Source organism: Anoplopoma fimbria, chromosome 7 (genome assembly GCF_027596085.1).
Source record: "Anoplopoma fimbria isolate UVic2021 breed Golden Eagle Sablefish chromosome 7, Afim_UVic_2022, whole genome shotgun sequence".
Classification (NCBI taxonomy): domain Eukaryota; kingdom Metazoa; phylum Chordata; class Actinopteri; order Perciformes; family Anoplopomatidae; genus Anoplopoma; species Anoplopoma fimbria.
Genome location: NC_072455.1, coordinates 13,638,616 through 13,778,294, shown reverse-complemented (window position 1 = coordinate 13,778,294; position 139,679 = coordinate 13,638,616). Strand labels below are relative to the sequence as shown.

Below are 139,679 nucleotides of genomic sequence, written 5' to 3'. Positions count from 1 at the left end.
GCAGCCAACTGGACATCAGATAAATCAGGTTACCTGTGGCAACAGCACTGGTAGGGCTGGGACTTCTCCTTGATCTTCTTCTTACTCATCTTCCTTTTTCACATCTCACACAGCGCTTTGCGCTCACCTTTCTTCATATGTTTTTCCTTATCGCCTTTCTTTCATCTTTCACATCCTACCTTGATCCTAACAAGTCTTTCAACCCTCACACCATCGCCCTCCTCTTCCTCCTCAACCTCTGTATCAAAGTGAAACAGATTCCTTGAGCTATGGGGTCGTTCCTCCCTAGCAACAAAGGGGCATTTGTTGGCCTCAACAGCTAATGCCTATTACCCAGGCCTGGATACAGTATAGGGCGAAAAGAGTTATAGTGAGAGAAGAGGAGGGTGAAGGTGGGGAGGGAGGGCAAGAATGTGAGAAAATGAGAAGAGTGAAGGGTGGAGGAGGAGAAGAGACCTGAGAACAGACCTGTGAGACTAAAGCCTCATTACATTCTAAATTGGAAATCCAGCCAGTAGGTGAGCACATTCCCATTAACCTGGCAGTGGGGATAACTTCCACCAGGCTTATGGGTTATTACTTCCTCTTCCATTGCTGTGGCACTATTGTTAAGCCACAGTGTGAAGTCACACACACTGCAGCACCAAAAGCCTGACCTCTGATATGGACAATGCTTGCTATTGTCTCTTGGTTTTTGCCCATTCATTGCAGGAAGTGTCTACAACTGGAATAGTAATGTTACTAATAGAATAAATATATTGTTAAATATTAGTAGGAAACAAGAGGTGGAAAATGTTGCAGTTAAATGCATAGATTAAAAAAAGTTGGACACATAAAGCATGGATATAAATAAAATAAACTATTTTAGATCGTATGCAACTAAAGATGTAAGCACTCTGCATTATTGCTAATTGTATGTTCCGATGATGTGAGTTTCTATTTGCACAGCATTTGTTATGTGTTTTAGATTGTAGTATGTTTACTGGTGTTCTTACACTGTGTATTATGTAAATGCAAATATGTAAACAGAATTTCTTTTGGAAAAAGACACCATTTCTTTATTACCCTGCAGATTATCATATATTTGTCTGCAGTAGAAACATGACGGCAGCGTGTCATCATTTTCCAGATAGGACTGATGATGGCACACTCTTCTTCTTTTTTACATTGCAGTTAGAACTCTGAACCTGCACAGGAGTCCCCAGAATGCATTGAGGTCAGAACCACATTGTTCTCCAATATGTCTGAAGATTTGAAAACACAAAGGATTTCAAATAAATGTAAGGTGGTAAATCAACATTCCTGGAACTGATTATTTATGCTTTATAATAAATTCCATGGTGCCTAATACCATTATGGTCATGTCAGAAACCATATTTGCAATCATAGAGACTTGTGGAGAAGCCTACATCACCTGCAGTAGCCTATACTGAAGTGCTGATCTGTCTGGATTGGACTCCATATGACAGTGACAAATCATGTATTAAAGTCCATCAGGTCACCTGCTGGATATCTTAATGCCACTAAAGTTCACAGCAGGTAGGCAGAGAGTTTGTACATCCAACTGCTAAACATATCTACTGCAACATCCGTGTGACTTGACATTTAATCTTTCCTTTCTTACCCGACAGTTTACCTCATCACCACATCACTAACAACAGAGAGGTCATGAATCTGCTCAGAGCCAGTGATTGGTGACTGGCGGTAAAAGGACGGTTGGGAGTTTAGTGCTTTGTGGTGACAGGGAGCTGAGTTATAACATCAATCTGGGTCAGTATTCTGTAGACTGTACTGACTACTGTATGTATACACACACACACACACACACACACACACACACACACACACACACACACACGCACGCATACACAAACAAACGCAAACACACATAGACACGCACACACATACATCGTTTCAAGATGAAAGTAGAAAATTAAAATAAAAAATAAAAAAGTATTTAGAGTCACACTTGATAAAAGTTTATTTTTTCTGTGAGTTCCATAGGAGGACAAAGGAAAAAAAAAACATAAAACCTCTTGAATCATAATATTCCCATTAATACCATCTTAAATAGATTTATATATTTTTTCCTCTGAACTGTACTCAATAGGCATGATGTTTATAGTTTGGTAAATAACCAAACTCCAGAATGCCATGTTTTCATTGTTTTTTATCATTATATCTTTTCAGCTATATAGATATTTTCAGTAATAGGTAGACGATATATTGGAGGACAATTTAAAATGAAAGAGAGAAGGAGCCACTGAAGAAATCTGTCACGGCTGAAAAGGTTAGAAAAAGTGATAAAGAGAACGTGTTGAGTGGAAAGACAACCTGTTGCTTTGCTGGAAGCAGAGGGAACATTTCCCAGCAGCAACCCACAGAGCATTGCAACTCCATGCATCAGCAGGCATGATAATTACACACCCACTTCACACCATCACCCACAACCAGGACTCAAGACCCCCGGGACACAACACAGCACAGCACAGCACAGACACGGACTCTACAACTTGCATTGAAGACCACATTTCTGGATCTTAACGGTTTTTGCAATAGAGGAGAGAGGGTTACCGGTTCATTTCATTTCATTTAGGGAAGGAGAACTTTCTTGAAAACGATGGCGAACTCCGGTATTCAGCTGTTGGGATTTTTCCTCTCGTTAATTGGCATCGTTGGACTGATCATCGGGACCATTCTGCCGCAGTGGAAGATGTCAGCGTACATCGGGGACAACATCATCACAGCCGTGGCAATGTACCAGGGACTGTGGATGTCGTGCGCCTTCCAGAGTACCGGGCAGCTCCAGTGTAAAATCTACGACTCCATTCTGCAGCTCGACAGTAAGTAGTCCTCCTCAGTAAGAGACATGTCAGTCATCGGTGGACTTAATGCAACAGGTGGGATTGTGCTGATGTCCACACACAAGTCTAGTTTAATAATGCCTCCGCACCTGGAGACCGAGTGAGAACCTCAATGGGCCACACTGTTATCACTGGTTAAGTTTGACACCTCAGGGGTGTTTTACCTGCTCATCACGCCATAATTACTAACCACACTCACTATGTCATAGTCCACTGTAATCTGTCACTACAGTGGTACATTGTCTTCTTAATAAGTGGCTGATTACAGGGGGGGGGAAAGTTTGGAAGGAATTGGAAAGATTCATCTCTATTCCTAAAAGCATTCACTAGAATCCCCCCCATGCACTGTCACATTCTGAGAATCCCTCCACATTTTAACTCATACACATACAGTAGATGATGATGATGATGATGATGATGATATATTCAAATTTCAAGAGCTAATTCAGTGCTCCTGAATATGAAATCAGAGTTGTATGTTTTCTCACTATGGCCGTGCCTTTGTGAAAATATATCACTAGTGTCAGAAGACACAACTCCGGTGTAAAACAAGATGAGGGTGACTTCATAACTTTGTATTCACACCATGAAATAGAAATGACACAACAAACACCACAACAGCTGTTTCTTATTACTAAAGATGTTCCCAAAGTTATCTGCTTTAAACCTTTATAGGAAGGGTGACCATGGTAACTCCAGTGATACAATAGAGGCATCTGAATAATCTGCTGTACATCACCCAACACACACACACACGCACGCACACACACTCACACGATGGCTTCAAAACTTTTCCCATAAAGAAATGGAAATTAATTCATAGCAAACTGGGAGCTCTGGTTTTAACACGACAGGTTCAAAGGTAATAGCACCTGCTCAAAATCCTGCAGACTTTCGGCCTCATTTATGACAAATTAGAAAATAGTGTGGCTTGGCTTTTGAAGCCATCTCTTGTAATGAACAGAGACTAATTTTTTTTTTACAGATGTAATTTACATACTATCTATTGTATCATGCACACTGCAGTAATGGCTAGTAAACAAACTTGGTCCTCAGACTCTCAGGGGCCCCAAAGGTGCTATGTGCATCAGTCTGTGATAATGTCTCTGTATGAACATTTGTTTTGGAAGTTGGAGTTGGACTTACAATAACATCATTAATAAAAAATATTAGTTGAAACAATGATGGCCTATTTAAAAAAAATAGATTTTGCAGTCTTACCAAATAACCACAAACACGATAATAGGGACCCACAGGCAATTTTCTGTACCTGTGGAATCATGATTGGCCAAAATAATGTTGATATAGTACAGTTGCATATGATTGAATCTTTACAAACAGTAAGTCAACATTTGTAAAATGTTGTTGCAAAAGCAACAGCAGCCTCTTCTGCCCTGAAGTATCATAAATATAGTATATATTATGAGTGTCTTATGTTCGTTCTCTACAGTGATTGGCAGCCGATTTGCCACATTTGTGAATCCACCGCAAAGCTGCAATAGACGTCTCAGTATCAATGAGAGCAGTGTGATATAACTCCAAGCCAGGATACTGTGCATCCTGTTCTCTATCTGCATTACTATATAAGCCACCCTATTGTTCCCTGATGTCGCAGTGTTTTATAGAGGTAACCCCCCCCTACTCTCTCTCCCTCTCCTCTGCACCCGTCTCCCCTCTCTCTACCCATCCCTCCGTCCCCGCTGGAAGGTTGTTTGTTTGGGCAGGGCAGGGATGGCCTAGACTGGCACAGACTGGTTCTAGGTGGACAGAAGGGGAGAAACAAAAAAAGGGGGGGGGACTCACCCTATGATAGGTTTATAGGGTGAGGAGGGGGCACTGACAGATGAGGATCAGCCACAGTGAAACAGAGCGTGTGAGATGAGGTTTTTCTGTCTGTTTGTGTGTTCATGTGTATCCCATGGTTTCTCTTCCAGGAAAAGCTCACATTCAAATGTCCTGACAGGCTAATGTGAGTGTAATTCACAACCCCTGGACACACGCATAAAGTCAAGGCTGGTTTATTAGTCTTTCCTCATCATTTACCAGTTTGTGCTTTGGAGATTTCACTCCATATGATCTATTTGGTTGTTTTTCTAAAGCTACACTCCCACATTCCACAAAACAAAAGGCCGTCTGTTTACTGCTTCCTCACACGGAACCAACACACTTTTCCCGTACCCCTCTCATACATAATATTAATTATCCCTCCTAATTATTTCTCTTCTCTCTGTCTGCCCCAGGTTCACTTCAGGCCACCCGTGCCTTGATGATAGTTGGCATCATTGTGTCCGTCGCAGGTCTGGGTGTGGCCTGCATGGGAATGAAGTGCACCACCTGCGGAGGGAACGAGAAGCTGCGCAAGTCCCGCATCGCCATGACAGGAGGCATCATCCTGCTAGTGGGAGGTGAGGATGACATACGTTGTTGATGGCAATCACTGTGAGGGGAATTTGATTACATCCAGATGGATGACAGATTAAAGGGAAAACCAACATGAAGGTGTTGTTCCACTGCAAGCTGCAGGAACAGCTTCTGTGAGTGGAACTCTACTGGAGGGGTCAACAGCATCACATGATTTTCATCTACCATTCAAAGAACCCTAACACTAATGCTCTGTGCTCCTTTAATGTGTCACCGCCTGTTTGTCTGAGACACTGCCAACCTATGCCAAAGTGTCCATGCTAGCACCTCTGAGAGGCTTTAGTTGTGGTACTTTGAGCAAATACTGTACATTGATAAACACTTCCTAGCAGCACACTACTACATTATACTGTATATCATGTATGCTGCTTGCAAATCCTTAATTAGGGGGCTTTAAGTAATGTATTACCAGGAAAGTCACTCAAAACCAAGCAAACTGAATGTGAACTTAATGGTGGAAGGGAAGGTTCACCATTTCTTTTTAGGATACATCATCTGGGAACCATGGATGTCTACACAAAATGATTTTACAGTAGATGTGGAGATATTTTACTGCGACCAAATTTCAGTCCAACAATTTCTGCTGTATAGTCAGGTGAAATAACTCACGCACAATCAACTGTGCTAATCTATATTATTGTCTATGGGACCCATGATAATCAATACAGACCCAGTTACAAAACATTTCATTAAAACTCACATCATCACATTTTTGCTTAGATCTTGCGTACATCATACAGTAGGTGGGAGAAAGTTTGATCCCTAGTCCAGAAAGCTTTCCTCCCACTCCTCTGTTGCAGCGCTCCACAGGTCATCAGACTGGAGGAGTCCAGTACTTCTGGCACTGATTCTAACATAAGAGGTCTAACTAGAAAACCTTAGAAGCTAATTGTGCTGGAGTCAAAAGATAGCCGCCTGGAGACTATAAAGGGGGTAAAAGCATCTCCACCCTCTCAGGTTTTGATGATGTGCTGATGGACTGACAACTTTGTTGTTTGCTTTCTCTCCTCTCAGGGCTGTGTGCCATCGTGGCGTGCTCTTGGTTTGCTCATAATGTGATCCGGGCTTTCTATAATCCCTACACTCCAGTCAACACCAAGTAAGCAACCCTCAAAACCCAGTGGGTTCAAATCCTGTAATAGTGTGACATCTTGGGATAAATGCTCATTGGCTGTCTAGCCAATAGTTAGATGATAAGATCGATTCCATTCTCATATCAGTTAGTTGATTATGAAGCTACAGCCAGGAGAGTTAGCTCAGCTTAGCTTAAAGAGGGAAAACAGGTGGAAACAGATAGTCTGGCTCTGTTCAAAGCTTAACTACACCTAACAGCCCCTCTGAGGCTCATTAGTAAACAAGTTATTAGTTTAACTTGTACAAAAAAAACAAGTGTAATTACGAATTGCAAATTCTAGTATCTTAACTTCTTACTAAAGTACATTTTTTACATTACTGTAATTTTACTAATGTTAAATTTTTTATTGCAGAACATTAATTTGAAAAGGAATACATTTATTATTGTTGTATTGCCGCCCCTAACCCTATGTCGCTTCTGATCTAAGAAAATAACATTCCTATTCATTTCAAAAAGTGATAAAACACACCCTTCATTATGTAATTAACTACAGTCTAATGTGACTAGATGCTTCTGGAGGCTAATCTTAGCTAACGTTATTATACTTTAGACAGATATTCCTGTAGCTGACACGACTCTTATACTTCTCCACCCGTACTCTGACATTGGATTTTATTATTTACCCTTATCCCACATTAGACACTTCTGTCTACAGTGGCTGTAGACAGAAGTGTACATCTGATCATCAACTGAAGTAATGAGATAGAAATGTTGTCTTTGCTAAAATGCATATATAAAACTTTCCCACAGGTTCGATTGTCAAAGAACTCCCAATTTGTCATTTTGAAATGATTGCCTGATACAATGTTGTGTTCCCCAGGTTTGAGTTTGGTGCTGCCATCTTCATCGCCTGGGGCGGCTCCCTCCTGGATGTCCTGGGCGGAGCCATGCTGGCTGCTTCCTGTCCACGAAAGAAACAAGTGTCCAAGTACCCGTCCATGGCCAGTTCCCGCTCTGGTCCGCCGAGCAGCACTAAAGAATATGTCTGAGAGTGCCAGCGCCCCCCCAGCTTTGGACTCCAACAGAAGCTGACAAAGAAGCCAACTCCTTTCTGCTGCAGTGGCGAGGAGTAAAACCAATGGTTTGAATCATAGAGGCAAAGAAATGCTGAAATGGGACTTTCTTTTCTTTTTCTTCAGGCAGACCTTTGATAACCCCTTGATTTTCATGTGGCACTCTCAATTGTTTCATGAAAGATGTCTCTCACCCCGTCCACACATTCAACAATTGTTTACAAGTGATCTTCACAAATACATTATAATTAGATCCTCTGACTTAATACACAAGCCCTCGAGGGTGTACCCTCTTGAATTGTAGCCTAAATGGTGGATAATAGCCAATCCTTGCACCTCCATGTTAGAACCAGCATCTATTAGTGTTTGCCATGTAATTGAAAGTCATCAATTCCAGTTTGGTGCCTAGGCTGCAACTCAGGGGTACAACAGATACACAGGGGGACAATACTGTGTTTTATATTAACTGTTGGTGGTTCTAAAATAGACGTTACGATGGGCAGGGTGTAACTTCACACACAGGGTCAGTGTGTAGGGTGGCCGTATCACAGAGACCTTTTACTACGACACCCTCTACAGGCCCTGCTGCTTTTCATACCAGTCTGTTACAAACCCAGCTCCGATATGAAATATTTGATCATGTAGTCACTGTGCCGTTATCAATCTAATAGCTTCCATATCGGCCACTATGAGATCAAACTGCCTCTATTTATTTTGACAAACCAAGAATGAAGTTTTGGCTCCTGTGTAGGTTTATATATACTAAGTAGATCACTGTGGCCCAGTTCTAGCTTTCAGAGATTATAAAGTCTGTTTTTTTCCAAGATGTTTTATGCTCTGAACAGTGTCTGCTGTTTTTTTTAAATGTCATAGTTTTATACACCTGGCTCATTGTGAAAAGTGAATGAATTTTTAACATGTCCAACAGTACTTAAATAATAAAGATACTGCAATCTTCTGAACTGTGTGGTGATTACAACGACTACATAATTAACTGATACATAGTCGTAATTCTCCACTGATACAAACACTAATGCCTTTATTACTTTTGCAAAACAGCAAATACTCCATGTGATGCTGTGTTCTCAAATCTTTCTTCACAGTCGATAACATAATTTACATTATCTAAAAAGAGAAGCAGTCGAATCCTCATTCAACACATCACAAAGAAAACTTATTTTTCATTAAAGATTCTCTTTTACGACAGTAAAGGCATTAATATAGCAGTATATAGCAACTATTAGCTATGTAAAGATATAGTGGAGTAATGCTTTTTCTTATTCTGGATATAACATTCTATGGATATTTATGCAGAGCACTCGGATTATGTGTCTCACTTTAGGTTTGTATTGCAATTGGCGACACACGGCCTCTTACCAGCTCTGCGTCTTGTACACAAACCAGCTAGCCAACAGTTTGCAGAGAGGCATGCCCAAAAGAGAAGCCAAGATTTCTGTTCAGGAAAGAGAAACACACATACTTAAACCATTTTGAAAGACCTGGATATTAACGGTCTTTTGAATATGCACAAATAATGTAACACCAACCTTTTCAAGAAGCGGGTTGAAGGAATGAAAGAAGGAGGCCGTGTTGGCACAGTCAAATGAGTCCGTCACTAGGTATGTTAATCGGAGTGTACACTGCTGCATGTAAACGGGAGTCTTAGTGGAACGATCATTTTCATTAGCTTAGTGGAAATATTGTCTTTTTCAGAATAATTTAAAAACCTGAAATATATTGTGCATGTAAATGAAGTGACTGTTCTGTTGTTTGCACCGTTAGCTGTGATCCGTTGGCTCAGCAATCGCCATGCTGATAGCATCGTAGAAGCATGGACATGCATGAAGGAGGAACAATTTTATTATTATTATTATACTATATTTATACATAATATGAAGTAATAACATGAGCGTGACACATTGAGTTCACATACATAGGGAGGGGACTTTTCAGTGAAGTAGTACAGTAGCCTTTGGAAGAAAGCATATATTCATATTTATAGAGTCTGGATTTTTAAATGAAGAAGGAGCAGATAATATAATATATTTTTTTACATCATATCAGACTAATTATTATTTAAAGCAGAGTATGTATGTGTATTTAAATATATGTCTCACACAACATTTAAGTCTGTTTACCACTCCATTTGTTCCCTTTATTTGAATAAGGCCACATCACACTACTGTAATGTTGAGCATAAAAATGCCTTCAGTAAAAAATCCAGCCTTGGCATAACTTCCGTGGTTTCATAGATTAGTGTGACCTGATCGTGACACAGCAAGGTAAGGCGGTGAAAATATTCCACATATGGTGTTTACTTTAACTGATTTAGATTTTTTTAGGTGTCTAAAATTTGTTTTGCTGCTGCCTCCGCCTACAGCAGTGTCGTGCTTTGCTCCCGTGTTGGTACTCTAAAGGGAGTCTGTTTCTCCAAACTCCATCTACTGTACACTGATATGGAATATGGATAACTACCTCGTACAACAACACTTCAAAAAATCCTAGCTATTTCTTGAACAATTATGTGAATGTGTTTGAAGTTTAGGTGAATCAAAACAACAGATCCAACAAAGATTCCACAAAGATTCATCTTTAATTTCCCGAGATGCATTATGAAAAGTCGACCATTTCCATGCAAATGGTAGCCACAACCCCAAACGACAATCTTTGAGTCAGAGAACGGGCTGTGAAATGCAGTGCTTCCATGACGCACAAAAAAAGTTAAAGTGAACTAGTAACAATTTCACAGCCAACTAAGTAACATGACATCAGCATGAGCCTCTACCGACAACAGCATGTCATTTCAAGGTCCACTGCAATCTTTAAAAAACCCAAAAGACCCCCCAAAAAACATCAGTGTTAAGATTGTCTCAGCAGTGAGAACTAATCATACAGAGCTGTTTGTTTTCATTATCTCATACTGTAATTGTGAAGTAAAAGTAGACATTATCTTTGATGAGCTCACTTGAACCTAAAAGACACTGACACCATCTGGGTGTAGCTTAAGCAGATTACTGCTGTAAATATTAATACAAAGTAAGTGTTGTTCACTATGACATGTCTGTGTACCAATCCATTTCAATCATTATTATGATACAGCGTCTAATATCATTTGGCAATTGATTTAAAACAACTAGAACTGTACATGTCTTTTATCACAGTCGTCTGGCCAACTGGGAAACCCCTTGCTTTGAAAGCTAACAAAACCTCCATATATCTGTTGTTGTTTATGACGTTTTACTGCTGAGTCAGCAGCCCGAGCCAACAATGAGCTTAGGAAAATGTTGACTCTGCATGATCTAAAGAGCATAACGGTGCTGCAGTTTGAAATACTTCTACATTAGCCCTTAATAACAGGATGCCAGTTACGTGTTTTGATGCTCTAACAGACTCCATGCATAGAATTCTGCAACATGTCACTGCACATAACAGGCATTCCCACAAAGTGCACCATTTGGAAACATATTAAATCTCAGTTATAGAGGACTGAAGCAATTTCCATTCAGAAACGAGTATAAAACATTTAGAAGCCATAACAACACACCAAAGTGTTTCTTCTCATTTTTTTTAAAACAATAAATAATTAGCAGTAGTTTATTTTCCTTCTGTAAATAGCGAGCTTTCGTCCATTGGATATAAGTACACCACTTGCATCGGTGTGAGAGTCAAGAACGATAGTCATTGCACAACCAAAAGCTTAACATTTCACCTGTGTGTTATACATTAACAGGTCTGTGTGCCCTCGCACAGCCAACCCACAGACTCAGAAACCCTCACCAGAAAACAGGCAGGTGAGAAGCTGCTTTTCACCCAAACCATTTGCTCAGTGCAACTTTAGAAATGTAGCCCTTCTCAAGAAGCTCTAAAAAATATAGACATTTCCTTCTCTCAAGTCCTGATAATCTACTGCCTACCGAGGTATAGAGTAGAGAGCGACGCAATTCAATCCATTCACAGTCTGACCAAAGGTAAGTTAAATAAACACTATGTACAATCAGGGCCTAGGCTTCAGCTGCCGCTAAATGAGGCTTTTTTGTGCCTGGTTGAGCCATCAGAAGCTTCAGTCGGACACATGACAGGATCAAGGCCAAGATCACTGACGGGGAGTTTTGGCGTCCTGGTTGATTTCTTTTTTTGGCACTTCTTGGTGAAGTTTAAGAGATGGGTGACAGGGATACAGGACACTGCCCGTTGTTGTTCATGATGTCATCCAAGCATTCATCGTCCAAGTCCACTGAGGAGAGAAGGTCAAAGGTCAGGAATGTGTGCTTCTCAGTGAATAATGCATTGTTATAAGATGGTGTTAAAAAAATATGTGTATATATATATATAACCTTTATGTATTAAAACGTGTATGTTATATATTTTGTCGAGTTGTGGACTTAAGCTGTCCCAAATGTTTCAGACCTGGGAAATCCATAATTTGAATCAAGGTCAGTTTACTTTTTATCCAGTTTTAGGCCACAATTTTACGAAACACTTTTTAGATATTGGTTTTAACGACATATCTTAACCAGATACAGGATTTTGGTCATCGGACGTCTTGATCTCAAGTTATCAGTGAAACGAGCAGAGCAAATGTTAGCTTCAGCTCAACTAGCCCCTCCTTGACGTCCTGTGGTTGGTGAACAGCGTCGGAGTAAAACTGATTTTTAAAGTTAAACTGCTTTATTCAGTGTTTCTACAGATTTTTATCCCCTGTACTATTTGGTTTTTTTTAGGAGGAGACTTCTGCAGTAAAAAAAGCACACTCAAGGAATCTTAACTGGGAGAAGCTGACTGAAATGATGGCAGTGGTGTAGAAGGCAACAACCCCTATGATCCCACACTACTTCATGATGTCACCAACATCTGTCTTGGTATTGTTTTGATTAAGAGCCTTGGCAGCAGAAAATCACTTTTTTTGCATTAAATGGAATAGTTTGATAGTTTAGGGAAGTTGCTTATTTGTTTGGCCAGGCTAGCTGTTTCCTCTCGTTTCTAGTTTTTATGCTAAGCTAAGCTAACTGGCTGTAACAGACAAAAGTGACAGTGGTATCAATCTTCTTGTCTAATTCTCGTCAAGAGAGAGCGAAGAAGCGTATTTCCAAAAATGTCAAACTGCTCCATTAAAGATTATACAATTTATGATTATCATCCATGCCTCAGAGGCTGTAGTAACTGAAGAAGTGGATAAGATACTCAATGTTATTGTACACAGCCTTGCTAACATCGAGGAGTGCAACTGTCAGTTTTGAAATATCAACTTCATATTCACTAAATACCATTCAATATGTGTTTACTTGCTTTGTGAGGAAAAGCAAGGTATGGAGGTAATAAAAAAATAGTGTTGTTGTTGTATTGTAGAAGCAATGTTATTGCTCTCCGAATGATTAGATCACCACTGCAGCTTTATAAACCTTGCACGTGCAGAACATTAGTTACCATTGAGAGCATCAGTAGGCTAGTTCCTGCGTGGTCTGGGTAGATTTTAGATTTTATTTTCACAGAGGGAGATTTGTTTTTACAGCCAGTAAAACATATTCATGGTTTGTTCTAATCATTGTGTTTTTCAAAAGTATAAAATGTTCCCTTGCTGGACAGGGCTTCTCATAGACTGTATTTTCTCCCTTTGGTTAATCCATCCCCCCCCAAAAAAACTACGAATGATATCCCCCCCATATGCTCTGAAGAGCCCTTCTGGTACTCAGGCATGAATTCAGGGAACCAGTTGATGATTAAACCGGATCAGTGTATTCATGTTTTTAATAAGAAATAACTTGATATTAGAACTCAACATACTGTCTAATGTTCATGGAGGAAAGGAATTAACTCCCTTCAAAGATCCCTTTAGAAAGTAGTGTGTCTAGCTTCACGATATAACTAAAAGAGCATCTTCTGAAAATAAACTTTAAAATGAGCTTTTGCCTTTGAGTCTTAGTCTCATCATTATAATAACTGCTTATGCAGAGTGGCCTATTACTTATTATTTCACAGTTAGTCTGTGTATATTTTTGATTTTATTTGATACCATGTCATTGTAACATATGAAGGTAGTGTTTCTATGTGTGTAACTGTTGTATGTTGTCACTGCCATCCATGTCACTGAACCAAACAAAGAAAAACACACGCAGCCTAGAAACAAACAGCTTTAGGAAGAAGACTACCAGTCACCCACCTTTCTTGGTTCGACCAATCTGTCCCAGCTTGGGTGCCCTCTGGCCGAGTCTCTGAGGGTTGGCCCCGCCGCCGTCGCCGTTGACCTGGGGGTGTCCCGGGTTGTACTGCCCTGCCGGACCCGGCTGCCGGGGCGGTCCGCTCGGCGGGATGAGCTCTGGGATACCTGAAGCTCCGTACATCTCTACAAGGACACTTCTCCTGATTGGCCGCTAGGTGTCCGCACAGCCCAAGCTTTGTGTCGTGCCGAAGAGCTTCTCACTTCCGCAATGGCATTCAACACAATGAATGTATGAACAACACACGACAGTATGTCGGAAAGAACTGTCAGAAAGTCCTCGTAGCCTGTGAAAGACAGTAAATACGTCCGTCAAAAACAGCTCTCATGCGTCAGAGAGCGGCCAACTCTTGGCAAGTGCGTACAAACACTTATGCTGGAATAAGCGACCCACCCCAACTCTATTAAAACTAACAGGTGTAGCCAATGCCTTCCTGGACATTACAATAGCTGAGCAGTACAACAACGTGGCTTCCGTTTGATACACTCACTGTAACAAACTGCTTCTATAATCAGCATTAACAGATCGCTTCCGCCACAATCCTCTAGGAATACTGTTAAACACGAGAAATATCACCTCACCTCTTCTTCTCCGAGGCCGCAGTAAAGAGCTGAATCCGGTAAAAGCGCCTTCTGAGAAGAACAGTGTTGTTGTTGTTGATCAGATCTCTCTCTATCTCCCTCTCTATCTCTCTATCTCTCTCCCTCTGTCTGTCTCTGACTCTCTCTCTCTCTCTCTGTCTCCCTCTCTCTTGGCACAACACCGAGGAAGCGTCGATTTAAAGGGGCCTCACGTCGTTTTTCTCGGCCCTGGGGATTTCCTCTTATTGTGTCTTGACTCATAGCGGCACGTCGGACGTCAGCGCGCGGTTGATATAAGACAAAGTTTCGAGGGCGCAGTGCGTAATTACGCACCTGCGGTAATGAGAGAGTGACTCAGGCGCCAGCCAATGGCAAGACACTGCTCAGTAATCCCCATACATAGCACACGTCATGCTTTATGTCAGAGACAGCAGTTCAGGTCAGCTCACTTAACTACAGCTCTCTTGTCCATATAGAAAAAGATCCATGTCCAACCTGTTAAGAAGTTAAGTGACTTATGGCTAGATTATTTGCTCAGTTAGTTGTTTGTCAACAACTACGGTTTGTTAACATAGACTCATTGATCTTGAGTCAGTGTCAACATCTGTGTCTTCATTGATTTGAGTTTCCCCCTTACCTTCATCTGAACCTTACCCTAACCAGTTATCTCTCCAACTTCAACCATGATGTAATGTATATAGACCAGAGCTGGGATCAAGTCATTTTTTTGCAAGTCACAAGTAAGTGTCAAGTTTTAGCACTAATCCCAAATCAAGGCTGACAAATCTCAAGTCAACTCCAGAGGGAAGACTGATAATACCAGTCATATCCCCAAATCCTAAACTTTGATCTGTGAGTCCTATAAAAGCCGTAATGAACTCTTCAACAAATGGGATGACATTAACGTCATCATGCATTATGCAAATCTGCACGTTTTACATACTGCCATTAGTTTTTGCTGACAATCGCCTAGTTTTTGTACTGCAAATTAAGTTATTTTAGGTATCATTTTTTCCAACTGGCGATCAGTAACGTAACTTTAGTTCTTCATTGTTTTCTCCTGCAACTTAATTGGATGTTAGGATATCTTCAAACAAAATTAATCTGGGGAATTAAGGGCAGGTTGATTCAGGAAATAAAAGGGAAATTAATTTATTCGCAGTACACATTTTAAACATACTTTCAAATCTTTGGACTTGACGGAAGGTATCAAGCATTTTCAAGTCAAGAGGCTCAACTCCAAGGGAAGTCCCGAGTCATTGGTGTTTTAAAGGGTCGAGTCGCAAGTCTTTTAAAAACATTTTTTTTTTTTTTTTTATTGGCAATCCCAAAGTTTTCAAAGATAACAAAAACTGGCTGACTTTGGGGGAAAACACAAAACATAGTATACCTTCAATGAAGAATTAGCTAACACAGAATTGGCCTGATTATAATACTGTCTGACAATATGGAATGTGGAAAGGAGAGAATGAATATATGATATTTGTACTCCAGAAGGTACTTCTGCAATTATCAGGGAGGCTAAAACAAAACAAAACCAAAAATAACACAAAATTATATTAGGATTTGGTAAAAAAAAATACACGCAGAGCCACATTGTTTGTCACCAAAGCCAGTAACCCTCCACCTACAATAAACCGACTGCAAAAGGATAGAGTCTTGGGTAAAAGTTCAACCCATATTTTTGTGATTTTGTTTGTATATAGCTGTTTGATGTAATGTGTTATCTATACTATTCATCACATTGACAAGATGAATCCATGCACAGTTGAGAGATTACCCAAAGAAAAATCCCCCCTGAGACTTGCCAGGACTGATCTACCCGTAGATCAGACTCTGCAGACCCACATGGACGTGGAGGGGGTCGGTATATATAAGTGTTAGTCTCTTCTCCGGTAGAACAATCGAACACTTTGTTGTGAGCGGAGGCAAACACACAGCCACCATGTCCAGGATCATAACTGTCGCTCTCCTGCTCATCATTCTGGTTGACACCTTCTACGGCAGCACAGGTAAATAAAATAACAAATATTTTCTGCATTAACTCTTCTTATGATATCGCCAACATCATCAACAAAGGAAATGTGATAAGCTGGTTGATGGGTAAAGTGTTTTCGTGCTCATTAATGTTTTCTTGCGGTTTGACTTTTTCCACTGTGTACAGCTTCCCTAGCCGGATTTCATGTGTCCAAAGTGCACATCCGCAAGTGCAGGTGCAGAGGTGAGTGTCCACTGGTCTTTCATTCATGTTAGTTAAAAATTTGAAATGGTGAAAATCAGCATGGAAAAAGAGTCTGATCATTGGGGCTGTTAGATTCTGTACTGGTGTTTCCTATTGGCTGAAAAGATTGGTTTTCTCCAGACTTTTCCACAATACCACAGTCGGCAGTGGAAATGGCATTAAAAGGGGTTATGATCTGAGTTTCTATGGTGTTCATTTCAATAACCACCTCTGTTTGGACTGCAGTTTTAGCCAATGGAAAAATTAAGTGCCCCAACCCACTGTTTCCCACAAACCACGAAGAGAGACAGAATCTGTTCAAATGCTTCTGCAACAAAACAAACCAACACAGTGAGTGAACTGACATTGTATGTGGGTGTGGGATAGATAGCTTTTTTCTCTCTCTTCTGTGCTTATATTCAGTGAAGATGTTTTATTTGTTGCCATTTTTTGTCTTAATTTGTTTCCAGATCTTAAGGCAGCCTGCACCAAATGGCGTCCTGGTTTTCCAATCTCCCTGGTATAAATGAGAGGAATTCAAAGGGAGAGCAGAGAGAAGGACCTTTAACACGGCTCATTACGAATCATATCACATCACACAAGATCAAATCTTTATCACATGATGTTAACCATTACATCCCATTATGTCAAGTCACATAACTGTCACAACATGACATGCAATTACACCACCGAATGCGTCACATCATCCTTATAATATACTGTAGATATCTGTGACCTCAAAAACATTGTTAATAAAGACATTTTCTACTACAGATACTTTTCTTTTCTTTTTTGTTTGTGTATGTTTGATTGTAAGCAGAGCTTACCAATAGTTTGACATTTTAGGAAATATACTTCTTCACTTTTAAGCCGAGAGTTAGATGATAAGATTCATACAACTCTCTGTACAGTGAATATGAAGCTACAGCCAGCAGTCGATTAGCTTAGCTTAGCACACGTCTGGAAACTGCAAGAGAGCTTCAATGTCTCTGTAACTGCAATTTACTAATTCACGTTACGTAACAGTAATGTAATGTGTGTGAAAACCAAAGTGTAAAAACAATAATTAGCCGTATTATAGGAGTTATTTTCCAGATTATTTCTAAAATGAACTGTTTTCCAACTACCTGTCTTTATGCTGAGCTAAGCTAACCGGCTGCTTGCAAAGACTTAATTTACCATACATATGTGAGATGGTATCAATCTTCTCATCGAACTCTTGGCAAATAATAGCAAATATTTTCCAAAATATTTATCTATTGACTTAATTCCTTCTTTACTTAAACGGTTGTGAAACATGTATTGAATCATTCATCACACTTTAGGGCACTTGTAAAATATTACATCAAGTTCTGATTGTCAGTTCTTTTAACATATATTTAGATTTTTATTAATAAATCCCTATAATGTACTTCATTTCTCCGTATCTTTATCTCCTTTTACATACTGTAGAAATTGAATTGTCATTGTCAGTTTTGACTGTGAATGATCAGGTTCTATGTTTTTGGGTGGATGTGATACTCTCTCACCCACCATGAATGTCACCTTTGTTAATCCTCTCTGTGATCACCTTTGTCAGTTGCAGCCCCTATGGAAGAAAAGGCAGGTTTTGCTTAATAGGGGTAGGATTTATTCCACTGGGCCTTTCCTGTTTCAGGACAATGAGAAATCAGATATTTTCTTTTAGTGTTGCACAACTTTAAAGAAAATCCTTACATATGGTGCTATTTCATATGGTGAAATTCAACTGCTTGTGTAAATATTCTCATTTGATTTGATGTATTTTTCATTAAGCAGCAGAATCCTAAAAAGAGACATAATGATCATTATCATAGCTACTTAAAATAAAAGATTATCTGTAATTCTTATCATTACTCTCAATGATATGATAGTAGTAGAACAGATTTATTTATAAGTGCTCTGTGATGACATATTGTGATTTTTTTTGTGAGTCTTACTCCACTGGTACAGATCAGGAGTGTCCAGTGGCGTAATTCCGACATATTTTTAGACATCAACTTAAATTTCACTGAGGTCTGTGAATAAAACACTGCAGGTCAGCAGACTCCTTGTTTACCCACCTTTTCATATTTACACCAAAACACTGCAGTCGAGCAAAGAGCACAAACATACAGGAACGTTAAAGTGAGAAGCCAGAAAGAGAGAACAAAGTCTCACAGTACTTAACAAAAGTGGCTCGTACTTGCTTTTCCTTGGATTTTGATAACTAAACTCTCGGGTAAGTCATCTATTCTTTATAAAAACAAGCTTGGTTACATATTTTCAGTTATACTTCACTGATTTTCAGTGTAAATCATTCTTCAGAGTACAGCAGGCTGGCTCTGAGCCATGCATGGACCAGAATAAGGGAAAGCTCTGGAGGAATCTTGCTCTCCTTTGAGTTTGGAGCCGAGGAGCAGAGCTAAAGAATAACTCAGGTCAGGAGACAGCGGTGTTTGATCCATAGTGAGTGAGGGGCGTTGACGTTTGTCTGAGCAAGCACCTCACTGGTTTGTTGAGCTTATCTTTTGACTGAGATACTGGTTTCCTGTGGATGTTGGCTTAGGTCAACATAATGGGTAACAGATACAAAGTTGGCTTCCTTGTATCCTCTTTTTTTCTAACTGGTGTTAATGTGTAGAGGTTTTAAGATATCGCAGGGGGTAGATATCAGCACTTTAGAACAAACTTTCATTTGGATGCAAACTAGTAGATCAGATAACAACTCAATCTTATATCAGAAGTATTTACTACTTATTTATTCAGATTTGTTTTTTGAGGAAATACAACTGCCTTTTCTTTGCAACCTGTTTTTTCAAAATCAGGAAGTGATGAAATCAATAATCTAAGTGGTGGATTCAAATACAAATAGTACAATTTTAAAGGTATTTGTACTTAACTTGAGCATATGAATTTCTTGCTACTTTATACTTCTACTCCCCTATATTTACCTCCTTTCCTTTACAAATGAGTATTTGTCATACACAGCAGATCATCAGCTTGTAAAGGTGATACATTGTTTTGAATCAAAACACCCAATTGTATGTAAAATACTTAATTGTAGCTCCATCTCAATCAGATGCCTCATCAAATTATCCTCACACATGTAGGCTCCAGTAATAATTTAAGATTGACACGTCCACTTGACAGCAAAATGTCTACTTTCACTTTCAATATATTAAATACATTTGACTAATAATATTTTATTTTTATTAAACATTTTGAATGCAGGGCTTGTACTTTTAAAAGAATATTCTACAATCATGATATTTATACCTAATTCAATTATCGAAATACTTATTCCATCACTGTACAATCTTTCCCTAACCTTACCAAATAATTTGAGTTGCCTTAAGATAACCATAATAAATGTTCATCATGAATTCTAAAAACACACATGCTACCAATATTGGTACTCATTAGTTTGAATCACATTGTATTAATGATAAAAGATCAGTTGATTTTTTTAATTTGATAAGAAGATTCTACAATGTTTAACTCAGAGTGGAATAAGCATTGTTGTATGTTCAAAGTACAAAATATGAGGGGAACCCATTGGCAACTGAGGCTTTTCACAAGTTAGAATGGATGTGTTCATTATGTGAACAAACTATATGAACAGCATCACAACCATAATGTAACCCCACCTCTCCTTCATGGTTGTGGATGGCCAGCCCAGCTATGTCTCGACAGGTGGTCCAGGCCCAGCCGGAAAGCAGGGTTCAGGATGAAGGTCAATGGAGTACTGGCCTGTGCGAGTGCCATAAAGACGTGGGAGACTGTAAGTGGCCAAACATGATACAGTATACAGTATGATAGAACAGATGAGATTTATTGTTTTATATGTCGAAGCTGAATGCAAAAAAAAGTGCATTTCCTGAAATGATGAAACATCATGTTTTTTGTAAACATAAGAGAGTAAAGAGTTCATCTAGTGTGTGTGCGTGTGTTTGTGTGTGTGCAGGCTGCTTTGCCCTGTGCTGCCTCCCAGTGTTTACCTGTAAGGTGACCAGTGCAGTGGGCTCCTGTCCCTGCCTGCCCCTACTGGACTGCATAGGCTGCGTACCACCAGCCTCTCTCGCTATGAGGGCGTCTGTGAGGGAAAGATACGGCATACCGGTAATACAGCACAGATAAGATTTTACATGTTGTGGGTAGATCTATTCCCGATTTTTTTCCTGTCATGTTTTTCCCAAATGATATTCAGATTTTTAGGCATTCTATTATCAAATTGCTCATAAACTAGTGCAAGCTTTAAATTGGAAAAAAACAATCTCTGCCACTGAGGATGTCTCCAGACCCACCCCCCTTGGTTTGGGCTGAGCACTGACTGCTATCAACGTCTGGCTCCGCCCCTGCTGCCACTCTCTTTTTTTCCTCAACATATGAGGCCGCTGCCATCTTGTTTGAATAAAACTTGATTGGAATTGCAATGGACAAAATTGAACTTAGGTGCTGCATTCATGTCACATTTGATCGTTCAGAGAGGGTGAAGAGAGAAGTGAATAAACTTCCCTGAGAAGTTGCCCTAGCTGGGGTTGGGAATGTGTGAGTTAAATGTGAAACTAAATTATTTTAGTCAAGAGGAGTGTCCCCTGTCGTTGTGATGTCATGAACAATGCAGCTGATTGCGAACACTGTACCCAGCTCAATAACACAGAGCCGCTGGAGCTTTGGATAATTATGATTGCTGCTGAGAAGACGAGGACGTTTCAGTGATGAAACACAATAACAGCACATGGGGGAAATAGCTGCAACATCACGTAGGTTTGCCTCATGACACAGGTTATTTCTTAAGCAATGCAAACAATGTTTTGAGTCTATGCAGTGAAATCAAATATGTATTTTATGCTGAGGATATAGTGAAATCAACATGTTTATTTAATAAATAAATCTGCACTAGAACCATAAATAACTTAATGAATAAACAACTAGCTGTTAGTGCATTTAAGATACAGCAAGCTGCTCAGGCTGACCGCCCACTGCTAGTCCACACTAAACACTCACACACCTGCCTGCACGACCAAAGATCTCAATAGACATCAGGTCACTGATCAGTACAAGCAACCAATACCAAACAGATGTTCGACATGCAAACAGCACATGCCGGGGCCAAGTTGTGTGAGTCTGATGTTGGATAAGCTGAGCGTTTCTGGGACAGTGAAGAGAAGCAGAGATAAGGCAGAAGGTGGGAGTGGTTGGAGGCCAGGCAGGCAGAAGCTGGAGCGCTGCCATCGGAGAGAAGGAGGTGGTTGGTAATGTTGGCTTCTCTGGAGGTGGAGTGGGCCGTGGATCGCTGTCAATACCGCAGAGCATGAGCTAGGAAGGTGCCAGGAGTTCTTATGAAAACAAGTCCCAACATGTAGGCAGTTTGTAGCGTGAACTCTCTCATGGATGGAAGGAGACTATGCTGTAATGGTGGTGTATCACAAGAATAAAACTGTGGATTCAGTCAGATTACTTCACTCTTTTGCATATTCATTAAAAGTTGTGCATCATCTTTCTGTGCATAGTAGCTCTACATTTTATAGTCTCTATTTCCTGAAACTGTCGTGACTTTAGTATTTTTTGCTGTGCTAGTGGCATGGATCTAGGGATGGCATTGTTAATCGCTCTACCACTTTGGTCCACAACGAGATATCTCACCAACTATTAGATGGAATGCCACCAAATCTCTGACGGACATGCAGACATGTTTAACTTTTGGTCTTGTGACATCATTGGGTCTAAATTTAAGTTTTTCTAATACTTTGGTATAAAACCAAATACCTGAAAACTAATGCCAATATCCATCAGTGTTGGCTGTACTTGGTGTTAAGTGCTATTAGCAAATGTCAGCATGCTAACATGCTAACCTAAGATGGTGGACATGGTCAACACAGGTCCCTCTTAACACCAGCATGTTGGCATTGTCTCTAAGCGTGCTGTCGAAAGCATTTAACTCAAAGCACAGCTGTGCCTAAGTACGGTTATGCGATTGCTAAAGCTTAGATAAAAATAAACAAGAAATTCAGTGACTACAAGTCTTTGACTAAACTGAACTGGACAAAAAAATATTCTAATCAGCAAATTGATTAATCAGTTCATTAGGAGTAGCCTAATTAGCATGTTGAAGTAAGCATTAAGCTCAAAGCACTGCATTTGTTGTATTTATGCTTTGATAGAGTTTTTCCTTTAAATGTTTAATTTAGTACATTGTAACAGAGTACTTTATTATATTGCGTTAGCTGCATGTGTCAGGGTATCTTAAGACACTAAATAAACCAACAAATAATTCCAAACTTGGATTTGAGACAATACATTTTTTTATGTTTGTGTTTATTGTGGTTCTTCAAATCCCAAATCCCAAAGTTGCAATGTTGCATTTAGATTTAAAGACCTGTAATGATGTTCGGGGGCGTAGTGATAATTTTAGTTGTTAATGTCACCCTCCCACATTGAGTCCATGAGAGAAACAGCACAGCAGAGAGAAAGTGTTCTACTGTGCAGATCCCAGGTCTGTTGCTCAAGAAAGACATGCATGTAAATATAAAGACAACACTGTTGTTTGAGAATCAACAAGTTGCAGTCAGATCCTCAGACCTGTAAAGATGCTTGTCGGGTGGAGAGATTATTATTTAGGTTTTGTCACTTCCAACATTAAATTCACAGATTGAAATGCAACTTTTGATGTAACTGGTATTATATACATATTACATAAGAATAATGTTTGGACTTGACAGTGATGAAGCGAGAAGCAATAGAAAGATATCAAAAGTTACAATGCTGAGAAGTCACATGCTCAGGCTGCACATGGATCTGCTTTCTTGCTGTTTCTCAGACTTTATTGATTTATCAAATCTCACCCACCAACATTTCCATCTTGACATTACTGACAAGCTCTTTACCTCTGGTTGCTGTTGCTAAGAGCAAATACTTGGCTGCAAGAAACTCAGTGTCCTCAGAGAGTGAATATTTACTGATGCAGAAGAGCTCAATTATGACTGTTACACTGACAAATAAACTGCAATCTTAGAACTTCAAGCTGCCGTACTACTATACATTACTACTTTTTCTTTAAATTGCTAATTTGATCTTTTGAGACATAAAAAAGGAATGTGGTTACACTACGACTAAACTACTACTATATTATACTGCAGATTGTCTTCGAACTAACTTCATATAATACTGTAAATAACAAAGTATCTCATAGTACAACAGGCAACTGAACCACAGATCCTCTGCATTGTTTATCAGTAAAGATTTTTTCCCAGCTAAATGCAAATGTTCACCTTTTGTTCAGGCCTCCCACCTGTGTTCAGGCCTCTCTCCGTGTGTCTTACAGGGGAGTGTGTGGAGCGACTGCCTGTATGGATGCTGCTGCTATCCGCTATCTTGGCTCCAGATCTCCAGAGAGCTGAAGAGAAGAGCAGCATCCCACGCCTCCTCCTCCTCCTCTTCCTCAGCCAGATACACTGCTCTGACCTCCCTGCAGGGGGCGCACTTGGTCTAGACCATGAATGCAGCACGCCTGTCTCCGGTGCTCTGCTGCAGCCTGCCCTCCAGTGTACAGGAGTTGATTTAATCACACTTCCTCTGATCTGCAGCCACTCCCTGTTGTCTCACAGAATTCAGCTGGGACCCAATCCGTCCCACTGAGAGGGAAGTTCAGTTTGTCCCCAGATGAAGTGATAAAAAGTAATTTGAATATTAGACTCTGAGCTAATTTTGCATGTCTTTTATAAGTAGCAGAATGAGCACATTCTTTCATGGTGGTAATTAACCAAGTACATTTACTCATGTACTGTAATTTGATACTTCTACTCCACTTCATTTCAGAGGGAATTATTGTACTTGTTTCTCCACTATGTTCAGATAAACATTTATCAGATTAACATTTTGCACACAATTATCAACATTCAATAAGTTTATAAAATACAATGAATTGTATGAACCAGTGATTCCCAACCGTTTTGCCCTGTAACCCATTACAAGAAGTCTAGTTGGGGCCTTTTGTCATATTGTTGCAGTATTTCCAAAAAGAATCGATGGAACTTTGTGAGGCCAAAAAAGGCAAAGGACAAGAAAATCTAATCATTTACCAAAAAAATGCAAAAAATTGTCAAAAGTATGAAAAATGAATACAGATTTGTTTAGCACAAGTTAGTTTTTTCTACTTTCTACTCCATAAATAATCTCATGGCCCTCAGGTGTATCTCGGGACTCCTTGCAGGGGGCGCAACACCACGTTGAGAACAACTGGATGAAAATACATTAGTGTAAACAACCAGCTAACTCCAATCTAAACATCTCATATGTATGTAGCTAAATATCTTTCACAGGGGCCAATTGTCTGCAGAATGAGTACTTTTACTTTTGATACTTTAATACATTTAGTTGATAATACTTCTGTACTTTTACTTATGGAGGAGTTTGAATGCATGACTTTAACTTGTAAATAAGTATATTTTGTTGTTTTATTGTTACTTGTAAAACATTTGAATACTTCTATCACCACTGGATTATTTGATGGAGTTAAGGCAAAGTACAGGACCACAGCACACTGATGACTACAAACAGTAGCCGTAGTGTATAAAGCCTCCATTTTTAAGTTTGATCTTGCCACATGTTTACAAAGACAATTTCTTGTATGCAAATTCTTAAATATTATTAATGTTTGTGCTGCCTTTCCTTTTAAATATAATTGCTGCTCTATAACAGTTTATTTAAATTTTTTACACCCTAAAACAACACAATTTTTAAAACTGACACTCAAACTAAAAACCTCAGCTCTAGTCTCCGAAACTCTAAACACATTTTCTGTTTTGTACCAAATGTGCAATTCAACAGGACACTTTTTGCGACACACTGCACACAGATCTCTACATCACACACAGGAGGCATAAAAGCATCTTCATTTTAAAACACTGCCATACAAAATGCCACACTCATGGACCAGTTGGCCAGTAAACATGCCACCTGGCCTAAAACCTAGTAGCTTCATCGTCGAGTCATCAATCAGCGATATGTAAAAAAACAAAAACAAATGAGAACCTGTTCACAACAACAATGGAAGCCAACATAGCAGTGACAGAAGTGTAGCAATAGAAAGAAAAAAAACATTATTCATGTTTCCTCTTTGTTTCCTCAAATGTTTTGCTGTGTCCATGTTGTATATCAATATCAATTCTAAATCTATATTCAACTTAGAATTTGATTGATTCTTATTTGCAATGCAAACTGCAACCTTTGGAAATGCATTGATTGGTTTTACAATTTGGAGAGAAATAAATATTTTGTGTGCAGTACTGCTAGTCTTGTGTTATGTTTACATATATTCATTAACTTTACTCCATAATATCTGTGAAATAATAAAACCCTGACTACATCATTAGAAGAGTAAAAAAAGTGTTTTAGATTGAGCACAGCAGCGTGTAAATGGTTCAAACAGAATCAGATAGCGAACGGTATGCAGCGTGTTTAAAATATGTAGTATGTCTAAAATATCCTCTTTCGGGGGCAACTAACCATCTGATTTAACAACATTGTAACATTCAAAGAAAGGAATAGGGACATGTGTCTCTTTTGTTCTTATCACACACCTGTGTCTAAGAACAGAATAGAATTTTTCAACAATGATGTCATGTGCATTTTGTTAAACAATGACGTCTGAGATTTAAAAGGATGCATGCCAGTCAAATAATCTGATGTCTGACTGTCAAAGGTATGGACATGAGTCAGACAGGACAGACCGGTCAGTGACATGCATCCTGTGCTGTCCTGTCACGTTCACTGCTCTGCAGCGAGTCTATAAGATGCCACACTGCCCTGCCAATCCATCCCTTCACTGAATGCTGCTCACAGTAAGGTAAGACAATCCACTGAATTCAAATGTATGCCGAATTGTGAATTGTGTTATAATAATTGACCTATTGAGAATCATTTCTCTTATGAGCAATGATTTCCATACTCTAACTTCAGGTGGAGGATTGCCTGATCTTGAAGCTGTTAAGAAATTCTGCAACCTGACTGGGATTTGTGAAACATTTCAGAGGTAGTTGACTTCCAACCTACAGACCTGTTCACGCACTATCGAGTGTGTTTATCTTGTTACCTGAAAAGTCAAAGATGTGGGGTGTTTGCTCCATATCAGCAATATGTAACTCTTCTGACCCGGACCAGCTCAGTGTATGCCTGAAGGTCAATTTCTCTTTACCATAACTGAAAACCTTGGCTTTACATTTGTGACTTCACCTGGACCATTTAGAATTTAAGTCAACTAATGGCTCCACATATTCCCTGCTATATCATTGTTTAATAAGCAGCCACTGACTGTGTATTTACAAGTTCACAAACTACTGAACTGTTCTGTGGGAAATATCAAATAAGAAAATAAATAAATACATGTAAAGAAATCATGTCTGATCTCCGAGACTCGTTTTCACACGTTATGAAAATGAACCACAAACACAAACTTTCTCTACAGGTATGCAGTCTTAAAATATGTATAAATATAATGTTGAGATTTAATGTTGCTGCAGTCAAAAGAATACCCTGTCTTCAGGATTCATGGAAATGTCCTTCTTTCTTCCCTCCAACAATGCTTGTTTCATACAATCCAGTTGGATGGAACATGCATGAGAAAGCATAAACATAATAAATCACTAAAGTATGCTCCTTCTTATCATGCAAAAATAGTTATGCCATTATTTTTATGGTTTAATTTACCTCAAAGATTTTGTCTTGACAGTTACTGTAATCTGCATTTCATGTCATGCAGTCATGTCTGAAAAGATGGTCGTGACCCAACCCAGGCCCTTCATTATGACCAATGTATCAAACCAATGGACCTCTGGCATCTGTGATTGCTTCCAAGACCTCCCGCAGTGTAAGTGCACTTCTTTTTATGCAGTTGCTGTCAGATAATACGAGATATCGAATCTCAAAACACAAGATCTAAAAAAAAAATTGCTGTGGGCAACAATAGTGTGTCTACACCTTTAAGAGGCTTAACAGATCTAGAAGGTATATTTGACTGATGTTGTCCAGCTGTGAAACCTTTTCGATGAGCACATTCTTACTGTTGAGCTTAAACTGCATTTTTTGTTTCAGGCTGCCTCGCCTTTTGGTGTTTTCCCTGCTTCACCTGTAAGACAGCACACGAGGCCGGGGAGTGTCTGTGTTTACCTCTGCTGGACTCTTTTGGACTCATCCCTCCTATTACCACAGCCGTCAGGGTGTCAGTACGCCAACGCTATGGCATTGAGGTACAGATGCTATGCTAACTTAAATGTGTTCTTTATATAGTGCTTACAAGCAAAGTGTTTACCAGCATAAAAGTCACTGTTGCCTTCACTGTTTATCCGATCTCTGATTAGTCTTAAACTGTATTTAAGTTCCTAGACCCAATCCTGCGATTCATGCAGTATAGTCATCAAAAGGTGACTGTATGACCAATATATGGAGCTAAAGAATCCGCTGCACAGTATTATCAGCAAGGTCTCAGTCCCAGGCCGTCAAATACCAACGCTTTGTCACAGTCCTCGACGTCTGATACCAGCGCACAAGGCCCCCTTTAGCGTCCATATGAGACACTAAATGGTCTTGGGAGTAACTACAATGTAAACCCATCCGCGTCAGTAATGGACGCTCAGAGCAAGTGCTTTGGGATTTGTGTAATGTAGAAGACCAAAATAATGCTCACATTATTTCCGCTGGGGGGATAGGATTGATGGGATAAAACAAACACAGGACTTTGACCCAGGTGGCCACTGTTGGTGTCAAGTGAGAAACCAACAATGCGTTGCTGTCTGTGTGTTCACAACATTATGTTTCACTTTACAAAGCAGTAATTTCAACCCTTACCACGATGTTTTCCTAAACCGAACTAAGTGGTTTTGGAGTTTGTAACCTTGGACTACCCAGTGTGTTAGAAAGTTACGCCAAGGGGTCCTGACCAAGTGTCAGTATGTGACGAGTTGGCAATGAGAACAGGTAAGTATTATACTAAACTAGTGCAGTGCCTGTTCGGAATGGGCCGATAGCATTTAGATTCTTCCCTTATCTGTTACATGTCTAACCCCACTTATCTCCTCGCCCAATCACCTTACTGTTTCTCTGTCTCCACAGGGCACAGTTTGCAGGGACTGTGTGTACTCCTTCTTCTGCGGGCCCTGCACCTGGTGTCAAATAGCGAGAGAGATGAAAACAAGGAAGAATCCCATAACCTTCATCAACATGTCGGCCCGATAAGAACAGAATGCTTCATCGTTGCGTGTGATGCGTTGCTGATTAAAGCATTGCTGCCTCTGTGGAATGTCGCTGAGCAGCTGATTGAAGATCAGCACATGAGGGTCATAGATCTTGCATCACTTGATGACGGATAAAATAGATAAGCACACACTTCACCTTTGTGATGTCCATTACCAGATTTTAATGAGAACTTTACAGTGACAATAGTGGTTTAAGCTGAACTGTATTGTATTACAGTTTTCAGGGGGAGGTTACTGACAATCTACATGGATTTCACACAGAAATCTTTTAAATTTAATAAGAAATGTTTGTTTTTTTACTTGTTTCACTTTAATTTCAAGATGTGTGTTTCATTTGTTCCTTTTGGATAGTTGGTTTTGTCCCTGGTATTGGTTGTTATCCTTTAAAAGTATGTATATGTTTGTATGGGCTCATTTTCACTTTTATTTGAAAAGACAAAGAAGGCTGCCGTACTGACAAACGCAGCTCTTCATAAGATATAATGTGCAGGCATGGATTTTCAGCCATGCTAGAAGCATGGGTCTAAGGGTGACAGTGTGGAACTCTTGGTCAGTTTCCCACTTTGGTCCAGACTGAGATTTTTCCATGGATGAAAATTTGGTAGAGAAATGCATGTTCCCCTAGAGGATGGATCCTTCAGACTTTTCCTCTAGCGCCGTCACAAGGTTGAAATTTATTTTATCCTACACTTTTGGCCCAATACCTGCAAAACAAATAACCTTCCCATCAGCCTCAGCTGCAGGCATACTTTGTGTTTAGTACTAGTGTTAGCATGGTCACAACAATGGTGACTATGGTAAAAAATGACCTGCTTACAGTAACATTAGCCTGTTAGCATTGTCACCGTGAGTATGTTAGCATGCTGATGTTAGCATTTAGCTCAAAGCAGCAATGTGGCAAAGTGCAGGCTGTACACTCAACACTTTTTTTTTCCTGCACACCTTTCATATAGATGTGTGTGAAGATCACTTTTCTTGACAACTGGTTATATTCCATTACTTACAATTAGAATATACTGTAATTCTTAGTTAGAGGAAGTTTTGCTATGGATGGATTTATGATAAAACATACATTCTTCTTATTTATGTACCTGAATCTTTCAGTCTGTTCCTAGTATTTGTATGACATGCGAGTCCTCTTCAACAGTGCATTAAAACTCAAAGCTTGTCTGAAGTTCAACACAATATATTTCAGTGTCTTCAATCCTATGCATGGTAACTGCCAATTTTAATAAATTCCTAGAAAGCTAAATACTAGCTTTGCTTCATGTGATCAAACTGGTGTCCGACATCAGGCAAGTGCTTATTAAAATAAAGTTAAAAAAAAAAAAAAGTAAACACCGTAGCACGAGAAATCTAAGAACATTATGCATTATTGAGAAAGATGTTTTGATTATAAGTGATAGTACATGCTCGGCATGTGAGTAAATGGTGTGAAAACTGTCATGAGGGCTGAAATGAGCCATATCATGACGCACAACAATTGAAGGAAGGAAAGGTTCTGAACCAGCGAACGTCCCAGGAGCATTGTTCAGATATTTGGGCTTGAGGTCAGCTTTGAAAAGGTGCACTAAATGTAGAAAGACTCCCATGAGGGAAAAACGGTATAAAATGTTTTCAATCTCAAGCCTTTCCTTATTTGAGTCATCACCATGGGAATGAATGCATTCATCAGCAACCAGCAGCCTCAGTGTGCAACTCAGAGCGGTGTCCAGCCCGACCAGCGGAGCACCAGCATCTGTGGCTGCTTCCATGATTTAGATGTCTCTTTTTGGATGTTTTTACAACACCTCCTGTGTGTTTGTCTCCATGGGTGAATGAAAATGCACACACACACACACACACACACACACACACACACACACACACACACACACACACACACACACACACACACACACACACACACACACACACACACACACACACACACACACACACACACACACACAGAGAGAGAGAGAGAGAGAAATCCAACAGGACTTGGCGGAGACTGGAGAGAGAGGGAAAACAAAATGAAGTAAACAAAGAAAACTGTTCACAAGCAGATTAAACTTTTGTAAATTATCATAGCAAATAAATGACCATTAACAAACAAGCAGAATAACTTGTTTAGACTAAGAGTGTTTCTGTCCATAAATTAAACAGAATGTTTTTAATAATCTGATTTGTACAATTTAAACTTTTTTGTGAAACAGCATTCCTTATAAAATGTGTTTTCTCTCATGTATCTTCTCTACCAGACTGTCAATCCTGCTCAGTCTGATTCTTTTTTTTTTTTTTTTTTTTTTTTTTTTTTTTTTTTAATTGCACACAATTTCCTATAATTCCATTCCTTTCAATGTGGTTGGTACTTAATTCCATGTGTTTGATGTTAATGGAGATGAAGATTTCACACATCAAATTAACTCAAGTTTTATAATAAAGGCAGAGCAAAACTGCTGAACTGCTGTACAGTACATGAATTGCTTTACTCTGATCACAAGCTGCATCTATGTGGTCTGCTGTTAACTCAAATTGTTCCTTGGCTCAGGTTCATAAAACTCCAAAGAGGCCGAGGAGAGAAGGGAAAGGCTGCGGCTCACTGATATGACTGTTGAACTGTGCCTCTTGCTGTTTTTGTAATCGCCAATGCTCACTTTATTATTCCCTCCGCTGTTCGACCTTGCTGCTTCCATTCCCTGCCACTCCCGTCTCACACACTCTGACTGTGTCCCAGTTTGGATTGTTGCCCTGTTCTCCCTGACATTTCCTCAACCAGCCAATTGTAAAGTCAGTGCATTGAACTTGCACGTGAGAGAGTCCAGTAGAATCTACAAGAAAACTGTCATCCAAAGATGTGAAATGAGCAGCAATCTGAGCGGGAGTGAACTATGGAGTCACTTTGCATTAAGACACAATATGGTGATTGGACAAAAAACAGCCATCCAGCTGATTACTTTACTTTTTTCTGAAACGAGTTCTCATGTGAAGGGAAAGACATTAAAATTACTTGACACAATTAAGACAAATGAAAAATGTTGGATTACTCAAACTACAAATCCATTAAAATGCACTCTACCAATCTTATATCATGCCTTTAACATTGACCTTTGCTCTTAATAACAATGCACACACCTTTGGGAGTAACGTATGACCCACATACTGGACTTTGAGCTGTTAGAATAGGGCCTGTGTGAAGAATTTCAGCTGTGTGGAAATACAGATCTCACATAGTACCCTGGCTCTCTGTGAACGTGGCGCTCAAGCCAAACTTCTGGATTTGGATACAACAAGAACCAGGTGAGGCATTTTATTAACTTATAATTAAACAATTTAACAACAAAACACTTTTCAAAACACATTTAATGCCATGGACTATTACTAGCATATCATAGAGGACAATATATACTGTATATAGGTGTCAGTATTCCATGTACATGTCATAACTTTGTATTGTTACTGGCAGAAAATGATCTGCGTCAATGTGATAATTCCACTTTGGCTGCGAAGAAGGCCCAATCCCATGTTGTCAAAATTTAACATCTAACAGTTTCAAAACCAGCAGCGGATAAGTTATCCATGAGAGGAGGAAAAAAAGCTAGAGTATGCTGGAGTAGAATATAAACTGCTACATTATGTTTATATCCACTTAGACCAAACAGCAGAAGATCCACATGCATATGGTGTTGAAATAGGACTGTGATCCTGTACTGTATAAGTGACCTAGATAAATACTGTAGAAAGTCCACATGTAGCAGTAGTAGTAGCAGACCATGTGGTTGGTAAAGTAGAAAAAAAGGGAAACTGTGGGATTGTACAAACCACAATAACAATCCTCTAATAAAGTAATCCCCCTCTCCATTGCCTTTGCATTCTCAATTTTTTGGGTAAATCACTGCAGAGGATTTTTACATAATTTACATAAATCATCTTTCAACCCCTCCCTGCTTTGTGTTACAGAAAATTGATAGATTGGAAAACTGCATCAGGTTGCGATAAGATGAGTTAGACTTCACTGTGCCACAGGAAATTAATAAATAAATACAGTATTAGCTGTTAAGAAATACAAAATAACAAATGCCCTAACCCATACATGCAGTACATACACAGACTGCCGTCACACACACACACACACACACACACACACACACACACACACACACACACACACACACACACACACACACACACACACACACACACACACACACACACACACACAGTACCCACAGCAAATGCATGCCAACAAAAAAATTGCACTCTGCCCGTCGTCGTGGTAGAGTACTATTTGCAGAAAGAGTATAGTAGCCTTGTCAACAGAGAACTACAAAAAGTGTACTTTTGTACAGGGGTTAGGCTCTGGCTAACTTGCAATTCACAGCTTTGATGTACAGGGTGACAAGTGAGTTCTTAAGGGCACTGGGGTCTGCACTGGGGGACTCTGAAGCATCCTCCTGAGGGAAGGAGCTGGTACTCAGAGTAGAGGACATGGGTGAGGTGTGAAATGATCCTCTAGGCCCGTCAGATGATAGTTTAAGTTTCTGATTTCTACTACTGTCAACTAAAGTTATGATCAGGCCCAAAAAATCAGGCCCGACCCTGCATGAACTCACTTAGTTTCTGTCCAAGGCCGACCCAAGCCTGAAACGGTCAGCAGTATTGGGGCCGAGCCCAATTTAAAAACCCTGAATTTCTACTGTAAATAAGTAAATCAATATATACATGAATAAAATGTATTACAAGCTTAAGTTAACTTTAGTATTTTTTCAGACGTTAGTGACTTGATCTCCAACATGCGCCTTCTCTTACTGAGTGTTGAGCATAATCCAAAAACTGACTATAATGTCTGCATCTAAAAAACAAAACACTGGGAAATTGGAGTTGACGACTGTCAATGGATGTGATTTTACCAAAATAAGATAAGGTTACTATAGCACAAATAAGACATACTTTTTTTCTTTTCTTTGTCACAATCAGGTTTAGACAGTCACAATATATGAGCTGTACCTTAAAGTTGTTGGGTTTTACAAGTCTAATCTTTTCTATCTGCTCCCAGGAAATGTCCGGCGTGATTCCTATAATCCTGACAGGGCTCTGCTTCCTGTTGCTCAGGCCCACTTGTTGCAGCGGCAGCAGGATTCTGGTAGTGCCTGTCGATGGCAGCCACTGGATCAACATGGAGCTGATCCTCCGAGAGCTGCACTCAAGAGGCCACAACATCACTGTGCTGCGCTCTGCCAAGAGCTGGTACATCCCTAGCAAGTCTTCGATTTATACCTCTATTAATGTGACCATGTTGGAGGATGAGTCGGACAGGAACTTCTACAATAGAATGCTACAAGATGTTATTGAATGCCGCCGGTCGCTGCCTTTTATAAGCACCTTTTGCCAACAGTACTTGATCACAACCTTGTTGGGAAATGGCCATGAGATCCTCGCTAGAGCAGCTGCAACAATGTTAGATGACCCTGTTTTTATGAAGAAGCTGCAAGATGCCAAGTATGACCTAATGTTAACGGACCCTGCTTTGACTTTAGGGGTTATTCTGGGTAGTTACCTCAAGCTGCCGATGGTTTTCAATGTGCGTTGGATTAATAATGGGGAGAGTCATTACACCATAGCTCCCTCTCCTGTCTCCTATGTCCCCGTGCCAGGAAGCGAACTTCATGATCAGATGGATTTTCTGGAACGAACCAAGAATATGTTACATTATCTTTATAGTTTTGTTGAACACCACTTTGTCCTTAACCCTCCCTACTCCGATCTGTTCCGACGGCATTTCCCCCCTGGGACTGACCTGCTGTCGTTGCAGCGGGCAGCTGATATCTGGCTGGTGAGGTCGGATTTTGTCTTTGAGTTCCCTCGACCCACCATGCCCAATGTGGTATACATAGGGGGGTTCCAGTGCAAACAGTCCCGCCCCCTCCCCGTTGAGCTGGAGGCCTTCATGCAGAGCTCTGGGGAGCATGGGGTGGTGGTCATGTCTCTGGGGTCGCTGGTGTCGTCCATGCATCGTGAGGCCACAGAGGCCATCGCTGCTGCTTTTGCTCAACTCCCTCAGAAGGTGGTGTGGAGGTTTGTTGGTGAAAAACCTTCATCCCTGGGTAACAACACCCTGCTGGTGGACTGGATGCCTCAGAGAGACCTTCTGGGACACCCCAAGACCCGCGCCTTTGTAGCCCACGGAGGCACCAACGGCATGTATGAGGCCATTTACAACGGCGTTCCCGTTCTGGGCCTTCCCCTGCAATTTGATCAGTTCGACAACCTAGTCCGGCTAAAGGTACGCGGGGCAGCTCGGGTGGTGGAGGCAAAATCAATCACCAAAGAAGACTTCCTGGAGGCTCTAAAGGACATCCTGGAGACTCCCTCGTACCGTGAAAACATACAGCGTCTCTCACAGCTACACCGCGACCGGCCAATGTCTCCCATAGACACTGCCATCTTTTGGATTGAGTACGTGATCCGGAACAAAGGAGCAGCCCATTTGCAGTCAGCAGGTTTTAATCTGCCTTGGTATTCCTACTTCTGCCTGGATGTGGCAGTTTTAATTATTACCCTTATTGGAGTCTTAGTCTGGGCTTCAGTCCTAGCCTGTAAGATTCTCTGCTGCCGAAGGTCCCGGTGGAAGATGAAAGCAGAGTAACTCATTGGAACTACACAAAAATGGAGTTGAACAGCAACTGATTCTCATTTACAGCCTGGAAAACTTTCTGCTTCCTATTCTAACTATTTTAAATAAATAAAATGAATCATGTTTGTCGGAGATACACACAATCTTGTAAGATGAATGCTTTTACAAGAGCTGTTAAATAAATATCTAAGAAAAGTCAGGGGTCGTTTCAAAGAGATCTGTCAGTTTTGGGGATTCATCTTGAACGGTTTTGATACCATACAATAAGTCTATAACTGTAATCATAGTTTGCTCTTTTCAAGCCTTTCTAAGCTAGTTTTAATCAACAACTTTATGGGTAAAGTCCATAGCTTTTCACCATTATGTGTTAGCAGAATGCAGGTGGTCGGTGTTACAACACATTGACCAAAGGGTAGTTATATAAAATTAAGATAAAAAAAAAAGGATTTGTTAACCTACATAAGTATTCCATGATATCAGTCAAAGTGGTTTATCAAAGATCTCACAGAACTTGTGAGCCTCCATCTAACAGTCCGTTCCCCTTGAGTTTCTCACTTCCTGTAAAATACGAACACATTGCATCAAGAGGAACCTACTGAGAGCTTACATCATGGACTGTGAGTACAGAATCTAAATCCTCAAGACAATCATGGGACACCGTATTATCCTTTTTATACTAAATGCTTTTTTTCTGCTGACAAAATGTTAGCAAAAACAGTCTGCGGTATCATACCAAAATGATTTGTACATGATAAAGGCCTACAGTCACTTTGTCATAATTGTATTAATGTAAAAAAGCAGGTATGAAAGAAATGTCATACACTGTACTAGTGCTATACTGTACCTTTAAACAGATTGCAAATGCAAAAACACATGGAGTCTTATCATGAGATCACTTCAATGCACACCACAAACAAAACCTGAGATTGTGGTGTACACAATTGTTTTTGTAGCAGCTAAATTTGGCCAGGTCATGCAAAGGGCCCAAACACTGAGGGGAAAAAGAAATACTTTGCTGTCACTAGCTGTAAAAGATCTTAAGAGCTTTCAACACACTACAGTAAACAGTTTTTACAAGCCTGTTTGGAATTTTTATCCCACCTGCACGGATCAAAATAAAAAAAAAGGAAAATGGAAAAGTTACTGCTCAGTGATTGGGAAATGTCTGGTGATGCATGAGAGCTAAAGGGACATGGAAAATGGACTGCATATTAACGTTTACAATATGCCCAGATTTTTTTATTTCACACTGTATTCCCTTAAGCCACAAACAGACACCATATGTAGTGCTATGGTGAAGATGCATTTCCATAAGGACAAATAAAATAGATGTTAGTAGAAATAGCATTATGTTTTTGTATTCCTGTCTCCTGTCAACAGTATTCTGACTTTTTGAGTGGCATATGGATGTCGCAATGAGGTTGCCAGTTTGTTTTCTCCCTGCAACTTCCTGTGTGATTCTTTTATTTTTCAGAACTTTTTTCAGTGGTGTTAATATATGGGCATGGTGACCTTAATGCAGAGCTCTGGAGAGCATACAGTGATCGTAATGTCCTTGGGGACTGGTCAGTTTATTAGTTACAATATTGGATTATTTAATAAATCAGGCATTGGTGACATTTTAAAGGAAACAAAGTGAGTGATTAGACACTCCTCCCTTTGAAACCATGTGGTAAAAATACAGCCTAACACCCATTGTCTCAACAAACCCATTCTTCCCCAAAACAATTTCAATTGTGTAAGATTTTTTTCTCTCCATCTAGTGCACAAGCAAAGTTCACCCTGGGTAAAATACACTCATTTACTGTCTATTCAGTGGATTATTGAAATTAGTCATTTTTTAGCATTCAATTTAATACATCCACTTTTAGTGCAATGGATGTTTTTTGTTCTTTGTGCAACTCTAGCTTTAACATCCATAAGATCCATAAGATAAACATAACATGAAATACAGTTCTCTATGCAGTTGCGGAAACCAAATGTAAATCAGCTAAATACAATTTCTAAATACTTACATAGTAAAAACACTATTCAGATGTGTTAAAAGGAAGTTCAAAGACAGCACAGCAGAAGGGTTAATGTGTTTAATGGCACATAGCCAGCGGCCGACAATATAAAGGGCATAAATGGACACTACATCAGTTCCCTCCCTCACAGCTTCTCTCCACCTCAATCATCCTGTCTACTACTGGACCAAGAGAGACGGAGACAGAAAGACAGAGAGAAAGAGAGAAAGAGAGAAAGAGAGAAAGAGAGAGTATATGTTTTTGTTCTGGGGCAGAAAGGCTCCTGCCTCAGGATGTTGCCTTTAAAGCTGAAGAAGTGGGTTTCCTGTGGAGGAAACGATCACAGAATAGACAAGGCTTGGTCGAGACACCGTGTTCCCAACATTTCTTGAGCACAGGTCACCCAGCTGCAGAGCGGGCAGCACGCTTTTGTGGGACAAAGTCGGTCTCACAGCCTCGAGAGGTGAGTGAAAACTTCTTGGTTTGGATTATATTGTTTACACCTTCTGACACTAAACCATCTGACAATTCTTTTGACTTCTGCTCTGCAGGTGTTTGTCTCCCCTGATGGATCCTGGATGCTTTGGAGATTGGTTGACTGACAGCACGTAATCTGAGCCTGACCTTTTCCAAAGGAGAATGCATTTATGAATAATATGCAATGGACAAACGACAAGTGGATGCATCAAACAGATGCATCAAACTAATCAGAGTTTGCTTTGAGTGAATGAATGGGTATTTCTACACCAACTCATCATCCTGCAACTGCCAATCCATGTCTGAATAAGGTCATCTGTAGTTCTCCATGTCAGGTGCTTTTACCAACAGAGACATGTCCAATGACAGCTGCAACCTCCCGTTTGACACGGACACGTTTGGCCTGACCTGTATCTATGGCCTGATCTTCTCTTTGGGTCTCCCCAGCAACCTGCTGTCTCTCTGGGGACTGTACCACCTGGGCCGCTCCGGTGGAGGAGGCTGCCAACTGGTCTACATCCTAAACCTGCTGCTATCAGACCTCCTCCAGCTGCTCACCCTGCCTCTGTGGATCATTTATCTCCAAGGTGGTCACCGCTGGCCCTATGGTCAGCTAACGTGTGAGCTGGTGGGCTACGTGTTTTACGTAAATGTCTACGCCAGCGTCATGTTCTTGTGCCTGATAGCGCTGGATCGCTGCCTGGCAATCGTGTACCCACTGAGCAGCCGCAGGGTGCGAAATGTCCGGGTGGCAGCAGTGTCCGGCCTGGCAGTTTGGACCCTGACCTTCCTGTTCTGTCTTACCGGGTTGCTGCCGTCAGTGTTTGACTCGGACAGACTGCTGTGTCTGGAGCAGTACCCCGTCAGTCCTAGATACGCCCACTTCAAGATCACAACGGTGGCCCTGGGCTTCCTGCTGCCATGTTCCATACTTGGGTGAGTTAACCCCGAGGTCCCAGTGAGGATACCCCTGCATGTTGGTTTTACAAAACTGTTCAAAGCTTCTGTGGTCAAATTAGTCAACCTTTTACATTGCACAAGAACAAATTTTGTGTCAAAATAATTAAAGTGGTCAAAAGGTGGCTACGGCAAAAGGGAAGCAGACTATTTACTTGTAGCAAATGTATGGAGAGTATTGCAACATGAACTAAAATTAAGCTAAAATAAATAAATATCAGGGCCCCCTTTGTGATACAGAGGTACTTCTCCTTGTTTATGAGTGGTACATTTGGACAAAAGGAAATGGTATAATGTCCTTGGGGGACATTAAATAATCAATTATATTCTGATGAATATTCTGTTGGCTGACAGGCTGCGTTCTCATCTTTCTCCCTTAGCTACACCTCAGCCCACATTGGGGTGACACTCCGACGATCTCCTTCTCTCTCTGACCATGAGCGGCACAAAATCGTGGGCATCCTAGTCGTGATCACCGTCAACTTCATTGTTGTGTTTGGACCCTATCACCTGGTGGGCGGATACAGATTTGTGTCCTTGCTGTTGACTGACGAGCCGTGTGGAATGGAGCGTTCCATTTTCCTCATGTATCGCCTGTGCTACGGTCTGACCAGCCTCAACACCCTGCTGGATCCCCTCTTCTACATCTTCCTGTGCCCTGATGCCCGGATAGAGCTGCAAAGATCCCTGCCCTGTTTGGGAGGGGGTCAAAGCACACGCAAAAAGATTAGCCTCAGTATCAGAGCTCCGTCACACAACCAGGGGGAGAGAGAAACTGGACACAATGATCTTCTAGAAATATAACTTGGATTTGACCACAGAGCTGAGCTCCTGGTATTTAGTCAATGCAAGAGTGCCACCAAGTGGAGGTGCATGTGAACAGTGTGTTTCAACTCCCAGCAAATACATTCTTTTTTTCAGGGGGATTCAACCTCATCAGCTAAAGGACTTCTACTGGTTCAATTTTCAGTTACTCGTGATGATCTAAATACTGTTTCAGAGGATGAAAATAGAAGCATGTGTGTGAAGCACACAGGTCACAAAGTGCAACTGTTACTGATGTAAACTCATCACTATTTAATTCAGTACAGATATGCCAAAATCCGTTATTTTGTGATATCCATACCCAATATAGCTTCCTATTATACAGCCAGAAGAAGATCTATCCATTTACTAGATTGGTTTTCTGATAAGTGTATGGAAATGAACCAATCATTTCACAATCAAACCTTGTTTTATTTTACTGTCATGTTTACAATAATTAAAAGTTCATGTTCAATCACGTGTTTGCTATCAGTCATTCTTTATTAATGTTTAGATATGTCTCAGCATTAATACATATAGATGCTACATGAATGGGAATTATAACAATAATGGAAATTTATGACAACAATTCTGTATTTGTAAACATGATGGGGAAAAAAAACAAGCGCATTCTGGATAACAAAAATGTATCTTGTGTCAGCTCTTGTTGATAACATCGAGTGAGAGACACCTCATATTTACAAAGCAATCAACAAAAAAAAGCAATAATATATGGGTCATTCAACAAAACATACAAATCAGCCAAGCATAGAAGTCAAAATAAAAAAATTGTGCTGAAAGCTATATGATTGTTCTGGCAATTGTCATTAATTTAGGGGTTACGAGTACACACTGCAGAGGAATGCTGACTAAATCCTTGAATGCTCATGGGAATATAACCAAGTATGCTACAGTGATATCAGTCAGGTATGAAAACAGTTTGAATAATGGTTGAGACATTTAAAGCACCATACATTTTAGTCGAGGGGATCTTTCCATCAATGATATGTAATACATCATGCCAATGTTTCAAATTAAAAGCCTAGAAGGGAAGTATTTATGCCAACCGAGGGTTTGCTTTTGGCATGTCTTAAGTAATTACATTAAACATTATAATGATCTACGGACCAAATGTCTTTAGCCCTCTTAGGATATTTCTTCATTATTAAATTACCAATTCTGTTTTTTTCCAGCCAATTGAAAAGGGTTGTGAATAAATGGCTCTTTAATAGGCTTAGTCTGGGTCTAGTGATCCATTTGACCGTGGCCTACCTGCCCAACTCTACTCACTTTCTATAGGCCCTGTTCACAGCAGCCATTTTGACATGCCATTGCAGGGTAATCACAGGTGTAATTATTCACCTGTCATAATGGCTGCTGTGAAAAGAGCCTACAGGAAGCGACAGGAAGTGAATGTTAGATGCTAGAATGTACTGATACTAAGCCAAGAAGTAAACAAAAGTCTGGCCATTATTGCGGTACATTTTCGTTCAGTTCTCAGCAGGTTCAGCAAGACTTTCATTTTTCTCCCGATCCTCTCCTTTCAGACATAAGGTTGTTATCGAATTCCTCTGCTTCAACACAATCTCAGTGGTGGAGAAAGAGCTGTGAGCAGTGCTTCGGCGTCGGGCAAACTCTGCCAGATCCTCAGCCAGGACGCTCTCCATCACCGCACCCAGAGAATGTCTGATCTTCCTGCACAGGTCAGGGCAGCTGAACACGTACAGAATGGGGTTGAGGACACTGTTGAGGAAGCTGATGCTTGCTGAGATCGGGAGGGCCGTGACTGCAAGTTTATGGGCAGGATGCCCAATGGGAGCCATCACCTCCATGATGATGAAGAAGTGGTACGGAGCCCAGCAGAGTACAAAGCTCACCACCACAGCCACTACAAGTCGAACGAAACGGAAAGGGCGCCGGCCGCCTCTGCGTGCCAAGACGACATTCACGCCGGCATAGCTGAGGATGATGATCAGTAGAGGGATCAGGAAGGACAGGAAAAGCTTCATGAAGACTAAGGCCTCTTTGCGCTGCTGACATAAAGATCCCAGGTCAAATGGTTCAGCAGGGAGGAATCGAGCATAATTGTAGTAACAGAGGATCTTGCCGTTAGGTAGGACAATGGTGTCACGGAATATGTAGAAGGAGATGGTGGAGACCACAGCCAAGGCCCATATCACCCCACATATCCTCCCCACGAGTTTGAAGTTCCTGTAGTTCTGGGCCCAGACGGGTCTCAGCACCACCAGGCAGCGGTCCATAGAAATGGCCGCCAGCAGGTAGCCACTGACAAACATGTTGAGAAAGAAGATGGACGAATGGATGCGGCAGAAGGTTGTGCCCAAGGTCCAGGTCCTGCCGCGGGCCATGTAGAGGGTGAAGAAGGGCAGGGAGGCAGTAGCCAGCAGGTCGGAGGCGGCGAGGTTCAGGATCCAGATCCTGATGACAGAGCGGCGGACATGGAAGCCCACTACCCACAGGATGAGGAGGTTCTCTATGATGCCAATGGAGGAGAAAATGCCATGGAGGGAAATGGTGAACGCGCTCAAAGAGCTCATCTTGTTTGTTTGGTTTGATGGGTGATAAACGCTGATATTTGTCGTCGGGATGTCAGGACAGTACACCATCTTGGAGGGCAGACCTCTTGATGTTGAAACTTAACTTGGCCTTTTGCTTCCCACTGATGCAATCTACGACAGAGATTAGAACATGTTCAATGACATTCCAACTCAGGGCTCAGAGGGTACGTTTTGCTCTTTTTTCCTTTATGGCCATTGAGATATTTAGATAATTCCATAACAACATATTGTTTTAATTCATGCTACACCAGTTTCCTGTTCATGACATGACACATATATGTTCTATATATATATATATATATATATATATATAGAACATATATGTGTCATGTCATATGTTTTTCTGTTTCATTTGGCCCTTTTGCACAACTTTCAAGAAGAATACTAAATACAAAATACAAAAAGAGAAAATTGTATCTGATGTAAAACTCTAATTTACCTTGAGTTGAAGAACAGCATTTTTCATTGCAGGTCAACGTTTGAGAGAGAATGTATTACTCTGTTTGCAGATCGTGTGGTATCATTGTGTGTCTTTGTAGTCTTATCTTTCACATTTCCCACATCCTCTCTAGTTCTGAAAATGTATCACTTGCTTTCAGCCCTGAGCGCAGCAAATATTAGTTTAGCTCGGCCATTTGTGCTGACTACTCTGTTGCAAACTATGCAAAAGCAAAGACACAAAAGAAATGTAATTATTAGTCGGGCGTTATGTCTTCATAATCAAATGCATTTCACCCATTTCCATTGCACATTCATTTGATTTGTAATGAGTGAAAAAAATTCTCATTGCGAGATTCTTACACTTGTTAATGCGCTCACCCCCTTGTTCTAAGCACACAGACAAAAAAACGAAAAAAACCAAATGCCTCACCTTTTCCTCTGTCCCTGGCAGGTCTGATGAGATCTCTGTCATGTTATGCTTCTGTATTACCCGGTGCAGCACTTGCCTCATGGGCGTATGTGTACAGTAATAGGAAGTCACAAACCTAAAAAAGAGAAACAAGTGGAGCTAAGTGTGACACCAACCCAATTTGACCAACCTCCAGTCAGGCCTTTAATATAAATGACGTATGTTTGGTCAACTGGTCTCTAAAAAGCAACTGAGTGAGGAAATTAGTATTTATCGACTATGTATATGATCACATTACTTAATTTTCATGATCATTTACTTTCCTGTTAGTCTAATCTGTTGATCTAAAACATTTTATTTAAATGTCATATTGCAGTTTTTGTTTTGCACACGTTGCTTATTGGCATCATAAAGTACCAGTTGACCTGTTTTCTGAAGTCACTTCAATGACAGCAGTGTAAAGATCAAAGGATACCAATACGAAAAGAACACACTGACCTGGATGTGCTGAAATAACAGGAAAACAACAGACTATTTGTGACTATACAGCATATTGAAGATACAAAAACATTGTCATTTCAGTCGAGTTTATTTAGTGTTAGAAAATACTCTAGTACTAAATAACTATAGCTTGAAATCACTAACCATGTTTGTTAAGTAGAACACCATTAAAATGTCCCCCCACAAATAATCATAATATCATAATAATCATAATAAACGTCTTTATTTTTCTTAATTTCCCCTTTTTTTTTTTTTTTTTTTTTTTTTTTAAGAAATTGGTGTCCATTACATTACTTTTATTAGTGATCACAAAGGTCATACAATATACAAACCCCATCTGTGCAAAGTCACTTTGATCAAAGTGTTATTTTTTGTTCTCAGGTGGTTAACTACTATGTAATCACATTGGTAATGTTACAGCAGTGCAACCAGAGCTAACGTTGATCATTTTTGGCACATTACATAAACTGCCAACATTGAGGGTGTCTCAAAGGCTCCTTATTGCATCCCATCTTGCATTCATTATACGTTTTAAAAACTCATCAGGTGCTTGGGGAATAACCTAGAGTTTAAATTTGAGAAAAATACAACTGCATAACTTCATCTTGAAGCAGTGTCTGTGTGGGTGCATGAACACAATGATGGGTGAATTTGGTTCACCACATATCTCAGAACGTACTATTCCACTGTACTATTCACTCTGGATCATGGAGTCATCCTTTTTAACTACTAGACTCTTTCTAACACAGTGTCATTCAATCCTCCACTCAAGACAACTATTGCCCTCACCACAGTTATATGAAAAGGTTGGATAGTTATCACTGACTTATCTATAAGGCTGAGGTTTTCTAGTCCAGATCAAAGGGAAAAACCATGACACCACATCACAGGAAAGTTTAGCCTTAACAGTTCCTAATACCAACTCTGAACTGGGGAGGACTGGTTTCTGGCACTATATGAAGCACACTACTGGAATGGATTGCATTAAAACTGAAAAACAGTTGCTAAGCACCAGGAGAGAAAACATCTTTGTGTAAAAGAGATATGGGTTCATATTATCTTCTTTACCCACTATGAGGATGTAAAAGCCCAGCACAGAGCAAACACCACCCTCAGTTTTGATTGTGTTGTGTTGCAGTTTACACTGACACCTGCTGGCTCACTGTGGTGCTGATACATTTAGTGTTCTCAAACTTCTTCTGGCAGTTCCTTCTGGTGAGAAGCCATCAAAGCCGCACTATATTTGCTGCAATGATGATTAAGCAAAAGGTAAAGCATTGAGCACTTACTTCTGCTTTTTGTCTCACTGCTGGGTGTATTGTGTGTGTGTGTGTGTGTGTGTGTGTGTGTGTGTGTGTGTGTGTGTGTGTGTGTGTGTGTGTGTGTGTGTGTGTGTGTGTGTGTGTGTGTGTGTGTGTGTGTGTCTGTTGTTTCTCGGAACGTTGGAAATTGCAAGTCATTTTCTTGCAATTCAGTCACGTTTCAAAACCACTATTTTTGGCAATATAGAGCAAAACAATATAGAGTCAAATTTACTCTCCTTTCCTTAGCAAATATGAAATACTTGGAATGACACAAATACAAAGTAATCAATACATCGATCTAACTCAGAAAATATCCCAGAAGCTTCAGCAGCCTGCTGTTTAGGATTAGATATGCAATTGTTGTTACTCATAACTCTCAATAACAACACACCCACCACTTACCTACTTTTCAAGCCAGTTACCTAAGATGGAAATGCAGTACACATTGCTTTGGGGTCTTTGAATAAAACGGTCATTTTTTTAATGAGGTGAAAAAGGAGGTAAAACAATGTGTGAACCCACGCTGTGTCTCAGCGGGATACATTTATCCACCCGTCTATCTTTAATAGACCTGACCATTGTAGTTTACACAAGTCTTCACACTGGCTTCCTTTGTTTCAAATAACTGGTTTTAAAATACTTCTGTTGGTCGATTAAAGCACATAATAGTTTATGGCCAAAAATGAATTTCTAAAATGCTGCTCTGTTATGAACTGTGAGATCATCTGGGACAGGTCTGCCTGCTGTCCTCTAAACTTTTCTCTAACAGTCATTTCAAATGGAAAAGAATCATTTAATTTTTATGAACCAAATATCTGGAACAAACTCACAGAAAACTTCTCAATTAAAAAAACACTTCTGTTCGCCACTCATTCACACCCTGCCCCTCACTGTAACTGCTTTGTCATTTTATGATCTTTTCAAATCTGTTTTATTTTAGCTTATTTTTTTAGCTTAATTTATCCTAATTTGACTCTGTTAAAATCCTATTAATGTCTTAAAATCTTTTTTCATTGTATTGAATTGCCTTGTAGTTGAAAAGATGCTATTCAGATGCTCCGTCTGAGAGAAGAAGAAAAAAAAGGCAATACTTGACATCTCATTCTGTAAAAGTTATGCATTGCTTTTTCCCACCCCCCTCGGCAAATTACTGTAAACTTAAAATATATGAAAACAGTCTAATATTTTTTTCAGAATATTCTGCATACTTTTGCATACCAGTCAAGCCTGGCGCAAATACATCCAAACCACAAAATGTGTGACAAATCTAAAATACATTAACTGCTGAGGGTGTTCTAGAAAGATCTAGGGTAAGCTATGGTCATTGGACCAATTAAAAAAGCTTTCGGAAAATCACAGCATCTCACTTCCTTCAGTAGAAACACACACCCACAAAATGTGCACAACCTGGGTCATGTACAGACAACTTTCCACTGACGGTGTAGCTGTTGTCCTCGACCCCTTTAGTCAAAGCGCCATCACACTGGAAAGGTCTGAACGCTGGAGATGTTCAAGTTTTATGTGCTCTTGGTTCGTCTCTTTGGAGCTTGTAAGTTACTGCTAACAATATTTTTCCTGCTGAAAATTAGATTTTTTTAACTTCATGAATGAGTAAAAGTTGCATTCACTGATTTCTATCTATGTGTGTTTCAGATGGCGCTCTGCTCTACGCTAGGCCCGGACAAAATGTGACTCTACCGTGTTTCCATGCCTCCAAGGCCAACAATCTGTGTTGGTACAAGCAGGTTGCAGGGGGGCAACCTCAGATAATATCCTCATACTATATACATTCCCCTGACACCAACAGATTCCACAACCAGTTCAAAGGCAACAAACGCTTTTCGGTTCACACTGGAGAACGGTTCTACCATCTGAACATCTCTAATGTCCAAGACTCGGATTCAGCTATGTACTACTGTGGACATACCAATGTTGTAATCACCGAATTTGATAATGGAACGTTTTTGGTTTTGAAAGGTATTTTGTTTTAGATTTTGGCCACACAAAACTATCTTTCCCATTTAGATTTTCCATTTAATAACCCTTTCTATATGCATTTTTTTCTCAGAGTCCAGCCACAGGTCTTTCCTCCAGCAGCCGGCGTCAGACTCTGTGAAGCCAGGAGACTCTGTGACTCTGAACTGCACCGTGCATACTGGAACCAGTGACACAGAACACAGTGTGTACTGGTTCAAAAAGGAGAATTCAAGTAACTCACACTTGGGAATTATGTACATTAACACCCACAGCAGCAGCAGCAGCAGTCAGTGTGTACGGAGCCTGGAGCCTCCTGCACAGAGCTGTGTGTACAGCTTATCCAAGAGGAATGTCAGCCTGTCTGATGCTGGGACGTACTACTGTGCCGTGGCCTCATGTGGAGAGATACTGTTTGGGAACGGAACAAGACTGGAGGTTGGAGGTGAGCAAAGTTTAGAGTAAAAATCGGAAGCCTCTCCTTTTTCTTTTTTCTTGTTTACATTGCTTTTTGTTTTCTCAGGGCAACAGGGTGACATTTATCCTCTCTGGATGCAATGCTTGGTCGCAGTTCTGCTTGTGTCTGTTATCTTGAACATTATCCTAATCGGTGTCCTCTGCAAAATGTCCAGGAGGAAATATCTCCATTCTCAAGGTAGAATTGATTCATATTTATTAGAGGAAAAGTCTGTTTGTTTTAATGGGGATGCAAAAAAGGATTGATTCACACAATTTCTAAACCATATGTTCTTACTTTATGCTATCTCGCCATGCAGACAGCTTGGGTTTTATTTTCATGAATCTGTCTCAAATACTCCAACCTCATATTAGGGAGTTCACAGCTTTTGATAAGAACATCTACATTTTATTTTCCCGCAATTATGTCAAGAGTACTTTAGAAAATCCACAGATCTTTCTTTTTTACCATCAACTGACACTTGAATGACTAAAATAAAATATTTTAGGTCTGCAACCCCGCTTGAGTGTCCCAGAAGACACCTCTGACAGTCAAGTAAGCTCAAAACTCTTCCCAATATGAGCTGTATTTATATTTTGTATATAGACACATCCCATTTCCAAATACATTTGCAACAGTTATTAAAAATAACTTATCTTTCTTATTTCCTGCAGAATGAGGAATCTGATGCTATGCAGTACGTAGCTCTGGACTTCAAGAAGAGGCAAAGCAAGAGCAGGAGACAGAGGAGCCCAGAGAAGGAGACCATTTACAATGGAGTTAGACTGTCCGACCTGAAGTGACCACACTTTCTTCACCTCCCACCAACTCCTGTAATTTCAATTTGTATTATAATATTTTTATTAAAGATGCTTAATTTGAAATTCATGGTATTCATGATTAGGAAACCACTAGCTGCTATATATAAATATATATATATATATATATATATATATATATATATATATATATATATATATATATATTTATACATTTATATAAATAAGTGTTTTCTACATTTTACACAAACCAATTATGTTTTCTTTGTGATGACTTCAAACTGCTGAGCACCCAATTAAAGCATCCACCAATATGAAAATATGTATTGATTAAATTCATTCATTTAGTTTCATTCCTTAAACGTCCCCTGTCCTCATATGCCCTGCATGTGTTTACTGGAAATCTTCCTGCTTTGATCACTCTGTGTGTGTATGTAACAGGCGGACTACCGTGACTTTAGGTGGTTTACCTTCAACTTCATCTCAGTATTGCCTTTCAATGAAGTAAGGGTCATCGCCTAGGGTTGGTTTTTCAGAAGACATTATCCTAGTAGCTATCTTCTTTTAGAAGACATTATCCTAGTAGCTATCTTCTTTTAGAAGACATTATCCTAGTAGCTATCTTCTTTTAGAAGACATTATCCTAGTAGCTGTCTTCATTTAGAACACATTATCCTAGTAGCTGTCTTCATTTAGAAGACATTATCCTAGTAGCTATCTTCTTTTAGAACACATTATCCTAGTAGCCATCTTCTTGACAAGTAAACTGAGTTCCCCTTTGAGTTCAGCATCAGGCCTTCTTCTACTCAGTAAGGTGGCTGCGATTAAGATCTCGATCAGTAGAGAGCAGTAGTCCACCTACACTCACATAAGTGCTACATCATGATGCTTATACTGTTTTACCTTTTTAAAAGGATCAACACATTTTGCTTAACTCATCACACAACAGTCACACGTTGTCGTGACCACCAGGTAAGATTGGAAAGATAAGTTATTTAAAGTGAACACACCAAAGACACGGTGCACGAGAACATTTCAAAGACACTTGTTAGGTGTCAGTCTTGTTTGTTCCACCCACAGAGTGATGTCTTTGGAGTTGTTGTTGTGATCGACTGACGAGAGAGTAGATATCTCATCTTTGCCTTATTTGTCAAAGCACCTGAGCACCGTCAGTACCATGACAACAACATTACATGTCACTAAAGTAATCAGAAATGCTCCGTTTTATAGTTTGAGTCAAAATATACTTTTATTTTGGAATTGAAGAATTTCAGCTTTGCTCAATAAGTAGGTCAGCTTTTAGTCATCTTAACTATGTATTATGAACATTTATTATGTATATGCATCATTGTCACAAAAGTGTTTCCCCCAATCACGTTGAGAACTGTGTCATAAATCTTTGGTGTTTTGTTTTACATTTAACTTGATCCTCTCAAACACTCATCAACAAGTCCTGCAGTCAACTAGCTATTTAGGAGGAAAAAAAGAAAAGAAAAAAAGGAAAGATAAAAAAGGAATGGAAAGAAAAGAATAGAAAAGTAAAGAAAAGAAAAACAAGTTCCTGCTCTGGTCAAGTTCGCACGTATCGAGTTCAACCCCAGTGGTTTTGTCACACTCCTCCCCCCCCGCTCTCCCCTCCTGACAGGATGTCTTTGTGGTCTTATTTGTGATGCTGTTTGTTTGCCCCAGTTGCTTCACAATAACGCCTCTGCTTTTTCACTTCTCCATCTCAGGCATATAGTTATAAACTTACAAGTGAATTAAAATGGTTAAAAGCCACAAATAGAAGTCACACTTTATTTAAGGAAAAAAACATTATTTAAAAATACATTGATACAATACTTTAAACTGTGACACAGAAAAAACACATTTGTTCTTTGTGTTTAACATTGTTGAAGTGCAGTCGAAGTACTTTCTATCTGACCTGATTTACTTCTTAATGCCAAAAGCTTAGTGGAAAAAAACACATGTATCTGCATCTCAAGGTGGTGCTCTGACCTTTTTCAACACTTATGACAAACTAATGGATAACAGAAAACCTTGTGCATAAAATATCCGTATCGTATTGACACGGGGCTAAAGGGCAGTGTCCACATGGTGCTAAACTATAAGATGCTCCATCATTTGTGTTTGAAGGATAATAACTATTGAAGTGAGATGAAATTAATGTAGTTATCACTCTCTAAAACTTATTTCCGGCTCTCCTAAATTGACAGTATGAAAAAGCCTGGAGACCACATGAAGTCTAAAATGTGATCTCTGAAAAATCTAACTTTATTTAAAGACACAGGTACTACACTGGTATAGGAGTTTAAAACCATACATGGTTTGAATGTGGGACAGTCTAGTAATTCTAAATTGACTGATTCAATTCAACTAGCATTTGACAAATCAGCTCCAAATGACAGCTTTCTATATATTTACATCCTTTCTTGCAGCAGCCCTGTGTGCTGTGGAACGAGACAGTGCAGGTTTTCTGTGCTACAAGAAGGTCGAAAGACACTCTACTTTCATCAGTCAAAGACTTCGGGCATAAAAAATGCATGAAAAAACGTTGCAAAGTTTAGCTGGACTGAAGGCAGATGACCTGAGCAAACAGGGTCCTCCACACACCCGATTTTGGTAAGTTCAGCACAATAACATATGACATTGAAATGACATTAAAGACAAAAGGAATTTGACAAGCGGCCAAATGCCCAACATGCAATACTTTTAGCTTGCAGGGCTGCTTCCTCTTCTCATTGTTTGCCACATGGTTTGACTCACATTTTCAAGAAAAGGGAGGATCTTTGACACGTTTGAGAAACAGTGAAAATTGGGCCGTCATATACTGTCACTCTGCACGACTCAGGAAGTAGCATAGGGTTTAAGGGAGAGGAGTGTTGGTCAGTTCTGCCTTATACTGTGTCAACAACCGTAGCGCTTTCACCGCAGTTTTGTTGAAGCATGTACATACCACAAACATCAAAGGACTTATTTGAGTCACATGCAGTAGCCTGCCTCTGCTTGGTCTGCATGAGTAGCTTTCTGTTCACTATGGTGGATTATATTTCATACAGTTTTTCTGAGAAATTGCAATTCGATTTCACCATACTGAAAGGAAGTAAAAACCAGCAGCTGCCTGGTCAGCAATAACACATCTGTCTGTATAAAATGGTATGCTCTAGAAAATGGTTACAAAAGATGTATTAGATACAATTTTCAGATGTATTTTTTCAATCTTATTCATCACTTTATCTCACAGCACAGTAGTAAAGTGACAAGCAAAATATAAGGCACAGAAGCAATGTTAACTCTTCACTGTCCCCACTTCAAGGCACTCATATAATTAATGAGTTGTTAGTTAAAGCCACCATAGAATGTGAAGTTGTCCAACTATTGCACTAGGACTATACTGTACTACACGTTACTGTGAGTTTTGAGAGTCTGGTCATTTGTCAAAACCACATGAAAAAGAAACAGCTAATAGCTAGCCTTTCTATTTTCATAAGTGTGGGATGAACACAGCACTGTGTGTGCAGGAGCTGCCAGTCCCTCAGCAGGTACTGAAATAACATAAACACACGCCAACGTCTAGCGGGAACCGAGCCCCCTGGAAGAGCAGAGGGGTTATATGCCAACTTGAGAGAGTGGCCGAACCGTGGAATTACAACCTCTGGGTCTGTCATGTGATGCCCTGGAGCCAAAAAAGACTCTTCCCCATAGACTAACATTGGGAACTTCCTATGGCGAACCCTTAAATAGAGCCTATTTAAAAGATTCTGTCCTTAAATTGTAAATTGCATTAATAGCTATTTTCCTTCCAACATAGTCATCGTGACGTCACCCACTGGTTTGTGGACTGCCACTTTAAAGCCTTGAGTTTGGTGATTTGGGTGTCGCCATCTTGGAATACGGTCATCGCAATATTGGCTTTTTGCAACCAGTGAACTGAAGCTAACATATTTGGACTGAGGCGGAGTGACGTAGAGATGCTTAAAACGGCTCTGGTAAACGGCTCTGGTAACGGCAGTGACCTGTCAGCCACAAGGTAGCCCCGCCCCAAAACATACTCGTATATATTGTCTATTTACTCTAAAAGGGACTATAATTTACAAAATGAACATCATGTTGTATTAAAGAAGACTTGAATCTAGAGAATGAGCCCAAAAATGAATGTTTATAATGTTTACTGAGGGAATAAATAAAGTGAGAAGTAGGGTCATTTTCTCATAGACTTCTATACAACCAGATGAGTCGCCCCCAGCCGGCCAGTAGAGAGAATGCAAGTACTAGACCAGGGGTGTCCAAACTTTTTTCACTGAGGGCCACATATAGAAAAATATACGAAAGGCTGGGCCACTCACTAGAGGTGAGGTATATTTTGGTTCTGCCATTCTAGGTCATCCGTTTGTGTTTATTCGCGTCTTTCGCTCTAGACGCGCCGGAGAGGGGGCGGGGCTTATCTCCATGGAAACCTCTGTCAACAAATCCATTTATTTCACCATCAACCATGCAATGAATAAATACTAATTCTGTTTTATACTTGTTGTGGCAGTCCCAGATATCCTGGGAAACTAAACGCCGTCTACTAAACGCCGTCTTGTCTGAGTTCATAACATCATCTGTGGATTTATTTGAGCCGTATGAACCGAAAATAAACTATTTTACTGTGATTTAATTGCAATAAATGTACAAAAAGGGACACTGAAATAACATCATAATTATGGTGGTTTGTAAAAAGTCAGAATTCATGTTTTGTTAGTTCTCTCTGCAGGAGGAGAAGGAAATCACTTTTAAAATGCCTGTTTTGTGAACGGAGCTCGGATCGATGACAGAGTGACAGGAGGAGAAGCTCAACGCTGATTGGCTGTCGCAACACAGCGTCCCGCGAATATTTCACCTGATTCGCGCCACCAGGCTCGAGTTCACATCTACTGTCTGTGCATTGACTTTACATGTAAACTAGACGCGCAAAATATTCGCTTCGCTTTTGGTGTGAACGCAGCATTAAGTGCAAGTTTCATGTGTGGGCCATATTCCGTTATGTTTTTAGAATTTGTAGCGGGCCAATTAAAAATGGACGGAAACCCCTGTGCTAGACACTTCTGCACGGCTTCACTCACCAGAACCCGAGGTTGCCGCTTGGGCTGGACCGAGAGCTGGGAGTTGGAGTTAAAGGAAATCCTAGTGCACTTGCTCTATGGGCCCATGGATGTGGAAGATCGCCAGAAGATCTGGGTACTTTAGAAGTGGGAAGTCAAACTGTTTTAACTTCCATAGGAATGAACAAGGCCCAGCCAATGCTGTATCCAGCTCTCTTTATACATCCATGGGTGCAACCACTGCTAACGTTAGAAGGCCAGGCTAGCCAGCTAGCTAGCTTCCACTTTCTGAGTGCAATACAAACATCACAGCACAATGGTTGATCCCTACTAGAAAATAACTAATGGTATAAAGCTTTGTGTGAGTATTGGAAAACAGGAAGAAATATTTTGTTCAAACAATCATAGGCTATATAAGTCTATGATGTGCTCTAGTCAGCAGTGCACCACTGTAATGTTTATGGTGACTCCTATGCTAACTTTACCTACCCTGCACTTGACATTGACTGCTAACAATGCTATACAACATAACACCTTGTGAACAAGTTAAAAGTAGAACAGTAGAGAGCAGTAATGCAACACTGAATCAGATCAAGTTCAAGATTAAAATTAGCAGAAGAGGACAAAAAAAAAAAAAAAAAAAAGACTTCATATGTGGTTTCCTCTAAACTGCTGACCTCTGATGATGTGTACATGAGGTGTTAAAGAGAAGCATTGGAAAAAAGAACTATAAGTTATCAAAATGTACCTAGCAGTAAAATAAAATGGGTTGAATCACTCAACCATGATTTCTAATTTTCTTTCCACTCCCTTTGAACCCACTCAACCACACACATGCCCAAACATACACCTACACAAGTAATCCTATATGTAATCTAAAAGCACATCTTAACCTTACAAATGTTTTTCCAATTTGAAAAAAATCCCCTCCAAGCACTGTGCATATTGTGGAGAACAAACACTGACGTGCACACACCTCCGTCCCAAAAAAAAGTTATCTTCGTGGTACACAAACATGTTGTCAGGTCTTCTGTCCTCCAACAATGATGTGACAAAAGGGACCCCATCAACCCCAATTTCACATCTGGTCACTTGATCAGACTCATATTTTGCAAAGGGGACAGATCGCAGGACTCTAAACCAAACCAGTCAGCTTAGCCAATCACAAACAGCCTTCGTCTCCTATAAGGGTTGGCTGAGTCCGTCAACACACAGGATACAACCTGCAGAGCTTCAGGGATGATGCTACTTTGCGTTTTTCTCGTGCTTCTCAGTCATATCTGTGAGTATTTTAAACCATTTTCACTGTTTCTATATGCATGAGTATAATTAGAAAAGAGTGAGATGAGGGTTTAAAGGCAGAGATAACATAATCGTATGCATTTCTCCTATGCAGGTCAGGTGCCGGCTGTTCACCCGACCTCAAGTATAACTCAGGACAGTGGGGTCATAACAGCTCTCATTGGGCAGACAGTGACTTTAAATTGCTTTTATAAGGATAATAGTGTAACTTACTTGTCTTGGTACCAGCAAAGCTTGGGAGGCAAACCTCTCCTTATATCAACTGGGATGCCAAAAGCAAAGGTGTCCATCTCCCCCGAGTATAAAGAGAGGTTTCGAGTCTCAGCACAAGGTGGAGAAGGATCCAACCACCTCGTTATCAAGGATATTCACCTGTCAGATTCAGCGACATATTTCTGTGGGATTTTAGAATTCAACGTGATTCAATTTGGACCTGGAGCTTTCCTACTTGTCCAAGCATCACAGTCCAACAGCCGGGCTGTCGTCCATCAGCTGCCTTTGGAGCAGCTTCGGTTGGGAGACTCTGTGAATTTGAGCTGTACAGTGCATTCTGGAGCATGTGCGGGGGAGAGGAGCCTCTACTGGTTCAGACATGGTGCTGCTCAGCCTGAAATGACGCCTGGCAGCGTGGACGGTTGTAAATATCCCACCAACGACGATTGCACTTTTAACCTCGCTTTGAAATCTGTGAGCTCCCCTGATACAGGGGTCTACTACTGTGCTCTGGCCTCCTGTGGTGAGATTGTGTTTGGCAATGGAACGAAAGTGGAGATTGTAGGTAGGTGATAAAAGTTATAATTGTTTGTTCCATCCTGCGCATGTTTAAAACAGACATTAAATGAAGCATATTTATCGTACACCATCAATATAAATATATAACAAGGATATGACGTGTTTTGTCTTTATGGCATGTTAGGAGGTCCTACCAAAGTCCCTCTTCTCCTGGTGTATTGCCTCAGTGCGGCATTGGCATTTTTCATTGCATTGCTGCTTGTCTTGGCTTACGTCATGTACAAGTTGAAAAAAAGACTTGCTCTGTCTGCAAAGGTAAGACTTTCAGAATAAAAGTAGTAAACTTTTTTTTTCTGTATTGATCCGGCTTGATGATTCATGTCTTGATTTTCAGGAGCGCATTCTCATCTGGCATGTTCTGCAGCTTCTGACGTCGTGGTAGGTAAAACAACACATGCAAAATAAACTCATACCTATAGAATCATTGCATACGTTTTTAATAACAGTTATTTCATGTTTTCTTCTTGTACTTTACGTCTCACATAGTTTTGTTATTTTGTCTTTACCAGAACCAAGATGCAGACATGCATTATGCTGCGCTGAGTCTGAACAGAACAAGTGAACGACATCGTCACAAGGACAACGTGGAGAGCGTTTGTGTTTACTCTCGGGTAAAGAGTAGAAAACAATGAAGTTGGACTTCACCTTTACAGCAAATTATCTCCCTGTCCTGTCAGTCATTTGCAAGACAGCAACACTTTTCATGACTTAATGTACAATTTAAAATAATGTTGAAAGAAAATAAAAAAAATGTATGCAATGTGTTCCACAGTCACATGTATATTCCTCCGTACATAAAGTTAAATACTGGACACAGATAAACACAGAGCTCATAAATGCTCACGAAAACCCCCTACGATCTATTTATATCTTCTTCAGCCAGAAACGTACATTGCACCTTTCAATCTACAGCCAGCTCTCACCGTTTACCATTCACACCTGTGGTGAAGTTGGTGGGAACTAGAGTATAAGTTTCCATTGGTGGAAACACCAGTCCTAGCAAAGCATGAACACAGGAAGACCGGGCCGTAGCTTCAAGGCCACAAAGTCTTAAACATCAACAAGCCTTACACCTCACAGAACTTTGTGAAACAAGCATCATGTCTTAGATGCTCTGCATAAGAAAAACAAAAAATGTTTACATACCTAAAACTTGCAACAATCCAGATGTATGTCTTAGCTCATGTGAAGACTGGTCTGAGTGAAGCTTTAAATTCAGTCAAAGTGATGTTTCGTAAGCGCTTTCTACTTGAGTTTCACAATTTCAGTTCCCTAAAACTCATCCAGAAGACTTTCTTTTTCTTTCTAAGGAAATGCATCATTATGACATGTCCACATCTTCTTCTCAGATCCAATATGAAGTTTTGTGGTTGATACAGTGCACAAAGTCACAGTGAACAGAGAAACATCCATCCACTGGTATAAAAAAAATAGCTAAAGAACCACATTTTTCTTAGCTACAATTAGCAACAGAAGCTATCATCACAATCATTTCCATGTCTCCTAGTTGCAAATTACAAGGAAGGTATCTTCCTTGTAATTTCATCTGTACCAGTGCTAAGAAACGTCTTAACAAAGGATATTAAAGACATATACTATCAGGAGAGCAGAGGTCAATTGTAAGTTGCATGTTGAACCTTTGCATTTGTTGCTAAAATGTGTCTTTTATAACATTTTAACTGCTGAACGAAAACCCTCTCTGATCAGTATGCATGTATTTAATAATATTATAGTGCCAGAGACGTGTGTCTTCTATAGTTAGTAAGAAAAAAATAGATCGATCGAACACTGACGGGAGGGGTGAGGTGAGGAGGAAGAGTATCTATAGTCTAGTTCCCTTTTCTTCACAACACATTTCAAGCACAACCTATTTTAGCAGCGTTATCTTAAAGGGACAGTGCGTAGGATTTGTCCTTTTTGGGGCTACTGTAGAAACAAGGCAATGCAACATGGCATCTGTGAAGACGACCCGCTCACTATGAAGATACAAAGGGCTCATTCTCTGTAACAACTCAATGATTCTTAGTTTCAGCTGCTAATACACTAATGAAAACATAGTAATGAATATTACATTCTATGTTAGATAGATCTGCTATTAGATCCCCTGAGCTACACACACTGTACCTTTAATACAGTCTTCTTATTTTTATGCGTTTAACACTGGTAAAGGTTACAAGGTCCCTAACAATAGCCTATCAAAATTGTGTCCAATTCCCTCAATAAGTGATACAAACATGTCAAATCTTTACAAATTCAGTTTAGATTTCCATGAAAATTCTTTCTCAGAGCCAAATCAAGTCACGCCGACCATGTGATCATTCAGATTCATCTCTGATTGACCAACATAACACCGTCTGGTCTATGAAAAATAGAGAACATATTGAGATTCTCTCAATTCACCCGGCCAATTACAATGAGATGACTCCTTCGATGTTTGCTTTGTATGTCTCATGTCTGCTCTTAGGGAGAATGGGAAAGTGGTAGAATTTGAAAGTGCATTTTGTGTCTTTTTGTTCTCCAAAGAATTGCTTCTGATATTTTTGCTATACTTGTGCCACGATATGCCTCCAGTGCTGGTATAAAGTTCACTGTGCATATGCTTGGTCTCCATTTTCTCCTCAGCACATGTGACAGATCTTAATCCATCATCATCTTTACGTTTTGCATCAGTCAGTGTTGGTGAAGAAGTGACATTGGAATGTTTCTATGAAGATAGTGCAGCAGGGATGTTTTACAGGTATAAACAGACTTTTGGACAGAAACCGCAGCAGGTGTCTACATTTTTTAACATGATTACTAACTAATTACTTACTTCTGCATATGTGGGTATTCACATGTGTATGAATTTGTGGAGGGCGCAATTTCCGCGTATAGGGTTCAGGTTTGAAAGACTCCAATTGAGTCCATAAGTCAGCTCGGCACAAACTAATGTGAGAGTAACCACCCTGAGTGTTTACTGTAAATGTGCCGATTGCACACCAGACACCTAGAGATGTGAGGATCTTTTTTTAGCCTCGGTCGTTGGCCGACACGATCTCTCAATACATTTTGTTGCATACTTCTCTAGGACCCTCTGCTGTCTTTGCCTTTGTGGTTTCAAACAGGAAGTGTGCTGTGTTTTCATGCACAGCAGTGACACAGTACAACTCTAATGCCCAGAATTTTTTAATTAACTTGTATATTTATCTGTAAACATTTACAGATGCTATGTAACAAATATATTTCCTATTATGATAAATCAAAGTCAGCCTGGTATTTCTAACAGATAGACAGTTGCGCTAACACACAGGCATTCAATCTACTGTTGCATCAACCAAGCAGTGGCCACGACGTGTGATTTTGGAAAGAGCTGGCGTCGCAGTGAACATCCAGCTACTGTCACCAGCAAAATTAGCCAAATGTAGTAGCCACAACTAAAAATATCTAATTCAAATTGCTGATGTTATACGGACATACCACTGTAAAATATTTTACTATACATTCATAGTAAATAACTGGCTACTAGATGTATTATTTTCACAATAAGTTACTGATTCATTTCACAGTAAATTGCTGTAAAGCAACAGCTGTATATTAAGAGCTTAAAGTAGTTATGCCAGTATATGAGTTTGATTTAGCAGTATGCTCCGGTAGAATTACTGTGTTTTACTGTAAAATTCTGAATACAGTCTTATGTTGAGAAAGGTCACGTTTAAAGCCTGTGAAGTGATAATAATGGAATTAATTGTTAAATATTACAGCTAAATCTCAAGAAATCCACAAAAGAATTTACAGTGCAGGTTACATTAAGGCATCAACTTTCTTCTTTCTTCTATCGGTTAATCTTTGAACAGATGTTGCAACCTCCTTTTGTGCCACACAATGTCAGTGTAAGGTGCGAGGGGAAAATTGAGGCATATTAGTTTGGCAAGACGAAAAGATATTATAGACACAACATTTTGTTATCGCAAGTGTGCTTTTTTTAACACTGATGATTCCTTAAAAAAATAAAATAGTAATGTTATGTGTTAAGTGCATAACATGAAAGTACCCTAATGAGTTATTTTCATTAAAACCCTTACAGAACATAAACTATTAACTAGTAAGTTTCACAGTAAAATGCATGGCATTCCTGATGGCATGTACAGAATGAAAAAGTGGAAATCATACAAATGGAACGTCTCTCTGAAGACCTGTTTGAGCTTGTAGAGCTCTCTTAACGCAATGCAATAGAGGCAGCACTGAAAATGTGTTCATCGTTTCCAAATCAAGATTAGGCGTTACTTCTTGTTGGCCAATCAAACAGCGTCCTCTCTCTGAAGAGTGGTAAACGTATTGAGATGTATTCATTCAACTTGGACTTGTGAACACGATGACAACTTCAAGGTTTGCTTTGTACCTGACCTATCTCTTCCTGGGAACAAAAGGTGAGTTGTCTGTTGTGAATGCATTTACATACTTTTATATTTAATATGATTACAAATGTTGCATGCAGGCATTGTCATAAACTTATATCATTGAATTGAATTTGCTCTTTCTGGATCTCTCTTCTCTTCAGCTCAGATGACCAATGTGGAATCGTCCATATATGTGCGTCAAGACGGTGGTTTTTATTTTGCAGATGTCGGCAACAGCGTGACTTTGCGATGCTACTATTCAGGCCTTGGAGTGATCTTTTATTGGTATAAGCAAACACTGGGACAGACACCGAAGCTGGTGTCCACATTCTATAAACATGAAAAAACTGGCAGCTTTCGTAACGAATTCAAGGACAATCCTCGTTTCACACTCGACACAGGAAACGGTAAAAATCACTTGACAATCTCCGGTTTAAACATTTCAGACTCAGCTACTTACTACTGTACAGGTTGCTATGCAAATGATTTTGAGTTTGTAGAGGGCGTTACTGTTAATGTAAAAGGTTCAGGTTTGAAAGTCCCAGCTTTGGTCCACCAGTCAGCTTCTGAGACCATCCAGCCAGGAGGCTATGTGACTCTGAACTGTACAGTTCACACTGGGACCTGTGATGAACAACTCAATGTTTACTGGTTCAAAGACTCTGAAGAATCTCATCCAGGACTCATTTACACCCATGGAGGCAGGAATGATCAGTGTGAGAGGAAACCCAACACACAAACACACACCTGCGTCTACAACCTGCCAATGAAGAGCCTGAATCTGTCTCATGCTGGGACCTACTACTGTGCTGTTGCCTCATGTGGACACATACTGTTTGGAGACGGGAAAAAGTCAGACTTAGAGCGTAAGTAACATTTTATATATCCCGTAGATGTCAATACTACCTCCTCGATGTTCTACAGCTCTCATATCATCTTGATCTGCAGATGAAGTCCACTCTTTTGGCTTGGTGTATTTCTTGAGTGGGGCTTTGGCGTTCACCACCATCCTGGTTGTTCTACTGTCATACGCAGCGTTTGCGATGAACAACAGAAACCGCTGCCAATGTACAGGTAGGCTGTCACTTGTAACTTTCGATAGTGTGTATTAATGTACTTGATAGTGGTGGGGCGATCATTAGAGGTGGATACAAAGAATAACATCAACTTTATCAAGACAAGTGTCAGAAATCAACTTATTCCACCATGCTGTTTACTGCCACATACCATGGGGAAGTATTTATGGTTTATCCGCTTCAAATATCAATTACAACTTTAGATTTTCAGTCATAAGTTTGAGGGAGACAGTCAACACAAATATTAACTATGTAGGCTGAGAGATGATTGATGTAGACTTTACACTGGTAAATGGTGCTGGTGTTACAGTATGAATTGGTTTTAGTTTGGGTCTTTATTGATTCATTTGTGTTGATAAGTATTACTCATAAATCAATATAGTATTTTTTTTTCTTTGCCAGACTCAAGATCTTCAGCTGCCTTGACTCCAAATGCAGTGGTGAGTACTTTTCAAGTATTTTCTCCAGATATACAACAACAACATATGGGGGGCTGCACCTATGCAAATGAATTCAATTATGTACCAGATAAGTGATGTGTATTAATATGGTGATGAAAAATTAAAAATATATTTTATGATCAGGATTACCAACATTCAGACAACATCCATTATGCCGCTTTAAGGGGACTCGAGGTCAACAGATCAACAAGACAGAGGGACGACAGACAAAGTGAATGTGTGTACTCCAGTGTAAGGCGGTAGATCTGGGAATATTTCAGTGTTTAAGAGTGTGTCTATCAAGCTAAACAATGTCTATTATTCTGAAATAAGAACATTGCTGTCGGATCCTTTTCTTGCAGTCAACCAATAAAACAACTTCTTCCAATAGCTCAACAGGTTGTGCTTCATTATTGAGAGTGTGTACATGGCCACATCCATCTGTTTAACGCCACCTAATGCCTGAGAGACGCTTAGTCGTAGTTAGTGTCATTTCCTTCATTTAAACCTTGCCACTGGTACAGAGGGCACACAGGAAGATGAGCTGGAGTCATTGGGGACCACATTAGCAGATGAAATGTATGCATTCACATGCTTGTTAAAAATTGGGTTTATGGTTATAGTTTTTGGTTGTTCCGATGTGATTTCTCACTCACCCAATGTTTCCCTCTTCAATGGAACAAAAATAAGCATTTGTCCATTTGGTCCAGAGTTTAAACTAGAGGTGGAAATTTCTTTACAATAATGAGTGAGAGAGAGAAAGTGCTGGAGGGTGTGCACATGAGCAGAGAAAGTAAATCCATATATTATTGGCCTGTCTTAGTGGTAACAAAAAGCAAATTAAAAAGCATAAAAGTCTCATCAACAATTATCAATGATACCAATGTGACTTCTTCTATTCACATCTGCATGCTCAGGATCAGCAGTGCCGGCCCGCTCATCGCAGGGTGGAAACAAGACTGAAAACAGACAAACCAGAGATGTTCATTTAGCCTCTGTGTGGTCGGCAGTCAAAGATTAACTCTCGATAGACTTTGGTCTCTTTGTGGTTTCAGAAAGGAAGTCTCTGCAGTGTTTAATGCACAGCAGCCACACAGTATAACTCTAATGCCCAGACTACTTAAGTAGATAGTATCAATAAATAAATCAGAGTCAAAAGGCTCAAATTGGGTTTGATAAAATAATAAATAGTAATCTATACATAACAACTCTGCAACGGTCTATCATTACATTGTTTTTGCGGTAGCATTTAGAGTGCAGTGTAACTGTGTCGACCGGATAAGGGAGTGGCACTTTGCTGTAAGACTGAACTGCTCATCATGTCCTCCTACAGACATCACTTATTTCCTGGTAGAACTGGCTGAGACAATTTATATCCCTGTGTAATGTCATGCGCAACATTATATACATTATATACTTGCTGCAACAACAATAACCACTGCAAAAAAACAAAAACATTTTCAGCCATTCAAGTGATTATCCCCTGTCTCTTTGTCTTCCACAACCATCAGGTTTGCATTTGTGGTTGTGAGCTAAATGCCATTGGATGGACTGCCATGAAATTTGGCGCGCTAATTCATATTCCCAACAGGATGAATTGTAATCACTTTGATGGTTCCTTAACCGTTCCTTAAACACCGTCATCAGGTTGCTTTTTTTATTAGTTTTTGCTCAATGGATCAATTTATGACCAAATTACTTCCCAAGCTACAGTTTTGGTGGGAAAAAGCTAAAATAAGATTGTATTTAGCTCCCAGCGTCATTATTCCTAAGTACAGCCTAAAAGCCTGCCCCAAATTAGTTATTGTTTGGTAAATACTAATTTAACACTAATACTTTTAACAAATAAGAGTGTGGACATCACGTGGTGTGACAGGTACATCCTTACAAAGATCTAGTAATACCAAAATACTTTTGTATTGGTTGCATCTTTCAATCAAGCCCACTTTATCATTCACCATTATCACTCCTGTGGTGAAGGAGAAATGAACTAGTGAAAGCTTTCGTTTTAGATAGACAATTCGTATTTCACCTGATCACAAAACCTTTTTTACCGTGGATAATAGAACTATTCACACTTGCATCCAGCTTAGCATTGTTAAGATGTGTTTATCTGTGTGTAATAGACCCAATGCCATTCACATGATATCATAGGTTGGATTCCATACTTCTCCAAGTCTTTTACTTTCCTACTTTTCTACACTAATATGAGATGAAATGTCTAAAAATAAATTTTGTGTCTTTGTATCTTGGTTCTCAAAGCCCTCTCTAAATACCCGTTACCTATTAGAGCTCTTTCTACTGCTGACGTTGGCTAATGAAAACCAATCATCTGTGGACAAGAGAACTCTAGTTGAACATTACTTAACTCCACTTTCCTTGTCACCAAGTTATTTCTGTTCTTAGGGATTTTAAACATGAGAGCGAGAAATCATATTGTGATTCTAGTACCTCTCACCATGTGTCTAGACTCTAAAAACAATTGAATTGACAATGGAGGCGGCACTGAACATGTGTTTACTGTTTCCAAAATAGGATATTCAGTGTCACTTCCTGTTAGCCAATCAAACACAGTCCTCTCTCTAAGACTAGAGAACGTTCGGAGGTTCTCCACATTCATGAAGACATTTTGATCACGATGACATCTCTGAACTTTGTTTTTTATCTGACTTGCCTTTGCTTGGGGAGAAAGGGTAAGTTGGATATTTTGTGGATGTATTTGTATCCACATGAAAATATTTTCATTGCTGCTATAATTTCAAATCATTCTTAAAATTTCTACCATTGCATTAATTGTACTCTTTATTTGTCTCTTTCCTCTTCAGCTCCAACAACTGCTTACAACTTCTCTGTGCGTCAAGAGGGTGGTTTTGTATCAGCTAATGTTAGTGACAGAGTGACACTACAATGTTTCTATGAAGGCGACATCTCAGCAAGCTTTTTCTGGTATAAGCAAACTCTGGGAGAGAAACCAAAGATCATCTCCAACTTCTATAAATATGGCAAAAATAGTAGTTTTATTGATGAATTTAAAAACAATCCACGCTTCACACTGGAATCTAATAACGGGAAAAATCACTTGACAATCTCAGAGTTGCGCATCTCAGACTCTGCTAATTATTTCTGCGTGATTTCCTATAGATACAAGTTTGAATTTCGCGAGGGTGTTACTGTTAATGTAAAAGGTTCAGGATTTAAAGTCCCAGCTTTGGTCCATAATTCAGCTTCTGAGACCATCCAGCCAGGAGCCTCTGTGACTCTGAACTGTACAGTTCACACTGGGACCTGTGATGGCCAACACAGTGTTTACTGGTTCAAAGACTCTGAAGAATCTCATCCAGGACTCATTTACACCCATGGAGGCAAGAATGATCAGTGTGAGAAGAAACCCACCACACAAACACACACCTGTGTCTACAACCTGCCAATGAAGAGCCTGAATCTGTCTCATGCTGGGACCTACTACTGTGCTGTTGCCTCGTGTGGACACATGCTGTTTGGAAATCGGAATAACGTAGTGGGTAAGCGATGTAAAATTATAGCAGAGACAAATTATGACTTTTACCGTATCAAAATTTTACTTCGATGCTAGAAAGGCAAATGAAAACACCAAGGAGTCCAACAGAACCATGACACAAACTAGATGCTGTGCTTTTTATTTGATTGTGTTTTTAATACCAAGATATTTACTGAACGGGACAAAGTGAACTTGTCAGTGCTGTCTGGTGGACCATGTCGGTAAAGGAGACACCATTTCTCAATATCTAAACCTAGTTTGGCACATGCCCACATTTACACAGATACTGATACATATGCAATAAGCTATCGACCGATGTATCAATGTAGTTCTACTGAAAGGTTTGTAATGTCTCATGATGTTTGGCTCTCTGCAGATAAGGTGGACTCTCCTGACTCTCTTGTGTATTTCCTGAGTGTAGCTTTGGCATTCACCACCATCCTGGTTGTGTTACTGGCTTTCTCAATGTACAAGATGAGCAAGAGGAACAGCTGCCAATGCACAGGTACCTATGAATGTTTTCATCCAACAGCTTTTCTTCACTGAAGATGGTTTTGAAATAATTTAGCTTTTTTTATGTTTCACAACAGAGTCTCAAAGATTTTCAGCTTCCACCGCAACAAATGCAGAGGTGACTATTATCTGATTAATATAACTGTTCAATTCTGACACATTTAACATCGCTACATTTAATTTCTTCCATCTAAATTCTCGTGATTTATGAAAAAAAATGTGTTAACAGGGTTATCAAGATGAAGACAACCTGCATTATGCTGCTTTAAGGGATCACAGGGCCATCGGATCAAGAACACAGAGAGACAACACCAAGAGTGAATGTGTCTACTCCAGTGTAAGGCAGTAGAGTTGGACATGATTCATTTGTATATATATTTCTTTGTAAAATGTCATTTTGTTTACACCTGTTAACATATTGAGAAATGATGTAGATTTTTGGTAAAACAGACACAGTTCTGTCAACCTTTCATCTACATATAATGAAGGTAAAGCCTTTGGGTTGCAGTGAACTATTTCAATATGCTTTTGCAATGACAGTTCAGCTGTGCCGGCAAAGGTGAAATATTTCCACTATCACTATAGCTGTTGTATTGGTCTCTCAGTGCTGGAGTACTGAGACCATGATATGAGCAAAACCTTAACCTGTTAATATGTCAAAGCATCACAGACATCAGCAACATGTTATTCTCAACTCCTCTGTTCTGAGAAATACTGTATGCCTTAAGGCCTTTACACAGCCGGGGCGTGAGAAATAAACAACATGAAAATGACAAATTCTCACAGTCCAAAAGCACAGAAAAAAATTGTTTCCCAAAAAATATTATTTTGCTTTTTAAAGTTTCACTTCACAACCACAAAAACAACATTTCTACAAAATAAAGTGCGGTGCAATCTTTCCCACAAAAAGCCTTTAGTCTTTACTTGTTTTTGTTCATGATGCAACAAACTCAGTGATGTATGAATCTTTGTGTAGTCTCCCTTGTGGTTTGCTGTCAACAGATAAGATCTGAGCTCTGTGAAGGGCCGGACATATGCATATCTACAAACCTATGCTCTCTTAGATTTTGTGTCTGTGTGGTTTTAGGCAGGATGTCTTCACATTGTAACTTAGTTTTTCTTTCTTTCAATAATTTGTGTTATTATTTTTATAAAAAAATTGAAAAATCTGTCTTGCACCCATTTATATTCACATAGCATGAATAGCAGGATGCACTGGCTGTGCACAGGATAAAAAAATAGTCTGAGCATTTCTACAATCATCAATTGGACTGAGAAAAAACAGGAGGTGGAGTTTGAGCATGCTTTCACTGCAACAACATGTGTGGCTTTCAGCAGGATATAGAGGTGTTGGTACTCAGAGCAACGTTTTTCACTCAGCTACTTACTACTATGCAAGAAGTGCGGCGGATACTATTGTGAGCATACAGGGTTAACAACCAGGCCAACTGTGGAGATATCAAGGACAAAAGTTCAAAGGAAATTTGGAAAACTACAGCAAGAAAAGGGGGGAAATGCCAATATTAAAAGATGAATATATAATAATTAATTATATTTTATCACATTATTAGAGAAATTGCAAACAAAATAAATAAGGAAAAAAAGCTTTGAACCTTAGCTTTAAGTTCCGACAACTAAAAATGAAGCCTGTGTGTTTATACCCTTGAAAAGCATGAGGATGTATTGGTTCACAATGCTTCTGTTTAGGTAACAATGAAGCCTGGCTACCTTCTTGGCTTATGTTTCACATACTATTTGAATAGTTGGCCTCTGCCAGCATCTTTAAGCATCTTCATGGTCTGTACATCCTAAACACCTTCTTATAAGGCTTGACTTGGACAGATGAACTTATGCTATGTAAATGTTTTAGCAGGTTTATCCCTGAGTTCTGCCCAAATCCTCAAACCAGAGCTCTCTTTCCACAGGTAGCAGATGTGTCTTGGTCGACACCCACAGTCAATGTCATTGATGACAGTTATTACTGGATTGTTTTAAAAGGGCCACGATGTGTTCAGCAATATCGATCAACTTGTCTAGCTTTAAGCTATGACACTCTAGGTACCCCTCTAGCGTTAGTTTGGGACGTGGCAAAGACATTGTTAGATGCACAATGTATTTTGAAAATAAACGTCTGTCTTCACAGGAAGTTAGGTTCATAACCACTTATAGTTAGGTTTAGGAAAATATTGTGGTTGATGTTAACTTGACTAACAATTCACAGGGCTATCAAGTGACTAACACGTCTTTTGACGAGTGACTCGTTTAAGTCACATGAATAACGACACTAACCGCTCATGTGACGGTCAATGAGATAAACTTTTACTTTTTGTTTCCCACGGGACACCAAAAAGTTGTGTCCTTGACAATAGACAATAGAGTCTCCAAGGGCCAATATTGACGATATTTGACAAATTGGGAGTGAGACCTTGTGGGTTATGGAACAAGGGTATGGGTAATTGTTCCTAAGTTTTTCCTTAGGACAGGGCTTCTCCCTTAATTTGGTTCAATTTAAGAGGGGTACCGACTTCCTGTATGTTTGAAACACTCCTACCAATAAAACCAGGCATTTGAGCCCCAAAACGACTCTAGTCAAGTGACAAAGCTCTGTAGCCCTAAACATGAACAAGGGAGGAAGTAACGAGATGTTGATGTAGCAAGACAAAAAGGGGGGGTGTCTGAGTGGATGGATGGGTCAACACAATGTTGGAATTGTACACGGGAAATGGCTTTTTGTTTCCTTCTGACAGTCAACGCTCCTTGAAAGCATGTCTGGAACAAATAACTTTTTTTTTTTAAACTCAGTGATGTTGTGGCCCTGCTAATACTGTAGATATCACAGTAGAAAACACCTTCATTTGTCGTTTTAAAAAGCCGGCCCCCTTCACTGTATACCTACGTATTCCCACCATGACACCTCTGGTTGGTAGAGGACGAACAAGGAGTTGGCCTCGGCTTGATGAATACAGCTTGACATCGAGACGGCTTAACCTTCACCCCATTCTTCTTATCTCTGTCAGTGCAGCAGCTGTGGTTTTCAGCAGGATGTCGACATGGTTACACTGTCACATAGATGCTCCTTTAGCCAAAGACCACTAAATATCCAAGAACAGTGGAGTGCTTATAGAGTCAAAGATTGATAAATTGAAATACTATTTAGAGTTACATCAACATAAACAATGGATAAATTACACGTTTAGGGCATTTTGAAACATCAGAATTTTAGGAGCCGACATTCGAGAATTACTTATTTTTTTTAATTAATGATAATTTAAATAATACAGTCTGAGCTTCTATGCAGGTGATTTTAAGTCTTTAAAATTCAATTCAACTACATTCTCAAAAAACATGATATTCAGAGTTGACTGAGTCGGCAATCCAGGACTATACATCTACTCGGCTCATAGATATTTTTCATTTTAAAAATACTCAACATTACTAATGCTGATGTACTTGGGATTTTTGTTTTTTAAAGGTAAATAATCTGACTTTAATGTGTCTGTATCAGCTAATCTTGAACATGTTGAGCCTAATTAGACTCCACTGTAAGTCAATACTAGTGTACATAACTGTTTATACCTGTGATCTATTTTTACCTAATTGTATATATACGACCAAGATACAGAACCATGGTTTCTACATATACATCTCTCACCATTTGAATGTTTTCATGAACCAAACTTGACTCTATACATGGAAGTGAACTTGTGATCAGGTTTCCTAAGTAGGACGTACAGTGCTGTGTCACAACAGGTTGGCCAATCAAACACAGTCTTGTCTCTGAAGAGTGGAAAAAGTATCAAGATTCTCTTCATTCAACACAAGAATTTGACCACGATGACATCTCCAAGGCTTTCCTCCTATGTGACATGGTTGTTCTTGTGGAAAATGGGTGAGTTTTGTTTTTCCGTCTCTATTTTTTCCATGTTTTTTAAATAACTCTTAATAGAAATGCTTAACTTTTTTATATATCATGTAATGATTATGCTGACTTGCTTCAGATTTAATCAATTGTGTATTTGCTTTGTCTCTCTTTTCACTTCAGCTCATGCAACTGATATGAAATTGTCCTCATTGGTGCATCAAGACAGAGGTTTTGTATCGGCTAATGTTGGAGACACAATGACTTTGCGGTGTTTCTATAATAATGATGAGCCAGCATGGCTTTACTGGTATAAGCAACCGCTGGGAAAGAACCTAAATCTGATCTCCATCGTCTATGTGTTTGATAAAAAACACGTTTTTTACCATGAATTCAAGAACAATACACGCTTCACCCTGGATACTGAAAACAGAATAAATCACTTGACAATTTTGGATTTGCACATTTCAGACTCAGCATCCTACTACTGCGCAATTAGCACTGCATTTATGTTTACTTTTGCCGAAGGCACTGTTCTCAGTGTACAGGGTTCAGGTTTTAAAGTCCCGGCTTTGGTCCACCAGTCAGAATCTGAGTCCATCCAGCCAGGAGGCTCTGTGACCCTGAACTGTACAGTTCACACTGGGACCTGTGATGAACAACTCAATGTTTACTGGTTCAAAGACTCTGAAGAATCTCATCCAGGACTAATTTACACCCATGGAGGCAGGAATGATCAGTGTGAGAGGAAACCCAACACACAAACACACACCTGTGTCTACAAACTGCCGATGATGGACCTGAATCGGTCTCATGCTGGGACCTACTACTGTGCTGTTGCCTCGTGTGGACACATACTGTTTGGAAACGGGACCAAGCTGGACTTTAAGGGTTAGTAACACTCCAACTCATCAGATGAACAGTTGATTTTTGTTTTCAATCAAACTTGACATGAACATGGAGATAAAACCTGAAAGCTCCATTTCTGGTGTCTGACTCTACAGATGAGGTGGACTCTCTTGTCTTGGTGTATTTCTTGAGTGGGGCTTTGGTATTCACCAACATCCTGGTTGTTTTACATCCTGGTTGTTTTACTCGGTATTTCGATCTACAAGGTGAACAAGAAAAACAGCTGTCAGTGTTCAGGTAAGTTACAGTTTGTATCCGATAGCTTGTATTCACTAAATATAACTTTTGATTAAAGGAGTATTTTCTGTGTTTCTTGAACAGAGTCTCACGTAAGATCATCAACTCCCTCTCCAGCAAATACCGAGGTAAAATGTATCCAACCTTATTTTTTTATTGCAAACAAACTGTTTATCTTTGTGGATATTAGTTTTAATTTTGATATCCTTATCCATTTCTTCATATTTTGTTACCAGGGTAACCGAAACGCAGACAGCTCCCCTTATGCTGCTTTAGGTTTCAACCTGCCTAACGAATCAAGGAGACAGAGGACCAGCACCCATGTTGAATGTGTGTACTCCAGCGTAAAGCAGTAGAACCGGACATGTTATAATAAAACTGGATTTAGTATTTAAAATGTGGTGTAGATATAGAAGTAGATTTTGAGATATATATGTATGTATATTCCTTGTGGTCTTCAATCAAATGATGCATCCCAGTACTAGGAATTATTTTCATATTTACATCTCACCATTTACAATCGATGCAAACGTTCCGTTGCAGGAAATGTGCCCTTTATGTAGTTAGGCAGCAAGTATGGGAGGAATTTGGAAGTATGTGCTATTGTATTTTCCATTCTCTGTCATTAGTGATCAAATAAATAATAAAGCTTATACGTTTATGTGACACCTTATGTGATCTTGGGACAATATATTAAGTGCAAGTGTGTTCACTCACTAGCAATCCCCCTGGTTTATTTATTATTGAGGGTGTGTGTGGTGAAAATAGACTGTTCTGGTAAAGTAAAGCAGATCAGGAACATGCTCGGACCAGAATTATCTTTCACTGCTGGCTTTCTTTTTCTATGCATTCATGGGGTCTTAGTTGGGTCTCTTGTTGGATTGTTCAAGTTGCAGCGCTGTGTGAAGGGATCAGGCTTTACTAACACACCATTACAAGATTGTGTCCTTCCTAGTTCAACTGTCATAGCAAAAAAATCTCTCAGACCTGTGACATCCTCAGTGTTTAGAACTGAAACATAGGAAAGTCTCCTGTTGAGGACACATTTCTGAACTGAAAATTGCAATCAATGTCATTTTAATGATGACATCTTGTATGCCATTGGCTGTACCGAAATCCATGCCTTCAGCCTTCAGACCCCTTTTATGAATTCGAAGCGTTTTCTAAACTCAAAAAGGCAAAATGTGTGCATTTTACAGCGGATACTATTGTGAGCATACAGGGTTAACAACCAGGCCAACTGTGGAGATATCAAGGACAAAAGTACAAAGGAGATTTGGCAAACTACAGCAAGAAAAGGGGGAAATGCCAATAATTAAAAAATGAATATATAATAATTAATTATATTTGATCACATGATTAGAGAAATTTCAAACAAAATATATAAGGAAAAAAAGCTTTGAACCTTAGCTCTAAGTTCCGACAACTAAAAATGAAGCCTGTATGTTTATACCCTTGAAAAGCATGAGGATGTATTGGTTCACAATGCTTCTGTTTAGGTAACAATGAAGCCTGGCTACCTTCTTGGCTTATGTTTCACATACTATTTGAATAGTTGGCTTCTGCCAGCATCTTTAAGCATCTTCATGGTCTGTACATCCTCAAACACCTTCTTAAAAGGCTTGACTTGGACAGATGACCTTGTGCTATGTAAATGTTTTAGTAGGTTTATTACATTACATTACATTACAGTCATTTAGCAGACGCTTTTATCCAAAGCGACTTACAGGAAGTGTATTCAACATAGGTATTCAAGAGAACTACTAGTCACCAGAAGTCATAAGTGCATCTCCTTTCTTAAGCAAGCATCTCAAAGCATAAGCCAGAGCAAAAGTATAGTGCAGAGGCAAATTACTACGAAAACAATAATTGCAACAGACTAATCCGAATATAGTAAGTGCTACAAACTACTACGAATAGGATAAGTGCAGTAAACAAATACAAATTCAATAAGTGCAGCGAACTGATACGAATACAGTAAGTGCAGCAACTAATACGAGTGCAATAAGTGCTACGAGGAAGGCTCCGGGTAGTACTTCTTGAAGAGGTGAGTTTTCAGCCTGCGCCTAAAGATGGGCAGCGACTCTGCTGTCCTGACGTCAGTGGGGAGTTCATTCCACCACTGAGGGGCCAGGACAGAAAAAAGCTGTGACCGGGTGGATCGGCCGCAGGGACCTCTGAGCGACGGGGCAACCAATCGCCCCGAGGCAGCAGAGCGAAGTGGTCGGGCAGGGGTGTAGGGTTTGACCAAGGCCTGGAGATAGGAAGGAGCTGTTCCTTTCACTGCCCTGTAGGCTAGCACCAGAGTCTTAAACTGGATGCGAGCTCTTACAGGGAGCCAGTGTAGAGAACGGAGAAGGGAAGTTGTGTGAGAGAACTTAGGGCGATTGAACACCAGACGTGCTGCAGCTTTCTGGACAAGCTCCAGAGGTCTGATGGCCGACGCCGGGGCTCCAGCAAGTAGTGAGTTGCAGTAGTCCAGGCGGGAGATGACCAGAGCCTGGATGAGCACCTGCGCCGTCTCCTCAGTGAGGAAGGGGCGAATCCTCCTGATGTTGTAGAGGAGGAATCTGCAGGAGCATGTGACCGATGCAATGTTTGCTGAGAACGACAGTTGGTCGTCCAGGGTCACACCCAGATTCCTCACAGTCCGAGTTGGCGTCACCACGGCATCATCAATGGTGATGGACAGGTCTCGGTGCGGGCAACCCTTCCCCGGGAGGAAGAGTAGCTCGGTTTTGTCCAGGTTCAGCTTCAGGTGGTGTGTCGCCATCCACTTCGAGATGTCAGCCAAGCACGTAGCAATGCGTGCCTCCACTTGGGTGTCACCGGGAGGAAATGACAAGACCAGCTGGGTGTCATCGGCATAACAATGGTAGGAGAAGTCATGGGAGCGAATAACAGAACCCAGAGATGTTGTGTAGAGCGAGAAGAGAAGGGGGCCCAGAACTGAACCTTGTGGAACCCCCGTAGTCAGCGTGCGTGGTTCTGACACGGCCCCCCTCCATGTCACCTGGTAGGATCGGCCTGTCAGGTAGGATGCAAGCAGGGAGAGTGCAGAGCCTGAGACGCCCATCCCCTCGAGGGTGGAGAGGAGGATCTGGTGGTTCACTGTGTCAAACGCCGCTGACAGGTCCAGGAGAATCAGGACAGAGGAGAGAGAGTTCGCTCTCGCAGCGTGAAGCGACTCTGTCACCGCAAGGAGGGCCGTCTCTGACGAGTGACCCACCTTGAACCCGGACTGGTGGGGTCCAAGAGGTTGTTCTGGTGGAGGTAGGAAGACAGTTGTTTAGAGACAGCGCGTTCAAGTGTTTTGGATAGAAAGGGTAGAAGAGAAACCGGTCTGAAGTTCTTGACATCAGAGGGGTCAAGTGATGTTTTTTTCAGAAGGGGGTGACTCTGGCAGTCTTGAAAGCCGAGGAAAGCATCCCGAGAGAGAGATGTGTTGATGAGGTGGGTGAGGAAAGGAAGGAGTTCAGTGGCAATAGACTGAAGAAGAGGGGAGGGGATCGGGTCAAGGGAGCACGTGGTGGGGTGGTTAGATGTAACAAGGTCAAGGACCTCGTTAGGGGAGAGGGGAGCAAAATAGGGTAAGATTGGGTGTGGAGAGGGAAGGGGGAGCTGAGGGGAAGAGCTGTAGAGGGTAGAGAGGGAGAGGGTGGACAGGGAGAGGGGGCTGAGAGAAGGAGGATCTGATATAATTTACCTTCTTGTCAAAGAAGTTGGCGAAATCATCAGGGAGAAGGGAGGAAGTAGGAGGAGGGGGTGGGGGTTGGAGGAGTGAAGAGAAAGTTTCAAAGAGTTTTTTAGGATTGGAAGCAGAGGTTAGGATTTTCGAGCGGAAAAAAGCCGCTTTAGCAGTAGCTAGAGAGGAGGAAAAAGTGGAAAGGAGAGATTGGAAGTTAAGAAGGTCCTCCGGGAGTTTGCCTGTTCTCCATTTACGCTCAGCCGCTCTTAGGCTCCGTCTATCAGTACGCACTGAGTCCGACAGCCATGGGGCAGGAGGAGTTGGCCGTGCAGGCCTGGAGGTGAAGGGACAGAGGTTGTCCAAAGAGGAGGAAAGGGTGGAGAGGAGAAGATCAGTAGCAGTATCGGGGGATAGGAGAGAGAAGGATTCAGGGTCAGGGAGGGCCTGAGTTCTGCCCAAATCCTCAAACCAGAACTCACTTTCCACAGGTAGCAGATGTGTCTTGGTCGACACCCACAGTCAATGTCATTGATGACAGTTATTACTGGATTGTTTTAAAAAGGGCCACGATGTGTTCAGCAATATCGATCAACTTGTCTAGCTTTAAGCTATGACACTCTAGGTACCCCTCTAGCGTTAGTTTGGGACGTGGCAAAGACATTGTTAGATGCACAATGTATTTTGAAAATAAACTTCCTGTTGAACTTAGGTTCAACTTCCTGTGAACCTAACTTCACAGGAAGTTAGGTTCATAACCACTTAGGTAGGTTTAGGAAAATATTGTGGTTGATGCTAACTTGACTGACTAACAATTCACAGGGCTATCAAGTGGCTAACAAGTCTTTTGACGAGTGACTCGTTTAAGTCACATGAATAACGACACTGACGACTCATGTGACGGTCAATGAGATAAACTTTTACTTTTTGTTTCCCACGGGACACCAAAAAGTTGTGTCCTTGACAATAGACAATAGAGTCTCCGAGGGCCAATATTGACGGTATTTGACAAATTGGGAGTGAGACCTTGTGGGTTATGGACAAGGGTATGGGTAATTGTTCCTAAGTTTCTCCTTAGGACAGGACTTCTCCCTTAATTTGGTTCAATTTAAGAGGGGTACCTACTTCCTGTATGTTGGAAAATCTGCTACCAAGAAAACCAGCTGCATCAGGCATTTGAGCCCCAAAACGACTCTAGTCAAGTGACAAAGCTCTGTAGCTCTAAACATGAACAAGGGAGGAAGTAACGAGATGTTGATGTAGCAAGACAAAAAGGGGGGTGTCTGAGTGGATGGGTGGGACAACACAATGTTGGAATTGAACACGGGAAATGGCTTTTTGTTTCCTTCTGACAGTCAACGCTCTTTGAAAGCATGTCTGCCACAGTTTCCTAACCTTGGTTATAAATGTTACCATGACAACAAAGGTCCTTTTAACTCAAACTACGTTATTCCTAAACAAATAACTTTTTTTAAACACACTGATGTTGTGGCCCTGCTAATACTGTAGATATCACAGTAGAAAACACCTTCATTTGTCGTTTTAAAAAGCCGGCCCCCTTCACTGTGTACCTACGTATTCCCACCATGACACCTCTGGTTGGTAGAGGACGAACAAGGAGTTGGCCTCGGCTTGATGAATAAAGCTTTACATTGAGACTGCTTAACCTACACCCCATTCTTCTTATCTCTGTCAGTGCAGCAGCTGTGGTTGTCAGCAGGATGTCGACAAGGTTACACTGTCACATAGATGCTCCTTTAGAAAAAGACAGCTAAATATCCAAGAACAGTGGAGTGCTTATAGAGTCAAAGATTGATTAGTTGAAATACTATTTAGAGTTCTACTTACATCAACATAAACAATGGATAAATTACACAAATTTAGGGCATTTTGAAACATCAGAATTTTAGAAGCTGACATTCGAGAATGACTTATTTTTTTAATTAATGATAATTAAAATAATACAGTCAGAGCTTCTATGCAGGTGATTTTAAGTCTTTAAAATTCAGTTCAACTATATTCTCAAAAAAACATGATATTCAGAGTTGACTGAGTCGGCAATCCAGGACTATACATCTAATCGGCTCATAGATATTTTTCATTTTTAAAATACTCAACATTACTATTGCTGATGTACTTGGGATTTTTGTTTTTTTAAAGATAAATAATCTGACTTAAATGTGTCTGTATCAGCTAATAATGAAAATGTTGAGCCTAATTAGACTCCACTGTAAGTCAATACTAGTGTACATAACTGTTTATACCTGTGATCTATTTTGACCTAATTGTATATATACTACCAAGATACAGAACCATTGTTTCTACATATACATCTCTCACCATTTTCATTTTTTCATGAACCAAACTTGACTCTATACATGGAAGTGAACTTGTGATCAGGTTTCCTAAGTAGGATGTACAGTGCTGTGTCACAACAGGTTGGCCAATCAAACGCAGTCTTGTCTCTGAAGAGTGGAAAAAGTATCAAGATTCTCTTCATTCAACCCAGGTAATTGACCACGATGACATCTCCAAGGCTTTCCTCCTATGTGACATGGTTGTTCTTGTGGAAAATGGGTGAGTTTTGTTTTTCTGTTTCTATCTTTTCCATCTTTTTTTTAGTAACTCTGAATAGAAATGCTTATCTCTTTTCGATAATGTAATGATTATGCTGACTTCCTTTAGATTTAATCAATTGTGTATTTGCTTTGTCTCTCTTTTCACTTCAGCTCATGCGACTGATCTGAAATTTTCCTCATTGGTGCATCAAGACAGAGGTTTTGTATCGGCTAATGTTGGAGACACAATGACTTTGCGGTGTTTCTATAATAATGATGACCCAGCATGGCTTTACTGGTATAAGCAACCGCTGGGACAGAACCTAAAGCTGATCTCCACCGTCTATGCGTATGATAAAAAACACGTTTTTTATCATGAATTCCAGAACAATCCACGCTTCACACTGGATACTGAAAACAGAATAAATCACTTGACAATTTTGGATTTGCACATTTCAGACTCAGCATCCTACTACTGCGCAATTAGCACTTCATTTAGGTTTACTTTTGCCGAGGGCACTGTTCTCAGTGTACAGGGTTCAGGTTTTAAAGTCCCGGCTTTGGTCCACCAGTCAGAATCTGAGTCCATCCAGCCAGGAGGCTCTGTGACCCTGAACTGTACAGTTCACACTGGGACCTGTGATGAACAACTCAATGTTTACTGGTTCAAAGACTCTGAAGAATCTCATCCAGGACTAATTTACACCCATGGAGGCAGGAATGATCAGTGTGAGAGGAAACCCAACACACAAACACACACCTGTGTCTACAACCTGCCGATGATGGACCTGAATCGGTCTCATGCTGGGACCTACTACTGTGCTGTTGCCTCGTGTGGACACATACTGTTTGGAAACGGGACCAAGCTGGACTTTGAGGGTTAGTAACACTCCAGCTCATCAGATGAACAGTTGATTTTTGTTTTCGATCAAACTTGACATGAACATGGAGATAAAACCTGAAAGCTCCATTTCTGGTGTCTGACTCTACAGATGAGGTGGACTCTCTTGTCTTGGTGTATTTCTTGAGTGGGGCTTTGGTATTCAACACCATCCTGGTTGTTTTACTCCACATGGTATTTCGGTCTACAAGGTGAACAAGAAAAACAGCTGTCAGTGTTCAGGTAAGTTACAGTTTGTATCCGATAGCTTGTATTCACTAAATATAACTTTTGAATAAAGGAGTATTTTCTGTGTTTCTTGAACAGAGTCTCACGTAAGATCATCAACTCCCTCTCCAGCAAATACTGAGGTAAAATGTATCCAACCTTATTTTTTTATTGCAAACAAACTGTTTATCTTTGTGGATATTAGTTTTAATTTGGATATCCTTATCCATTTCTTCATATTTTGTTACCAGGGTAACCGAAACGCAGACAGCTCCCCTTATGCTGCTTTAGGTTTCAACCTGCCTAACGAATCAAGGAGACAGAGGACCAGCACCCATGTTGAATGTGTGTACTCCAGCGTAAAGCAGTAGAACTGGACATGTTATAATAAAACTGGATTTAGTATTTAAAATGTGGTGTAGATATAGAAGTAGATTTTGAGATATATGTATGTATATTCCTTGTGGTCTACAATCAAATGATGCATCCCAGTACTAGGAATTATTTTCATATTTACATCTCACCATTTACAATCGATGCAAATGTTCAGTTGCAGGAAATGTGCCCTTTATGTAGTTAGGCAGCAAGTATGGGAGGAATTTGGAAGTATGTGCTATTGTATTTTCCATTCTCTGTCATTCGTGATCAAATAAATAATAAAGCTTATATGTTTATTTGACACTTTATGTGATCTTTGAACAATATATTAAGTGCAAGTGTGTTCACTCACTAGCAATCCCCCTGGTTTATTTATTATTGAGGGTGTGTGTGGTGAAAAAAGACTGTTCTGGTAAAGTAAAGCGGATCAGGAACATGCTCGGACCAGAATTATCTTTCACTGCTGGCTTTCTTTTTCTATGCATTCATGGGGTCTTAGTTGGGTCTCTTGTTGGATTGTTCAAGTTGCAAAGCTGTGTGAAGGGATCAGGCTTTACTAACACACTATATAAGAGTGGGAAAGTCTCCTGTTGAGGACACATTTCTGAACTGAAAATTGTAATCAATGTCATTTTTATGATGACATCTTGTATGCCATTGGATGTACCAAAATCCATGCCTTCAGACCCCTTTTATAAATTCAAAGTGTTTTCTAAACTCAAAAAGGCAAAATGTGTGCATTTTATCAGGGTGCGGAACTTTGACTTTCCTCCTCTGATCCATACTCTTAATGGAAATCTGAAAGTTAGAGTATAGCAGTATACTTTGACTGTCAATGAATCTCTTGCTGAAACCAGTCGGGAGAAGAGTGAAAACAGCTGTCTGTAGCTCCTCACAGGAGGCTGATTTGCACCCTCTCTGGCTGGTCGGACACAAACGCACTACTTAAAGCAATTCGGTTATGATCTCACGAGAATCAGGCTGCCCAATAAATTAGAACATTTTCATTACACAACATTCGTCAGGAGATTCTTGGTAGCCAAATGGTTACAGAGCATGCCCAACAAACGCATGGTTCAATTCTAGCCATTGGACCTGTGTTGAATTTCCTGATCCTTTCTCTGCACCCCATTTTCAGTCTACCTCTAAACTGTTATCTGTTCAATAAAGAACAAAATCAAAGAATACATTCATTCATAAGATCGTAGCAACAGGGGTGTTCAATATTTTTTCAACTTATGAACTATTCACTGTAAAAATCATCAGCGCAAGGGCACCTAAATAAAGGATGGGTAAGCGCTGTGTATTATGGGTTGTTATCTCTTGACTGTTGTTCTGTCATTAGCACACTGAGGCAAATTTCACAACAAGTCTGACGCAAAGGTAGTTTTAAACCAACTGTGCTTTAGCTGACTGTGCTACGGATTGAGCTGCGTCTGAGTGCACAGCATCATTAAGGCAGATACTGACGAGGACTGCTGCTACCGCTGCACAGCTGATGTAGGCCTGGTGTAAGAAGAGCAAAGCCTTATTTGTGTCCCCATGAATTATGAACGTGCGAAGAAAAGAAGTGAACCATGCATTACTCTCTGATCTTAACTTTTTATCCCCCATTCTAATGTATTGTATCTTGTAGTGTGTTCGGCACATGCTGTGGTTTTCATCAGGAAGTAAGGGTGTCAACACTTATGCAAGAGTATCTCTGAAGCCAAAGACCACCTAAGCCACTTTGATCAAATGTTTGAAATGTGATATTGGGCTTTATAAATAAAATTGACTTATCTTTAATAAAAAACAGCACAATTCTAATTAGGTCAACTTTATATGATGACATTGCGTCGTTAAGACGTAAAGCCTGCTGTTTAAAACTTAAAGCATGTCCAACTTAATGCACAGTGTAAGTTATTCATGTAAATAGAGCAGATTTATTTTGACTCCTGCTGCCAGTCCAGTATAATAAATGGAAATGAATGGCCTAATTGTGGTGCTCAAAAAACTGTCCCACATCATATGTGGCTGTGAACCTGTAGTGTTTCCTGAAGTAGGCCATAGTGTTTGGTGTCACCTCAGGTCGGCCAATCAAACGCAGTCTCGTCTCCCAAGAGTGGAGAAAGGGTCGACCGTTTTTTCATTTCTCACAGAAAATTGAACACGATGACATCTCTAGTGTTGGCTCTCTATCTCACATGTCTGGTCTGGGGGAAAATGGGTGAGTTCAAACTTCAAGTGTATGGTCACTGCTCATTTATAACGCTTAATTCTACCAAATTAATTAAATCTATATTTGCTTTGTCTCTTTAATTCACTCCAGCTCAGACGACCGATCTGAATTTCTCCTCATCCATTCAACAAGAGAGTGATTTCGTGTCGGTTAAAACAAGGGAGAACTTGACGTTGCAGTGTTTCTATGAAGGCATTGTTGCTGCAAGGCTTTACTGGTATAAGCAAACGCTGAGAGAAAAACCAAAGCTCATCTCTACCTTCTATATGTATGATAAAAATAAATATTTCTACGGTGAATTCAAGAACAATTCACACTTCACCTTGGATACTGAAAATGGTAAGAACGACCTGACAATCACAGACTTGCACGTTTCAGACTCAGCTACTTACTTCTGCATAAGTTGTTATCTATACACATTAGACATTTCGGTGAGCATTACTGTCAGTGTACAGGGTTCAGGTTTGAAAGTCCCGGCTTTGGTCCACCAGTCAGCATCTGAGAACATCCAGCCAGGAGGCTCTGTGACCCTGAACTGTACAGTTCACACTGGGACCTGTGATGAACAACACAGTGTTTACTGGTTCAAAGACTCTGAAGAATCTCATCCAGGACTCATTTACACCCATGGAGGAAGGAATGATCAGTGTGAGAGGAAACCCATCACACAAACACACACCTGTGTCTACAACCTGCCAATGAAGAGCCTGGATCTGTCTCATGCTGGGACCTACTACTGTGCTGTTGCCTCGTGTGGACACATACTGTTTGGAGACGGGACCAAGCTGGACTTTGAGGGTGAGTGACTTTCTAGCAGAGGTTGTTGCATCTCATTTGGGCTTGCATGCGACATGTTTCTGCTGTTTGTCTCTCTGCAGATCAGCCGGACTCTCCTGTTTTGGTGTATCTCTTGAGCGGAGCTTTGACATTCACCACCATCCTGAGTGTTTTACTGGCTCTCTCAGTGTGCATGATGAACAAGACAAACAGCTTCCAAGGCAAAGGTAACTAGCATTGTTTGTATCTGGAAGTTTGTGTTCACTGAATTTGGCTTTTGAATTAAAGACCTATTCTTTTTCTTTTTCACATCCAGAGACTCACACAATATCTCCAGCTCCCCCCACAGCAAATGCAATGGTGAATAAAAAACTGTTAAATGAATTGCTGATTTACAATTCAGATTCTTTTTTAAATTGGACAATGCTCAGGAAACAATGTTTCCTGAAAATTGTTTAATCTTATTTTCTTCATCTGATATATGATTTGTTACCAGGGTTACCAACATGCTGTAATCCTGTATTATGCGGCTTTAAGTGTCCACCTGCAAAACAGATCAACAGGACAGCGGGATCAGACCTGGAGTGAATGTGTGTACTACAGCGTAAAGCAGTAAAACTGGACATGTTACATTTGTACTTCTGAGTAAGACATGGTTTTCTCTTTAAAATGTGATGTAGATTTGTATCTTAGATTGAAATAAATATGATTTGATACCTTCCTTGCAGTCTGCAGCCAACATTAAATCTCACTATTCTTAGCTAATTTGCATATTTATGATACTCTTTTGTTGTCTGTGTGTTCTGACGCAGGTTATCTTTCAACTCTGTATATAGGTTCATTTTTACAAATAAATGTTTTTAAGATAAGATAAGATAATCCTTTATTAGTCCCGCAGCGTGGAAATTTGCAGGCTTACAGCAGCATAGGGTAAAGTGCACACAAGAGACATAGTAAAAGAAAGACAAGATAAAAATAAAAATGAAATAAAAAACGAGTATTATAAATAAGCAATAAAAAAACAGTAGAAAATGAACAATAACTGAAGTATTATATTTACAGACAGAAAAAAACTATTATAGCTATAATTGCACAGTGTATTGTATTGCACGTGTTGTGTGTCATGTGGTCTGCTGGGAGCAGCAGCTGGAAGGAAGGACCTGCGGTACCTCTCCTTCACACACCGGGGGTGAAGCAGTCGGTGGCTGAAGGAGCTGTACAGTGCTGCCAGGGTGTCCTGCATGGGGTGGGAGGTGTTGGTCATCAGGGATGATAGCTTTGCCATCATCCTCCTGTCTCCCACCACCTCCACCGTATCCAGTGGACACCCCAGCACACTGCTGGCCTTCCTGACAAGTTTATTCAGTCTCTTCTTGTCAGCTGTCGAGATGCTGCTGCTCCAGCAGACCACTGCATAAAAAATGGCTGATGCCACCACAGAGTCAAAAAAGGTCCTCAGGAGTGCTCCCTGCACTCCAAAGGACCTTAGTCTCCTCAGCAGATACATTTTTATGACATAACCAGTATATATAAGCTCAGATTCAGTGACCATGCTTCGAGGAACGAGATCATCTTATATTTTTGTGTTCATCTTCATTGTTGTTCTTTATAACCAAATCACATGTGTTTTTGAATGTAAAATTTATGTAATCAATGATAAAAATAAAGATTATCAAAATCTGGAGCATTTTGAGCTTGAAACAATTTGTGTGTCCATGTTCAATTCAGGGGCTTCTTCTGACGTTTAGCAGAGAATGTGGTTGACCTCACCCACCACAACAAGTTGTGAAACTCAATTGTTCTGGCACAGGAAGTTTTTTTTTATTGACCTAAAAGCATGATGCTCTAGTTTATGATCTTAAACAGACCCTATTATGCTCTTTTTCAGGTGCATATTTTTATCTCAAATTACAGTTACATGTTTACATGCGTTAATGCTCAAAACCCGCCTTGTTTTTCTCATCCTGGCTGTCCTGCATTACCTCTTCTCACCCTCTCTGTGAAACGATCTGTTAGAGCGCTTGTTCCTCCCCCAGACAGCCAAGTCTGCCCTGATCGGTCAGCTTTCCCGCTTTGTTGTGATTGGTCAACTGCGCAGCGCACGTGTCGGAAATGTCCCATCCCTTACCATAAACAGAATTCGGCTCCCTGAGCCCAAAAACACTGTTTTATCTTAGATTAGAGATATCATCTGTGCTGCCCTACCAGTATGAACGCGAGTCAGTTATTAAAGTCAGGAGGAAGAAGCCGATAGACCCAAACAACCATCACAACCAAGACGTTTCACAGTGGTGAGTTGTTACCAGTTTAACCAATTACTGCACTTTGTAGCTAATGCTAGCATTATGCTTTAGGCCTATGCTGTCCTTCTCTTTATCTAAAAAGCGAAGAATTACACTCACGTTGCCTGTAAATTAGCTACTAACACATGTTATTACACACTGTAATCTCTAAATCAGATGATTTAGAGATTACAGATTTCTGTTGTATACAGTAAAAACACTAGCACTACACAATAACAACAGTGCTATAAAATGCCATCTTAACTGTAACCTTTCTGCAAAAATGTAGCTGCATTTAACAATCCCCTCATGGCTGGTATTATGTTTGTTAACAACAATATAATCACACCATTTATTTGAAGGAAACATTTTGCTTCCTGGATTAATATTTGTCCTATTAAGTGATGTTGCCTCCTGAGTCATTATTTGCTTTATTATAAACACAGTATTTCTTGTAAATCAGTGTCTTATTTTCCTCATCCTCTCTCATCAGGTTTTGAAACAAATAACCAGGTTCCAGTCCCTCCTACATGCATGGTTCACCATCCTGACCTCGATCCAAACTGTTTGAATTCATACAACCTTCAGATTATCCACAACATATACAGAGCTGACTATGGACGTTTAATGTGTAGTATAGAAGAGGAGTAAATTGTTATTACAGATAATTAAATCTGTGTAAACTACATCTGAACACAATTTTTTCATTATAACACAAGATCATAAGAACTAATGAAGGAATGAAAATGGTTTATTTTCCTCCAAATTACTTTCTTTTCAAATAATAAACATTTAAATAAAAAATAAACATTTGTTAATACTGTAATTGTCACGATCTTGGTTTTATTTTAGTATGTTTCCTGTTTTATTTTGAAGTCCCTTGCCTCTTGTGTTTATTTCACTTCCTGCCCTTGTAGGTTTTCCCGCTTTTGTAATTGTCCCTGATTGTAGACACCTGTAATGTATTAGTCTTGTCAGCCTTGTTCTGTTCCCTTGTGTTTCTCCCACCTATCAGCTTTCAGCCTGCCCTCATGTCCACCCACCAGTGTCTTGTTGTCTGATTAGTTTCTTGTGTATTTATAGTCCTGTCTTTTGTTTGCTAGTTGTTGGTTCGTCTGTTATGTATGCTGTGTTCCTGCCTCGTTCCCCTGGATATTCCTGGTTTCTGTTTCTCGACTTTTTTTTCTGTGTTGTACGTTCTGTTATTGCTTTTGTCATCACCCCTATGTAAGATTTGTTTTGGACTTTTGTTCATTAAAATCCTGTATAATCATCCCTCGGTTCCTTTTGTTATGTCTGCATTTGGGTCCATCTCCTGCTTCTCTACTAAAACCTGACAGTACAAACCAACCGCCAATATGGACCCAGCAGTTCTGTTTAAGGAAGAATTGTACGAGTTGTGCTATACTCTCCTGTGTATCTATGGGGAGTGGAGGAGAGCTCCTAGTAGGTAGTACAAGGAGGCTGCACTTATGTTCGAACAAAAGGAGGCCTCGACTATGCCATGGCTGAAGAGTTCTTTACACCACTGGGCTAAGGAATTTTTAAACACTCCTGTTTCCCAGCATTCCTCTCCATAAGCAATCCGTCAGCCAGCCAATCATCAACCAGCTAGCCTCCAACTTTCTAGATATCAGTCTCCTGGCCATCAGCCTGCTTCTCAGCCTGCCCATCAACCTGCGTCTCAGCCGGCTCCACAGCCCGTCTCACAGCCTGCCGTGGACCTTAGCCCATTCCTAGAAAGCCGCCTGGCCTTTAGAGGGCCTCTCAGTGTCCAGTCAGCCAAACCAGGAAGGAGGTAGGGCAGAAAGAGAGGTCGGTTCCCCAAGCTACACAGCCACCAAGACATCTTGCCAGTTCCCGAGTCGGTGGTCCGACGTACTCTGTAAAAGCATAGCATCTAAACAGTATTTTTTTTGTTTTAAAGTAAGTATGCTTCCTTCCTTATTTGTATTTTAAAGGTATTTCACATTTTATGTTTATTATAAAAAATAAATATTATTTTACAACCTGCTGTATGTGGGGTCTGTTTTAACTGGCCTTGCTATGCATTCACCCTTCTTTGGCTATTGGAATAAACCTTATAGACAGATGTTCCTGCAGATGTTGTTGCTCCCAGTCCTCATATTCATAATAATAAATAAAAAGACACAACCTAGAATAAAAGAGTGCTTGAACAACCTAACAGTGAAAAGGTTTACAAGAATCTCAGCCCGAAATATGAAATTCTGGAGTTTTCATGAAACTGTAGCGCTCTGTCCCCATAGCCCCAAAAAGTCTACAAGCTTAGCATGTAATATATCTAAAAGTGAAACACAAAAGCGCATTAAATGTATAATGATATATATCCCTCAGAGTACCCCCGGACAGCTGAGTGCCAACAGATACCATCCTTTGAGAAGTCTGCGTGCCCTCTGAGACTGTGGACGATCTGTTGTCGGTCAGGGTCCTTCTGTGATGGAGACAAATTTATTCATTAAAAATAATTTGCAACAGATGAAAACAGTCAACATCTATCAAGCTAAACAGTCATGTCCGGTGAAAAATCAGCAGACAACAAATATGCATGTAAGCACATGCACAAAGACTCACAATATTATTTTATGACACAAATACAGCCCGGCTGTCTAGCTATGAGTAAAATTTGCGTTGTTCATCTTATGCTGGGATGTGCCTAGTTGACCTATTGTTGGCAGTTTAATGAAAGGAGCCCAGTGGCTCAGAGCAGAAACAGCGGGGAAACAGTCATGAAAATAGCTACAAAGTTAGCCAAACCAAAGCGGACAGTAGTAACATTACAGTTTGTAATCACAAACCTACCTCCTCACTTGAACACTATTCACGATGGACATATTCAGTCCTCATATTCTACACAGTGTTAGCAGTGGGGCTAAAGCTGATTAGCAGAGCCATTAGAACACAATAACGTTAGCTGCCAACGTTAGCCGAGACTACAGCTGAGCACTGTGTTAACATTTTAACCTAGGCTAGTAACGTTAGCTACTTTTGTTGTGTAATAGCCCCTGGTAGGGTCTCCCAAGGCAAAGTGGTCTCGGGGGAGGGGTCAGACTAAGAGCGATTCACCAAACCTCAATGAATCGGACGATGCAAGGTTGTGGCACCTCGCCCGGAATAGGGAAACCGGGGCACCCTCCTGGAGCCAGACCTGGTAGGGGAGCTCGCCGGCGAGCGTCTGGTGGCCGGGCCTTGGCACATGGGGCCCGGCCGGGCCCAGCCCGAAAAAGCTACATCGTGCCGCCACCCTGTGGGCCCACCACCCGCAGGGATAGGCATTGGGGTCGGGTGCAATGTGAGCTGGGCGGCAGGCTGGGGCGGAAACCTGGGCGTGCTGACCCCCGGCATCACAGACTAGCTCTAGGGACGTGGAATGTCACCTCTCTGGCGGGGAAGGAACCGGAGCTGGTGCGGGAGGTGGAACGCTACCAGCTAGATATAGTTGGGCTCACCTCCACGCATAGCACCGGTTCTGGAACCAAACTCCTGGAGAGGGGCTGGACTTTTTCCTTTTCCGGAGTTGCCCAGGGTGAGAGGCGCCGGGCGGGTGTGGGGATACTCACAAGCCCCCGGCTGAGCGCCGCTGTTCTGGAGTTCTCCCCGGAGAACGAGAGGGTCGCCTCTCTGCGACTGGGAATCGCAGGAGGAAAGTCTCTGACTGTCGTTTGTGCCTATGCACCAAACGGCAGTTCAGAGTACGCGGCCTTCTTGGAGTCCTTGGGTGGTGTTCTGGAAAGGGCGCCGACTGGGGACTCCATAGTTCTTCTGGGAGACTTCAACGCTCACGTGGGTAACGACGGAGAAACCTGGAGGGGTGTGATTGGGAGGAACGGCCTGCCCGATCTGAACCCGAGTGGTGCTTTGTTGTTGGACTTCTGTGCTAGTCATGGACTGTCCATAACAAACACCATGTTTGAGCATAGGGAGGTTCATAAGTGTACTTGGTACCAGAACACCCTAGGCCAAAGGTCTACGATCGACTTTGTAGTTGTGTCATCAGACCTGCGGCCGTATGTCTTGGACACTCGGGTGAAGAGAGGAGCAGAGCTGTCAACTGATCACCACCTGGTGGTGAGTTGGATCAGGTGGCGGGGAGGCTGCCGGACAGACCCGGTAAACCCAAACGTGTAGTGAGGGTGAACTGGGAACGTCTGGCTGAGGATCCTGTCCGCAAGGTCTTCAACTCCCACCTCCGGAATAATTTCTCGTGCTTCCCGGGGGAGGCTGGGGGACATGGAATCTGAGTGGGCCATGTTCAAATCCTCCATTGTGGAAGCTGCTGCTAGGAGTTGTGGTCGGAAGGCGATCGGTGCCTGTCATGGCGGCAATCCAAGAACCCGCTGGTGGACACCAGCGGTGAAGGAGGCCGTCAAGCTGAAGAAGGAGGCCTTTCGGGCTTGGTTGGCCGAGGGTCTCCTGAATCAGCAGGCAGGTACCGGTTGGCCAGAAGGGCTGCAGCTGCGGCGGTTGCTGAGGCAAAACCCGTGTGTGGGAGGAGTTCGGCGAGGCCATGGAGAAGGACTTTCGAATGGCCTCAAGGAAGTTCTGGCAAACTGTGAGACGACTCAGAGGGCTTTTCTCAGGCTGTGCTCAGCAGGGGGGGAGAACTGCAGACCCGGACTGGGGATATTGTCGAGCGGTGGAAAGAACACTTTGAGGAACTCCTGAACCCGACCAACACGTCCTCTGTGGAAGAGGCAGAGTCTGAAGACTCAGGGGAAGTCTCGTCCATATGCCTGGCGGAGGTCGTTGAGGTAGTTAAAAAGCTCTTCAGCGGCAAAGCGCCAGGAGTGGATGAGATTCGACCAGAGATGCTAAAGGCTCTGGACATTGTTGGGCTGTCTTGGTTGACACGTCTCTTCACTGTCGCGTGGAAGTCGGGTACAGTGCCTGTGGAGTGGCAGACCGGGGTGGTGGTTCCCATTTTCAAAAAGGGGGACCGGAGAGTGTGCTCCAATTATAGGGGTATCACACTGCTCAGCCTCCCCGGGAAAGTTTACTCCAGGGTGCTGGAAAGGAGGCTCCGTCCGATTGTCGAACCTCAGATTCAGGAGGAGCAATGCGGATTCCGTCCTGGACGTGGAACAGTGGACCAACTCTTTACCCTTGCAGGTCTGTTGGAGGGTGCATGGGAGTTTGCTCATCCAGTCTACATGTGTTTTGTGGACTTGGAGAAGGCCTTCGACCGTGTCCCTCGGGGAGTCCTGTGGGGGTACTGCGGGAATATGGGGTACCTGGTTCGTTACTACGAGCCATTCGGTCCTTGTATGACCAAAGTGAGAGCTGTGTCCGGATACTCGGCACAAAGTCGAGCTTGTTCCCAGTGCGTGTTGGCCTCCGCCAGGGCTGCCCATTGTCACCAATCCTGTTTGTGATTTTCATGGACAGGATTTCAAGGCGCAGCCGGGGGAGGAGAGTTTCCGGTTGGGACCTCAGAATCGCATCCCTGCTTTTTGCAGATGATGTGGTTCTGTTGGCTTCTTCAGAAAGTGACCTTCAGCACGCACTGGGGCGGTTCACAGCCGAGTGTGAAGTGGTCGGGATGAGAGTCAGTACCTCCAAGTCTGAGGCCATGGTTCTCTTCCGGAAAACGGTGGATTGCACCCTCTGGGTTGGGAGTGAGTCACTGCCCCAAGCGAGGGAGTTCAAGTATCTCGGGATCTTATTCACGAGTGAGGGTAAAATGGAGCGGGAGATGGACAGGCGGTTCGGTGCAGCGTCAGCAGTGATGCGGGCGTTGTACCGGACCGTTTTGGTGAAGAAGGAGCTGAGCCGAAAGGCAAAGCTCTCGATTTACCAGTCCATCTACGTTCCAACCCTCACCTATGGTCATGAGCTTTGGGTAGTGACCGAAAGAATGAGATCGCGAATACAAGCGGCCGAAATGAGCTTCCTTCGTAGGGTGGCTGGGCTCAGCCTTAGAGATAGGGTGAGGAGCTCAGACATCCGGAGGGAGCTCGGAGTAGAGCCGCTGCTCCTTCGCGTCGAAAGGGGCCAGCTGAGGTGGCTCGGGCATCTGATCAGGATGCCTCCTGGACGCCTCCCTTTAGAGGTTTTCCAGGCACGTCCAACTGGTAAGAGGCCCCGGGGTAGACCCAGAACACGCTGGAGAGATTATATATCTCGTCTGGCCTGGGAACGCCTCGGGGTTCCCCAGGAGGAGCTGGAAAGTGTTGCTGGGGAGAAGGACGTCTGGAGGACCCTCCTTAGCTTGCTGCCCCCGCGACCCGGCCCCGGATAAGCGGAAGGAAATGGATGGATGGATGGATAGTAACGTTAGCTACTTTTGTTGTGTTAAACATTAATCATCCACAAATAATAAATCTACTTACAGGTTGTCATCCTGAACCGCCATCATCTTTCAGCAGTCAGTTCAGTCCAGTTTTGAAAGTTGTCCTCGGTAAAATGCATTAAAAAATGAAGTTTAGCCACTTATTCTTCAAGTCATCTTCCTTTCATAGGTGTTCATACAAAGAACATTTCCTTTCTCAGAGCAGAACACAGTGTCTTCTCGACATTACGGCAGCTAAACAAACTCTTCCTCCAGAGCTCCAGCTCCGTGTCTCTGTAGCTTTGTTTTGTGGGCGGGCCAAACTAGCGGAGGTTTGTGCAAATTATTTTCGTAACATTATGACCTCATAGAGTTACGGAAGTGAAGGACAGAATTCATTTGCGCCGTTTCAGGCAGCTCAGGAGCAGTGTTTCTGAGGGGGAGGGTAACTCCTTTTAGGAAATCTACATGTCCAAATAATAAAGTAAGGTTATTGCAAGTTATTCTTTATTCTAGAGATGTTGAAGGTTCTCGAAATATTTAATTTAATTTCTCTTGTTTTTATAAGGCTTTTTTTCTTGCAGCACATTTCACTCCGTGTAGATATATTTCCATCCATGTCCTGCTCCGCCTCTTCCTGTACACAGTTTACGTGGAGTGATACACACAGCTTAGGGAATAAAGAGGCCTGAATCAAGATTGTCTAGATAAATAAAAATTGTAGATGAAATAAATAAATAATATAAAAATAAACCCTTTTTAATATAGCACACAGTACAGTGTTATGTCTCCCTACTGCAGCTACAACAGAGAGCTGAGTATATCAGTATCAAGTATGGATGGAATTGCTCAAAATGGGTTTTTATTAAACAGTCATGATATCTGCACTATCACGTTACACATGTGTTTATATTTGATACAAATATAAGACATTTTTCAATGATTTAAACAGTTTTGTTCCTCAAGTAACTCTGAATATGTGAACCTGATGATAGAAAAACTAAATAGACTAAAGGTGGCAGTGAGCATGTGATCAAGTTTCCTAAGTAGGATGTATAGTGTCACTTCTGGGTGGCCAATCAAACACAGTCTTGTGAGTGAAAAGTGGAGAAGGGATCGTGAATGTTCTCATTCAACACAAGAATTTGAACATGACGACATCTCCAAAGTTTGTCTTTTATCTGACTTCTTTGTTTTTGGGGAAAATGGGTGAGTTGTATTTTTTGTGACTGCAGGTTGAATATTTTAAAGTGTGTGGCCACTCACACACTTGCTTTGTCTCTCCTCTCACTTCAGTTCAGACGACCGATCTGAATTTCTCCTCATCTGTTAATCAAGAGCTTCGTTTTCTATCAGTTACAACTGGGGAAAGCTTGACGTTGCAGTGTTTCTATGAAGGTGCTGTAGCAGCAAGGCTTTTCTGGTACAAACAGACACTGGGACAAAAACCAAGGCACATCTCTACCTTCTACAAATACGCCACAAAAGGAGTTTTTCATGCTGAATTCAATAATTCACGTTTCACATTGGATGCTGAAGGAGGTAAAAATCACTTGAAGATATCAGATCTGCAAATTTCGGACTCCGCTACTTACTACTGCGCAAGTAGCTATTCATACAAGTTTGATTTCATGCAGGGCACTTTTGTCAGTGTCCAGGGTTCAGGTTTGAACGTTCCAACTTTGGTCCACCAGTCAGCATCTGAGACCATCCAGCCAGGAGGCTCTCTGACTCTGAACTGTACAGTTCACACTGGGACCTGTGATGGACAACACAGTGTTTACTGGTTCAAAGACTCTGAAGAATCTCATCCAGGGCTCATTTACACCCATGGAGGCAGGAATGATCAGTGTGAGAGGAAACCCAACACACAAACACACACCTGCGTCTACAACCTGCCAATGAAGAACCTGAATCTGTCTCATGCTGGGACCTACTACTGTGCTGTTGCCTCGTGTGGACACATACTGTTTGGAGACGGGACCAAGCTGGTCTTTGAGGGTGAGTGACTTTCTAGCAGAGGTTTTTTTAAATTGGGGGCTATTTTTCTTCCATAAAATAGTGGGGAACAAAATATCCAAAACACACATTTAGGTGATTAATTAACACCTTTGTCTATTTGTGTCCGTAGATGTATCCTTAATTCACCAAAAGTTAGCATTAAGTGATTCCCATTTGCATGTTTGAACATAAAATTTCAGGCAAGGTGTAATTGTCTTATTGTAAGCCATCAACTGGGGACGATTCATGTTGATATCTATCAGTTCACTTTTTACCCTATTCACCTGTTGTGTCTCCCCTTAAGGTAAAGCTCTGTAATGTCTCCTGGTGTCTTTCTCTATACAGAGGTGGATTCTCTTGTCTTGGTATATTTCTTGAGTGGAGCATTAGCATTCACCATCATCCTGAGTGTCTTACTGGTTTTCTTACTGTGCATGATGAACAAGAGGAACATCTGTGAATGTACAGGTACTGTAACTACTATTCTTTGTGGCTGACAATGTGTGTTCACTTAACACGGTTTCATAGTGCGGGCCACTTTTTATTCTTTTTCAGAGTCTCATGCAAAAGGTTCACCCTGCTCCACAACGAATGCAGAGGTATTTTTTTTACGCAGATGAACTACTGTATTACCATTTAAAACATTCAGGCACAGCAATGTTTCTGTACACATAAACCAATATTGTGGTTCATATTTTGTCATCAGGTTGAACAAAATGAAGAAAACATCAATTACGCTGATGTAAGGGAACTCAGGGTCAACAGATCAAGAAGACAAAGGAACTACACCGAGACTGAATGCACGTACTCAAGTATAAAGAAGTAGAAGTGGACACGTTTCCAAGCAAGCCCATGAGACACTGCTCATCTTATCTTTCTTGTGACTATGGGTTGAAGAAGCCAGTGATGTTCCTTTCCTAAAGATTTGTTGATTAATTTGCTGGCTTGGACTGCATTAACTGTATTCAAATGTAAAAAAGTTAAAAAATGTTTTGTTCTCCAACAAAATCAAGTTTTAGGAAATCAGATAGTTAAAGATATTTACAACATATGCTTAATGTTCATGCTTGTAGGTAAGACAGAACTGTATGAATGCACGCTGTTTTATAAAGGAGAAGAGGAAACAAAGAGAAAGAGGGAGGGAAGGTCTGGGAGAGAGAACAGTTACAGGACTACAAAGCGGAAGTATGACCTTCGTCAGAACGATGAGTCAAGGCAATCAAGCATTAACGTCTCATTGGCCAAACAACCTTCAAGATCGATCCGTTCTCACTCCCAACGTGTCAAATATTAACACTTGGTCAGTGTCACTTGGCGTAGTTATTTTATTATAATACAAACCATAATCTTTTCCCATACCTAAATCAAGTAGTTTTGTTGCGCAAGTAAACCTAAAGTAAATTTTAAAAAGACATTGCATGCATGTAACGAGCAGAACCTGACACGTCACCCCTGGCACGTTTAAGATAACTTGTTGTTAAGACAGTCACCACTAAAATAGGAAAAAAACTGGACTGACCTTTTTAAGAGTCAACATGTATTGGCTCTAAGACAAAGTGAATCTTTAAGTATATACATTGGCCTCAGCATTTGAAGGCCCTTTTGTTAATCAGTCTGCTATTATAAAAAGTCAAATCCTAGACAAACTCAGCCAAAGTTAACACAGTTTCCTGTCTGTTTGGTCTGTGCTCTTCTCAGTGGTTTGAAGTAGGCGGGGATCCCATGGGCAAATGTGTTCAAAAACCACACACAAATTCATGATGAAGTAGATGTGCTGATTTTTTAAACATGTAAATGATTCTGATGTAAAATAATTTTGGACTTGTTACATTTTATGAAGATAAACTACCAGTTGCTTCAAGTGTGGTGTAATAACTTGCATGAATGTTGTACAGTGGTAATAAATGCAGATAATGAATAAGCAAAGCCTGTCTGTGAGCCTTACTATATATACCGTTTTTTTGTAAACAAAACCTTCTGGCATGTCATGAGGTGATGTCATGTACAGCGGGTAAAATAAGTATTGAACACGTCACCATTTTTCTCAGTAAATATATTTCTAAAGGTGCTATTGACATGACATTTTCACCAGATGTCTATAACAACCGAAATAATCCATACATACAAAGAAAACAAAACAAATAAGTTCAGAAATTAAGTTTTGTGTAATAAAATGGAATGACACAGGGAAAAAGTATTGAACACATGAAGAAAGGGAGGTGCAAAAAGGCATGGAAAGCCAAAACACCAGCTGAAATCTATCAGTAATTAGAAAGCAATCATGCCCCTTGTCAGTGCAAATTAATATCAGCTGGTTCAGTTCCAACTGATGGCCTATAAAAAGGTGTCTCATTACCAAGGTGTCACACAAGAAACATCTCATGATGGGTAAAAGCAAAGAGCTCTCTCAAGACCTTCGCAACCTTATTGTTGCAAAACATACTGATGGCATTGGTTACAGAAGGATTTCTAAACTTCTGAATGTTCCAGTGAGCACTGTTAGGGCCATAATCCGGAAGTGGAAAGAACATAATTTCACCATAAACCGGCCACGACCAGGTGCTCCTCGCAAGATTTCTGACAGAGGAGTGAAAATAATTATCAGAAGAGTTGTCCAAGATCCAAGGACCACTTGTGGAGAGCTTCAGAAAGACCTGGAATTAGCAGGTACAATTGTTTCAAAGAAAACAATAAGTAATGCACTCAACCGCCGTGGCCTGTATGCACGCTCCCCACGCAAGACTCCATTGCTGAAGAAAAAGCATGTTGAAGCTCGTTTAAAGTTTGCTGCACAACATTTAGACAAGCCTGTGAAATACTGGGAGATTATAGTCTGGTCAGATGAGACCAACATTGAACTCTTTGGATGCCATAATACACACCATGTTTGGAGGTCAAATGGCGCTGCATATCACCCCAAAAACACCATACCAACAGTGAAGTTTGGAGGTGGGAACATCATGGTGTGGGGCTGTTTTTCAGCATACGGCACTGGCAAACTTCATATAATTGAAGGAAGGATGAATGGAAAAATGTACCGAGACATTCTTGATAAAAATCTGCTGCCATCTACCAGGATGATGAAGATGAAACGAGGGTGGACCCAAACACACAGCCAAGGAAACTCTCAATTGGTTTAGAGAAAGAAGATAAAGCTGCTAGAATGGCCCAGCCAATCACCTGACTTGAATCCAATAGAAAATCTATGGAAAGAACTAAAGATCAGAGTTCATAGAAGAGGCCCACGGAACCTTCAAGATTTGAAGACTGTTTGTGTGGAAGAATGGGCCAAAAATCACACCTGAGCAATGCATGCGACTAGTTTCTCCATACAGGAGGCGTCTTGAAGCTGTCATTACCAACAAAGGCTTTTGTACGAATTATTAAATAAATTTCAGTAAGCGTGTTCAATACTTTTTCCCTGTGTCATTCCATTTTATTACACAAAACTTAATTTCTTAACTTATTTGATTTGTTTTCTTTGTATGTATGGATTACTTGGGTTGTTAGAGACATCTGGTGAAAATTTCATGTCAATAGCACCTCTAGAAATAAATTTACTGAGAAGAATGGTGACGCGTTAAATACTCATTTTACCCGCTGTATGTGTTGAGAAGAGATAATAAAATGAATATAAGAGGTGGATGCAGTCACTCAGTGGCGGGTTTAGTAATTTGGGGGCCCAAGGCGAACTTAGCTAGGGGGCCCTTCAAATCCGTTCTTTTAACACAAAGGGACCTGTCAATACTTGCACTAAATAAAGAGTAGAATGTGAGAAATAAGTCTCGGATATAACACCAGTGTATGTCAAAATGCAAAATATTTATTTTTTCAGTTTACAGTTACTTCTCACCGGTCTTCATACATCAGTGATGTGTAGATATCTGGAACTGCACCTTTAAAATAAACAACAAAGAAAATAAATACAAAACATATTAAGAGTTTAACTTTTTTCATATACAATATGATATAAAGTATGTACAAAAGTTCATACTGTATATCATCTTGTTTATGAAAATAAGAATACCTTTTGTCCACTTTTTTTGATAAAATGGGCATCAATTACCTTGGTTATCCAGCAGGACTTTTCTGGTAGATGTTAATGATGGACTTCTGTCTCTGTGACAAAATAACAGCAGGTTACTCAAGTAGTTACAGGAATTATATTGAAATGTACTGTAAAATGATTACCTTCTCTTCTTGTCCCTGTCTTTGTGCTCTCCTCCTTTCTCTCCTCCTGTGTCCCTCTATTTCTCTGCCTCTTCTTCCCTGTTATGCTTCTCTCTCCCTGGAATGTTATGTTCATGTCTTTCTTGTCTTTCTTGTCTTTGTCCCTTACTTTCTCTTCATCTCTTCTGTCCCTGTCCTGCTCCTTTGTTCCTGTATTAGTCATACTCTTCTTTATTCATCTTCTTCGTATGAACAGGTGGCACAGCCGAGATCATACTCATACAAATGTAACCTTTCGTGCTTTGGCCTCAGCAAACCTGCCTATCACTGAGTCCATATCCAGTGTTTTTCGGACCTCATGTTCTATAGCAATGGTTGCGAGGGCAGACAGCCTGTGCTGAGACATTGTGGAACGCATATACGTTTTCAGTCGCTTCAGTGTTGAAAAGCTTCTCTCACCTGAAGCTACAGTGACAGGGAGAGTAAGGAGGTGTCTTAGAGCTATGCTCAGATTAGGATAAATGTCTAAGACGTTCTCCTTATATATATACTCTAACATTTCAAGTGGTGATGTGATGTGTGGGGGAAGGACCGAACAGCTCCTTCGATCTCCATCTTAAGGTCCTCTGCATCCACATCCTCCACTGCTTGCTCCAGTTTTCTGCAGCACTCTTCAAGCTTTCCTCCCTGAACGGTGCTTTTCAATAGCTCAGATGAGTAAAGAAACCCATAAAGGTCATAGAAAAACTGCATGTTAGAGAATCTCTCTCTTAAAGTTACAATGGCTGTGTCAACAAGATGGAGGAAAAACTCTCTTTTAAAGAGCTCCTCTGGAGTAGACAGAGTCTCCTCTCTCCCCTCATAATCAAACTGCCTTTTTCTTGTTCTCTGTCGCACCTCAGGCCAGCTCATCTCCACCTCCATCTTCTCTGCTATTTCCCTGGCATCTGTTTGTGCAGACTCAAAACCATGCTCTCTAAATTCCTCCAGATAGTTGGACACTGCCATGACCTCTCTCCTTAGAGTCTCAATTGACACACTGGGGCTCTGCAAGATTTTACTGACTTTGTTTATGTGATACAACACATCGTACCAAACAAAGGTACTCACCATGAATGACCACTTCATCATGTTCTCCCGGAGGCTTTCAGCGGTGGAGGCACATTCTGGATCCTTTTTCAAAATTGCATGCTCCTGCACAGCTGTCAAGGCATCAACAATCTCAGGAAGCTGGTAGCGCACAGCCTTCACAGCGTCCACCCGACACTCCCATCTTGTTGTGGACAAGGCCTTTACTGACAAATCTTTGACGTGTTCCTGAAGAATTGTCCAACGATGAACAGAGCCACTAAACAAGTTATATAGCCCTTGCAATGTCCCAAAGTACCCTAGAGAAATTGTAGATGACTTAGCAGCATCCCCAACCACCAGGTTTAACGTGTGACTGCCACATGGAACACACAGTGCTTTGGGGTTGAGTTCTAGGATTCTCGCCTGGACCCCCTGCCTTTTCCCTTGCATGTTGCTGCCGTTGTCATATGATTGGCCACGGCAGTCGGAGAGATCCAAGCCCAGTCTTTCCAGGTGTTCTAGAAACAGGTCAAGAAGACCTTTGCCAGTGGTGTCATCTGCCACAAGAAATCCCATAAAGTGTTCATGGATGGAAACTCCCTTTGTGAGCTCACAGTTGACAATCCGCAACACCACTGACAGTTGTTCATCGTGGCTGACATCAGGAGTGCAGTCCATGATGACAGCATAGTATTTTGCCCTCCTCACACGCTCTACTATTGCATTAGTGGTGCACTGTCCGACAAGGCCTATTAATTCATTTTGAATGTGTTTGCTAAGGTATGTGTCTGCAAGCTGTTTGTCTTGAATCCTCCACAGATGCTCCTTCATGACAGGGTCAAATTGGGCCATTAATTGCACTTGCCCCAGGAAATTGCCATTGCCGTGTTCATACAACTTTTCTCTGTGTCCTCGAAATGCCAAGTTACGCTCAGCTAGATGGCTAACGATAGCAAGTAATCTTTTCAAAATTTCTTTCCACCTAGTGACTTCAGCATTTATGAGATTCTGTCTCACCTGATCAATCGCTGTGCCACTTCGAAGTCGAGTACTCAGTGTGTGCCAGGCATCCATGTTTGTGACATGTTGGACAGACCTCTGGTGTTGCTTAAGGTGAGCTTGAAGATTTTTCCAATTACTGAAGCCGTTGTTGGAGCTCAGCTGCGCATCTCCATCCCCGAAAAGCCGGCAACAAAAGCACATGACAGAATCCTTGGACTTGCTGTAGACTAGCCAGGACCTATTGATTTTCTTCCCGTTCCTCATTAACATGAAGTAATTGGCCCTTGTGAATCGCCGACCTTCTTCGTTTTTGGGGAACTCTAGCTCAAGCTGAACAGGTCCTTTCATCACTATGTCGCATCGTTCTCTGTCGTTCAGAAACGTTGGCCACAGCGCCGGGTCATCTCCCACTACTTCGAGCAGATCTACATCACTTTCATGGTGGTCAGAAGAAGGGGGGCTACTCACCACCACATCGTCTTCAGAATCAGTCAGCTCGTCGTCCACCAATTGGTAATTGTCTGCGCTGTCGGAAACAGCGGATAGCTCATCACATACGGCTAGCTCCTCTGAATCTTCAACGACCGGTTCCTCGTCCTCAACGTTGTTATTATTAGTGTCAACCGGTGTTGTTGACACATTAAAAAAGCTTGTCAATTTAGGGAGTGTAGCGTTCTTCTGCTTCGTTTCCTCCCGCTTTCTCCTTTTAATCGCCCCACTTGGATATTGTCGCTTCATTTTTACTGTCAACACAAATCGTACGTAGCACTTCACTTCACTTCACTTCCGTCTTTCGCGGTCTTTCGTCTTTCGCGGTCACTCATGGAATAGTCCATTATAACACGAAAGGGGAGGGGGGAGCGATAATACGATTTGGGGATTTTTATTTTTTTTTGTCTGTTTTTTCTTTGTTTTTTTCTTTGTTTTCAGTTTAGACATACACAATTATAATTTACAAACACAATGGTGGGGGGCTACTGTCTGGAGGCCCCAAGCCCCTGCTAAATGGGGAGGGGGCAGCTGGTTGGGGGGCCCCTGCAGGTTGGGGGCCCCAGGCAGTTGCCTACCTTTGCCTTAATGGTAAGACCGCGCCTGCCTGATCCACTAGATGGGTCGTACACAGAACCTTTAAGAAGCCGTCATTTGAAACAGTTTGGAAGAGGGCTCTTTCAAAAAGTACTTGGTGGGTAATTGGAGAAACCATCTGTCAATCAACACCCTTCCCCCTGTCACATGAAGGCACAGTGTTTTGGTTACAAGCTCTACCAGTTCTGTTTCCATGTTTACCTCTAAAGGATGAGAGTATTTGTCCCAGTTTTGCAGTATTTGTCTATAAGAACTCTGTCTCTGCCCCATAATGATCAATAAGGTAAAAAAGGAATGATTTAAAATGGATGCAGACACATGCATTTCCAGGAATAGTGTCCATGTTACAGGTTCAAGCAAGATTACTTTCTACTGAAGAAATAGTCCCTCTGAAAGCTGGGGTCACTGTTTTGGGAAAGAGTGGCTGTGGTTGAGGTTTTTTAAAATTCTATAATGCACCCACTTGGCTCACCTCATTCAGGTCAATACAACCAAGTATTGTGTTACAGCTGTTTTTGGATCTGTTACACCAACCCACATCTTTCAGAACAAGTCTTATTCATTTAATCCCATTTCTCACAGACTGGTGAGGCACTTATCTATGCACCTGTGTGTTTGGCCCCCAGAAGTCTCCCACCAACTCAAGCTACAGGGAAGTACAGTGGAGACTCTGTAGTTTATTCTGACATCAGATACTGTCAAAGGAAGCAAGAAGTTTCATCTTGGGAATGCAGACAAACCAGGGAGAATGAAGACTGATGAGTAGGAACTGCTGCCATCAAATGCATATCTCCTACTGAGTGGTACATAAACAAGTTTAAAACACGACTACCAAGGAAATCTGTATCCATGTTTATGTAAATGAAGGAGTGAGCTTAGAACTTCCTCGTGACTACAATGTAAGGCCAGTCAGTGGACTATTGTACATACTATGTTAACATTGAAATAATGAAGTGCTTTAATTCATTCAACATTCATTTCTGGGGCTGCTTCCTCTGTAACAAATAATTAAATGGCTTTACTGAATTTGTATGTGTAATATCTAAAGTAGTTCTAAAAGCAAGAGGTCAGTGAAATACAGAATAAAGATCTGTATCCTCTAAACCTTCTGCCACCAGCCCAGTATGTAGTGAGTGCTGTATTGTTTATTATATTTATTTTCTTATTTCTTTAGTGTAAAAACGTTAAAATAAAAAATGACAATGAATCGCAATATACAGCATTGGTTGCAGACATGAGCAGAACATGCTCGAAAATCCCCTCTGGTGTATAAATAACTTCTTCTAACAAGAAATGTAAGCGGAAGGGCAGGGGGGGGGGCTTCTAACTAGCCAACTCTCTGCATTCTCTTGTTCTGACTGCTGTGGTAAATAAGGTGTCTACTGGTTTCCGCTAGTGGAAACTTCAGCCCTAGCTTGAACACAGGAAGACTGGCCCAGTCAGAAACCAAGAGCAGAGAGAAGACATTTTATGAGGGCAGCTCTGTAAAATGACGGTCATGTCTTCAAGGCAAATATAGGAAATGCAATCTCACTCTACAAACTGCAATAATGCAGTTGGAAGTAGAAGAGCAGAGTATCATCTTAGGGTTCAGGTGCCTATTATGTAAAATAAAACTCAACAACTCAAATACTATAGTGGTCTCAGACAATGTTGCATGAGCCATAAACAGCCTCTGTGTGTTTTTTAATCACCACGGAAACCACTGCAAACGACTTGGGATGAAATGCATGCACCTTTATGTATATACAAGATTTTGGTATCTGAAGCTTTCTGGTTTCCGTTTGTAGTGTTGACCAATCACAGCAGCCCTTGGTTGAACTTAGATTGACAGTCCGTGTTGAGAGCAAAATCAGCGGATTGCATTGGCTGAAATACAATGATGTAGGTGTTATTTTTTTTTAAATTAACTTGTTTAAACCGGCTACTTGTGAAACAATAATGTCGTACATGTCATATCTCACCTCCAACTCAGGTTTTGTATCTCAAGTTGCTCACGGAGTGTAAACAACGAGCAGCCCCCAGAAAAGGAAATCTTGGCCCGCATATCCTCTGGCTACAACTGAAGCCCAGAAATGTGTCCCGTTGCCACCAGATGCTTATCTCACATTAAACCTATAGCCGATGGGTTCCAAGATCAGCCAGGTTATTATGATCACAAATTGTGCACACATTTGGTTTTGTGTGTCGCTAATGCAGATTTCATTTTTCATATGCCAGATTTCTAGGCTGCATGTGTTGCCGAAAAACAAAAAAGATCCATCTGATAGGTACGAATCTATGCATAGTATCATCAAAAATGGTTCTTATAACATCTTACAAAATGGTATTGGTTATTTTCTGTGGGTTCTCCTACTAGTGTCCAGCAAAACGAGCGTACCCCAGCAGTGCAGAACCTGTTTTTGCAACAAACCGAAGTGGTAAGCTTTAGGATTGATCGTGGTTGGTTTAGAATAATTAAAGCTGTTATGTAACTCAGGTACATAGTCTAATTAACGTAACAAAAGTAAGGTAAAAGCAATCTCCTAGGTGAGAGTCCTGTACTTATTTGAGTGAAGTCACAACTGTGGTGAGTATTTTGCACACATGCTGTGGATGACTCTTCTTAAGGACCAACAAAGCCAAAGTAGGGGCCACTGAACATGTGTTCACTGTCAACCAAAATAGGACCTCCTATCTGATTGGCCGATCAAACACAGTCTTCTCTGTGAAGACCGAAGAACAAACAGAAATACATTTCATTCATCAGAGCATTTGAAACACAATGACACCTCCAAACTCGGCGTTGTATATCACATGTCTGTTCTTGACGAATATCGGTAAGTTGTGTTTTGTCATTACCCGTTATTTACTTTTTTTTTTTTCATGCATCCTTACATAGAAGCATTAAATTACTTGTGTATTTGCTTTGCCTCTTCATTTTCTCCTTAGCTCCTATGGACACTTTATATCAATCATCATTACATTTTCAATCGGAAGATGTTGGGGAAAGTGTGACTCTGCCATGCGTCTGTGATGATGCAGCGCTGAAGTTTTTCTGGTATAAGCAAACTCCGGGACAGAAACCAAAGCTGTTGTCTACATTCTATAAGTATAACAATAACGGCACCTTCCATCATGAATTTAAAAACAATCCACGTTTCTCACTGGAAACTGAAAGCGGTAAAAGTCACTTGAAGATTTCAGATCTGAAAATTTCAGACTCAGCCAATTACTACTGCGCAGAGAGCAATTTGGTTGACTTTAAATTTTGCGACGGTGTTACGGTCAGTGTCCAGGGTTCACGTTTGAACCTCCCAGTTTTGGTCCACCAGTCAGCATCTGATTCCATCCAGCCTGGAGGCTCTGTGACTCTGAACTGTACAGTTCACACTGGGACCTGTGATGAACAACACAGTGTTTACTGGTTCAAAGACTCTGAAGAATCTCATCCAGGACTCATTTACACCCATGGAGGCAGGAATGATCAGTGTGAGAGGAAACCCAACACACAAACACACACCTGCGTCTACAGCCTGCCGATGAAGAGCCTGAATCTGTCTCATGCTGGGACCTACTACTGTGCTGTTGCCTCATGTGGACACATACTGTTTGGAGACGGGACCAAGCTGGACTTTAAGGGTGAGTAACTTAAGCAAAGTTTGTCTCATTTAATAAATAGCGATGATAACTGCTGAAAAGATAGATTTGTATTTGCTTAAGAGTAATTTATGCTTCCTCAAAACATTATTGACAATGCATTCTGAAATATGAGTCATTTTTTGTTGGAAGATACACACTTCATTTGTCCAACTAAGACCACTTTTAAATTACTTAAATTCAAAATAGAATTAGAAAGGAATCTTCTACAATGACCAATAACATTTTCAATATACAAATGGGCATGTCATGAATGCATTCATTCTTGTAAATTAAGATTCAAAAAAAAAAAAAAAAATCACTAATGTCTCCTGATGTCTGTCTCTCTACAGATGACAGGGGCTCTCTGGTCTTGGTGTATTTTTTGAGTGGAGCTTTGGCGTTCACCAACATCCTGGTTGTTTTACTGGCTTTCTCAGTGTATAAGATGAACAAAAGTCAAAGTGCAGGTAACTGTTACTCTTTGAATCTGACTGCAGGTATTGAGAACAAATATCGTTTGAATAACATGGCTTTCATTTTGTGTGTCACAACCAGAGCGTAATGTAACATTTTCAGCAAGTTCTACTCAGAATACAGCGGTAAGTATTACCATTTTCAATTACACCGCAATATCTTCATATTCTTTACATGTCAGCTGCTGCTTTAACATATGTGCAACATTTATAGTTATAGACGGTTATATGTTTTCTTGACAAATCATTAATTCAAGAGCACGAGTATTGCATTTTCTTCATGACATCTGCCGGTTTCCGCACATGTCTCTCTTGTGCTGTATTGTCTATTGTAGCGGTTAATAATGATTTATTTTATATTTTGTTACCAGTTATGTCAAGACGCAGAGAACCTCCATTACGCTGCTTTGAGGGATCACAACCGCAACAGATCAAGAAGACCGAGGGACAACACCCAGACTGAATGTGTGTACTCCGGCGTAAGGCCGTAGAGCTGGACATGATTCTGTGAACCAAGACATCTGCTATTGCTCCTGGAACATCAACACTTATGAGTTCCAAAATGCAATGAATACAAAGGCTTGCTTTGCAAGAAAAGCTCTCCTACTGAAAAAAACACTGCAAGACTTTCACTGATTATACCAAATATATAGAACTACACTCACAGGTCTGCAGTGCTGCTGCTTTTAGCTACTCTGACAGTTTCAAAATTCAAACCAGCCGAGATGTAAAGAAACACTCTTCGCTTTTTTATTGCTGTTCACAGTACAGAGAGGAGATCTCACAACATCTTGTGTCTTTGTGTCTGTGGTAAGAGGCAGGATGTCAATTCTTCTCCCTATAGACTAAGGTGGGTTTGTTGGGTGATAAGATAGGAACTGCTGCATAATGTTACTTTGTTTTCTCTTGCCCTGACATAATATAACTAGATGGAAAAAAGAGCTTTGAATCTGAGCAATAGATCCTATGCAGATCTAAATTAAGCAAGTATTTGACGGGTGTTAAGATCCTTTACTAAGTTAAAGCAGAGATGCAACAATGTGAGTGCAAGTATTGCATTTACAGGGGAACAAGTGAAGATGAGTGAGATCGAGAGCAGTCCTAATCAGCCTGTCAGAACGGATAGCGTCTCCTGTGGCTCTGGAGGAGTTTTGTCAAGCTTTGGTTTTGAAGACAGCTTTTGCAATTTACAAAATAGTCATTCACCAGGCAGTCTGGGTCTAATGAAAAGATGCTATTGAGCTGCAATGTGGGAAACGTAGGAAATTTACTTACAGTGTACAGTAAGCTCATCTTCACAGGAGGCTTTTCCGCCGTGTTGTAGCTTAAATTGATCCCAAACATTTAAAGTAAGAATAATCATTTTACTAAAACCTGTCACTTAAGAAAATATTAATTTATACAAGTGGGACAGATAACAGTAATAGCTGCAAAAATGCTCAATACTCAAAACTAATTCAAAGTTATCAAAATATATGATTATGATTCATCAAACCCAACAGTCTCTCACTCACAAAATGTACATTAAATCAAAGATCAATAAGATTCAGAGGTGTGAAAATCAAATAAATGAAATAAGGACTTCAAATAAACTTTCAAGCTTTCAGTTCATGAGATGGTGTCTATGTGTGTGTGTGTGTGTGTGTGTGTGTGTGTGTGTGTGTGTGTGTGTGTGTGTGTGTGTGTAGAGGGAATTTGGCTATGGGTAGAATATGAGGGTTACATTAACTTGAGGCAGGAGAATATGAGACGACAGTAGATTTGCAGGAATAGAAACTTACTTTGACTTGGGAAGGTTCAACAAAGACAAGGAAGTCCACAACCACATCCGAGAAAGCTGAACACGTTTTAGCCAAACCCGGGGGGGATCAGCACATTTCCAGCAGCACATTGTTGCTCAGGGAACTCAGGGAAATCCAGCCGGACAACTGCCACTCTGTTTACTTTTATAATTTACTTTCTATCTTTGCAGCAAATATTTCCAGAAACTGGATTCAACTTTAGGGATCCTTTATCCACTCTGCCTCCTCTTTCTGTTCTTCTCCATGCTTACTTTGTTAGTTTGTTTGCCCTTCCCCCAGCTCACAGGTGTGTCCCATTTATCACTTTCCCCACCTTCCCTTCCTGGCAAGGTTGAAAAGGGCTAATCCGTACTTCTTCTTTTTTTTATTGGTTTATTTGGTAGGGACAGTGCACATTAATAAAACCTTTCTGTAAATGCACCAGAGTTTGCCAAGAGGCTATTTTTCATCTGTAGTCCCTAGACAGATGTTACAAAGTCACCCTAAAAACAGAATATAAGATTAAAATTACAAAATTATGTTAAATAGAACATGGACTAAAAACAAGATTATCTTGCATTGTTAGACACTAAAAACATATATATCAGAAGCAGAATACATAAAAAAGCATGCAGAGTATGTAAATTAGTGTCATTTCAGTCTGACAGGGCTAAACAACAATAAAAGACATGCTTGCAGGTAGATGAGTGGCGACGGGCAACATCAAGACAGACAGACAGGTGACAGCAGACAGACTGAGGGAAATTCAGCACAGACATGTTGAGGAAGTAAGGCGCAGTTAGTGATGACAGAGCTGGGTGCTCATTAACCATTTCTTTAAATGAGCTTTAAATGAAATGTATGTGTCCCATTGTCTAATGGTCACTGGGATGGAGTTCCATTCTAGTGCAGCTTTTACAGAGAATGCTGACTGACTAAAAGCACTTTTCCTTAGTGGGATAATGCAATCTCCTCTTACTACACCTCTTGTGAGCTGATATGCAGTTAATCTGGTGGTTAGGTCTTTTCACCCTGTCGACTGCAGCCGTCCACACAGGCCGTGTGACGGGTCACATTTTATTTAAGGTTTACACACACAACTGTGGCCCAAAGCGGCTTCTAACTAGCCAACTCTCTGCATTCTCTTGTTCTGACTACTGTGGTAAATAAGGTGTCGACTGGTTTCCGCTAGTGGAAACTTCAGCCCTAGCTTAAACACAGAAAGACTGGCCCAGTCAGAAACCAAGAGCAGAGAGAAGTCATTTTATGAGGGCAGCTCTGTAAAATGACGGCCATGTCTTAAAGGCAAATATAGGAAATGCAATCTCACTCTACAAACTGCAATAATGCAGTTGGAAGTAGGAGAGCAGAGTATCATCTTAGGGTTCAGGTGCCTATTATGTAAAATAAAAACTCAGTGATTCAAATATTGTAGTGGTGTCAGACAGTGTTGCATTCGCCATGAACTGTCATCTATCAACCAATCAGCCTCTGTGTGTTTTTATCACCACGGAAACCACTGCAAACGACTTGGGATGAAATTTATGCACCTTTATGTACATACAAGATTTTGGTATCTGAAGTTTTCTGTTTTCCGTTTGCAGTGTTGACCAATCACAGCAGTCCTTGGTTGAACTTAGATTGACAGTCTGTGTTGAGAGCAAAATAGGCGGATTGCATTGGCTGAAATACAATGATGTAGGTTTTTATTTTTTTTAATTAACTTGTAAACCGGCTACTTGTGAAACAATACTGTCGTACATGTCATATCTCACCTCCAACTCAGGTTTTGTATCTCAAGTTGCTCACGGAGTGGAAACAACGAGCAGCCCCCAGAAAAGGAAATCTTAGCCCGCATATCCTCTGGTTACAACTGAAGCCCAGAAATGTGTCCCGTTGCCACCAGATGCTTATCTCACATTAAACCTATAGCCGATGGGTTCCAAGATCGGCCAGGTTATTATGATCACAAATTGTGCACACATTTATTTTTGTGTGTTGCTAATGCAGATTTCATTTTTCATATGCCAGATTTCTAGGCTGCATGTGTTGCCGAAACACAAAAAAATGCCACTCTGATAGTTACGAATCTATGCATAGTATCATCAAAAATGGTTCCTATGACATCTTATAAAATTGTATTGGTTATTTTCTGTGGGTTTTCCTACTAGTGTCCAGCAAAACGAGCGTACCCCAGCAGTGCAGAACCTGTTTAGACAACAAAACCAAGTGGTAAGCTTTAGGATTGATCGTGGTTGGTTTAGAATAAGTATAGCTGTTATACTAACTCAGGTACATAGTCCAATTAACGTAACAAAAGTAAGGTCAAAAGCAATCTCCTAGGTGAGAGTCCTGTACTTATTTGAGTGAAGTCACAACTGTGGTGAGTATTTTGCACACATGCTGTGGATGAGACTCTTCTTAACATGTGTTCACTGTCAACCAAAATAGGACCTCCTATCTGATTGGCCGATCAAACACAGTCTTCTCTGTGAAGAGTGAAGAACAAACAGAGATACATTTCATTCATCAGAGCATTTGAAACACAATGACACCTCCAAACTCGGCGTTGTATATCACATGTCTGTTCTTGACGAATATCGGTAAGTTGTGTTTTGTCATTACCCGTTATTTACTTTAAACTGTGTTTTATTTTTTTATTTTTTCATGCATCTTTACATAGAAGCATTAAATTACTTGTTTATTTGCTTTGCCTCTTCATTTTCTCCTCAGCTCCTATGGCAACTTTATATCAATCGTCATTACATTTTCAATCAGATGATGTTGGGGAAAGTGTGACTCTGCCATGCGTCTGTGATGATGCAGCGATGTTGTTTTACTGGTATAAGCAAACTCCGGGACAGGAACCAAAGCTGGTGTCTACATTCTATAAGTATAACAATAACAGCTCCTTCCACCATGAATTTAAGAACAATCTACGTTTCTCACTGGAAACTGAAAGCGGTAAAAGTCACTTAAAGATTTCAGATCTGAAAATTTCAGACTCAGCCACTTACTATTGCGTAGAGAGCAATTTGCTTGACTTTAAATTTTGCAACGGGGTGACTGTCAGTGTCCAGGGTTCACGTTTGAACCTCACAGTTTTGGTCCACCAGTCAGCATCTGATTCCATCCAGCCTGGAGGCTCTGTGACTCTGAACTGTACAGTTCACACTGGGACCTGTGATGGCCAACACAGTGTTTACTGGTTCAAAGACTCTGAAGAATCTCATCCAGGACTCATTTACACCCATGGAGGCAGGAATGATCAGTGTGAGAGGAAACCCAACACACAAACACACACCTGTGTCTACAACCTGCCAATGAAGAGCCTGAATCTGTCTCATGCTGGGACCTACTACTGTGCTGTTGCCTCGTGTGGACACATACTGTTTGGAGACGGGACCAAGCTGGTCTTTAAGGGTGAGTAACTTAAGCAAAGTTTGTCTCATTTAATAAATAGTGATGATAACTGCTGAAAAGATAGATTTGTATTTGCTTAAGAGGAATTTATGCTTCCTCAAAACGTTATTGACAAACATTCTGTAATATGAGTCATTTTTGTTAGAAGTTACACACTTGATTTGTCCAACTCAGACGGCTGAAGCCTCCTTTCTTTTAAAGTACTCAACTTGAAAGAGATTTAGAAAGGAATCTTCTACAATGACCGATAACATTTGCAATGTACAAATGGGCATGTCATTATATTTTTTTATATATACTTGCAAGAATGCATTCATTTTTTTAAATCAATATTGAAAAAAAAAATAATCCCTCCAATGTCTCCTGATGTCTGTCTCTCTACAGATGACAGGGGCTCTCTGGTCTTGGTGTACTTTTTGAGTGGAGCGTTGGCGTTCACCAACATCCTGGTTGTTTTACTGGCTTTCTCAGTGTATAAGATGAACAAAAGAAACAGCCAAAGTGCAGGTAACTGTTACTCTTTGAATCTGACTGCAGGTATTGAGAACAAATATCATTTGAATAACATGGCTTTCATTTTGTGTGTCACAACCAGAGCGTAATGTAACATTTTCAGCAAGTTCCACTCAGAATACAGCGGTAAGTATTACTATTTTCAATCACGCCGCAATATCTTCATATTCTTTACATGTCAGCTGCTGCTTTAACATATGTGCAACATTTATAGTTATAGACGGTTATACGTTTTCTTGACAAATCATTAATTCAAGAGCACGAGTATTGCATTTTCTTCATGACATCTGCCGGTTTCCGCACATGTCTCTCTTGTGCTGTATTGTCTATTGTAGCGGTTAATAATGATTTATTTTATATTTTGTTACCAGTTATGTCAAGACGCAGAGAACCTCCATTACGCTGCTTTGAGGGATCACAACCGCAACAGATCAAGAAGACCGAGGGACAACACCCAGACTGAATGTGTGTACTCCGGCGTAAGGCCGTAGAGCTGGACATGATTCTGTGAACCAAGACATCTGCTATTGCTCCTGGAACATCAACACTTATGAGTTCAAAAATGCAATGAATACAAAGGCTTGCTTTGCAAGAAAAGCTCTCCTACTGAAAAAAACACTGCAAGACTTTCACTGATTAGACCAAATATATAGAACTACACTCACAGGTCTTCCACATAGCCGGAGATGTAAGAAGCTTTTTGCTGTTCACAGTACAGAGAGGAGATCTCACAACATCTTGTGTCTTTGTGTCTGTGGTAAGAGGCAGGATGTCAATTCTTCTCCCTATAGACTAAGGTGGGTTTGTTGGGTGATAAGATAGGAACTGCTGCATAATGTTACTTTGTTTTCTCTTGCCCTGACATAATATAACTAGATGGAAAAAAGAGCTTTGAATCTGAGCAATAGATCCTATGCAGATCTAAATTAAGCAAGTATTTGACAGGTGTTAATATCCTTTACTAAGTTAAAAGCAGAGATGCAACAATGTGGGTGCAAGAATTGCATTTACAGGGGAACAAGTGAAGATGAGTGAGATCGAGAGCAGTCCTAATCAGCCTGTCAGAACGGATAGCGTCTCCTGTGGCTCTGGAGGAGTTTTGTCAAGCTTTGGTTTTGAAGACAGCTTTTGCAATTTACAAATTAGTCATTCACCAGGCAGTCTGGGTCTAATGAAAATATGCTATTATTAGTTTAAATTGATCCCAAACATTTAAAGTAAGAATAATCAATTTACTAAAACCTGTCACTTTAGAAAATATGAATATAAACAAGTGGGACAGGTAACAGTAATAGCTACAAAACTGCTCAATACTCAAAACTAATTCAAAGTTATCAAAATATATGATTATGATTCATCAAACCCAACAGTCTCTCACTCACAAAATGTACATTAAATCAAAGATCAATCAGATTCAGAGGTGTGAAAATCAAATGTCTCTTTATCAAATAAATGAAATAAGGACTTCAAATAAACTTTCAAGCTTTCAGTTCATGAGATTGTGTGTGTGTGTGTGTGTGTGTGTGTGTGTGTGTGTGTGTGTGTGTGTGTGTGTGTGTGTGTGTGTGTGTGTGTGTGTGTGTGTGTGTGTGTGTGTGTGTTGGGTAGAGGGAATTTGGCTATGGGTAGAATATGAGGGTTACATTAACTTGAGGCAGGAGAATATGAGACGACAGTAAAGTTGCAGGAATAGAAACTTACTTTGACTTGGGAAGGTTCAACAAAGACAAGGAAGTCCACAACCACATCCGAGAAAGCTGAACACGTTTTAGCCAAACCCGGGGGGGGATCAGCACATTTCCAGCAGCACATTGTTGCCCAGGGAACTCAGGGAAATCCAGCCGGACAACTGCCACTCTGTTTACTTTTATAATTTACTTTCTTATTTTGCAGCAAATATTTCCAGAAACTGGATTCAACTTTAGGGATCCTTTAGCCACTCTGCCTCCTCTTTCTGTTCTTCTCCATGCTTACTTTGTTAGTTTGTTTGCCCTTCCCCCAGCTCACAGGTGTGTCCCATTTATCACTTTCCCCACCTTCCCTTCGTGTCAAGGTTGAAAAGGGCTCATCGGTACTTCTTCTTTTCACCCTGTCGACTGCAGCCGTCCACACAGGCCGTGTGACGGGTAACATTTTATTAAGGTTTACACACACAACTGTGGCCCAAAGCGTGTTATAGGCTTTGGGTCTATTTTCTTCCGTTTTTTTAATTGTGTAGTTTTCTCTGAGCACTGCCAAGCGTTAGTCTGGAGGGGGATAATGTATTTGGTTGTGTGCATGTGTGTATCTTACTGTCATATAAAATAGTTTTTGTTACTCCTGTCTCTCATGTCTTCTCTGATTCCAAAAAAACAAGATGGCAGTGGCTAAAATGCCAAACTTGTGGCATCAAAAGCGTAGTCCACCACCAATATGTGTCATCACGGTGACTACGTCCACTACTTTTATACTGCCTATGGTAATTTGTGTTGACTATTTAATTAGTCTTTGTTCACCTGAACAGTTCCTTGTGGTGCAGGCCAATTATTGATGTCACTAGTTCTCAAGTTCACATGTGAGTGTTGAGTGTCTTTTTCTTTGTCTTTTAAAAGTTACAGTTTTAAATAATTAAAATATGCAAATAAAAAAAGAAACATGACCATACATTTGCAGTTTTATGTGGAATTAATCCACATATACGGTTTTATTCAGTATATGCAGAATAAAAAACCCTGTTGCTATGAATCATAGTAGTAGTAGTAGTAGTAGTAGTAGTAGGTCAATTATAATGGTCTAAGCATAGTCCATTCTTACAAATAAGTAAAATAAGCAACAAAAATGATGGAGTATTCAGTTATTCATCTTACAAAGACAACCTGCAAAACAACGGAACATATTTCTTTTTATTTGTTGTACTAAAATGATGTTTGTGTTAAAGCCACGGAAAAAGAAAGTAAAGTGGACAAAGAGTGTGTAATTATGTAAATTTGCTCAGTGAGAAAAAAATTCTGGATATTTTTTGTGTTATGTTATGATCAATGACACTTCAGCCTCATCACAGAAAACCTTGCATCTAGAAAAATTTACTCAGTAGAGAGCAGAACTCCGCCAAGTGTGTCTGCAAGTCGACACAACAGATACACTCTCATTTTAACTTATGCAGCTGTCTGCACAGGATCTGTGCATGTTAATTGCAGTTCACGCTGCAAAGCTTCATGTTGACTGTTTAACGCTCAGGTCCTGCAATGTTGTTTGTTCCATTAGCTGTTAGCTCTGTTAGCCAAACAGACTGTAGGATTCCCACCGGCTGCTAACAGCTAACTAGCTCTCCTCCTACCGACATAATAAGAAAAGAAACATAAGAAGAGTAATCAGAAGTCAGTAGTCAATGACGTTATAAACCATCAATAAAATATATTTTCAAAAAGTGTGACTCACCCCGACCACCAGAGGTCCTTGTGCATAGAGTCAAAAATGAGCATAAAAAATATTAGGCTAAAGGGTCCAGCAGTATGAAAGATTAGCCATTGACAGACGCACATGCATGAACATGACCGAATACATAATCTCCACAAACGAACAGTAGCTTTGTCAAAGTTACTTTTATTGAGAAAATTGTAATACAGTTAACACCCAAAAAAATGTGAGAGCATAACTGAACTGAATATTTTGAGGCAATCTCTGCATTTAAGACTTCAACAGCTTTAACTGATATAAACCAGGAGACAAAAAGTTACAAAGAACATGAGAATCGCAGTTCTAATGATGGAGAGCCAGACTAAGGTTCTCATCTGTGCCATTTGGTCTTCACCATCACCTTTGACGAGCAGCTTGCTTCCATTACCAAACAGCACCTCCCCACAGGAGGCCACAGCACAGTAGTAGGTTCCAGCATCTGAGGAGCTCAGGTTCTCCTTCTGCCAATGGTAGACACAGCTCTGTGAAGGAGATCCTGGTGGTGTGGAGACATGTTTACACTGATCCCCGCGTGTGTGAAGGACACCTTGGCCAGATCCATGTCGGAACCAGTAAACACTGTGTTCTCCATCACAGGTCCCAGAGTGTACGGTACATTTGAAAGCCACAGTGCCTCCTGGCTTGATGGTCTCAGATACTGGCCACTGGACTATTTCTTTGAGTCTGGCTCCTACAATACACAGAAAATAAGGTTTTATTTGTATTGGATTTTTGGAGACATGAAATGTTTGTAGGGCGTTTCATTTTTCTTTAAAAAAAATTGTTTACTATGAAGAATTCATATAAAATATAAAATAAAATATATGAAATCACTCTTATGAATGGCATACTTCAGTTTTACAAGTGTTAATTGGACAGTTCACATAACTATAAAAATCAAGTGTTTTATAATCTATGATGCATATTTACGTATTTACCTCTGCATTTCTTCTAAAGTCAAAGCCAATGAAAAATAACATCAAGATACCTTTGACGCTCAGAAAGATCCCCAATTCTGCCGTGTTGGAGTGAGTGCTTCCACAGAAGTATGTGGCTGAATCTGATAAATGGACGTCAGAGATATTTAAATGATTCATCCCTTCCTTCCTTTGCACAGAGAAACGAGGGTTCTTCTCCAACCCGGGGAAGACTTTGGATGGGTTATCATACTTGTAAAAATTAGACAGGAGCTCAGGTCCGCCTCCTAAAACTGTGTGACACTTAAAAACATCCGTCTTGGTGTCAGTGTAAATGAACTAACATATTAGGATTGCAAATCATTTAAAATGCAGTTTATTCTAAACTTCTCTTCCATACAGGCTTGACAGTTTACAGAAAGTGAGATTAGAAATTATAACTTCTTCTGAAGCCACACTGGATTATATTGTAAATAATATAGTGATATAGTCAAAATAGTTTATGCAATTTTGTATATCTTCAAAAAAAATGTATCCAAAATCTTTAGGTTCTCCGGTTATATTTCATTTTGAGCCAGCCACCATGGTGAGCACAAAGGAACTTCCCTCCTTCAGCAGAGGAATGTGAAAACAACCACATACATACATACATACATACATACATACATACATACATACATACATACATACATACATACATTACATTACATACATACATACATATGTGTGCAAAGTGAAGCTCAAACATCTTACTGAGGTTACAATAACCAAAATGGAGCTCAGTGTTTATTGCAATGGTAAAGAAAGAGCAGGCCATGGTAGCTAGAGACCTGTAGTGCCACCTCAAGGGGACAAGTTGAATTTATGTGTTGAGGAAAAGTCAACTGATTACACAAGAAGAGGGAGAATGGCAGTGTGCACATGAGCAGTGGCTCCTCTGGTCTGATAAAAGCAGCTGTGGGTACCTAACGTGCTGTCTGTAGCTGTTTGTTCTACACGTGTGGTCAACACCTCCCTCGGCCACTTCTTAAATTTGACAAACACAAGCAATATGCTACATCTCTAGCTCCATCAAGCTGACCCTTGGTGCAACACATTCTCACTCCCAGCTCGTCATATACTGACTTGGTCAGTGGGGCTACACTTAAAATTATGACGCTCTAGGTATCCCTTTAGTGTCAGTTTTTGATGCATCAGGGACGCCATATAAGATTCCACTCATTATATATTGTCTTTTCAAAATAAACTTCTAATATAGGTTGAATCAATTTTTAAGTTTAGACAATAAAATTATAGTTGTCACGTAACTTACATGTGTGGCTTTTGTTAAGTGTGTAATAAACGTAACAAAGTAGCATTGACACAAAAGGGTTTACATTTAAGCAGCCTCAGTAGGTACTAATATTGAATTATTCTGGGCAGGAAATATTTTAATCTCTATGTAATCAAGAGACCCATCTTTGTTTTTTTTACCTGCATATTGGTGGTATTGATTTAGATGTTTTAATGTTTCATAGCTGAGGAGTAAAGCTTTAGGTTTTGATGCAAAACCAAAGAGAAGCTGCAGGCCTGCATGTGAGAGAGAGCTGGAGCCAAATGTTGTGTATGCTGCCACCAGATAGACTAAGGAGGCAGCTGGAACTGATGCTTTGTCATATTATTCTGCTGGTGTGTTTTGTGTGGTTATTTGGTCGAAGGAGCCACTGGCAAGAAATACCTTTTGAATCATTATTCTGTATTTATTCGCTTATGTTTCTTTCATATTTGTGTTATTTGTGAAAGATAAAAAAAGATCGTTGTTAATGCCTGATGGAGGAGGAGTTAGAAAGGTCAGTGACTTGATTTGTGGAGGGAGGGACATATACATCACTTGTTTGACAGGAAGAAACAGCCAGTGTGGTTTGATACCACTGAGGTGATAATCCTCTGAAGTCACAGCTCTGTGGACACCATGAGAGGAAGCTGAGAAAACTGGCCAACTTGTTAAAAACAAAATGAAACAAGCTGCAGGATTTATACTTTTATGAGAAATAGTGGAGGAAGAAAGATAATAAAATAAACCAGCTTTACATTCACAAAATAATCTGGTTTCTGCCATTATTCCTAAAGAAAATATATTCCTACTAAAGTGTTTTTCATGGCTAAAGAACATTAAAAGTCCACTTACACCCCAGTTTAAAGTGCAGCTGTGCATACTCTGATTGACTTCCAGAAATGTAGGCTTTTCTGTCAGGCATGCATCTCTACCTCCGCCCTGCAAACTGTTGGCTAGTTGGTTTGTGAACAACGCACAAAGCTGGCCTGGCGTAAACAAAAATTGTATGCACAATTGAGGAAGATCCTTGAATTCTGTTGTTTCCATTCAGCTTTTTTTAATGTAATACTTCAAAATGTGCAAAGACATACAGGAATGGAAACATTGATTCGTCTGTATGAGTCAAAAATAAAATCTGCACCACAGGAAGAGTTCAGCAGTGACCACAAACATCAAAAGAATACATTTCCTCACAGACAAGAATAACCTTCCTATAAAACATTATAGCCTCTTCTGACATTGGTAAATCACTTCACATATAATCAATTTACACAAACGCATTTAACCACTTTACCTTCACTCACACTAGGTCAGCATCTGCATTCAAAACTGAATGAAGAGGCCTGATGCAACGGCTCCATTTTTGCCAGAGTACTCTGCTCTCAATATTGAATGTGCTCAGCCACAACAGAGTCGACAGTCTTGCTAGAAGCTCCTTGAGGCTGCACTTAGGCACAGCGTTGTTTTGAGCCAGGTACATTAGCATGTTAACCTGATGACACAGTGTCAATGTCCGGGGTTATACAATTTCATTGCATCATTTCATGGCAATCCATCCAACAGGTGCTGAGCCATTGGCTGGACCAAAGTGCTGGGCCGATTGACCGACAGAACAATCTCCATTTCACAGTTAAAAAAACACCATTTATTAAAAATTGTCAACAACAATTCCATCCCCTTGTCTTTTGTGAATCTTAAGGAGTTATTTATGCTGCCAGGAGATATACTCAGGAAGACTCTGTAACTGTAGAGCTGATGCTTTATCATATTAATCTACTTCCTGTAGTTATGGTCAGTTTGCAACCTCATCCTTGTGTCTTTCTGCCTTGCTCTCTGCAAAAAGTCTCTGTCTTGATAAAATCAAACTCATATGGAGAATGAGTAACAAATCATCACTTCACAGGAAGAGACTCCATTGTGTGTGGTCTGAGCACAACTAACACAAATGTTAGGAGGTCAAAGCTTTGTAGCAAAGTATAAAAAGAGAAAACTGCAAACTGACCTGAATGTTTTTAAATAAAATCAGCCTCTGCATTGGTACAGATGGGAAATGAGTCAAAAACAACAAAAGTCACGGGCCTTAGTCATCTAATGACTTATTGTTTTCAAAGATCATCAATACAAAAAGTTGTCATCACTTCCCTAGTGCCCATTTTACAAGCCATGTTGTACAGTATAGTTTGTGGTAAAGGTTGTGTAGCCTGCATTAGACTTAAGCTTAAAAGGATAGGTGCTGGTCATGTCATTACTTTCAGTCTAAAACTAGGCTTCCATACTGATTTATAGCCAGCGACCACAGCAATAGAAATGCTGTCTGCTGAAGAAGTGAGGCCTCAACAGCCACTGCATACATTTACATATGCAGTGTTAACAGCATAGGGAATATAATATTGTAAAAAAAATACAATTGAAGTCACTATATTATTTTCTTTTTAATGTGGCACATTGTATGTTTCTCTATTTGACTGTATGCTGACTTTTAAAGATCTCGACTATTGTTAACTGACAAAGTGGATGTGCATATGAAAAATACAAAGTGGAAGCTTTCTGCTCTGGCTGTGTTTGCATGCACATGTGGGAACCAACAAGTGTTGTGCCTCCTCCCCCTGTCATTTTCCACTGTGGTGAACACTTTGTGTAGCAGCAAAAGCAACAGGAAGACTGGCCTTCAGCTCTCTGCAATAAAACCTAACAAAAAGCTAACAAACGCTTTAATGTGAACAGACTATTAGTGACAGGCAGCAACCCAATCTCTTCTCAAACTGCCCCCCTCTTTGCCGAAGACACTGACAAATTTCCTCACACTCATTTGGCTCTTTCACCCATAAGCATCAGCATCTTGCAGCAAAGGTGCCTTGAGCAGCCTCATACTTGCACAGCCAGATGACTCTGTCTTCCCCATTTAGCTAAGACATCTACAAATGTACTGCACAGCTCAACAGATACTCAATTCAAAAAAATATCTGAGTTTTATTGGGATGCACTTTTTGGTCTGACTCCACTATAATGAATAAATATAAAAATGTTGAGAGCAGTATGTCACTACTTTATAGTGATGTTGATTTGTTTTCTCTTGAGCCCCTGGTGATCCAGCAGTTGTAAAGTGTTAAATGGACGTTATTTAAAACACAACTTACACTTTGAGGGCCTTAAAATGACTGTGTACCATTCTCCCATTCGCATGGGGGCTTCTCCCCTTCCATTTGGTGATTCCCAAACAGTGTAAAGTGTAAAGTTTGGTCCACACCCTATGACGTTCCTCCTTGAAAAACTCTTGGTTCTTGGTTGTAACCCAGTAGCAACTGGTATCGGTTTGGGTCAATCCGCCTAGAATTTCACCAACGAACTCTAAACTACCAAGCAGACAGGTGAAAAACACCTCAGGGTCAATTGTCATATTGCTGCTTGTGCTGAATTTAGTGCTGCCACTAAAACAGAGTGCTATTTGTGATTGGTATGGTAGGTTAATGTGTGGTCAGTGATTGGCAAGATGATCATAGAAAAACCTGCCTTCCTCTTAAACCCTCCCTCCATGAGCTCAGCGATTTTTTTTTTTAGCTCCATTGCAATAAGACAATCATACGCACAATGATGAGCTTCACTATCATAACAGCTTCACTTCTCTGCAGCCTCAGTAAGAATTGGCATTGAATAGTTATCTTACAGGATACCTTGTGTTGAGTTTAATACTGAATGTAGCTGCTACCACAGTTGTTTAGGGGCATTTTTATCAGCTGAGAACAAAATCTCTCTGCTTTTAATCCCAGGCTATTAAGGACAAAAGTACAAAGGAGATTTGGCAAACTACAGCAAGAAAAGGGGGAAATGCCAATAATTAAAAAATGAATATATAATAATTAATTATATTTGAACACAAGATTAAAGAAATTGCAAACAAAATAAATAAGGAAAAAGCTTTGAACCTTAGTTGTTGATTCCGACAACTAAAAATAAAGCCTGTGTGTTAATACCCTTTGAACAGTTGGCCTCTGCCAGCATCTTTAAGCATCTTCATGGTCTGTACATCCTAAACACCTTCTTATAAGGCTTGACTAGGACAGATGAACTTATGCTATGTAAATGTTTTAGTAGGTTTTTCCCCGCCAAGTTCTGCCCAAATCTTCAAACCAGAACTCTCTTTCCACAGGTAGCAGATGTGTCTTGGTAGACACTCACAATCAATGTCATTGATGCACTTTTTATTACTGGATTGTTTTAAAAGGGCCACGATGTGTTCACCAATATGTGATCAACTTGGCTAGCTTACTGGGTGGATGGATGGGTCAACACAATGTTGGAATTGTACACGGGAAATCGCTTTGTGTTTCCTTCTGACAGTCAACGCTCTTTGAAAGCATGTCTGCAACAGTTTCCTAACCTTGGTTATAATTGTAACCATGACAACAAAGGTTATTTTAACTCAAACTACGATATTTCCTTAACCTTAACAAATAACTTTGTTTAACACACTGAAGTTGTCACACTGCTAATACTGTGGGTGTGTCCGAGCAGAAAACGCCTTCATTTTTCCTTTTAAAAAGCCGGCCCCCTTCACTGTATACCTACGTATTCCCACCATGACACCTCTGGTTGGTAGAGGACGAACAAGGAGTTGGCCTCGGCTTGATGAATAAAGCTTTACATTGAGACTGCTTAACCTACACCCCATTCTTCTTATCTCTGTCAGTGCAGCAGCTGTGGTTGTCAGCAGGATGTCGACAAGGTTACACTGTCACATAGATGCTCCTTTAGCCAAAGACCACTAAATATCCAAATTAACTTTATTAATTAGTTAAGTTAAGTCAGTTCATTTTTTAAAAGGTAAATAATCAGACCTAAATATGTCTGTATCATATAATGTTGATTTTTTTTGCCTAATTAAACTCCACTGTAAGTCAATACTAGTACATATTTTTCCCTAAATGTATATATAATACCAAGATACAGAACCATCGTTTCTACATATACATCTCTCACCATTTTCATTTTTTCATGAACCAAACTTGACTCTATACATGGAAGTGAACTTGTGATCAGGTTTCCTAAGTAGGACGTACAGTGCTGTGTCACAACAGGTTGGCCAATCAAACACAGTCTTGTCTCTGAAGAGTGGAGAAAGTATCAAGATTCTCTTCATTCAACCCAAGAATTTGACCACGATGACATCTCCAAGGCTTTCCTCCTATGTGACATGGTTGTTCTTGTGGAAAATGGGTGAGTTTTGTTTTTCTGTTTCTATCTTTTCCATCTTTTTTTTAGTAACTCTTAATAGAAATGATTATCTCTTTTCTATAATGTAATGATTATGCTGACTTCCTTTAGATTTAATCAATTGTGTATTTGCTTTGTCTCTCTTTTCACTTCAGCTCATGCGACTGATCTGAAATTGTCCTCATTGGTGCATCAAGACAGAGGTTTTGTATCGGCTAATGTTGGAGACACAATGACTTTGCAGTGTTTCTATAATAATGATGAGCCAGCATGGCTTTACTGGTATAAGCAACCGCTGGGACAGAACCTAAATCTGATCTCCACCGTCTATGCGTGTGATAAAAAACACGTTTTTTATCATGAATTCAAGAACAATCCACGCTTCACACTGGATACTAAAAACAGATCAAATCACTTGACAATTTTGGATTTGCACATTTCAGACTCAGCATCCTACTACTGCGCAATTAGCACTTAATTTATGTTTACTTTTGCCGAGGGCACTGTTCTCAGTGTACAGGGTTCAGGTTTTAAAGTCCCGGCTTTGGTCCATCAGTCAGAATCTGAGACCATCCAGCCAGGAGGCTCTGTGACCCTGAACTGTACAGTTCACACTGGGACCTGCGATGAACAACTCAATGTTTACTGGTTCAAAGACTCTGAAGAATCTCATCCAGGACTCATTTACACCCATGGAGGCAGGAATGATCAGTGTGAGAGGAAACCCAACACACAAACACACACCTGTGTCTACAACCTGCCAATGAAGAGCCTGAATCTGTCTCATGCTGGGACCTACTACTGTGCTGTTGCCTCGTGTGGACACATACTGTTTGGAGACGGGACCAAGCTGGACTTTGAGGGTGAGTGACTTTCTAGCAGAGGTTGTTGCATCTCATTTGGGCTTGCATGCGACATGTTTCTGCTGTTTGTCTCTCTGCAGATCAGCCGGACTCTCCTGTCTTGGTGTATCTCTTGAGCGGAGCTTTGACATTCACCACCATCCTGAGTGTTTTACTGGCTCTCTCAGTGTGCATGATGAACAAGACAAACAGCTTCCAAGGCAAAGGTAACTAGCAATGTTTGTATCTGGAAGTTTGTGTTGACTGAATTTGGCTTTTGAATTAAAGACCATTTCTTTTTCACATCCAGAGACTCACACAGTATCTCCAGCTCCCCCCACAGCAAATGCAATGGTGAATAATGAATTGCTGATTAACAATTCAGATTCTTTTTTAAATTGGACAATGCTCAGGAAACAATGTTTCCTGAAAATTGTTTAATCTTATTTTGATCATCTGATATATGATTTGTTACCAGGGTTACCAACATGCTGTAATCCTGTATTATGCGGCTTTAAGTGTCCACCTGCAAAACAGATCAACAGGACAGCGGGATCAGACCTGGAGTGAATGTGTGTACTACAGCGTAAAGCAGTAAAACTGGACATGTTACATTTGTACTTCTGAGTAAGACAGGTTTTCTCTTTAAAATGTGATGTAGATTTGTATCTTAGATTGAAATAAATATGATTTGATACCTTCCTTGCAGTCTGCAGCCAACATTAAATCTCACTATTCTTGGCTAATTTGCATATTTATGATACTCTTTTGTTGTCTGTGTTCTGAAAGCAGGTTATCTTTCAACTCTGTATAAAGATTCATTTTTACAAATAAATGTTTTTAAGATAAGATAAGATAATCCTTTATTAGTCCCGCAGTGTGGAAATTTGCAGGCTTACAGCAGCATAGGGTAAAGTGCACACAAGAGACATAGTAAAAGAAAGACAAGATAAAAATAAAAATGAAATAAAAAAACGAGTATTATAAATAAGCAATAAAAAACAGTAGAAAATCAACAATAACTGAAGTATTATATTTACAGACAGAAAAAAACTATTATAACTATAATTGCACAGTGTATTGTATTGCACGTGTCGTGTGTCATGTGGTCTGCTGGGAGCAGAGTTGGTTGTGCAACCTGACAGCAGCTGGAAGGAAGGACCTGCGGTACCTCTCCTTCACACACCGGGGGTGAAGCAGTCGGTGGCTGAAGGAGCTGTACAGTGCTGCCAGGGTGTCCTGCATGGGGTGGGAGGTGTTGTTCATCAGGGATGATAGCTTTGCCATCATCCTCCTGCCTCCCACCGTATCCAGTGGACACCCCAGCACACTGCTGGCCTTCCTGACAAGTTTATTCAGTCTCTTCTTGTCAGCTGTCGAGATGCTGCTGCTCCAGCAGACCACTGCATAAAAAATGGCTGATGCCACCACAGAGTCAAAAAAGGTCCTCAGGAGTGCTCCCTGCACTCCAAAGGACCTTAGTCTCCTCAGCAGATACATTTTTATGACATAACCAGTATATTTAGAAGCTCAGATTCAGTGACCATGCTTCGAGGAACGAGATCATCTTATATTTTTGTGTTCATCTTCATTGTTGTTCTTTATAACCAAATCACATGTGTTTTTGAATGTAAAATTTATGTAATCAATGATAAAAATAAAGATTATCAAAATCTGGAGCATTTTGAGCTTGAAACAATTTGTGCGTCCATGTTCAATTCAGGGGCTTCTTCTGACGTTTAGCAGAGAATGTGGTTGACCTCACCCACCCAAACAAGTTGTGAAACTCAATTGTTCTGGCACAGGAAGTTTTTTTTTATTGACCTAAAAGACCTCTAGTTTATGATCTTAAACAGGCCCTATTATGCTCTTTTTCAGGTGCATATTTTTATCTCAAATTACAGTTACATGTTTACATGCGTTAATGCTCAAAACCCGCCTTGTTTTTCTCATCCTGGCTGTCCTGCATTACCTCTTCTCACCCTCTCTGTGAAACGATCTGTTAGAGCGCTTGTTCCTCCCCCAGACAGCCAAGTCTGCCCTGATCGGTCAGCTTTCCCGCTTTGTTGTGATTGGTCAACTGCGCAGCGCACGTGTGTGGGAAATGTCCCATCCCTTACCATAAACAGAATTCAGTTCCCTGAGCCCCAAAACACTGTTTTATCTTAGATTAGAGATATCATCTGTGCTGCCCTACCAGTATGAACGCGAGTCAGTTATTAAAGTCAGGAGGAAGAAGCCGATCAACCATCACAACCAAGACGTTTCACAGTGGTGAGTTGTTACCAGTTTAACCAATTACTGCACTTTGTAGCTAATGCTAGCATTATGCTTTAGGCCTATGCTGTCCTTCTCTTTATCTAAAAAGCTAAGAATTACACTCACGTTGCCTGTAAATTAGCTACTAACACATGTTATTACACACTGTAATCTCTAAATCAGATGATTTAGAGATTACAGATTTCTGTTGTATACAGTAAAAACACTAGCACTACACAATAACAACAGTGCTATAAAATGCCATCTTAACTGTAACCTTTCTGCAAAAATGTAGCTGCATTTAACAATCCCCTCATGGCTGGTATTATGTTTGTTAACAACAATATAATCACACCATTTATTTGAAGGAAACATTTTGCTTCCTGGATTAATATTTGTCCTATTAAGTGATGTTGCCTCCTGAGTCATTATTTGCTTTATTATAAACACAGTATTTCTTGTAAATCAGTGTCTTATTTTCCTCATCCTCTCTCATCAGGTTTTGAAACAAACAACCAGGTTCCAGTCCCTCCTACATGCATGGTTCACCATCCTGACCTCGATCCAAACTGTTTGAATATACAACCTTCAGATTATCCACAACATATACAGAGCTGACTATGGACGTTTAATGTGTAGTATAGAAGAGGAGTAAGTTGTTATTACAGATAATTAAATCTGTGTAAACTACATCTGAACACAATTTTTTCATTATAACACAAGATCATAAGAACTAATGAAGGAATGAAAATGGTTTATTTTCCTCCAAATTACTTTCTTTTCAAATAATAAACATTTAAATAAAAAATAAACATTTGTTAATACTGTAATTGTCACGATCTTGGTTTTATTTTAGTATGTTTCCTGTTTTATTTTGAAGTCCCTTGCCTCTTGTGTTTATTTCACTTCCTGCCCTTGTATGTTTTCCCGCTTTTGTAATTGTCCCTGATTGTAGACACCTGTAATGTATTAGTCTTGTCAGCCTTGTTCTGTTCCCTTGTGTTTCTCCCACCTATCAGCTTTCAGCCTGCCCTCATGTCCACCCACCAGTGTCTTGTTGTCTGATTAGTTTCTTGATTTATAGTCCTGTCTTTTGTTTGCTAGTTGTTGGTTCGTCTGTTATGTATGCTGTGTTCCTGCCTCGTTCCCCTGGATATTCCTGGTTCCTGTTTCTCGACTTTTTTTCTGTGTTGTACGTTCTGTTATTGCTTTTGTCATCACCCCCATGTAAGATTTGTTTTGGACTTTTGTTCATTAAAATCCTGTATAATCATCCCTCGGTTCCTTTTGTTATGTCTGCATTTGGGTCCATCTCCTGCTTCTCTACTAAAACCTGACAGTACAAACCAACCGCCAATATGGACCCAGCAGTTCTGTTTAAGGAAGAATTGTTTGTGCTATACTCTCCTGTGTATCTATGGGGAGTGGAGGAGAGCTCTAGTAGGTAGTACAAGGAGGCTGCACTTATGTTCGAACAAAAGGAGGCCTCGACTATGCCATGGCTGAAGAGTTCTTTACACTGGGCTAAGAATTTTTAAACACTCCTGTTTCCCAGCATTCCTCTCCATAAGCAATCCGTCAGCCAGCCAATCATCAACCAGCTAGCCTCCAACTTTCTAGATATCAGTCTCCTAGCCATCAGCCTGCTTCTCAGCCTGCCCATCAACCTGCGTCTCAGCCGGCTCCACAGCCCGTCTCACAGCCTGCCGTGGACCTTAGCCCATTCCTAGAAAGCCGCCTGGCCTTTAGAGGGCCTCTCAGTGTCCAGTCAGCCAAACCAGGAAGGAGGTAGGGCAGAAAGAGAGGTCGGTTCCCCAAGCTACACAGCCACCAAGACATCTTGCCAGTTCCCGAGTCGGTGGTCCGACGTACTCTGTAAAAGCATAGCATCTAAACAGTATTTTTTTTGTTTTAAAGTAAGTATGCTTCCTTCCTTATTTGTATTTTAAAGGTATTTCACATTTTATGTTTATTATATCATGTTTGTTATAAAAAATAAATATTATTTTACAACCTGCTGTATGTGGGGTCTGTTTTAACTGGCCTTGCTATGCATTCACCCTTCTCTATTGGAATAAACCTTATAGACAGATGTTCCTGCAGATGTTGTTGCTCCCGGTCCTCATATTCATAATAATAAATAAAAAGACACAACCTAGAATAAAAGAGTGCTCGAACAACCTAACAGTGAAAAGGTTTACAAGAATCTCAGCCCGAAATATGAAATTCTGGAGTTTTCATGAAACTGTAGCGCTCTGTCTTCCCCATAGCCCCAAAAAGTCTACAAGCTTAGCATGTAATATATCTAAAAGTGAAACACAAAAGCGCATTAAATGTATAACATACCTTAAGGTATCCCTCAGAGTACCCCCGGACAGCTGAGTGCCAACAGATACCATCCTTTGAGAAGTCTGTTCTGAGACTGTGGACGGTCTGTTGTCGGTCAGGGTCCTCCTGTGATGGAGACAAATTTATTCTGAAAACACAGTCATTTCCGTGAAAAATCAGCAGACAACAAATATGCATGTAAGCACATGCACAAAGACTGACACAAATACACTGTGTTAACATTTTAACCTAGGCTTGTTGGCAGTTTAGTGAACGTTAGCTACTTTTAGTTGTGTTAAACATTAATCATCCACAAATTCTACTTACAGGTTGTCATCCTGAACCGCCATCATCTTTCAGCAGTCAGCGTTGTGTTAAACATCATCCACAAATAATAAATCTACTTACAGAAAAATCCAGCCTGAACTGTGTCCAGTTTTGAAAGTTGTCCTCGGTAAAATGCATTAAAAAATGAAGTTTAGCCACTTGTTCTTCCTTTCATAGGTGTTCAAAAAGAACATTTCCTTTCTCAGAGCAGAACACAGTGTCTTCTCGACATTACGGCAGCTAAACAAACTCTTCCTCCAGAGCTCCAGCTCCGTCTCTCTGTAGCTTTGTTTTGTGGGCGGGCCAAACTAGCGGAGGTTTGTGCAAATTATTTTCGTAACATTATGACTTCATAGAGTTACGGAAGTGAAGGACAGAATTAATTTGCGCCGTTTCAGGCAGCTCAGGAGCAGTGTTTCTGAGGGGGAGGGTAACTCCTTTTAGGAAATCTACATGTCCAAATAATAAAGTAAGGTTATTGCAAGTTATTCTTTATTCTAGAGATGTTGAAGGTTCTCGAAATATTTAATTTAATTTCTCTTGTTTTTATAAGGCTTTTTTTCTTGCAGCACATTTCACTCCGTGTAGATATATTTCCATCCATGTCCTGCTCCGCCTCTTCCTGTACACAGTTTTCCACGTGGAGTGATACACACAGCTTAGGGAATAAAGAGGCCTGAATCAAGATTGTCTAGATAAATAAAAATTGTAGATGAAATAAATAAATAATATAAAAATAAACCCTTTTTAATATAGCACACAGTACAGTGTTATGTCTCCCTACTGCAGCTACAACAGAGAGCTGAGTATATCAGTATCAAGTATGGATGGAATTGCTCAAAATGGGTTTTTATTAAACAGTCATGATATCTGCACTATCACGTTACACATGTGTTTATATTTGATACAAATATAAGACATTTTTCAATGATTTAAACAGTTTTGTTCCTCAAGTAACTCTGAATATGTGAACCTGATGATAGAAAAACTGAATAGACTAAAGGTGGCAGTGAGCATGTGATCAAGTTTCCTAAGTAGGATGTATAGTGTCACTTCTGGGTGGCCAATCAAACACAGTCTTGTGAGTGAAAAGTGGAGAAGGGATCGTGAATGTTCTCATTCAACACAAGAATTTGAACATGATGACATCTCCAAAGTTTGTCTTTTATCTGACTTCTTTGTTTTTGGGGAAAATGGGTGAGTTGTATTTTTTGTGACTGCAGGTTGAATATTTTAAAGTGTGTGGCCACTCACACACTTGCTTTGTCTCTCCTCTCACTTCAGTTCAGACGACCGATCTGAATTTCTCCTCATCTGTTAATCAAGAGATTCGTTTTCTATCAGTTACAACTGGGGAAAGATTGACGTTGCAGTGTTTCTATGAAGGTGCTGTAGCAGCAAGGCTTTTCTGGTACAAACAGACACTGGGACAAAAACCAAGGCACATCTCTACCTTCTACAAATACGACACAAAAGGAGTTTTTCATGCTGAATTCAATAATCCACGTTTCACATTGGATGCTGAAGGAGGTAAAAATCACTTGAGGATATCAGATCTGCAAATTTCGGACTCCGCTACTTACTACTGCGCAAGTAGCTATTCATACAAGTTTGATTTCATGCAGGGCACTTTTGTCAGTGTCCAGGGTTCAGGTTTGAACGTTCCAACTTTGGTCCACCAGTCAGCATCTGAGACCATCCAGCCAGGAGGCTCTGTGACTCTGAACTGTACAGTTCACACTGGGACCTGTGATGGACAACACAGTGTTTACTGGTTCAAAGACTCTGAAGAATCTCATCCAGGACTCATTTACACCCATGGAGGCAGGAATGATCAGTGTGAGAGGAAACCCAACACACAAACACACACCTGCGTCTACAACCTGCCAATGAAGAACCTGAATCTGTCTCATGCTGGGACCTACTACTGTGCTGTTGCCTCGTGTGGACACATACTGTTTGGAGACGGGACCAAGCTGGTCTTTGAGGGTGAGTGACTTTCTAGCAGAGGTTTTTTTAAATTGGGGGCTATTTTTCTTCCATAAAATAGTGGGGAACAAAATATCCAAAATACACATTTAGGTGATTAATTAACACCTTTGTCTATTTGTGTCCGTAGATGTATCCTTAATTCACCAAAAGTTAGCATTAAGTGATTCCCATTTGCATGTTTGAACATAAAATTTCAGGCAAGGTGTAATTGTCTTATTGTAAGCCATCAACTGGGGACGATTCATGTTGATATCTATCAGTTCACTTTTTACCCTATTCACCTGTTGTGTCTCCCCTTAAGGTAAAGCTCTGTAATGTCTCCTGGTGTCTTTCTCTATACAGAGGTGGATTCTCTTGTCTTGGTATATTTCTTGAGTGGAGCATTAGCATTCACCATCATCCTGAGTGTCTTACTGGTTTTCTTACTGTGCATGATGAACAAGAGGAACATCTGTGAATGTACAGGTACTGTAACTACTATTCTTTGTGGCTGACAATGTGTGTTCACTTAACACGGTTTCATAGTGCGGGCCACTTTTTATTCTTTTTCAGAGTCTCATGCAAAAGGTTCACCCTGCTCCACAACGAATGCAGAGGTATTTTTTTTACGCAGATGAACCACTGTATTACCATTTAAAACATTCAGGCACAGCAATGTTTCTGTACACATAAACCAATATTGTGGTTTATATTTTGTCATCAGGTTGAACAAAATGAAGAAAACATCAATTACGCTGATGTAAGGGAACTCAGGGTCAACAGATCAAGAAGACAAAGGAACTACACCGAGACTGAATGCACGTACTCAAGTATAAAGAAGTAGAAGTGGACACGTTTCCAAGCAAGCCCATGAGACACTGCTCATCTTATCTTTCTTGTGACTATGGGTTGAAGAAGCCAGTGATGTTCCTTTCCTAAAGATTTGTTGATTAATTTGCTGGCTTGGACTGCATTAACTGTATTCAAATGTAAAAAAGTTAAAAAATGTTTTGTTCTCCAACAAAATCAAGTTTTAGGAAATCAGATAGTTAAAGATATTTACAACATATGCTTAATGTTCATGCTTGTAGGTAAGACAGAACTGTATGAATGCACGCTGTTTTATAAAGGAGAAGAGGAAACAAAGAGAAAGAGGGAGGGAAGGTTTGAGGGAGAGAGAACAGTTACAGGACTACAAAGCGGAAGTATGACCTTCGTCAGAACGATGAGTCAAGGCAATCAAGCATTAACGTCTCATTGGCCAAACAACCTTCAAGATCGATCCGTTCTCACTCCCAACGTGTCAAATATTAACACTTGGTCAGTGTCACTTGGCGTAGTTATTTTATTGTTGCTTTGCATGTTGTTTATTGTTGCGCAAGTAAACCTAAAGACCTAGTAAATTTTAAAAAGACATTGCATGCATGTAACGAGCAGAACCTGACACGTCACTCCTGGCACGTTTAAGATAACTTGTTGTTAAGACAGTCACCACTAAAATAGGAAAAAAAAACTGGACTGACCTTTTTAAGAGTCAACATGTATTGGCTCGAAGACAAAGTGAATCTTTAAGTACATACATTGGCCTCAGCATTTGAAGACCCTTTTGTTAATCAGCCTGCTATTATAAAAAGTCAAATCCTAGACAAACTCAGCCAAAGTTAACACAGTTTCCTGTCTGTTTGGTCTGTGCTCTTCTCAGTGGTTTGAAGTAGGCGGGGATCCCATGGGCAAATGTGTTCAAAAACCACACACAAATTCATGATGAAGCAGATGTGCTGATTTTTTAAACATGTAAATGATTCTGATGTAAAATAATTTTGGACTTGTTACATTTTATGAAGATAAACTACCAGTTGCTTCAAGTGTGGTGTAATAACTTGCATGAATGTTGTACAGTGGTAATAAATGCAGATAATGAATAAGCAAAGCCTGTCTGTGAGCCTTACTATATATACCGTTTTTTTGTAAACAAAACCTTCTGGCATGTCATGAGGTGATGTCATGTACAGCGGGTAAAATAAGTATTGAACACGTCACCATTTTTCTCAGTAAATATATTTCTAAAGGTGCTATTGACATGACATTTTCACCAGATGTCTATAACAACCGAAATAATCCATACATACAAAGAAAACAAAACAAATAAGTTCAGAAATTAAGTTTTGTGTAATAAAATGGAATGACACAGGGAAAAAGTATTGAACACATGAAGAAAGGGAGGTGCAAAAAGGCATGGAAAGCCAAAACACCAGCTGAAATCTATCAGTAATTAGAAAGCAATCCTGCCCCTTGTCAGTGCAAATTAATATCAGCTGGTTCAGTTCCAACTGATGGCCTATAAAAAGGTGTCTTATTACCAAGGTCTCACACAAGAAACATCTCATGATGGGTAAAAGCAAAGAGCTCTCTCAAGACCTTCGCAACCTTATTGTTGCAAAACATACTGATGGCATTGGTTACAGAAGGATTTCTAAACTTCTGAATGTTCCAGTGAGCACTGTTAGGGCCATAATCCGGAAGTGGAAAGAACATAATTTCACCATAAACCGGCCACGACCAGGTGCTCCTCGGAAGATTTCTGACAGAGGAGTGAAAATAATTATCAGAAGAGTTGTCCAAGATCCAAGGACCACTTGTGGAGAGCTTCAGAAAGACCTGGAATTAGCAGGTACAATTGTTTCAAAGAAAACAATAAGTAATGCACTCAACCGCCGTGGCCTGTATGCACGCTCACCACACAAGACTCCATTGCTGAAGAAAAAGCATGTTGAAGCTCGTTTAAAGTTTGCTGCACAACATTTAGACAAGCCTGTGAAATACTGGGAGATTATAGTCTGGTCAGATGAGACCAACATTGAACTCTTTGGATGCCATAATACACACCATGTTTGGAGGTCAAATGGCACTGCACATCACCCCAAAAACACCATACCAACAGTGAAGTTTGGAGGTGGGAACATCATGGTGTGGGGCTGTTTTTCAGCATACGGCACTGGCAAACTTCATATAATTGAAGGAAGGATGAATGGAAAAATGTACCGAGACATTCTTGATAAAAATCTGCTGCCATCTACCAGGATGATGAAGATGAAACGAGGGTGGACCCAAACACACAGCCAAGGAAACTCTCAATTGGTTTAGAGAAAGAAGATAAAGCTGCTAGAATGGCCCAGCCAATCACCTGACTTGAATCCAATAGAAAATCTATGGAAAGAACTAAAGATCAGAGTTCATAGAAGAGGCCCACGGAACCTTCAAGATTTGAAGACTGTTTGTGTGGAAGAATGGGCCAAAAATCACACCTGAGCAATGCATGCGACTAGTTTCTCCATACAGGAAGCGTCTTGAAGCTGTCATTACCAACAAAGGGTTTTGTACGAAGTATTAAATAAATTTCAGTAAGCGTGTTCAATACTTTTTCCCTGTGTCATTCCATTTTATTACACAAAACTTAATTTCTGAACTTATTTGATTTGTTTTCTTTGTATGTATGGATTACTTGGGTTGTCAGAGACATCTGGTGAAAATTTCATGTCAATAGCACCTCTAGAAATAAATTTACTGAGAAGAATGGTGACGCGTTAAGTACTCATTTTACCCGCTGTATGTGTTGAGAAGAGATAATAAAATGAATATAAGAGGTGGATGCAGTCACTGTGACATCACCCACAGGTTTGAGCTCAGCATTTGGTCATCCCCAAGTGCGTCAACAAACTTACCTAACTACAGAAATAACATGTCAGTCAAAAAATGAAAAATCGGGACACTTGTCACACTCTGTGTGACAAAAAAAATCCACCTCTACATAGAAGAAATTAACACACACCTGATCCACTAGATGGGTCGTACACAGAACCTTTAAGAAGCCGTCATTTGAAACAGTTTGGAAGAGGGCTCTTTCAAAAAGTACTTGGTAGGTAATTGGAGAAACCATCTGTCAATCAATTTGGAAGAACAAACACTTCCCACTGTCATATGAAGGCACAGTGTTTTGGTTACAAGCTCTACCAGTTCTGTTTCCATGTTTACCTCTAAAGGATGAGAGTATTTGTCCCAGTTTTGCAGTATTTGTCTATAAGAACTCTGTCTCTGTCCCATAATGATCAATAAGGTAAAAAAGGAATGATTTAAAATGGATGCAGACATAGTGTCCATGTTACAGGTTCAAGCAAGATTACTTTCTACTGAAGAAATAGTCCCTCTGAAAGCTGGGGTCACTGTTTTGGGAAAGAGAGGCTGTGGTTGAGGTTTTTTAAAATTCTATAATGCACCCACTTGGCTCACCTCATTCAGGTCAATACAACCAAGTATTGTGTTACAGCTGTTTTTGGATCTGTTACACTAACCCACATTTTCTTTCCTACCAGCCTTTTGCATGCAGACACACTTTCAGTTCGAGAACTCCTCCGTTCTTCTGGAAAGTATGCATATAAATAACAGTTTCCATTTTTGACCGGCTTACCTGTGTGTGTTGCCATTAAATCGACTAAATACATTCTGCTGACACAGATGTCAAAACAGGCCAGGTTTTTTTGCCTCAATGTCATCCAGCCAATCATGTTCTGCAAGGTGACGACGACGAACCAACCAGACCCGAAGGATGTGGCAGAATATAGGACAAGTGGTATATTTGCTGTCTGCTGTTACTTCAGTATTTCAGAACTGCTGTTGAGAAGAAGCTGGACCGGTGAGGATGGACAGTGCTGACAAGATGATGCTGCACTCTGTGAATGTTTTCCTGCTCTGGTCTTTTTGTAAGTAACAAAAATCCACTCCTTTATATGTGTGCCGGCAAACACAAAGCTGATAACATCTCTGTCTGTATATTTCAGGTGTGGCACAGTTGAGTGACATCTCTCAGCCTGTTGCGTTACAAACAGTGAAGCTTGGAGAGTCGGCGACCATTGAATGTTACATAAAGAGTGAACTTAAACAAAGAGTGTGGTACAAATTCACTACAGGGGAGGGACTTCAGCTTGTGGTGGCAATCCATTATTACTACAACCAGACTGTATTTGCTGATGAATCTCATTCCCGTTATTCAGTCAAGTTTGACAGAATCAACAGTCATCTGAGCATTTCTGCAACAACATGGGAAGACGCTGGAACATACTTCTGCGGAGTCATGCAGTTTAAAGACATTCAGTTTGGATCAGGAACCTTTTTGATGCTGAAAGGTATTCATTCTCTATATTCCCGTTAACGCACCTTAATTGCTTAAGGTAATGTGAACATTATGCTATTGATCCTTTGATTTCTTCCCGAAGGTGCAAATGTGATGAGTGACTCTGGCGTCCAGCAACCAGAGTCTGAATCAGTCCAGCCTGGAGACTCTGTGACTCTCAGCTGTTCTGTTCCCACTGGCCGCTGTGCAGAAGATCACATTAGTGTCACATGGCTGAAAACCTCTCATCACTCTGCCCCACAAATGATTTACTCCTCTGGAGAAAATACCTTCCAGAGTGGAGGGACTACCTGCCTGTACAGCCTTCTAATGAGGAACCTCAGCTCGGACGACGCTGGAACCTACTACTGTGTTGTGACTTCATGTGGACGGACACTGTTTGGAAATGGGACCAGGATTAATATTCACAGTAAGACAGAAACTATCCCTACATGTGTAGTCTTAGTCCATAGCACTTCCAATTCCTGATAAATAACAGAAATCATAAACACAGAGAACATTTAACTCAATATCAATCAATGCTGTGAAACTCCAGATTAAGTCCAAAGCCAGCTGGAGCCGAAAGGTTTGGTTGCTTATACTGCCATTTTTCAACGAAAAGAATTGGCATCTATTTTCGATAATTGATTAATTAATTTAATCAGTTCATTGTCATTTTTCAATCAAAGATGCTAAACAACATTTGTCATTGTTTTCTGACATTTTGTAGGCCGAATCAATAATATAAAAAATTATCCACAGAATAATAAAAAATTTAAAATAAGCCAATGGTTTCAAGTTTTTGCATTCTGCAACATTAATGCATGGTTAATATTCTTCAGTTTAGGTATAGATTGTGGTTATGGCAAATATAAAATGGTTTATTTATGGTAAGGGTTAGGCCAGTAAAACATTTTGGTAAAGTTAAGGAACCAAAACACTTGGTGATGGTTTTAGAGGTTAGCGATCTCCGAACCCATCATGTATTGGATTGAAGATGACCAATATTTCAGGGTGTCAGGTAAAGCCAGCACAAGTTGGATAACAGATATACAAGACTTCCTTCCTTCCTTCCTTCCTTCTTTAGAATGTATTAGAATGTAGTCTAATCTTATGAGAAGCAGCTGTATTGGGTGGTGACAAATATCTTAAATAAACCAGAACTATTTGCATGGCTAGATACAATAAGTTTTTCTGTGTGGGCTTTGGGTGAATGTGATGAAAGTACTCGGTCTAGAGAATAAATAACTCTTTGCACAGCTAGTTATTTGTAAAATGATTAACACTGTTTCATTTCCTCTCCAGACAATGCTCTGACCGAACCAGCTGAGCTGAGTCCAACTGTTACTGCTCTGATGCTGTCAAACATCATTCTTGGGATTGTAACACTCATCCTTATATGGACAACATGCAAGAATCAGAGAAAATATTCCTCAGGTTATTAAAACCATAATGATTGGCTGTATGTCAGCAGCACAGTCATATCTATATTCTGTTAAAGGTTGAAGCAACTGGAGTTGACTGTAGTTATCTCTTTGTTTCTTCAGAGCCAACTGATGGATCTTCTGAAGGCAACCAGGTAAGAGTTCGTCTTTGACCCCAATTGCGTTGTTTTACGGCTGGATATGATCTTTCTGTTTTGCTTTCTATGGCAATCTTTCAGAACAAGTCTTATTCATTTAATCCCATTTCTCACAGACTGGTGAGGCACTTATCTATGCACCTGTGTGTTTGGCCCCCAGAAGACTCCCACCAACTCAAGCTACAGGGAAGTACAGTGGAGACTCTGTAGTTTATTCTGACATCAGATACTGTCAAAGGAAGCAAGAAGTTTCATCTTGGGAATGCAGACAAACCAGGGAGAATGAAGCCTGATGAGTAGGAACTGCTGCCATCAAATGCATATCTCCTACTGAGTGGTACATAAACAAGTTTAAAACACGACTACCAAGGAAATCTGTATCCATGTTTATGTAAATGAAGAAGTGAGCTTAGAACTTCCTCATGACTACAATGTAAGGCCAGTCAGTGGACTATTGTACATACTATGTTAACATTGAAATAGTAAAGTGCTTTAATTCATTCAACATTTATTTTGGGGGCTGCTTCCTCTGTAACAAAGAACTAAATGGCTTTACTGAATTTGTCTGGTGTGAATATGTGATGCTGTTATTTTTAATAAATGCATTTGATTTGTCTCACTTCTCTTTGACCTGCTTTTCTTTCACATCAATGAGCAAACTATTTTTGGCAAGATTGTGGAGTGAAATGAGGACCTCATATGGCTGCCAGAGTTGGCCAGGTTATGGGAGACTGGACTTGGGCTCATTTCATCGAAGAGGAATTCAAGTTATCAGCAGTTGGGCTGTATGTTTCGCCAGTGTGAAACAAGTGATCAGTGTACTAGCTTATCAAGAGTCTTACCTGCGTCCAATGACTGCTGCATTAAGGCCTCTGCTGGGTCAGGTTATCTAAAGTAGTTTTAAAGGTAAGAGAAGGTCAGTGAAATACAGAATAAAGATCTGTATCCTCTGAACCTTCTGCCACCAGCCCAGTATGGAGTGAGTGCTGTATTGTTTATTCTATTTATTTTCTTATTTCTTTAGTGTAAAGACGTTCAAATAAAAAATGAAAATAAACCGCAATATACAGCATTGGTTGCAGACATAAGCAGAACATGCTCGAAAATCCCCTCTGGTCTATTAATAGCTTCTTCTAACAAGAAATGTAAGCGGGAGGGCAGGGGGGGGCTTCTAACTAGCCAACTCTCTGCATTCTCTTGTTCTGACTGCTGTGGTAAATAAGGTGTCGACTGGTTTCCACTAGTGGAAACTTCAGCCCTAGCTTGAACACAGGAAGACTGGCCCAGTCAGAAACCAAGAGCAGAGAGAAGTCATTTTATGAGGGCAGCTCTGTAAAATGACGGTCATGTCTTCAAGGCAAATATAGGAAACGCAATCTCACTCTACAAACTGCAATAATGCAGTTAGAAGTAGAAGAGCAGAGTATCATCTTAGGGTTCAGGTGCCTATTATGTAGAATAAAAACTCAACAACTCAAATACTATAGTGGTCTCAGACAGTGTTACATGAGCCATAAACTGTCATCCATCAACCAATCAGCCTCCATGTGTTTTTTAATCACCACGGAAACCACTGCAAACGACTTGGGAGGAACTTCATGCACCTTTATGTATATACAAGATTTTGGTATCTGAAGCTTTCTGGTTTCCGTTTGTAGTGTTGACCAATCACAGCAATCTTTGGTTGGATTTAGATTGACAGTCCGTGTTGAGAGCAAAATAGGCGGATTGCATTGGCTGAAATACAATGATGTTGGTTTTTATCTTTTAAAATGAACTTGTAAACCGGCTACTTGTGAAACAATACTGTCGTACATGTCATATCTCAACTCCAACTCAGGTTTTGTATCTCAAGTTGCTCACGGAGTGGAAACAACGAGCAGCCCCCAGAAAAGGAAATCTTAGCCCGGATATACTCTCGCTACAACTGAAGCCCAGAAATGTTTCCTGGTGTCCAGCAACATGAGCGTACCCCAGCAGTGCAGAACCTGTTTAGGCTACAAAACCAAGTGGTAAGCTTTAGGATTGATCGTGGTTGGTTTAGAATAAGTATAGCTGTTATGTAACTCAGGTACATAGTCTAATTAACATAACAAAAGTAAGGTCAAAAGCAATCTCCTAGGTGAGAGTCCTGTACTTATTTGAGGGAAGTCACAACTGTGGTGAGTATTTTGCACACATGCTGTGGATAAGATTCTTCTTAAGAACCAACAAAGCCAAAGTAGGGGCCACTGAACATGTGTTCACTGTCAACCAAAATAGGACCTCCTATCTGATTGGCCGATCAAACAGTCTTCTCTGTGAAGAGTGAAGAACAAACAGAAATACATTTCAATCATCAGAGCATTTGAAACACAATGACACCTCCAAACTCGGCGTTGTATATCACATGTCTGTTCTTGATGAATCTGGGTAAGTTGTGTTTTGTCATTACCCGTTATTTTATTTTTTTTCATGCATCTTTACATAGAAGCATTAAATTACTTGTGTATTTGCTTTGCCTCTTCATTTTCTCCTCAGCTCCTATGGACACTTTATATCAATCGTCATTACATTTCCGATCGGATGATTTTGGGGAAAGTGTGACTCTGCCATGCGTCTGTGATGATGCAGCGGTGTTGTTTTACTGGTATAAGCAAACTCCGGGACAGAAACCAAAGCTGGTGTCTACATTCTATAAGTATGACAATAACGGCACCTTCCACCATGAATTTAAGAACAATCTACGTTTCTCACTGGAAACTGAAAGCGGTAAAAGTCACTTGAAGATTTTGGATCTGAAAATTTCAGACTCAGCCACTTACTATTGCGTAGAGAGCAATTTGGTTAACTTTAAATTTTGCAACGGCGTTACTGTCAATGTCCAGGGTTCAGGTTTGAACCTCCCAGTTTTGGTCCACCAGTCATTATCTAATTCCATCCAGCCTGGAGGCTCTGTGACTCTGAACTGTACAGTTCACACTGGGATCTGTGATGAACAACACAGTGTTTACTGGTTCAAAGACTCTGAAGAATCTCATCCAGGACTCATTTACACCCATGGAGGCAGGAATGATCAGTGTGAGAGGAAACCCAACACACAAACACACACCTGTGTCTACAACCTGCCAATGAAGAGCCTGAATCTGTCTCATGCTGGGACCTACTACTGTGCTGTTGCCTCATGTGGACACATACTGTTTGGAAACGGCACCAAGCTGGACTTTAAGGGTGAGTGACTTACGCAACGTTTGTCTCATTTAATAAATAGTGATGATAACTGCTGAAAACATAGATTTGTATTTGCTTAAGAGGAATTTATGCTTCCTCAAAACGTTATTGACAATGCATAATGCAATACGAGTCTTTTTTTATTGGAAGATACACACTTGATTTGTCCAACTCAGACCACTTTTAAATTACTTAAATTCAAAATAGGTTTAGAAAGGAATCTTCTACAATGACCAATAACATTTTCATGTACAAATGGGCATGTCATGATTGTTTTTTCAGATATACTTGCAAGAATGCATTCATTCTTTGAAATCAATATTGAAGAAAAAAAAGATCCCTCTAATGTCTCCTGATGTCTGTCTCTACAGATGACAGGGGCTCTCTGGTCTTGGTGTACTTTTTGAGTGGAGCGTTGGCGTTCACCAACATCCTGGTTGTTTTACTGGCTTTCTCAGTGTATAAGATGAACAAAAGAAACAGCCAAAGTGCAGGTAACTGTTACTCTTTGAATCTGACTGCAGGTATTGAGAACAAATATCATTTGAATAACATGGCTTTCATTTTGTGTGTCACAACCAGAGCGTAATGTAACATTTTCAGCAAGTTCCACTCAGAATACAGCGGTAAGTATTACTATTTTCAATCACGCCGCAATATTTTCATATTCTTTACATGTCAGCTGCTGCTTTAACATATGTGCAACATTTATAGTTATAGACGGTTATATGTTGTTGTTTTTTTAATTCAAGAGCATGAGTATTACATTTTCTTCATGACATCTGCCGGTTTCCGCACATGTCTCTCTTGTGCTGTATTGTCTATTGTAGCGGTTAATAATGATTTATTTTATATTTTTTTACCAGTTATGTCAAGACGCAGAGAACCTCCATTACGCTGCTTTGAGGGATCACAACCGCAACAGATCAAGAAGACCGAGGGACAACACCCAGACTGAATGTGTGTACTCCGGCGTAAGGCCGTAGAGCTGGACATGATTCTGTGAACCAAGACATCTGCTATTGCTCCTGGAACATCAACACTTATGAGTTCAAAAATGCAATGAATACAAAGGCTTGCTTTGCAAGAAAAGCTCTCCTACTGAAAAAAACACTGCAAGACTTTCACTGATTATATCAAATGTTACAGAACTACAGTGCTGCTGCTTTTAGCTACTCTGACAGTTTCAAAATTCAAACCAGGCCAGCATCACGGACATCACAGACATCACATACACAGCGAGGACAAAGCCACCACAGAACACTCTTCACATGTTGTTTATTGTGCATTCTGCCACAAAGCCGGAGATGTAAGAAGCTTTTTGCTGTTCACAGTACAGAGAGGAGATCTCACAACATGTTGTGTCTTTGTGTCTGTGGTAACAGGCAGGATGTCAATTCTTCTCCCTATAGACTAAGGTGGGTTTGTTGGGTGATAAGATAGGAACTGCTGCATAATGTTACTTTGTTTTCTCTTGCCCTGACATAATATAACTAGATGGAAAAAAGAGCTTTGAATCTGAGCAATAGATCCTATGCAGATTAAATTAAGCAAGTATTTGATGGGTGTTAAGATCCTTTACTAAGTTAGAAGCAGAGATGCAACAATGTGAGTGCAAGAATTGCATTTACAGGGGAACAAGTGAAGATGAGTGAGATCGAGAGCAGTCCTAATCAGCCTGTCAGAACGGATAGCGTCTCCTGTGGCTCTGGAGGAGTTTTGTCAAGCTTTGGTTTTGAAGACAGCTTTTGCAATTTACAAAATAGTCATTCACCAGGCAGTCTGGGTCTAATGAAAAGATGCTATTGAGCTGCAATGTGGGAAACGTAGGAAATTTACTTACAGTGTACAGTAAGCTCATCTTCACAGGAGGCTTTTCCGCCGTGTCGTAGTTTAAATTGATCCCAAACATTTAAAGTAAGAATAATCATTTTACTAAAACCTGTCACTTAAGAAAATATTAATTTATACAAGTGGGACAGATAACAGTAATAGCTGCAAAAATGCTCAATACTCAAAACTAATTCAAAGTTATCAAAATATATGATTATGATTCATCAAACCCAACAGTCTCTCACTCACAAAATGTACATTAAATCAAAGATCAATCAGATTCAGAGGTGTGAAAATCAAATGTCTCTTTATCAAATAAATGTGTGTGTGTGTGTGTGTGTGTGTGTGTGTGTGTGTGTGTGTGTGTGTGTGTGTGTGTGTGTGTGTGTGTGTGTGTGTGTGTGTTGGGTAGAGGGAATTTGGCTATGGGTAGAATATGAGGGTTACATTAACTTGAGGCAGGAGAATATGAGACGACAGTAGAGTTGCAGGAATAGAAACTTACTTTGACTTGGGAAGGTTCAACAAAGACAAGGAAGTCCACAACCACATCCGAGAAAGCTGAACACGTTTTAGCCAAACCCGGGGGGGATCAGCACATTTCCAGCAGCACATTGTTGCTCAGGGAACTCAGGGAAATCCAGCCGGACAACTGCCACTCTGTTTACTTTTATAATTTACTTTCTTATTTTGCAGCAAATATTTCCAGAAACTGGATTCAACTTTAGGGATCCTT

At 40.4% G+C, this 139,679-nt stretch overlaps 19 protein-coding genes and 1 pseudogene across 20 annotated transcripts; 17 read left to right on the top strand and 3 right to left on the bottom strand.

The window, feature by feature from the left end:
- Positions 1-2,620: 2,620 nt before the first annotated feature.
- Positions 2,621-7,409, top strand: cldn7a (claudin 7a). The gene is made up of 4 exons (XM_054601752.1): positions 2,621-2,843; positions 5,105-5,269; positions 6,300-6,384; positions 7,241-7,409. The coding sequence occupies exons 1-4, from the start codon at positions 2,621-2,623 to the stop codon at positions 7,407-7,409; spliced, it is 642 nt and encodes a 213-aa protein (XP_054457727.1).
- A 1,939-nt stretch (positions 7,410-9,348) lies between these two features.
- si:dkey-112a7.4 (uncharacterized) lies at positions 9,349-14,579 on the bottom strand. Its single transcript, XM_054601602.1, has 3 exons — positions 14,230-14,579; positions 13,591-13,934; positions 9,349-11,667 (listed from the first exon to the last, which is right to left on the bottom strand). The coding sequence occupies exons 2-3, from the start codon at positions 13,769-13,771 to the stop codon at positions 11,588-11,590; spliced, it is 261 nt and encodes an 86-aa protein (XP_054457577.1). The 5' UTR covers positions 13,772-13,934; positions 14,230-14,579; the 3' UTR covers positions 9,349-11,587.
- Positions 14,580-26,267: 11,688 nt separating this feature from the next.
- LOC129093660 (cornifelin homolog A-like) lies at positions 26,268-29,884 on the top strand. Its single transcript, XM_054601745.1, has 5 exons — positions 26,268-26,297; positions 26,411-26,483; positions 27,210-27,317; positions 27,542-27,696; positions 28,559-29,884. The coding sequence occupies exons 3-5, from the start codon at positions 27,212-27,214 to the stop codon at positions 28,679-28,681; spliced, it is 384 nt and encodes a 127-aa protein (XP_054457720.1). The 5' UTR covers positions 26,268-26,297; positions 26,411-26,483; positions 27,210-27,211; the 3' UTR covers positions 28,682-29,884.
- Positions 29,885-31,875: 1,991 nt separating this feature from the next.
- ugt5g1 (UDP glucuronosyltransferase 5 family, polypeptide G1) lies at positions 31,876-36,614 on the top strand. The gene is made up of 2 exons (XM_054601740.1): positions 31,876-31,983; positions 33,740-36,614. Exon 2 carries the CDS (start codon positions 33,743-33,745, stop codon positions 35,327-35,329), a length of 1,587 nt encoding a protein of 528 aa, XP_054457715.1. The 5' UTR covers positions 31,876-31,983; positions 33,740-33,742; the 3' UTR covers positions 35,330-36,614.
- An 891-nt stretch (positions 36,615-37,505) lies between these two features.
- On the top strand, positions 37,506-39,872 carry si:dkey-165a24.9 (probable G-protein coupled receptor 132). Of its 2 annotated transcripts, XM_054601742.1 has the most exons (3): positions 37,506-37,786; positions 37,875-38,736; positions 39,138-39,872. In XM_054601742.1, the coding sequence occupies exons 2-3, from the start codon at positions 38,129-38,131 to the stop codon at positions 39,559-39,561; spliced, it is 1,032 nt and encodes a 343-aa protein (XP_054457717.1). In that variant the 5' UTR covers positions 37,506-37,786; positions 37,875-38,128; the 3' UTR covers positions 39,562-39,872. The 2 variants fall into 2 exon arrangements, with proteins under 2 accessions (XP_054457717.1, XP_054457718.1); XM_054601743.1 differs by having other exon boundaries at positions 37,506-38,736.
- Positions 39,873-40,009: 137 nt separating this feature from the next.
- On the bottom strand, positions 40,010-56,419 carry LOC129093657 (prostaglandin D2 receptor 2-like). Its single transcript, XM_054601741.1, has 3 exons — positions 56,330-56,419; positions 43,012-43,126; positions 40,010-42,251 (listed from the first exon to the last, which is right to left on the bottom strand). The coding sequence occupies exon 3, from the start codon at positions 42,186-42,188 to the stop codon at positions 41,052-41,054; it is 1,137 nt and encodes a 378-aa protein (XP_054457716.1). The 5' UTR covers positions 42,189-42,251; positions 43,012-43,126; positions 56,330-56,419; the 3' UTR covers positions 40,010-41,051.
- Positions 46,294-48,119, top strand: LOC129093163 (uncharacterized). Its single transcript, XM_054601081.1, has 6 exons — positions 46,294-46,344; positions 46,449-46,773; positions 46,859-47,214; positions 47,293-47,481; positions 47,735-47,781; positions 47,901-48,119. Exons 1-6 carry the CDS (start codon positions 46,302-46,304, stop codon positions 48,027-48,029), a joined length of 1,089 nt encoding a protein of 362 aa, XP_054457056.1. The 5' UTR covers positions 46,294-46,301; the 3' UTR covers positions 48,030-48,119.
- Positions 54,251-55,895, top strand: LOC129093659 (uncharacterized). Its single transcript, XM_054601744.1, is given in 6 exon segments — positions 54,251-54,371; positions 54,486-55,169; positions 55,308-55,418; positions 55,421-55,438; positions 55,518-55,561; positions 55,693-55,895. Coding segments are annotated over 6 exon segments (1,023 nt in total). The 5' UTR covers positions 54,251-54,328; the 3' UTR covers positions 55,816-55,895.
- Positions 56,420-59,528: 3,109 nt separating the features above from the next.
- LOC129093510 (uncharacterized) lies at positions 59,529-61,339 on the top strand. Its single transcript, XM_054601550.1, has 5 exons — positions 59,529-59,589; positions 59,721-60,425; positions 60,508-60,633; positions 61,038-61,075; positions 61,220-61,339. The coding sequence occupies exons 1-5, from the start codon at positions 59,535-59,537 to the stop codon at positions 61,337-61,339; spliced, it is 1,044 nt and encodes a 347-aa protein (XP_054457525.1). The 5' UTR covers positions 59,529-59,534.
- A 2,365-nt stretch (positions 61,340-63,704) lies between these two features.
- On the top strand, positions 63,705-66,190 carry LOC129093491 (uncharacterized). The gene is made up of 5 exons (XM_054601529.1): positions 63,705-63,768; positions 63,901-64,596; positions 64,969-65,097; positions 65,183-65,223; positions 65,335-66,190. The coding sequence occupies exons 1-5, from the start codon at positions 63,714-63,716 to the stop codon at positions 65,452-65,454; spliced, it is 1,041 nt and encodes a 346-aa protein (XP_054457504.1). The 5' UTR covers positions 63,705-63,713; the 3' UTR covers positions 65,455-66,190.
- A 2,744-nt stretch (positions 66,191-68,934) lies between these two features.
- On the top strand, positions 68,935-70,759 carry LOC129093475 (uncharacterized). Its single transcript, XM_054601504.1, is given in 6 exon segments — positions 68,935-68,994; positions 69,148-69,855; positions 69,969-70,042; positions 70,044-70,110; positions 70,195-70,238; positions 70,347-70,759. Coding segments are annotated over 6 exon segments (1,068 nt in total). The 5' UTR covers positions 68,935-68,939; the 3' UTR covers positions 70,467-70,759.
- A 5,549-nt stretch (positions 70,760-76,308) lies between these two features.
- On the top strand, positions 76,309-78,115 carry LOC129093490 (uncharacterized). Its single transcript, XM_054601528.1, is given in 6 exon segments — positions 76,309-76,372; positions 76,525-77,232; positions 77,346-77,425; positions 77,428-77,476; positions 77,561-77,604; positions 77,713-78,115. Coding segments are annotated over 6 exon segments (1,056 nt in total). The 5' UTR covers positions 76,309-76,317; the 3' UTR covers positions 77,833-78,115.
- A 1,869-nt stretch (positions 78,116-79,984) lies between these two features.
- Positions 79,985-82,515, top strand: LOC129093337 (uncharacterized). Its single transcript, XM_054601336.1, has 5 exons — positions 79,985-80,048; positions 80,151-80,858; positions 80,939-81,064; positions 81,154-81,197; positions 81,334-82,515. Exons 1-5 carry the CDS (start codon positions 79,994-79,996, stop codon positions 81,451-81,453), a joined length of 1,053 nt encoding a protein of 350 aa, XP_054457311.1. The 5' UTR covers positions 79,985-79,993; the 3' UTR covers positions 81,454-82,515.
- An 8,038-nt stretch (positions 82,516-90,553) lies between these two features.
- Positions 90,554-92,521, top strand: LOC129093433 (uncharacterized). Its single transcript, XM_054601450.1, has 5 exons — positions 90,554-90,614; positions 90,702-91,406; positions 91,752-91,874; positions 91,962-92,005; positions 92,113-92,521. The coding sequence occupies exons 1-5, from the start codon at positions 90,557-90,559 to the stop codon at positions 92,230-92,232; spliced, it is 1,050 nt and encodes a 349-aa protein (XP_054457425.1). The 5' UTR covers positions 90,554-90,556; the 3' UTR covers positions 92,233-92,521.
- Positions 92,522-101,483: 8,962 nt separating this feature from the next.
- On the top strand, positions 101,484-103,484 carry LOC129093436 (immunoglobulin kappa light chain-like). The gene is made up of 5 exons (XM_054601454.1): positions 101,484-101,554; positions 101,667-102,356; positions 102,707-102,823; positions 102,912-102,955; positions 103,201-103,484. Exons 1-5 carry the CDS (start codon positions 101,500-101,502, stop codon positions 103,318-103,320), a joined length of 1,026 nt encoding a protein of 341 aa, XP_054457429.1. The 5' UTR covers positions 101,484-101,499; the 3' UTR covers positions 103,321-103,484.
- A 3,674-nt stretch (positions 103,485-107,158) lies between these two features.
- On the top strand, positions 107,159-110,003 carry LOC129093435 (uncharacterized). Its single transcript, XM_054601453.1, has 5 exons — positions 107,159-107,213; positions 107,344-108,033; positions 108,418-108,540; positions 108,629-108,672; positions 108,918-110,003. The coding sequence occupies exons 1-5, from the start codon at positions 107,159-107,161 to the stop codon at positions 109,035-109,037; spliced, it is 1,032 nt and encodes a 343-aa protein (XP_054457428.1). The 3' UTR covers positions 109,038-110,003.
- Positions 110,004-112,202: 2,199 nt separating this feature from the next.
- On the bottom strand, positions 112,203-115,699 carry LOC129093162 (uncharacterized). Its single transcript, XM_054601080.1, has 3 exons — positions 115,589-115,699; positions 112,970-113,237; positions 112,203-112,672 (listed from the first exon to the last, which is right to left on the bottom strand). Exons 1-3 carry the CDS (start codon positions 115,697-115,699, stop codon positions 112,230-112,232), a joined length of 822 nt encoding a protein of 273 aa, XP_054457055.1. The 3' UTR covers positions 112,203-112,229.
- A 3,668-nt stretch (positions 115,700-119,367) lies between these two features.
- On the top strand, positions 119,368-121,939 carry LOC129093432 (uncharacterized; annotated as a pseudogene).
- A 4,380-nt stretch (positions 121,940-126,319) lies between these two features.
- LOC129093434 (uncharacterized) lies at positions 126,320-128,481 on the top strand. Its single transcript, XM_054601452.1, has 5 exons — positions 126,320-126,377; positions 126,465-127,169; positions 127,515-127,637; positions 127,725-127,768; positions 127,876-128,481. The coding sequence occupies exons 1-5, from the start codon at positions 126,320-126,322 to the stop codon at positions 127,993-127,995; spliced, it is 1,050 nt and encodes a 349-aa protein (XP_054457427.1). The 3' UTR covers positions 127,996-128,481.
- Positions 128,482-131,865: 3,384 nt separating this feature from the next.
- On the top strand, positions 131,866-138,331 carry LOC129093161 (vascular endothelial growth factor receptor 1-like). The gene is made up of 10 exons (XM_054601079.1): positions 131,866-131,908; positions 131,987-132,331; positions 132,422-132,748; positions 133,624-133,755; positions 133,866-133,897; positions 134,017-134,164; positions 136,421-137,110; positions 137,482-137,604; positions 137,693-137,736; positions 137,977-138,331. The coding sequence occupies exons 1-10, from the start codon at positions 131,866-131,868 to the stop codon at positions 138,094-138,096; spliced, it is 2,004 nt and encodes a 667-aa protein (XP_054457054.1). The 3' UTR covers positions 138,097-138,331.
- The last annotated feature ends 1,348 nt before the right edge of the window (positions 138,332-139,679 follow it).

Bases quoted from the DNA above. Each gene is read 5' to 3' on its own strand.
- cldn7a (XM_054601752.1), top strand. From the start codon at position 2,621: ATGGCGAACTCCGGTATTCAGCTGTTGGGATTTTTCCTCTCGTTAATT. The intron at 2,844-5,104 runs GTAAGTAGTCCT...TGTCTGCCCCAG, and splicing joins CTCCATTCTGCAGCTCGACA to GTTCACTTCAGGCCACCCGT. The intron at 5,270-6,299 runs GTGAGGATGACA...CTCTCCTCTCAG, and splicing joins CATCATCCTGCTAGTGGGAG to GGCTGTGTGCCATCGTGGCG.
- si:dkey-112a7.4 (XM_054601602.1), bottom strand. From the start codon at position 13,771: ATGTACGGAGCTTCAGGTATCCCAGAGCTCATCCCGCCGAGCGGACCG. The intron at 11,668-13,590 runs GTGGGTGACTGG...TTCTCTCCTCAG, and splicing joins GATTGGTCGAACCAAGAAAG to TGGACTTGGACGATGAATGC.
- LOC129093660 (XM_054601745.1), top strand. From the start codon at position 27,212: ATGTCTGAAAAGATGGTCGTGACCCAACCCAGGCCCTTCATTATGACC. The intron at 27,318-27,541 runs GTAAGTGCACTT...TTTTTGTTTCAG, and splicing joins CTTCCAAGACCTCCCGCAGT to GCTGCCTCGCCTTTTGGTGT. The intron at 27,697-28,558 runs GTACAGATGCTA...CTGTCTCCACAG, and splicing joins GCCAACGCTATGGCATTGAG to GGCACAGTTTGCAGGGACTG.
- ugt5g1 (XM_054601740.1), top strand. From the start codon at position 33,743: ATGTCCGGCGTGATTCCTATAATCCTGACAGGGCTCTGCTTCCTGTTG.
- si:dkey-165a24.9 (XM_054601742.1), top strand. From the start codon at position 38,129: ATGTCAGGTGCTTTTACCAACAGAGACATGTCCAATGACAGCTGCAAC. The intron at 38,737-39,137 runs GTGAGTTAACCC...TTTCTCCCTTAG, and splicing joins CTGCCATGTTCCATACTTGG to CTACACCTCAGCCCACATTG.
- LOC129093657 (XM_054601741.1), bottom strand. From the start codon at position 42,188: ATGGTGTACTGTCCTGACATCCCGACGACAAATATCAGCGTTTATCAC.
- LOC129093163 (XM_054601081.1), top strand. From the start codon at position 46,302: ATGTTCAAGTTTTATGTGCTCTTGGTTCGTCTCTTTGGAGCTT. The intron at 46,345-46,448 runs GTAAGTTACTGC...TGTGTGTTTCAG, and splicing joins GGTTCGTCTCTTTGGAGCTT to ATGGCGCTCTGCTCTACGCT. The intron at 47,782-47,900 runs GTAAGCTCAAAA...TATTTCCTGCAG, and splicing joins AAGACACCTCTGACAGTCAA to AATGAGGAATCTGATGCTAT.
- LOC129093510 (XM_054601550.1), top strand. From the start codon at position 59,535: ATGACAACTTCAAGGTTTGCTTTGTACCTGACCTATCTCTTCCTGGGA. The intron at 60,426-60,507 runs GTAAGTAACATT...CTTGATCTGCAG, and splicing joins GAAAAAGTCAGACTTAGAGC to ATGAAGTCCACTCTTTTGGC. The intron at 61,076-61,219 runs GTGAGTACTTTT...TTTTATGATCAG, and splicing joins CCTTGACTCCAAATGCAGTG to GATTACCAACATTCAGACAA.
- LOC129093491 (XM_054601529.1), top strand. From the start codon at position 63,714: ATGACATCTCTGAACTTTGTTTTTTATCTGACTTGCCTTTGCTTGGGG. The intron at 63,769-63,900 runs GTAAGTTGGATA...TTTCCTCTTCAG, and splicing joins CCTTTGCTTGGGGAGAAAGG to CTCCAACAACTGCTTACAAC. The intron at 65,098-65,182 runs GTACCTATGAAT...GTTTCACAACAG, and splicing joins GAACAGCTGCCAATGCACAG to AGTCTCAAAGATTTTCAGCT.
- LOC129093337 (XM_054601336.1), top strand. From the start codon at position 79,994: ATGACATCTCTAGTGTTGGCTCTCTATCTCACATGTCTGGTCTGGGGG. The intron at 81,065-81,153 runs GTAACTAGCATT...TTTCACATCCAG, and splicing joins AAACAGCTTCCAAGGCAAAG to AGACTCACACAATATCTCCA. The intron at 81,198-81,333 runs GTGAATAAAAAA...ATTTGTTACCAG, and splicing joins CCCCCACAGCAAATGCAATG to GGTTACCAACATGCTGTAAT.
- LOC129093433 (XM_054601450.1), top strand. From the start codon at position 90,557: ATGACGACATCTCCAAAGTTTGTCTTTTATCTGACTTCTTTGTTTTTG. The intron at 91,875-91,961 runs GTACTGTAACTA...ATTCTTTTTCAG, and splicing joins GAACATCTGTGAATGTACAG to AGTCTCATGCAAAAGGTTCA. The intron at 92,006-92,112 runs GTATTTTTTTTA...TTTTGTCATCAG, and splicing joins GCTCCACAACGAATGCAGAG to GTTGAACAAAATGAAGAAAA.
- LOC129093436 (XM_054601454.1), top strand. From the start codon at position 101,500: ATGACACCTCCAAACTCGGCGTTGTATATCACATGTCTGTTCTTGACG. The intron at 101,555-101,666 runs GTAAGTTGTGTT...TTTTCTCCTTAG, and splicing joins TCTGTTCTTGACGAATATCG to CTCCTATGGACACTTTATAT. The intron at 102,824-102,911 runs GTAACTGTTACT...TGTCACAACCAG, and splicing joins GAACAAAAGTCAAAGTGCAG to AGCGTAATGTAACATTTTCA.
- LOC129093435 (XM_054601453.1), top strand. From the start codon at position 107,159: ATGACACCTCCAAACTCGGCGTTGTATATCACATGTCTGTTCTTGACG. The intron at 107,214-107,343 runs GTAAGTTGTGTT...TTTTCTCCTCAG, and splicing joins TCTGTTCTTGACGAATATCG to CTCCTATGGCAACTTTATAT. The intron at 108,541-108,628 runs GTAACTGTTACT...TGTCACAACCAG, and splicing joins AAGAAACAGCCAAAGTGCAG to AGCGTAATGTAACATTTTCA.
- LOC129093162 (XM_054601080.1), bottom strand. From the start codon at position 115,699: ATGCTAATGTACCTGGCTCAAAACAACGCTGTGCCTAAGTGCAGCCTC. The intron at 113,238-115,588 runs GTACTCTGGCAA...CTAATATGTTAG, and splicing joins CATTCAATATTGAGAGCAGA to TTCATTTACACTGACACCAA. The intron at 112,673-112,969 runs GTATCTTGATGT...TGTGTATTGTAG, and splicing joins GATCTTTCTGAGCGTCAAAG to GAGCCAGACTCAAAGAAATA.
- LOC129093434 (XM_054601452.1), top strand. From the start codon at position 126,320: ATGATGACATCTCCAAAGTTTGTCTTTTATCTGACTTCTTTGTTTTTG. The intron at 127,638-127,724 runs GTACTGTAACTA...ATTCTTTTTCAG, and splicing joins GAACATCTGTGAATGTACAG to AGTCTCATGCAAAAGGTTCA. The intron at 127,769-127,875 runs GTATTTTTTTTA...TTTTGTCATCAG, and splicing joins GCTCCACAACGAATGCAGAG to GTTGAACAAAATGAAGAAAA.
- LOC129093161 (XM_054601079.1), top strand. From the start codon at position 131,866: ATGATGCTGCACTCTGTGAATGTTTTCCTGCTCTGGTCTTTTT. The intron at 133,898-134,016 runs GTAAGAGTTCGT...CATTTCTCACAG, and splicing joins GATCTTCTGAAGGCAACCAG to ACTGGTGAGGCACTTATCTA. The intron at 137,605-137,692 runs GTAACTGTTACT...TGTCACAACCAG, and splicing joins AAGAAACAGCCAAAGTGCAG to AGCGTAATGTAACATTTTCA.